This window comes from Haliotis rubra, unplaced genomic scaffold, assembly GCF_003918875.1.
Source record: "Haliotis rubra isolate DU_JTF1 unplaced genomic scaffold, ASM391887v1 Scf521, whole genome shotgun sequence".
NCBI lineage: Eukaryota > Metazoa > Mollusca > Gastropoda > Lepetellida > Haliotidae > Haliotis > Haliotis rubra.
In genome coordinates this window covers 269,077-413,255 of record NW_025767215.1, presented here as the reverse complement: position 1 = coordinate 413,255, position 144,179 = coordinate 269,077, and the positions used below count along the sequence as shown (strand labels likewise).

Below are 144,179 nucleotides of genomic sequence, written 5' to 3'. Positions count from 1 at the left end.
CATCCTGTTTCCCACCCACATTGTCCTTCTGTGATGTGATGGTGAGGTGAAATTGGGTTTAACGTCGTATTTAAGGAATTTCGCTCATATGACGACGTGCATGCGTGTGTATGTGTGGCTGCTTGTACTAGCCCAGACTTAAGCTGGTTTTATAGTGCTAGCCCACTGAGATACCACGCCGCAGTGATGCATGAATACCCCACTCAGACACATTATACTGACTCCGAGCCGACCAGTCCTTGTTGTACCCATTAATGCCGAGCGCCAGGTAGGGACCAACAAGTACCATATTTTAACGTGTTTTGGTATGACGCGGTCGGGGATCGAACCCGCGACCTTTAAGCTCTCCGGGCGGACGCTCTAATCACTACACCACGGAGGCGGCCTCCATGCACATGAAGAAGAAGACGAAGGAGAGAGAGGACAAGAAGAAGAAGAAATATAGTTTATTTCTGTGTCACACGCTGAGTTGCAATGAAAGACATGTACTAGACTAACAACTAGTCTCTGAAATGAGCATATTTTACAGAAAAAAGTTCATAGTAAAATAAATGTATATAATGAAAAGGAGCCCTGAGACTTTCCTCATTTTTTGAAGCTGTGGAAATCTAGCCTTGCCACATTTTCTAGACTTATTTTTGCTTCAGGGTCTGTATGACAGACTAGACGTGTGCATGCTACAATAAAACCAGAGGATAATATACTATCAGAGGAAAACATGAGAGGATAATATACTATCAGAGGAAAACATGAGAGGATAATATACTATCAGAGGAAAACATCAGAGGATAATATACTATCAGAGGAAAATATCAGAGGATAATATACTATAAATATGCTTGGTGAGTTAGAAGAGTTAGTACTAGATTCTCTTGAAGAGAAAGCCTTTTAAGCGAGATTTGAAACTTGTGAGAGAATCAGATGTATCATGTTCAAAGATACATGTTTATTGAATTAATATCAACAAAGGCTTCGTCGAGGATTCAACAAGCAAAAACTACGGAGAGTATACATCACAGTCTATCAGAAACACCCCTAGTCTACTTCAAGGTACATGAACTACATTATAGTCTGCCCAGCCCTCTCTGCAACACTAAAGCCCTAAATGAAGCAAGTGTAGATTTTCCCCAGGTTCAGAATCTCCCAACTCACTGGGGCTCCTTTTCAATTTAAATGGGTGTATTTGTTACTGCCAAAATATACATATTCCGGGACTAAGCGTTAGTCTACAACACCAGGTTCTCACAGAAAGGATTAACGATTTCGGAGCCTATTTCTGTTGCAGTCTGGTTGCTTTCCACAATACCGCTGTTTCACTGAATGGGATAATGAATGAATAAAAACATTTTCTTATCCATGTAATGTGGAAGCCTATTAAAAAACCCAATTAATCGGTATGAGATCTGAACGAATATATAACAACAATCTAACGGAACCTTGGATATAAAACGAAAAATAATTACTCCCCCTAACAGAAGCTGTCAGCATCCATGATCATTTAATTAGAAATTCGAAATCTGATAAAAACGGACACCATCCATACGCAAATGTGAAATGATGTAATGAAAGTATTTAGCATACATTATCGCTTATCTGACAGGTCTGACACACCAGTCAGGTTGGTTGTGAACACCGTGTTAATCCTCGGAGCGGTTCGGGCACAGTAGCCCCGTGTATCTACCTTCTGGATCGGCACTGATTGTGTAAGAAGATTTGCATCCCCTCTCCCCAGTTGCCATTTGTCCCTCACCCCCCGGATTGGCGATACACAGAGACAACTGATACATTGTGCCACAAATCTGCGACCCACTTGTTCACACCCCCGGGGCAAAGGAGTTTTTCTGCTCGCGCCACAACTTCATATCCCAAAACAAAGAGATTAGCCAGCCTCACTTTACGCTTGCGAAGGTAATTATTGTGCATTTGATTGGATAATTACGGGGGTGGTAATTCTACGGCGACTGGTGTCACATGCGCTATAGGTAGTCCAATTGGCCACATCTGTGCCGAGGAAACCTCGCCTGTTCTCGCGCCGTCTCGCTGAGACGAGACTATCATTAACCATTACGAAAAGTGGCGAAAATGACGACTTACAAATTGCCAAGAAGCGCATCTAAGACGCACACCCGCCAGCTTGATATCGGGAAAATAATCTTTGCATTAGATATTTGGGTTGTCTTGCCTTTTGACATTTTTCGTAAAGACAGATGTCCAGCGAGACGATGATGCTAGCTTCCTGTATGCTACTCTGGTTTAAGTTTGATGCTAAAGCAACAAGCGGAGGGGTCACCGAGCCAGAATATGTGTCTCCTCCGCAAATACAACCTCACTTACCTCCTTATTAACATTTATCGTAGCGGCGTGCCTCCGATGCAAGAATTCCCGCCCCACGCAGACACTCTGTCATATCCGCGCCCAAGACACTACAGTATATTTTGTTTTCTAATATACAACCTCTGTTTGTGGAATGCCGTGGCGCTGGGGCCGTATAGGATACAAAATCATATAAAGCCTTGTTTTTTTAGACGTGAAGTCTTTACACTTTACAAGCAACAGATGGAAGTGATTTCCGTTTTTTGACATATCAATAACTGTGTTTTATTTGATAAATTGCGCAGTTTGACATGGAAAACAACATCAATGCACGAGAGCGAAGTATTATCCAAAAGCATTATGGTTGTAGTTTGAAATATTTATATTTCTATATTTTTTTATATTTTAAAAAACACGTTGAAACAAATGCTTTCTGTGTAATCCATCGTTAGATGTGAAAGACCACAAACGCTCATCCTTTTTTAAAATAGAAAACTTAAAAGTATTAGAGCCTTACATACTAAACTGACTGTCGGCAGAAAGTCTAGACACTCTGATTGGTACTGCCTCTTGGTCAGGGGTCATCCTAGACTAAGGCTTAGTCTCTGAATATATATCCTTGTGATGTCCGCTATTTGCTCAGGGTTTTTGCTTTATGTGTACGTGTATATATATTTTATTGTTCATTTGCTGTGTAACTTCGAAAGAGTGAACTGAGGTTGGAATCACACAGTCAGCTACAGAACGTATGCCCCAACAGAGAAGTACATAATTCCAACTCCATTCTACCTCACGATATCTCGGCTTCAACAGCAGAACAGTATTGGATAACGATCTGAAGGTAGACATTTGCAGATCTAATTCGAGTTTATTTTGTAATTGAAGATATTATTGTTTAAGATCTTAGATCCTTTTGATTAATAATATTCGTTCTCCATTCTCCTGATAAAGTTGACACTTTCACTGAATCCTAAAAAATTCATGCATAAACAAAATAATTAATGACCTCACATACTGTGATGCATTTTTGGTCATATTATCACATAGTGCTAAAATGAAGTATATTCTTGTTCATCAGTTCAAGGTATTTTGTTATTCTTCCCATAGCGTGTCCAGAGGTGAAGATTTTACCAGGACATGAAGGTCGAGACTTCTCTTTTCCTGTCTAGCATTTGAGAGTTTGAGTCATTTGGGTTGAGCGGCGCTTACAGCAACATTGCAGCCATGTCATGATGGTCAGGTTGTTTTCCCGGAGAGTATCGATTTTCTTGCATAGAAATTATGTCTGAAATTTTATACCAATTCAAAATTCTTCAAAAAAGCAAATAAATTTCAAGCATTCTTAATCACAGCAGCTTGCCAATGAATCCTGCGTTTTCAGGTCATCAAATTCCGTTTTAAAAGGCGATTTTATCAAGAAAAGATCGTAAATGTCAATTCCCTCCTAAGGTTTTTGATATTCTGCACGCTTCACTGATCATATTTTGCTCCCAATTCTACACTGAAGTAGAATTTATAGCGATTGGGTGAGAGGCGCGGACCTCGGAGAGAACAACCTTGTAGCTATTACGTCCCTTGATGAAGGCGAGCAAATGATTGGTGACTGAAGAGCTGTATCGCCCGCTCATCGTTATGATGTCTGGGACTTCCTGATCAAACGCAGAGATAATATTGGACACATCTGTACATGGTGCATAAACAAGAGTTTGTGGGGGATCAATTGTCATGCAAGCAGCGAGCCTCTCATTTCAGTCATACAGGGCTGACCCTGGACGGTGCATCAGTGGACTCAATCGCCAAGCTTATCATCAATATAAGGGTGTCCGGGTTCAAATACAAATTAAAACCGCGAGATACGGAAGATGGATTCGTCTCAGTGTCACTTATCTTCCACTGCAGTCTTAATTGTCACCACAACAAGATGTTGGAATATTTCTCTCGCTAGTCGTTAAACGCGCGTCGAGTTATATAGAATGTGAATTCCCAACCAGATGACACGAATTTTCATCAGATTGTATCAAGCTGAATAAATTTATTTCCAAGCTAGCGTTCTGCTAGCCAATATAAATGTTTCAGAGGATGTACGTGTAAATCAAATATTTTCAAAAATCAGTTCAGTCCATTTTAGTTCAGTATCACCGTTTCTCGATTCGTAATTTCACTCGTAAACGTCGATTAATATGCAAGACATTTCCTGTTTTGAAATATATTAATTTTTAAACGATTTTGACTTTTCAGATTTTCTAAATGGGAAATAAATGTAAATTCTTTTTCAGTAACAAAATATATATCATATTTGTCACTGATCTATTATCGGAAATGTGTAGTCTGTGTAGATGTATCCCGAGACAGAGAAAACAAATTGTGCGATCTTCTCACTAATGTACTATGTCCGATGCAAATAGCAAATAACGTTATTAATGTTTAGCAATAACAGTGAGTATGATTTTACTCTTTAAGATATAGTTCAGCAAAGTTACATCACTGGGAACCAGAAATGTACCTCAACACACTGTACCCTTATGGAGATTCGAACCCGTGACCTTAGTAAGACGAGCGAACAATTTAACCCACCGCCCCTTGATCAATAACAAAGCAAAAATAGCAGTGAATAGTTGCCAAACTACGTTTGGTTTTTAATTTTATCAAAAACCAACCTTGGACATTGTATATCACAGGGTATGGTTAATTACAAAGCATGTCATCTCAAGCATCGACATCGTTAATTCCAAAGAGTCGGAATCCCAAAGTACCGATTATCTCAAGGAACCAGGTATCTCAAGGTTTAATGCCTATATGTGCGGTGTGATGTACTGAATACAGAAATGTATTGATAATCAGTCCCTGTAAGTTTGCATAACTGTGAGTGAGTGTGTTTAGTTTACGCCGCTTTTAACGATATTCCAGCAATTCCAGAAATGGGCTTCATACATTTGGGAATCAAAACCGGGTCTTCGGAGTGACGAGCGAACGCTTTTAACCTCTAGGCTACCCCACCGCCCCATAAGTTCGTTATAACCTCCTACGTAAAATCTGAAGGCAGTTATAGACACATGCAGATTTCTACAAACATAAAGAGTATAACACATGTAACAAAACCACCGTGTAAATTGAATTCAAACATTTCTTTACTTGTAAATGCAGATTTAGCCTTCCGTTTGGGCTTATTGTGTTTATTCAATTATAAATTCATTTTATAGTTTCAAAAATGTTAACGGAATGACTGTGTTGCTGGCTGTGATGATAATATCGAATCTGCTGTTATTTCAGTTGTATTGACGACACTGAAAGGATTTAGATATAACTTTTAATACTCCTCAGGAATATATAAACACAAATAAACTCACTGTTAAAATTCATATCCCACCTCGTGTGTCTATATTCATGATTACGTTTAATGAAAGTTCAAGAGATCCCATCCATGCGAAATCTCAGCAAATCACACACAATATAATTATCGACAAGTCTTGACATAAGAATCGACCTGCTGTAATTGTTCAGTTTTCTGAGACCAGTGTTTCAGATGACTGTAGTGATCGATAAGGTTTTCAGATGACTGTAGTGATCGATAAGGTTTTCAGATGACTGTAGTGATCGATAAGGTTTTCAGATGTCCCAAGATAACGGACTGGTCACCCTTGTCCCAAACCTAGTCATTGTCGATCTTTTTTCAACCCGAAAATTTGTGAATGCACATATTACAATAGAACCCAGCAACCTTGTCCTCTTGCTACATTGTCTCCACACACAGTTCAAATGTCAATGTCTAAAACGACGTGAACAAAATCAGTTTACTGCCCAAATGTGTTCTCACACAGACTTTGTTTTGTATAATTCTCGTGTTTCAAATGCTGAGTTCGTATTATTTTTTTTAAAATTGTGTATCCTAAAAAAACTGAATATTCTGTTTTACTTTAAAGCGCAATATAAAAAGATGTAATTTTATATCCTCTATTATAAGATTATATGCTGATAAGAACGTTTTGATTCATTTCAATTACCAAACATTTAACAATTTGCCAATTTCATATAGATTTTCTATGATTTGGAATCGGTCAGATGAGATAAACAGTTTTGTGTCATTAAGTTTGTCGAATCACTCTCTCCAGTTTTTTGCAGATTAAATTATTAAAATATCCATAAGCTTGCTCCAAAGTATAAGTGACATATGAAAAGTTTTTAGAATCATTACTCCCTTGTTCCACGTAAATAATGGTAAAATGTACATCGTATAATCATAAAATCGTACATAGCATATAAAATGCAACACGTAAATGTTTTATCAATCATTTAAATGGCAAAAATACCTGAAAGAAATTCATTCCCTTTATCAGAAAATCTATTTGGCAAACAAGAAACTGAAAAATATCTTTTTCTCTGCTCTCATGAAAACATTGCCGGGAGAAAGATGTTATCATACACTAAAGCCATTTCAACTTTTCAATTTTACAGAAAAACGTTTCTCGTATGAACAATTAAATTTAATATTTAAAAGGATGAAATATGTGATACTGAAACATACCGGAATGTTTTGATAACTAAATGTCTTCAATTATCGTATTTCACATATTTTTTTGAAAATATAATTTTAAGCTATATGTTACAACTTATTACGCTTGGCGGTTTATATAAAATAAGAATTCCTTCACATGGCAAGAATTGTGCGATGAAACGAACCAAATGTAGATTAGAAAGGATCAAGTTATTTAGTCATGGAGAAAAACTGGGAGTTGAGCCGTTTATACAATGCAGATACGTTCCATTTAGTGTTCTTCGTTCTACAGAATCTGACAAAAGGGCAGCTTTCACGTAATCAATATCATTAATATCGTTCAATGCAATTCAATGCCTAACACGCTTTGGGCTTCAAACATATTTGTTAAAGGAATATAGAATTTTAAAAATAGGTGTTGTGTTTTTATTGTGCATGTAAATAAATTTGACAACATAATGTTTAAATTGATATGACAATTCAATGACCAAGTTAGGAGCGTCCATTTATGAAGCTATCATTCTGTCATGTTTAATAGCAATGTATCATAAATCGCCACCGACACACGCCAATTGTTTATTACACCAACGTTGGCTTGAACTTGACAAGCGACTGCCGAATACGCATAAACAGTTCTAATTATCCTCCACTGTGCGCAGGCCTAATTACCGCCCTCTGTTGGCCATTTGCACAGCCAATCAAGTGTTGGATTGCTGATTCAAGATGGCGGACTCGAATCATTGCCGTCAAGAGCGATTTCCGGGGGTCATTCGTTTAACTCTCCATGGAAACCTAACCCCAACACACCACGGGACAGTCTCTACTAAACTTTGCGAAAGTCGGAGCAATTAACATATCTTGGTTTGGACGATTAGATGCGAAATTAAGGGATATTGGGCCACTTGCTGAGATAGTGCTTCTGCAGCTGTCCAGAAAATCATCACTTGCGCATTAGCATCATCACTGTTTAGTTGGAGCACACGGTGACAGAACACCAGTTGGTATGGATTGTTCCTGAACAATTAATTGTGTAATTGTTTGTTTAGATACGACATCTCATGCAATAAAAGTTCTCATTTAATAACGTTAGAAACATGTACCAGTGTTTTGGAAATCGCTAGGAAAGATTATGTACACTGGGGCATATTCTGAAGCAATTACGGTTTCAATGAGGGTCATCTAGGGGAAAGGTCCAGATCTTTGGCTGGATATATTTATGAGTAATGTGTCAAACTGAGACATTGTGTCTGTCTGATTAGGGCCACATTTCTGTGTTCTGATTTTGTTTAGGGTACATGTCTGTATACAGAAACGTACCTGGGGTACACATATTTGTAGTACCTTTGCCGACAACGACTTGCCCTTCAGCGCCAGACTACGTTTAGTCGGATTTACATAACAGTATTTGAACTTCAGTTTGCTGGCACTCCACTCACTCACTCTCACGCACTCACTCACTCACTCACTCACTCACTGGCCCAGGCCCCCACTCACTCACTCACTCACTGGTCCAGGCCCCACTCACTCACTCACTCACTCACTGGCCCAGGCCCCCAACTCACTCACTCATATATTCCTACATCCATAATATACACCATATGCATTAACTCCCGGGACGAGATATGACGGATGAAAAACGATGCCATTCAATGCTTCATGTCCGGGAACAATACCTGAATTGATGAACTGAAAATAAGAACGTTTGTCTGTCAGTAAACACCTTATTTGCATACTTTGATACCGACACCCAGAGTATATCACCTGTCGAGGAACGCGACACACCACGTGTTGGTATGACAGCCCAACGTACCACGTTACCTACATCGTGAACGTAGATCCGTAACCGTAACCCGACACTATTGACAAGTCTCACCTGGGCTGTGTGTTTGAAGTGAAACCCACATCATTTAGCAGTAATCAGGGCTCGTCACAGCGTGATGCACAGATTTCTTATCTCCCCGCCGTCACTGATAGCACGGCTTGAACAATACACGCTCTCAATATTGTAATAAATAGCTGAAATTATTAAAACGATTAATTTGCCTGTAGCCGACACGACCCTCTAACTTTGAAAGCATGGTGATTTTCTGACGTGAAGTCGTTCCTTTTCCAAACCGAACGCATTATATTAAGAGTGTTGACGTGTTCATAGCGATATTGTCCCTGTCATCAATGGTGTACATTTCAGATGAGATCCCGAGCCACGTGTTAATATCTATCACTCACATCGCTGAGATCGGCACAGGTAATCTATGTCATTTAACGGAATTACACTGATTCCTTGCTGCAGGCGATTCTATCAGCCCGATGGCTTCAAAAAACGCGTGCCTATTCCTCTGCCCACGTCGTTACTCCATACACCTGCGAAGTTGGTTCCATTTCAAATCCTATTAAAACTGCCTTATCGGGTAAACATTTCGTATGATTGATTACAGATATATATGTATTAGATATAATGAAGCTTCGATTCTAAGATATCGGCCAATTTGCCTTAAGGGGACACTGAGTTATGAATTTGCTATGCAGGATTCTAGAATTTGCATAGATAACATTGGCACCAAATAAATAATGCTCTCCCCCTTCAGAATTAAAAAAATCTTTAAAAAGTGTTTTCGTTCGATGAGCTCATTACTGCGATGGATGATGTTTATGGGGTTTTTTTATTCAGGGATAAGAATAAATTTTAAAAAACCGCCGCGAAACGTTATTTTGATACAGATCTTTTGAAAACTTGATAATCCACTTTAAGCATTAATCTTGAGAAATCATACATTAATGAGATATATCTTCCCGAGATCAGTGATGACTGAGTTTTTCACAAGGGAAAGGCAAAAATATCAACAGAGACATGATATTAAAATGTAATGACCCTTGATGCCATGACTGATTTCATTTCTAAAATGTAATTTTTCAAACCATGCAAATACAAAACATTATTAAAATAATTCCTATTTATATAATGTATATTGGTGCTTTGGCAATACTTGTGTAAATATATTTTTTACATTTCTTATCATTTTCCATTTTATGTATAGTATCATTTGTAAAGATTTAAAAACTGTTGTTATATATTGATGTTTCAAGTACAGGTTTTTCTTGAAACGATACACAATCATTTAATCCCATGCGGGGACCAGGCAGTGAGTTCCTGTGACCATTATCACGACTTAACCAGTCCTCCGCTTCAAATCGTTATTATGATTCCATAAACCATCGTTCCACTATGATAGCAACCCATGCTTGCTGCAAAAGGCGACTATGCTTGTCGTAAGAGGCGACTAACGGGATCGGGTGGTCAGGCTCGCTGACTTGGTTGACACATGTCATCGGTTCCCAATTGCGCAGATCGATGCTCATACTGTTGATCACTGGATTGTCTGGTCCAAACTCGATTATTTACAGACCGCCGCCATATAGCTGTAATATTGTTGAGTGCGGCGTAAAACTAAACTCACTCACCCATTATGAGAACACACCGTTTAAAAACTAAAAACTATTTTTTGGCAAATTTCCACTCAACAATGACAGCATGCAACAATATCTTGTCCACATCTGACTGTTACCTAGATTACCTGGTGTTGACGCGACAATATGTGTAACAAAAATATACACATTTTCACACGTTTTAATTTTAGAGTATTCCTGAAATAATTCCTAGGCAGAATCCTATAATAAATACGTGCAATGAAGTCGTGCATTCATTAGAGAAAACCCGAGAAAGTGATTTCTTCTTTGCTCACCTGTGTAAGGTTTTCGTCATTTAATACAGTAACTTAACTTCTCATTTATACAATCCTTTTAGTCTCTGTTAAATGGAAGATTTACCATCCTATGGTGTTCTGTTTTATTTCGATGAGCTTAAATCCAAATAAGTGAATGAGTTTAATGTCGCTTTGTAGGTATTCCTGTTATAGACAGACAGATTGTTTATTAAACGTCTCAGCTCATTACAGTAAAATATAAATGTAAAAAGAAATATGACAATGATGAAAAAGTATCGAGCCAATCTTTAAAGAGTAATGAGAGGCATACATGGGTAAGATATATTTTTAAAATGTGTGTATTTAAATGAAATATGGTGATAAGAGATATATATCCAGTGTTAAGAATATAAAATGTACTTTCAGTTAACATGCAAAGTTTGCTTACGTGCGTTTAGGACCTAAAAAGTGGCAGGATTTGGCAACTACAGAACATAACAGGGAGTGGAGGTGTGTGTGTGTGTGTGTGTGTGTGTGTGTGAGAGAGAGAGAGAGAGAGAGAGAGAGAGAGAGAGAGAGAGAGAGAGAGAGAGAAAGAGAGGGGGGAGGGAGGGAGGAGAGAGAGAGAGAGAGAGAGAGAGAGAGAGAGAGAGAGAGAGAGAGAGAGAGAGAGAGAGAGAGAGACGGATGGGGTGGAGGGTGCGGAGTCATAATGAAATGTAATTTATCTTTATAACGACGGATAAATTAAATATCAGAGTGTACCAGCTTAATATAGAGCCAGTAGCAATGCACGATTTCCACATGTAAGTACTTTATGTTAATGAGGAAATCGCCCATGTTTATCTTTTTAAAATTTCAAATTCACTCGAGTAGAGGGAATGTTACATGGTGTTCTCTATAGTTATCGTTTAACGTTTTTATTATTTAACCTCGTAATTACCCCCCTCCATCCACCCGTTCAATAACAATGTTGTTAATTTAAAATACGGAACATCTGCCGACGGGAATAATTATCAACATGGTGATTATAACAAAGAATGAAAACCATAACCGATGTAAAAAATATGAATAATTAAATATGACGACGGGTTGTTGGTAACAGATTTTATGAAGACGTTGTGTGTTAAACTGTATGTAGCTATATTGTTTCCACATAACGATTTGTATAATTGATAGAGTATTTAGTGAAATAAAGTCACTTGAGATGTTTAAACAACCTATTGTAGCTGGAACACATTACTCATATTGATTCCGAAAAATTTAAAACATGAAGTCATCTCCAAATGACCCCCCATCGTGAACATCGATGGCAGTAGCAAGTGACAGCTTATATTATTCCATTGTTCCAAGCTTGTGTTATTGTACGATTAAAACGTTGTAAATTTTTGCCATAGGATACTGTCGTGGAAATTGAACTCGGAAGTTGGAACATATACCCGAACAAAATTGATGCACGTGTTGCATCAGGGAAAACGAGCAAAAACATCAGCTCCCGTGTTTGTCGAAACATGGATGGAAAGTGAAAGGATTATAATTAAACCAGTCATGCCTCATTTATTTTGAAAGCATGCATGTATTGTCCGTACAAATACCCGTGATGGTGAATGGCGGTATTTGTTTACCGAGGTTGAACGACTTTTTATGAAGCGTAACACTCAGCACATTGTAAACCTATACAATGACAAGGTAACATATGTTTGAGGTACCTCATGCAACAACAACCGGGTCGTCAATGAAGAGATGAAAGATATTGATGTTATGAAAATACAATGATCCCCCAAGTCTCAACTTTACATATTTCATCGACCATTGACAAACTGACATTGACAAGATTCATTTGATTATATAATACCTAACATATTTTTTTCTGTGTAAACGTTTGGACTATCTCCGTAAATATCAATATTTCAAAGCCACTAGAACATAGTTGATACTTGATACTCAGTATCAAGATAATTCTGATTTTGGCTTCTTTCAGCAATGTTTTGGACACAATGAAAATTCCGTCATCGCCGATAGCCTTTGGCGTATGGTTCGAATGCTTTGAAACCTGGATATTAAAACTACATCTATTTTCATTTCCGTGCAAATGTCCAGGACCACTGTTAATGGTTTTGAATGAAATAATCTCTACTCTGTCCGTTACTAGCTGTCTTGCGTCCACGGATGGAGTGAGTGAGTGAGTGAGTTTTACGATGCTTTCATCAATATACCCGCAGCATCACGGCGGGGGACACCAGGAATGGGTTTCACACATTGTACCCATGTGGGGAATCGAACCTGGGCCTTTGGCGTGACGAGCGAACGCTTTATACCACGCGGCTACCCCACCGCCCCTGGAGATGTTGAACAATGAATAGAATCAATGGCACAAACTAATGAGATACAATGTATTTCTATTGATACTTTCCATGACCTGAAAATAATTTGAACCAACGAATTTTACCGAGTACCATTTCTTCATGTCTTTGGTATTTAAAGTACCAAATATCAAATCATTTTTGTCACTTACCGTGGCGAGTGAAATTAAATGTTAATAATGTTGGTGAGAGGGTTGAAAGGGAATTCAGTTCGTCTACTCCAGTGGATGATTTCAGTGAAACATAAGCCGTGAGTTCATGTGCACTGTCCTAAGTGGTTATAACATACATACTGTCCTGGATAGTTATGGCATACGCACTGTCCTGAATAGTTATAGCATACGCACTGTCATGGATAGCTATAACATACGTACCGTCTTGCTAGTTATAATATACGCACGGTCTTAGATAGTTATAACCTACGCACTGTCACGGATAGTTATAACATACGTGCTATTGTGGATAGCTATAACATACGTACCGCCTTGGATAGTTATAACCTACGCACTGTCCTGTGTACTTATAACATACCTACCGTCTTGGATAGTTCTAACATACGCACTGTCATGGGTATTTATGACAGGCACACTTTCCCAGTAGATATAACCTACACACTATCCGTGGCAGGTCTGATTTACGCATTGTGCTGGGTAGTTACATGGCATATTCATTGTCCAGGATAGTTAACACAAAGAAAGTCCCCGAAACGTACGTCATTCAAACGTGTCCTGAGTAGTTATACCAACGTACATTCCTGGGAAGTTATAATTTGCACACTATCCTTCGTAATTACACCATGCACGCAGTCCTGGATAGGTATATGCATGCTCAGACCTGGGTAACTATACCGAACAGACTATCCCAGGTAGTTAGGCTGAAGTTACGCATTGTCCTTGGTAGTAATACCAGAGCTTGTACCTGAGGAGCTATACCAAACACACTATCCCTGGTAGTTAGGCTGTAGTTACGCATTGTCCTTGGTAGTTATACCATAGCATGTACCCGAGGAGCTATACCAAACACACTATCCCAGGTAGTTAGGCTGTAGTTACGCATTGTCCTTGGAAGTTATACCATAGCATGTACCTGAGGAGCTATACCGAACACACTATCCCAGGTAGTTAGGCTGTAGTTACGCAGGGTGGTCTACTGCCCCAAGTAGTTTCAATATAAACACTTTATTGGGTAGTTACACCAAAGGCACTGTCATGTCTAGTAATACCATGCATACTTTAGTTAGTAGTGTCTGGCACTAGAAGGCTTGTCTAGGCAGTAATGCTACGAGTACTATCTGCGGAGGTTTTACTAACAGAGTGGTAATACTGCTTGGATATAAGTTACTTTTAAGGTAGTCATGGTGCCTGCAGGCAGAGACCATATAATGTATATACTACACTAACCACATAAAGAAACTGTGCATTGTCAAAATATCATCCAAGTTGATAAGTACGATAACAATGTCAAAGGTACCTATAAACTTTAATGGAGGGATCATGAGACCATAACAAGTCGGGAGAATTTCAATTGAAAAGTCAATCATAATGACGTCACGAGTCCACAAACCGGACAGGGGTCCAACGACCATGTCACAAGCTCAATAACGGGTATGTCCACCATCGACATTGAGAACAGCAGTGCATCGACGACGCATAGAGCCTATCAAACGTGCAAGGAAGGCTTGTGGGATGTCACGCCAGATTCTCTAAAGTTCTGTTGCAAGGTCAAGGACGTTATCTGGCGGATGAGGAAGACGGCGTAGACGTCGATCCATCTCGTCCCAAACATGCTCTATCGGGGAGAGATCCGGTGAATTTGCAGGCCAAGGCAGTAAGTCAACGTTGTGGTGTTGCAAGAAATCCATAGCAACCCTTGCCGTATGAGGGCGGGCATGGTCCTGTTGGAATGTTAACCGAGGGCCATGACGTTGCAGAAAAGGAATTGCCACAGGTCGAAAAATCTGATCCCTGTAGCCCACACCAGTTAAGTTGCCCTGAACAATCACCAAAGGAGTTCTTTGGCGTGCTGTTATTCCACCCCAAATCATCACGTCACGGAACCACCACCAAAGCGATTCCTCTCCAAGACACAGGCCTGTGCATAACGTTCTCCCACGCGTCTATAGGCACGTTGACGTCCATCACTATGGGAAATGTTAAACCTGGACTCATCTGTAAAAACAACATTTCTCCACAAAAACAAGGGTCTGCGGACATGATTTCGGCACCACATTCTGCGAGCTTGTCGATGACGTTGTGTCAGGATAGGCCGTATGGCGGGACGTCGTGGTCTGATCCCGTGATGACGTGAACGTTGTCGAACTGTGTTGGGGTGCATACGGCGAAGTCCTGGGATGGTTCGGGCAGTCATCACTGCAGTCTGAAACCTGTGGCGAAGATGGGTCACCCTTATCCATCTGTCCTGTCTTGGCGTTGTTACAAGTGGACGTCCAGAACGTGGCCGATCGATGACGTCATTTGTGTTCTGGTAGCGTCTCACCAGTGCAGAAATGGTGTTCCGATCGCAGTGGAAATGTGCAGCCACTTGTCGTTGAGACATTCCCCCACGGACCATCCCAATGGCCTCATGACGTTGTGCAGACGTGAACCTTGGCATGCTATGCGTTTCAATAGCCGTTTAATTTTTTGAACGATCGCAAGGGCAGGGGTTGAGCTTTCCAAAGTGACAGTACTGTGTGGCATTCATTTGCTCTGTTTCTCTTTCCCGGAATGCACGTGCAACAACGTATTGCACGTCTCAAGGACGAACCCACTGACGTCACGGAACGTGGCACGTGCATGCATGTTGGATACATGTCACTAATCTCTGAGTTTGAATCCTTATGTCTCTACACAGGTTTGATAAATTTAGATTTGAAATTTTAGTTTTAGCAGTCTTGCGTCTTGATAGGGCAGTCCTGCGTACTGGTGACGATATACGTTAGTGTCTTCAGGTGATGGCAATCGTGGTTGATATTGGTGGTGCTGAACGTTAGAGTCTGTAGGTAATGGGAGTCGTAGTTAATACTGGTGGCAATGTACGTTAGTGTCTGCAGGTGATGGTACTGGTGACGATATACGTTAGTGTCTTCAGGTGATGGCAATCGTGGTTGATATTGGTGGTGCTGAACGTTAGAGTCTGTAGGTAATGGGAGTCGTAGTTAATACTGGTGGCAATGTACGTTAGTGTCTGCAGGTGATGGTACTGGTGACGATATACGTTAGTGTCTGCAGGTGATGGAGGTTGGGGTTGATATTGGTGGTGCTGAACGTTAGAGTCTGTAGGTAATGGTACTGTCGTGTCGTGTAATACTGGTGTCTTCAATGGTTATGGTACTGGTGTCGATGCATTAGTGTCTTCAGGTGATGGTACTGGTGGCGATGTCTTACGTGATAGTGTCTGCAGGTGATGGAGGTGTGGATGTACATTAGATCTCTGGGTACTGGTGGCGATGTACGTTAGTGTCTGCATGGTCATGGTGTCGATGTAGTCGTGGTTGATTCTGGTGGCGATGTACGTTAGTGTCTGCAGCTGATGGAGGTCGGGGTTGATTCTGGTGGCGATGTACGTTAGTGTCTGCATGTCATGGAAGTCGTGGTTGATTCTGGTGGCGATATACGTTAGTGTCTGCAGCTGATGGAGGTCGGGGTTGATTCTGGTGGCGATGTACGTTAGTGTCTGCAGGTGATGGAGGTCGGGGTTGATTCTGGTGGCGATGTACGCTAATGTCTGCAGGTGATGGAGGTCGGGGTTGATTCTGGTGGCGATGTACGTTAGTGTCTGCAGGTGATGGAGGTCGGGGTTGATTCTGGTGGCGATATACGTTAGTGTCTGCAGCTGATGGAGGTCGGGGTTGATTCTGGTGGCGATGTACGTTAGTGTCTGCAGGTGATGGAGGTCGGGGTTGATTCTGGTGGCGATGTACGCTAGTGTCTGCAGGTGATGGAGGTCGGGGTTGATTCTGGTGGCGATGTACGTTAGTGTCTGCAGGTGATGGAAGTCGTGGTTGATTCTGGTGGCGATGTACGTTAGTGTCTGCAGGTGATGGAGGTCGTGGTTGATTCTGGTGGCGATGTACGTTAGTGTCTGCAGGTGATGGAGGTCGGGGTTGATTCTGGTGGCGATGTACGTTAGTGTCTGCAGGTTATGGAGGTCGGGGTTGATTCTGGTGGCGATGTACGTTAGTGTCTGCAGCTGATGGAAGTCGGGGTTGATTCTGGTGGCGATGTACGTTAGTGTCTGCAGCTGATGGAGGTCGTGGTTGATAGTGATGGTGGTGATGACGTCTGGAAATGGTATGTAAGCTGGTGTTGGTGATGTAAGATAGTGACGTCTGCGGGTAGATCATTTAACGTAGTGATGGCGTCTGGTGGTAGTTGATTTAAAGTAGAGATGGCGTCTGGTAGTAGATGATTTAATGTATTGATGGCGTCTGATGGTGGTTGATTTAAGGTAGTGATGGCGTCTGGTGGTAGTTTATTTAAAGTGGAGATGGCGTCTAGCGGTACATGATTTTAGGTAGTGATGGCGTCTGGTAGTAGATGATTTAAGATAGTGATGGCGTCTGGTAGTAGATGATTTAAGGTAGTGATGGCGTCTGGTAGTAAATGATTTAAGATAGTGATGGCGTCTGGAAGTAGTTGATTTAAGGTAGTGATGGCGTCTGGAAGTAGATGATTTTAGTTTGTGATGGCGTCTTGTGGAAGTTCATCTAAGGTAGTGATGGTGTCTGGTGATAGTTGATTTAGGGTAGTGATGGCGTTTGGTGATAGTTGATTTAAGGTAGTGATTGCGTCTGGTGATAGTTGATTTAAGGTAGTGATGGCGTCTGGTAGTAGATGATTTAAGGTAGTGATGGCGTCTGGTAGTAGATGATTTAAGGTATTCATTGCGTCTGGTGGCAGTTAATTCAGGTAGTGATTGCGTCTGGTGGTAGTTGATTTAAGGTAGTGATGGCGTCTGATGGTAGATGATTTAAGGTAGTGATGGCGTCTGATGGTAGATGATTTAAGGTAGTGATGGCGTCTGGAAGTAGATGATTTTAGTTTGTGATGGCGTCTGATGGTAGTTGATTTAAGGTAGTGATGGCGTCTGATGGAACATGATTTAAAGTATTGATGGCGTCTGATGGTAGATGATTTAAGGTAATCATTGCGTCTGGTGGTAGTTAATTCAGGTAGTGATGGCGTCTGATGGTAGATGATTTAAGGTAGTGATGGTGTTTGGAAGTAGATGATTTTAGTTTGTGATGGCGTCTGGTGGTAGTTGATTTAAGGTAGTGATGGCGTCTGGTAGTAGATGATTTAAGGTATTCATTGCATCTGGTGGCAGTTAAATCTAGGTAGTGATTGCGTCTGGTGGTAGTTGATTTAAGGTAGTGATGGCGTCTGATGGTAGATGATTTAAGGTAGTGATGGCGTCTGATGGTAGATGATTTAAAGTAGTGATGGTAGTCATGTTTTACGGTATCAATTCGCGCACCTGTTGGCACCATGCTTTTCTTATCTTACAATTGTTTAAATGAAGTTTTCATCCTTAAACAATATTTAAAACAAATTTCATAGTCAAGAATTGAAAAAGTCACAATAACACACAAGATATCGACTTTATTATTAGATAGTATTTCGAAATGATAAAATATATGATTCCAATTGCTTTCATTGATAACCTTTGCTGAAAATATTAAATCATATCCGACTCATCAGCATATCATACTCCATCCTGGAGACAAGATGTTTATCATGGTCGATTGCTGTCATAATCACACTTCTCACACTATTTCCCTAATGGGACCCTCCCCTATCACCCACCCTGTTCCTCAAACCACTCTGCTTAGTTTAAAACTTACTCCATCCGATAATACTTAATTCAATGTGGTTATCAAGCTACATCACTCGATTGTGTTAGCTGACGCAGATGGACATACGATGTTAATTTCGGAATCATATTTCACTGGCATTGTCAATTTCACCCAACCCTTGTCACATGGTGATCACAGGAGGAGATAGCTGCACTCGGAGGGTCACTCTACAAGTTTGTGTTACCCTAAATTGATATTGTATTGTATGAGTGTTACAAAACCCCACAGGGGATTCGGTTTGATCAGAGAAGGGACAGCACGCTCTCATTAGGACCCCTTTGGAAACGATTGATGTTGTCTATTAACTATCGCATCTGACAGTTGGGAGATACACAAGCAAATTACAAGTAGATTCTGAAAGCTCTTTCGTTTATTGTGTGCACTCCAAAGTCGAAGAGATTAAAAAGCATTCTTGGATCTTTATGAACAGAAAGTCCCAGTTTCGTTGATAAAGGAATAGCATTGCGTTGGTCTGTTAACGTACCTGTGATGTATATTTTTGACACGATATGGTTACAGATTCGTTCTTGTTTCATAGACGTGTATATACATATACCTTGCATGCATAGTATATATAATGCATGACTTTCAGATGTAGGAACATGCATACTATGCATGTTAACATGCATTACATATTAATAGCTTACAAATAGTTCAAAAACGAAGCTATGATAGTAGGAATTTAAGTAGGTCTGAGATCATCAGATACAAGTATTTCAAAAACGAAGCTATGATAATAGGAGTTTAAGTGGATCTGAGATCATCAGATACAATGACAATGGCGTTACATTGCCTATGACAACTGTTAATATTCACTGTAAATAGTTCAAGGTATTGCGAAGAGGTATTGAGTCTATTAGACTAACAACTAGTCTCTGAAATGAACATATTTTACGGAAAAAGGTCATAGTAAAAATAATAATAATAATGAAAAGGAGCCCTGAAACTTTCTTCATTTTCAGAAGCTGAGGACTTGCCACATTTTCTAGACTTGCGTGGGCTTTCTTGGATATATTTGCTTGTGGGTCTGTACGACAGACTATGAGTCTATTAAAGCACGTGTTTAGCTAATTGCAAGCGATGTTGCTTTTGAGCATGTTGCTCTCTTTGGCAAAGCATTTTCCTGTGTACCAAGTTTGAATTTTTCAATAAATAAACAAATGATTTTTTAATATATCAGTTGGATACTGTTTCTAGAGTTACAAGCACCATGGTCACGTGGTAAGATTTATAGATGTGAGTGTACTTGAAGAAGATAACACTTTGCTGAAACATCTAGATAGTCATTCTAAACACACCGTGTACAACTGTGTGAGGAGCAAGCTTATATTTAGATCGTTTCTCATAGCTTACAAATCTAACTCTAAACAAAGGTCTCTTAAAGAAGAGATAACTTATCCAAAATAGATTAGGCTTTCCAAATTGCTTTAAAAAGTGTCGACTCTTAACTTGGGTGTATGGTTTCTTGTTTTAACTTTGAAACAACTTTGATAACATTGCGAGTTAATCTATTTTGGTTGACTTCAATAAATAAATATTAGATAAGAGATTTATTTTTAATAACTTTACAATTCATTTCTTCTTTGGGGTTATCGAAAGTCTTGTCAAAATATTGGACGCCTAATCGAAGTATTTGATCTGCCGCTATTATTGCGATGGTGTAATGCTTCGACTGGAATGATCGTCATGAAAAACTCATTTTAAATCATCTATGAGAATATGTCAATTACTGTCTGATTATTTTCACTTCAAGGAGATACCACGGTGGTCAGTGGGCTGTGACGGGTTGAAGAACTACCAGCCAGATTCGCAAGTCTTTGACAGACCGCGGCCACGAACCAAATTAAACCATATTTTAAATACTCCACCCCAGCCTATTTATATTGTCTCGAGCTGGATGACAACTGTCGGCGATTTGTTCCGACCACAATGTCTTTGTCTGTACTCGTGTGTGCCTAATCTCTGGTCACTTGAAACTCTCGTTTTTAAATCTCAACACAGAGGAGAGATCAGCTCAAGCATTTTATGACCGCCCGGTCAGTCGGTCCTAACAACAGTGATCCCACTCCGGCCCATACTTAAATCCCCGAATAATAGTGTCCGGCCGGACCAAATCCCCAGTGGGTACAAACGATAGCCTTGACGCCGCCTGCTTACGGTCGCTATTTATCACTTTATAGCCACGTCCACCTGCTACGGAACTTGTTTTATGCGATAGTTTAAAATTTTAGGAAACGGAGTCATAATTCACGTCTTCTCAAGCCGAGGCCGGTTACTTACAACTGAACTCCAAAGACCCATTGGACAGGGTTCAATGCAAAATTGGCAAATTTACGCGAGCCTAAAATGAAATAAATTTGAAATAAAATGGGCTGTTTTAAGAAAAAAATCCTGTTTCGGCATATTAAAATTTTCTTGTGTGGGTTCCCTCTTTTCGGACCACCCTCTGTTTTACTGAGAAAGAAGTACGTGTTTTCATGCCCCTACGTTTCTGGGTGATTTATTTGACAGACATATTGCTTTCGCAGACATGAGCGCCTGGCTTGTTTTTGTAAATACAGTTTCTCTGATTTATATTTGTTTAGTTATATCTGCCCCGGTTGGGCGTACAACAATAAACATTGTCTGACCGCGCGAAACGCGAGATTATTCGTGTCGTGTTGTCTCCGACGCAAAATAAATTTACGAATTCTTCCAGTTTTTACGGGTATATCAGGCTCATTATTTAGAAACATTTTCACACAAATGGCACTTTCCCAACACCGCGAGACTAACTCTGAAATCAAATCGTTCGATCAATTTATCTAACAGTTAAATTTATGACTATTTGGAGACTGCGTTCAGCTTTTGAATGATGTACCAAATGTGTCTCAAATCTCGCAGCGTCTCTGCCAAAGACTCCTAACCACCCTGTCCCTTCCTCAGCCCGCATTCCTAACGGTGAATCGCCCCATCAGAAATCGCTCCAAACTTACATTTTTGATCAAGAATACGAGACTACTCTATATTTCTAAAAAATAGAAACAATAAAACTTTTCAGTTAATTTAGAAACCCTTTACACTTTCCTCTGTGAAATGTTAATATTTTTTCAGGTTGTGAAGTTTTCCAGGTTTTCTCACATTTGATGCTTTATGGTTTTTGTTTCAGCTTTTGGTGATGTTTTGCCTTCTTTTTGTTCTCCTTCTGTTTTGTTGGTTTTCCATGTTAAAAAATGAGGTCTGTGGTAGTGATTGTTATTGTGCAGACATTGTTGTTATGTTAGTGGACTGGGTGGAGGTTATCAACTTCTTGGAAGTACAGAAGCGAGATCACTCTTCGTCACCCTTCATGAATATTATATAATATATGTAAACCGAAGATATATTGAATAATTTATAGCTACGGTGTGTGTGTGTGGGTGTGTGTGTGTGTGTGTGTGTATGTGTGTGAGAGAGTGGTGTGAGGGGAGGGATATGATGATGATGTTAGGGGGATTTTATGGGAGGAGGGGGAGGGGGGTGGGGTGTTATTGATTTTGTATATGACCTGCAGACATGCAGGAGGGGTCACTTACTTTGAACATAATTTTTTAGGTGGGTCATTCACAACGGACATGCTCCTCCATAAATATCATCATCATCATCATCATCATGCACGCACGCACACACACACACACACACGCGCACCCCAGCCATAAATGATGAAGGTCCCTAAGTATTATGAGACTCCACAGACAAGGTGGAATTATTCCTGAAAACTCGACGTTTATCTTAGATAACGCACATTTGAATATTCGTTCTTTAGAATCAACGCAATCATTATTCATTTGAAAAACATAAATTCGTTTTTTCTGAGAATTATGTAATTATGAAAGCTTTCTGATTGTAAGGGTTACATACACATCTCAATATCCGAATAACATATCAATTAATAATATGCCATTAAAAATGACGTAATTTGTTTATTCTCTAAAAACATTTAAAATGTTAGTTTAGATAAGTACCGATCTGCAGAGGATCTTGATTGAAAAATATGCATGCTTTTTGGTAAATTCGCGATTATTTTTACTTGCATTTATTACTTTTACAATCACACCCAGCATCTCTTAGTATGTTAACGAACAAGCCTGATAATTAGCTGTCAAATAATTTATATATTATCAAATTTGCCGCTGTGGAAACAATTAATATCTTCTCCAAAATCTTTCTCATATACTCAAAGACAAAATTAACTGTGAATCAGTTCTTATAATCATTATATGCTTTGTAAGAGTAATTGAGCTGACGACAGATCCATACGCTTTTCAAAAGCTAATTTTCTTTTTCAGAAATTAAACGTTTTAAAAATATCTTTGAATAGTGTTGTTTGTGTTCTGTATATAAATTATGGCGAAATGTCTAATGATTTTCATTTCCTGGTGTAAAGCAAAATGTAAGTGATAGACTCTTTAAAGTTAAATTTTAATTTGACCCCATTGTATCAAAACCCCTGGGTCCAGCTTGACAAGTAGTTTGTGATGTACAGGACTGATCAATTGGTACAATCATACAATCAATATCATTGTGATCAATGTTCATTATCAGTTATTTACATAATCGAGTTTTGCCTTTGTTCTACATGAAACGATCACATAGAATGCTAAAGCCAGCTTAAACGTCAATACAATGCACGTCTTTCAAGAGAGAATGCAAACTTGTATATTACACGCGTTCGTATACGGACCAACATTCAAGGAGATCCACCGACTACAGCTTGCCTCAGTGTATTTTTCCTTATGCATATGTATCACTCGGAAAAATCCTTTCTACATATTAATGGCCCAGGTGTCTTAGTGCGAATGAATATTCTCCACCGTGATATTAAGTCTGGTCGATATTTGTGGTAACGTGGAAACCTGCTATCGACATCAACCCTTTTGGCGATGTACATGTATAAACATAAGACAATAGGATCAACTGGTAAATTCGCATCCTTCTGATAATACAGAAAATATAAAGGTTAGCCTGATACATGCATAAATATACAGTAATATGGATGACTCCGTGAAGGAGAGGAGGGGGAGAATAAGAGAGAGCTGGTCTATACAAAATATGTTGTGTGTAAGAGCCCTTTGAGAGATGTGAAATGTATGTAACAGTCTACCCAATTGATCACAATGCCCCATCCTACCACTTTCTACGAATAAATGTCCACAACTCAAGCTGTTTTGCTGGTATTCCAAGGTTATTTGATATAGAATGGCATATCTAAGTCTTTGTCTTCATGTTACCAATACATATATATTTGTTATACCAAACCGCGAACCGTGGAATTCAGCTTGGGTCCACAAACTGTATCAGGGATGCTCCGTACAGCAAATCACACCGTGATCCAGTCGATCCAAGCTGTAAGTGTCCAGATTCCAAGGTTCTAGTACCATCAGGGTCCGTACTAAAAGTATTTTACTTTTCGAGCAATAAACACCACATACACAATTCCTGACGTCAACAAACCCCAATAATCTAAAACATCTCACAAGGATCGATACGTACGGCTGATTGTATGGTTCAATCAGCGTTCCATAATACCCCGCTTCCTCAAACAATTAACATCCAAATCTTGCTTCAAAGACGCTAAATAACTTCTACAATAACTAGCTGACACAGGTCCAACGTCGTGTCGAGACGGAACAACCACAGTCCGCGCAGTAGACGCCGACGTCCACATCAAAGAAAAGCGATATGGAACAAGTCCCCATTCTTTAAGTGTCTCTAAAGACTGGCGTTTCTCCTTTCTTGGCCCAGTGAAAATGCCGGTCTTTATGAAATAATGAATAGAACTTAATCTCGTCATCTTCACAGTAGGGGAGGAATATGGCTCACTAAAACAATGCAGAACAGGGGGTCGGGCATACGTTCATTAACAATGAAATCAGAACAGGAAATGGGCCTTGGGGCTACAGAAATTCTCTTTGTAAGCTGTTCGCTGATATATAAGGGAATCACACCAAGTCCAAAGACCCGGGTGATATTTATCTGCTGGGGAGGGGTATATCTAGCGAATATTTCATAAAGCGCATTTTACATTTTGAAATCACATCTTATGTTCCTTGTGTTAACAAACATGATGTTCGGTGGTCAGTTCACGAATACTTCTTCAATCATAATGTCAAATTTGTAGCTTTGCAATGGATGGATATAGTATACTTTGCTACAGAATCAAACGTTAACGTGTTCTTATTCATGATATGCTTTGTAAGCATAGAACACAAAACCTAACTGAGCTGAGGATAGATTCATATGTTCATAGGTGGGATATTATTTTGTTGAAGAATGAGGAATGTTTATGGATATACAACTTCTTTATTCTGTATAGGCGATGTTTCGACATAAATTCTAATCTCGTTGTCAAGCAAGATTTTAGTGGTGTAAATTAACGTTGGAAATACACATTTGCCTCGTGATTTTGCATTCACTACACAAGTTATGGTGAAATGACCAATCATTTCCTACCCCATGAAGTGACGTAAAACTTATTTTTAGAAAAGAAATCACGTCCTCATTTCCATTTCATCACTATATGCCAATGGTGAGTACAAGTAACGATCTCTTTGTACCCAACAGATGCCGAATAAGGAACATATTTTTGTAATTTAACAAACACAGACAGACAGACAGACAGACACACACACACACACACACACACACACACACACACACACACACACACACACACACACACACACACACACACACACACATTGGGAATGATATTGGCTCAATTTTTTGCATTTTAAAATATATCTAACTGTATTCCTATCACTTTCACAACAATATACACCCATAGCCCGAATAGAAGCACTGTCAAATTGCTGGTCTAATTAATGCGTCCAGCAATAAAGATTTCGCATACATTGGATCCGACCGGCTAGTTAACACAGCTATGGGCAGTTTGAGACATGAGAAGATACATGGCCCTTGTTTCGAGTGCATTATCCTTCATCACGGAACAAAGTTAGTAAAATGAAACATAAAGTTAAAGTAGTCTTTTGTTGACGCTCAGTCTGAACAGCACCTGCGAACTAGAATGGTAACGCGCGGTATTGTTTCTTTTACTTTCGCTTTCTTTTAAAGATGCCTTTTATTCGAATACTGGAATCATCATAAAGATCTCCATAGTCGTCGTCATCATCATCATCACCATCTGTGTTTCCCTAGCAAGACGTGACTCAATTATAAAGAATGTATTGATTTCATATTGCCATCACCATCATCATCATCATCATCATCATCATCATCATCATCATCATCATCATCATCATCATCACCACCACCATCTGTTGACCACCAGCAAACACTGATTCAACTAAAACGAATTTATTTATTCCATATTTGCTTCATTATCATCATCATCATCATCATCATCATCATCATTATCTGTGGTCCACCCTCAAGCCCTGACTAACCTACAAAGAATCTATTCATTACATATTTCTCCTTTTTCCGAAACAACTTGATGCTAAAAATATAACAGTTATTTTAAAAGGCCACAAGAACATTTAACCAGGAGATTGTTCTCCACGTTTCTAATCTTTATTACCACAAGCACAGGATCCTTTGCTCTGTATGTGTTTTTCATCACAGGGAACAGACAACCATCGCCGTTAAGTCACTATTACTTACAAATATATCACGCCTTATAACACTTTTATTTAACACAAGATACTTAAAATACATACAAAAGAGAGAAGCTAATACCCGTGTATATACACACGGTCGTTCTATCACCATTACATATTTGTAATATTTATAATAACTCACTTCCTAATGGTTTCAGATGATATTTGAATAAAAGGAATACGAAATCCCTGATTACTTTTAAAAATAATGCACATAATCATGATAGCGTTTCACATATAAGACATAAATACATATATACAACAAAATTGAAAGTACTAACAAATCTAATCACTTCTTACTAAAGATACGTGGTACTATATGAACTTTTATTTGAATATATTTTATATACAATGTATTTTGTTTGGTGTTTCTATAGAGCATTAAAGGAAAAGCAGGTATTTCACAAATAATCACACATTTTCCTTGTACAAATATAAAACGAGAATTTGAAATGGTGTTATTTTAGAACTTTGGAAACTTTGGAATTGAGATCGTTTAATTATCAGCATCAAATGAATGGGTAAACATCCATTGATACATATCAGTATCGTTGTTAGCCCTAAAGGGAGTTGAGAGTTTTGAATACGTCATTCTCTTTAAGTATGTTAAGGAATTATTTTGTAATTATTAATGTATCTGAAAACTGTAATTTATTTAGGAGCTGTTAACGCGTATCGCCATAAGGTCATCGGCGACTGTATGGAATGGTTAATAGCCGAGTGGTTGAAGTGTTGAACCAGGGTTCGAACTACTTTATTGGTGTGAGGCTCAGTGTTATTGTCCCTCGCGCTGGTATGAATGTTACTGAAACGGCGAACGATATACTCACACTCAATTAAACTGTGCTGCAGCAGAGTGCACAACTAGTGCCTTTTGATCATTTTCCAAAAGAAACAATGTAAATATTTTTTAAAAAGTGTTTCGAGTGTGACTTGAAATCACAAACATTGTGTATAATTCTATTCATCAGTTGCAGAAGTTAAAGATGTTTTATTTTGCTACAGTCGATGTGTTGTCACATGGGGTATAGCCACACACAACCTTAGCTTCCATTTGTGGATTATCTTCTTCTTCTTCTAACTATGGTAGCCTAGTGGTTAAAGCGTTCGCTCGTCACGCCGAAGACCCGGGTTCGATTCCCCACATGGGTACAATGTGTGAAGCCCATTTCTGGTGTTCCCCGCCGTGATATTGCTGGAATATTGCTAAAAGCGGCGTAAAACCATACTCACTCACTCTTATAACTAAGGTATGTAGTCCAGGCTGAGGCATTACCTAACACTGCCTCACATCAACGAATACTCGTAGTAACGCCAAATAGCCCAAACCCCTGCCATCTGCCTTACTAGAAAGAAGATTAAAATTAGGTCAACCATGACCCAGAAGATGACCCAGAAGATGACCCAGAAGAGGAATAAAGAATGATCAACAAAGTAATGACTTGTTTTCTCTGAAGCCAAAGGGCCTCTAACTGTCCTACCTGGTTATAATGCCAACCAGGACATAATGCCATATTTTCTCCTGGAAAAACGGTGGCATTATAACCAGGGTATACTGTATACCAATACCTGAACTACTTGGCATTTTAGAAGTTGGTAAGTAACAGTAAATCATGGTGTATTTTATGAATAACAACGGAAACTTCGCATCGTAATAGAATAAAAATGTTGTAATCTATATTACAGCGTGCCGTTACTGTACTCATAGAAACGAACACATGAAAGTACAAGTGTTCCTTTATTTATTTCCAGAATTTCACCCACAGTGAAATACATACCTTATGAAGAAACCTGGAAAAGAATAAAGGAACACTTGTATCTTTCATGTGTTCCCGTATTCGTTTCCATGAGTATATATTCTCATGTGTAATATGCTCAATATAATCCCTCAGCTTTACGTAGCCATATTTTACAGTATATGGTTTCGGGTCATAAAGTAGATATTGACGATACATGTTATTTTTGTACGTTGACGTCAATAAGCAGCCCTGTGATAAACATAAGTACAGAATCTGTACACTGTACTGTTAGTAGTATATCTGCCATGTCATATAGTATGCTGTTCCTCTTCACTGATCATCATCAGCCGGAAGGCTGTCGTTAGCCGAGATTGACATAAAGTGTTCATCGAAAGATCTGAATAGTGTACACGACCTGCGTGAATACTTCCCTCGGTTAACGTGTTTACTGCACGCGGGCTCTACGTATACTACACGAGGCCTTCACGTATACTACACGAGGCCTTCACGTATACTACACGATACCTTCACGTATACTACACGAGACCTTCACGTATACAACACGAGACATCCACGTATACTACACGAGACCTTCACGTATACTACACGAGACCTTCACGTATACTACACGAGACCTTCACGTATACTACACGAGAGGCCTTCACGTATACTACACGAGACCTTCACGTATACTACACGAGGCCTTCACGTATACTACACGAGACCTTCACGTATACTACACGAGGCCTTCACGTATACTACACGAGACATTCACGTATACAACACGAGACATCCACGTATACTACACGATACCTTCACGTATACTACACGATACCTTAACGCATACTACACGAGACATTCACGTATACAACACGAGACACCCACGTACACTACACGATAAATTCACGTATACTACACGACGCATTCACGTATACTACACGATAAATCCACGTATACTACACGAGACCTTCACGTATACAACACGAGACCTTCACGTATACTACACGAGACCTTCACGTATACTACACGAGACCTTCACGTATACTACACGAGACATCCACGTATACAACACGAGACATCCACGTATACAACACGAGACATCCACGTATACTACACGAGACATTCACGTATACCACACGAGACATCCACGTATACTACGAGGTCTTCACGTATACTACACGAGGCCTTCACGTATACTACACGAGGCCTTCACGAATACTACACGCGAGGCCTTCACGTATACTACACGAGGCCTTCACGTATACTACACGAGACATCCACGTATACTACACGAGACCTTCACGTATACTACACGCGAGGCCTTCATGTATACTACACGAGGCCTTCACGTATACTACACGAGGCCTTCACGTATACTACACGAGACATTCACGTATACTACACGAGACATCCACGTATACTACACGATACCTTCACGTATACTACACGATACCTTAACGCATACTACACGATACCTTCACGTATACCACACGAGGTCTTCACGTATACAACACGAGACCTTCACGTATACTACACGATACCTTCACGTATACCACACGAGACATCCACGTATACTACACGAGACACTCCATCATCACATAAACTATACTCGTATACACGTGTACTACACCGGTACAACACATATACTAGTCAATATTAACATGTATACTACCCTACAAAGTGTATACTAAGCTGGACCAATACGTACGCTGCACTATACTGCGCTTGCTTTGCACGTATACACGTGCACTATACTGGACTAACACGTGCAGTAAACTTACTACACTTGACTAACACGTGCACTACACTGGAAAAACAGGTGCTCTGCACTGGACTATCACGTGCACTATACTGGACTATCACGTACACTTTACTTGACTAACACGTGCACTACACGGGACTAACACGTGTACTAAACTGAATTAGCACGTGCACTGCCCTGGACTAACACGTGCACTAAACTGGGCTAATACCTGTACTAAACTGGACTGACATGCTTACTACATTGGACTAACACGTGCACTAAACTGGAATAACATGTGCACTGCACTGAGCTGAAACGTGCACTACACTAGACTAACGCGTGCACTGCACTGGACAAACATGCATACTACACTGGACAAACACGTGCACTACACTGGGCTAACACAGGGACTGAATGGGATTAGCACGCGCACGTGTACTAAACTGAATTAGCACGTGCACTGCACTGGACTAACACGTGCACTAAACTGGGCTAATACCTGTACTAAACTGGACTGACATGCTTACTACATTGGACTAACACGTGCACTACACTGGACTGGCATGTGCACTACACTGAGCTGAAACGTGCACTACACTAGACTAACGCGTGCACTGCACTGGACAAACACGTGTACTATTCTGGACTAACACGTGTACTATGCTGGACTAACACGTGCACAACGTTGAACTAACACGTGTACTACGCTGGACTAACAGGTGCACTATACCGGACTAACACGTGTACTACGCTGGACTAACACGTGCACTATACCGGACTAACACGTGCACTAAACAGGACTAACACGTGCACTATACTGGACTATTACGTGCTCTACACTGGAGTTGTACGTGCACTAAACTGGACTAACATGTGCACTACACTGGACTAACACGTATCATCCACTCAGCCCTACTCTCTGCCTATATGTAATGTGCACGATCTTGGTGATGAATGAACGGTTTTGTTTATTCTGTATATACATGAAGTTAAAATCTCCCTGCATTTTGTGATGTTATTGGTGAAGCAGAGGTAATGGGGGGAGAGTTAATACAAAGAAATACAAACAAGAAAGATACGAATCGTTGTTTGATACACAGCCATGTATAAAATGTCGGAAGAATATTTTCTTTCTTTCATAACAGCTTTGTGAATCCAAAAACAATAGCAAACTATCGTAAATCAGCTGTTTGCACTGGAAATCTGAAAATATGATTTGTTTTCCATAAATATTTCAACCCATATTAATAGAACACTGTCGTACAGCGGTCTAAGGGAGATAACCCATACTAACACCTGCAAGTTCTGGCTCGGCGAACATCCTCAGGCCCACGGTCCAAGGGAGGTAATCCTTTACGTTCTTCATATCGATCGCGAAGCGCGCTTTTCACTACAGTTTGGCTGCGATGTGAAGGTGACGACGTTTGTTCACTATCAATATATATGCATAAACGATGGCCAAATTATTCCACAAAGGTTGAGTAAACATACAATTTCCATCTTTTCTGTTGTTGTACGGAATATCTTCTCTGTTAGGATAACACGATCAAAGCTAGAAAACAAATTTCACATACCGCCCGATTTATACATTTATACCAAATACATGTATGTGCAACTTAATTACCTTTTCAAAACAAATTGACACATCAGAGTGTATCTCTGTAGGGCATATATTCAGGGACGGATCCAGAGGAGGGGTGCGGAGGTGCGCAAAACCTTTGGACTTCATGATATATATGTGCACGCACGCACGCACGCACGCACGCACCGCAGCACACACACCAACACCCCTTCTCCCAAATCCTGGATACGCCACTGATATTTAAAAAGCAGTCCAGGTCTTGAGTGTTGTGGCAAGCCAGGATCGCTTCAGCTTTAGGCATTGTTCTGCGCCATATTTGGATTTCATTTTCAGTTTGGCAGATATATATGTTTCATTTTTCATAACCATTTGTATATTTCTGGGAATAAATGTCAGAAGACGGATGCGATTGCAGCCTCATCTTTTTCAAGGGCGGATGGTTAGAGGAATGGTTCTCAAACATTTGCTTTTGACACTGAAAGCCTGGGTTCTATGAACGCACCAATGTTCCTTGCACCAAACATGTGCATATTAATGGGTTTTTATAATAGCAGAGTATAGAATGAGGAATACTCCTTGTTGGGTGGGGTGGGGTAGCCTAGTGGCTGTAGTGTTTAGACCTTGTTGGGTGGGTGGGGTAGCCTAGTGGCTGTAGTGTTTAGACCATGTTCGGTGGGGTGGGATAGTCTAGTGGCTGTAGTGATTAGACCTTGTTGGTCAGGGTGGGGCAGCCTAGTGGCTGTAGTGTTTAGACCCAGGTTCTTGTCCTTGTGTACCCACAGTGGTGTTCATTAATATCTTCATTAAGTACACAATAAAATAATATCAATTAGTAAAGTACAAAATAATATGGACCACTCGCTTATTCGGGTGCGATTGGCCTCGTGGTTGAAGTGTTCACAAGTCACACCTAAGGTGTGTTCACATCCGAACCTGTGTGAAGCCCAATCTCGTTGACCGACGGTTTCTACTAGAAGATTGGAATATTGGTAATTCCGCATTCGCTCAGCCATAAAGTCATTGCGAAATTTTAGAATATAATATAAACATAAATTTGTTACTCAGTTAAAACAAAGGTGTATTCTTACAAATCACCTCACCCGATTGTTTACAGACCACTATCAAATAGCTGGAAATATGTGTTCATCGTTAAACAACAGCATCAGCAGTAACAACATTACAAAAGATTTGTTGAACAACTTAAACGCACCAATGCATTCGATTTATTCTAATGGACACTCAAACTATGACGTGAGTGGGTTTACCAATGCTTTCAGTACTATTTCAGTTTTGATATATCAGTGGTTTTCTGTCCATATCACGGAAATCCCCAATCTGTCTCACAAACCCTGAACCATGCACATTATTTTCCCTGCTGCCAAACCCTCCCTGCAATGCTAGAACCCTAAATGAAGCAGGCCCAGATTTCCTCAGGTTCTGAATTTCCCATCTCACTGGGTTCCTTTTCAATTTATTCCCCGACCGCGTCATACCAAAAGACGCTAAAATATGGTACTTGTTGATCCCTGCCTGGCGCTCGGCATTAATGGGTACAACAAGGACTGGTCGGCTCGGAGTCAGTATAATGTGTCTGAGTGGGGTATTCATGCTTCACTGTGGCATGGTATCTCAGTGGGCTAGCACTATAAAACCAGCTTCAGTCTGGGCTAGTACAAGCAGCCGCACATACACATACACACGCATGAACGTCGTCATATGAGCGAAATATTCTCAAGCACGACGTAAAACCCAATTTCACCTCACCTCACCTTTTCAATTTAAATGGGGATTTTTTTGTTACTATTAAAATCATATATATCCAGGGACTAAGCTTTAGTAAAGGAAATCCCCAGATTCCAAGGAAGACCCAGATTCCATCTGTTTAAGAAGCTACTTGATTTTCCTCTGATCTATACTTCCTTATATGAACTCAGTTCCTTATCAAACATGCACATGTCTTCAACCAGCGTGGTTAATGATATCTCAGTGATACAGACACGTGGCTGTGATATATCGGGTTGTGACACGCCCACACGACTGTGACAGAAAGATATGTACTTACCATCGCTTCCGTAAACCCAACACATCTAAGACCATATATCCTTGGGTAACACAGAATCTGAAAGACATCAGCTACCTCCCGAGGCAGTTGAGCGTATCGTACGGAAACACAACCCTCTGTACAGAAACACTCACAACAAAGTGGATCTCCTGTGTGAGGCATGAACTGCACTAAATGATCTGATTTTTAGGACGTTTCCAGGTTTTTTTTTATGCAACATGACAATGAAACAATAATTTCATATTCCATGATACGAACACCGTGGTCCAGCTGACAGCGTCTGCCCAGCGGTCCGTTCGATACCTGTCCTAGTCATATATACCGTAATACGTTAAAGTCTTCATTCTGACTGAATTCGGCATTATTTCCTCTATGTTCTTTCATGGTTGGCCGTTAATTGACATTTAGTCCCCATAAGTGATCTTATTTAAAAGTGTGCTCTACAAAGCTAAAGATTTGGCAAATCATTCTAGACTTGCGTTCTTTAGGGATAGGGATAGACTAACGCTTAGTCGCTGAATATATATATTTTTTTTATAGTAACAAACACACCCATTTAAATTGAAAAGGAGCCCCAGGGAGCCCAGAGATTCAGAGACTAAGAACATCTGCATTGGGGCTACACGTGCTGGGGTCATTACCAATTAGAAGTCACATCATACAACCATCAGATAACGGTACAAGTGACAGGCAAATTTATTGGCCCTTGTGTTAAGCTTAGATCGATGCTCATGCTGTTGATCACTGGATTGTCTGGTCCAGACTCGATTATTTACAGGCCGCTGCCACATAGCTGGAATATTGCTGAGTGTGGCGTAAAACCAAACTCACTCACTCACTCTTCATGAGTGCTACGAGTTGGGACCCAACGGTTACTGTTGCTTTCTTTGTATACAAATGGTGCAATTTCAAATGTCAATTATGTACTACTCCTAGTTAGGGAACAATACAGCATGTCATTTCCCTTCAAGTAAGACATGATACTAATTCGTTGGTTTGGACATATTTCTTCTATTCATAGTTTATCAAGTCCTACTTTTATGGCTTTCTCGGTATCTTGATTTCTGTTCATATTCACTGTGTTTAATTTGCTAGCACAAAACATAAAAATATCTGTTTCTGAAACAAATCCTGTCATATGTATGAGAAAAGTAGCTGACTGACTGACTGAGTTTGGTTTTACGCTGTTTTTAGCAATATTCCAGCTATATCACGGCGGGGGACACCGGAACTGGGCTTCACAAATACCCTTGTGGGGAATCGAACCCGGGCCTTCGGCGTGACGAGCGAACGCTTTATCCACTAGGTTACCCCACCGAGAAAAGTAGCGCTAGTAATGTCTTGATCAAATCAATCAGATTCATAGGCGGATCCAGAATTTTCAAAGGGTTTCATTCGAACCCCTGAACCCCACCTTGACTCCACCAATGCAAAACTTCAATGTGGTCTTAAGTCATTTTCAACAAAAAAGGGGATGTTGAAGGCTATAGAGTGGGTAGGGGTTTTAAGATTTTCCGTACGAACCCCCTCTGGATCCGCCAATGAGATTGAAGTAGAACATGTGACCTGTGCACAAATAGATCCTTGCTATAATATTGACATTGAGTTTTACTGTTGAGCAATTACATAAAGACATTGTGATAATCAAAACACATCAGTTTCACAAAAAGCATAATCCTATACCAGGAATAAAAAAAATAATAATCCTTGATTTAATTACAATTAAAACCTTAACCGCATTTATATATAGCAATGAAGCTGTGATGTGTGACCCAAGTCAGGCAATGAAACAATACTTTTACAACTGTGAACCTGAGGAAATCTAGACTTGTATCCTATAGTTAGGGCTTCAGCGTTGCAGAAAGGTGATGTTAGACAGTGAAACAGGAAACTAATGTTTCAGTTAGGTTCAGGGAATGTAAGACAGTACAGCCTAGGAGAGGGAGAGGGAGACAGATTTGAATCGCCGGAATAAGTATTTTCATTATCCTGTGGTCCTGACTAATCTCAGGGGGCACAACTCTGTAATGCTGTCTTTCGTTCAATTTGTTGGCATTGCCCAGTTTCCGTTGATTGGGAGTGAGTTCGAGACCAAGAATATTTCTTTACTCGTTTGAACTGCAATATGGGTTAGATCATTGTATGGACTATATATCCGCTATAAGGAAAGGAGATGTACAGCTGTTTGGTGATGTTGCAGATAAATGGGCAAGAATAATGGAAAAGACGGAGAAAAAATATATGTCCATTAAATCACAGAAATATTTCGTAAAACACGTTGCAAGTTTCAGACTCTGAGAGATCCCTCGTCACCTTTGCTGTGGAGTCTAGAATCCGGGTAAGAATTTGTCAGCAGCAACCAATGCTTGTCATAAGAGGCAACTAACGGGATCAGGTGGTCAGGTTCGGTTACTGGTCGACACATGTCATTGTATCCCAATTGCGAAGATCGATGCTCATGCTGTTGACCACTGGATTGTCTGGTTCAGACTCGATTGTTTACAGACCACCGCCATAAAGCTGAGTGCGGCGTAAAACACCTAACAAACGTTGGTCTTAACGATGCGGCCTAAAAATCACCTTACTTGTAGCATCAGAGTTTTAAAAGTGATCGTGGGGTATACTGCGATGTTAGAGTGCAGGCGTGTGGGGGCAAGGTTTGTTTATGATTACTGTATTGTGTAGGATATGAGCCTGCGGGACAGATTCGAGGCTGTACACATCATTTGTTTGGTACTGGTGTCCTTGGCCATTGTTGTTATTTAATAACGCCGCTCTATGCGAGTTCAAACGATTTGACGTCGGTACGTGAATCATGGTGTATGGACCAGACAATCCAGTGATTGACACTGTGACACAATTGACTACACTCTCACGACAAGCATAGTCGCCTCGTAAATAACTAAAGAAAATCAATGTGGGAAATATGATGTCTTGTTGAATATTTCTGTGCTCCTTCCGTTTTTATATACTCAATATCAAAATATTCTTGGATCGAATTTAATTTACTTTCGAAATATCAGTCACTGCATTTTACAGACTCTATTAACTACAATCCACTGTATCTCTATATTATTGCTCAATACATAGATACAACATTTCTGGAAGGACGACGTGTATCAGCATATTAGGCCACATACAAATGTATGCTTGTTTCTGGAAACTATATACATAATAGAAAAACATTGTAAGGTAGGTCAGATTTCCATTTATTGCTTTTTTGAGTTTCCAAAAACTGCATTCGAAAATAATACAGTTGCACCAAATGACAAAGAAAAGGAATATCGAGAATTACAGGCTATGTTTACGTGGTCTTTACCGTATATAATGAAGTACTGGAGGCGGATTTGTTCGCCCTGACTTTGTAGGTTTCTCAGCCCCATATAACCGTATTCGCAGGTTTCTCCCAATTTGTCTTGACTGATATGCGGTTACCTCCCGTACATATAGAATTCAACTCTGTTGGATTAGTTTTACGCCGCTTTTAGCAATATTCCAGCAATATCACGGCGGGGGACACCAGAAATGGAAGCAACACATTGTGCCCATGTGGGGAATCGAACCCGGGTCTTCGGCGTGACGAGCCAACGCTTTAACCATTAGGCTACCCCACCGCCCCCAACTCTTTGGAACCCCGTGGAACCATGGCAGACAATTCAGGTCACGGGTCTCCCTTTAATTATTTGAACATTTTTAACCCAGTTGATAATTTTTGTTAAAGTCTCGTTAAAAATAAAACTGAACACTAACAACATAATGGGAATGTAAGACGCATTTACCAAACACAGAATTGTCACACACGATTGAAGACAAAATCTGTATACAGTGAACCATAAACCACAAAGCACAGGCTGTACAGAATCTTCACAAATCATTTCATTCCGAGACTAGCCGAATTGTAGGTTGAACTGTCATTAACTTGTCATTCACAGAAATGTAGGTTTCGGACCATTCGTCACCACTCGCCCGTTTCCGTAACCTCGAAGAAATCTCGCACCCACTCGTTATACTCCGGGACAAGCCGAATACCGACTCGTGCCCCTCTGAAACGATTTCATACGGGTATGAACATTAGAACTACTTCAAACAAGGACGACAACTCTATTGCTGTTCAATTTCAACAGGAAAAACATTACCGAAGCACTCACAAGTTTCTGATTTTAAAATTGTTCAACTTATTTTAAACAATTATAATGACGACGATGATTTGTTGGAAACATTTTCTTACGTTATTATTTCCAGCTGTTCACCTTATAATTCCAAATGCAAAGTTCTAAAAAATGATTAAAAATCTCAAATAGGATTTGTTTTCATGAATATTCAAATATAATTACATTTTGTCAGCTGTTATAAGTCTCAAAATAGATACACAATAAGATTACAATAATTTCAAACTGAAGAATTCGTGGAGAGTCCAAACATGATTTAGTGTACGGGATGTCTATACCTGGTGCCTGACCGTGTATATGTAACCGTGCTGCCATAAACCTCCTGAAATTCAACATGAATACGCTGAAAAAATATAAAGACCAAAAACATCCGACTACAACATCCCCCCGTGAAGTGAAATAGAAGATTCAATTGGATTAGTTCTATATAACTGTATTGTTTGGAAATTCGTAGCTATTTTTAATTACACTACCTAAAAATGTCGGAGAGCGCACGTAAAATCTCGAAAGCACGCAAAAACACACAATTTGAAATATGATATTCGTTATGGAAACAAACGGACGTGTGAGATTGAATTGTATTCATAGCCCTATCCTACCTTCTGATTAGGCAAATCAATTCTGTTTGCTATGTTCTATATAATGTCAAAATGACGATATATATTTTTCACGATTTTTTTAACAATCACAAAATGCCATAACCGATTTAGTGCTTGGGATTGTTGGTATCAGAGTACCTGATTGAAGGGACGTAATTTCGCACATAGCATTCACCGAGACGGGAACCATTCGTCACCACTCGCCTCCAAGAGGTTTGTCCCAGTTAAATGACAAACGTCGGACAACAAGCGGCGCACGTAAAATCTGCTCACCTTATCATGGTGAAAAGTTCTCCTTTCAAACCGTTAAAATAGTTAAAATTTACACACAAAAATTAAACTGTAGATGAAAAAATAAAAACATATGCGTTGCATTAAAACGGCGGCAAACTCTTTGATCATAAGATGAACTTTCCAATACAGTCATTTCACCCAAATAATGTATCAACTCTTTTAAAAGCATATGAGAAATTTCGATTATTTTTTAACATCTTAATCCATGTTCTGACAAGCAAGGTCTTTACACAATAAATGAGCGCAGTTACCTGCACAGGCCAGAAGTAGGTCAAAACACATTCCACAACCGGACACTCACCTTCTCGTTATGGTCGTAAACCTTTAAAAACATGCACTCTTGGGTCCTTTATTTTTATAACAGACGAACTTACAACATATCGCGACATGTAAAACCTAGTAGGCCAAAGCTGACAGATTATTTTGTTTAAAAAGATATAAAAATGCGTGTGATGTGGATCCAGATATCAGAAAAATGCGCCCGTTTAACTGTTGCATTCAACTTGCAAACAAATGTCATGCATTTCAGGAATTGAATAATACATAAGTAAATAAGTAACATATATTCGAGACGATTTAAAAAGCTGGCATTTTACAAACATATTTTGTTAACACGATAGAAAAGTATGTTCTTCCTCTTGTATTACCCATAAGGCCAAATGTAATGTGAGTGAGTGAGTGAGTTATTGTTTAACGTCACATCGGCAATATTGCAGCCATATCGTGACGAGAACATATTTGATTTTGAAGTGCAATATATGTATATTATAAAAGCCTGTCGACGAAGGACAGTAAAACAACTAGAATATCTCAATTAGAATTAAAACTAGCGTGGAACGTTTAAAACTAATAGCACTATTGAGACAATACAATATAAAAAACAGGCTATAGATCGCCAACAACAGAAGGTAGATCACCATACTAGGGACCATGGCCAAATGTAATGTAGCCATGCTTGTCGTAAGAGGCGACTAACGGGATCGCTGGTGGTCAGGCTCGCTGACCTGGTTGATGTAAATCATCCAAGTAGCATAGATCTATGCTCATGATGTTGATCACTTAAACAACACTGTACATCGTGCACAAATTATTTCAGTTAAACAAGGGGCGGTGGGGTAGCCTAGTGGTTAAAGCGTTCGATCGTCGCGCAGAAGACCTGGGTTCGATTCCCCACATGGGTACAATGTGTGAAGCCTATTTCTGGTGTTCCTCGCCGTGATATTGCTGGAATATTGCTAAACGCAGCGTAAAACCATGCTCACTCAGTTAAACATATATCGCCCTTGACCTTCGCTCTGGCACGTCTAGATACACAATACTAAACAACAACCTGCAATAGTGACACCAATAATTTTAGTTAAACACCATGTCGTTCATGACCTTCGCTCTGGCACGTCTAGATACACAATACTAAACAACACTGTGCAATAGTGACACCAATTATTTTAGTTAAACACCATGTCGTTCATGACCTTCGCTCTGGCACTCCAAGACAGTTCATTTGGACGTCTTATTACACAACAATAAACAATAGTGTACATAATGACACCAATATTTCGTTTCTAAGATGCCAAATTTACTCAAAGCGGAGGAGAGGGCAAGATACTGAGCGGCCTGTGTACCTCCTTAACACTGCCCATGAACTGAGGTTGAAACGGATAGTAAATGTAAGTACATGTACTCGAGTACTCGCCTTCAACTACTGGCGAGTACCCGAGTATTCGTCCTCCGGGGGCATTCATGTCATGTTATGCGTACGTTATATACCCAAAGAACTTAGTTAAGCACCCCCTGACATACCTCATGATTGAATGAGCCCCGATCTTAACCCTTTGGAGCATATCTAGGATATGATTGGTCGTCGTGTGCAACAAAAGGATGTTCCTGTACAGAACTTGCCCCAGTTGGAAGCTACTTTACATGAGGAATGGCGTAGACTGCACCTTCAGAGGATAAGGAGGCTGACAGGGGGTATGAGGAGGAGAGTGCTGGCTGTCATACAGTCACATGGAGGTTACACTCGGTATTGACCTTGAATCGTGTAAGACACGCAAAATGATATTTGAATGTTCACATTCACCAATAAATTCAACATTAATCATTGCAGGGTCATACTTGTACAGACATGGTTTCGTATGAAAGTCAGTGTATTTTGATTTTTTAATGCACGAGTAGTCGAGTTATGCTCCTACCCGCCTCGTACTCGAGTACTCGGGTACCCGTTTCATCCCTTCCATGAATTATAGTAATCCTCAAGTGCCCCCTCTCATATCTTGTGAGAGGCGATGTTTGGCTATATATGGGTCCCATATACTGACACCAAGGTCACATTTTTCCAACTTGCGCCGGTTGTCTCTTGAATCATCACTCTTCACATTCTGTGGAGGTGTGGGAACCTTTGTCTTACCTCAGTATGTAAATTAGTGTTGATGCTTCGTTTGAGTGCGAGGCATGGGGGTTGTTAGTAGTTAAAGCTCGTCACACCGAAGATCTATCTAACCCTCACTCATTCCTGAAACATTTTGTAAAACGCAATCGGTGGGTGGACAGTTTTGAGAACAAAAAGTATTAAACTGGGTCAGTTAACACTGGGGTAAGAAATGAAAAACTGATGAAAATGACCACAACCTTATTTGAAATAATTTGTTTTATTATCACAAACGTTTTAAGTGATATCACTATTTATACAGACTACATTATGATTAAAATAATGACATCGAAATTTCATTCGGCGATATATTACAATATTGGTGAATTTTATAATCAATCAATCCAACTTGTCATGTCAGTTTATCATCTTTATCTATTAGCGGATCTCTTGACTATAAATTAGAGGCATTAATTTTAGTAAAATGTCAATGTTTTTGCTAAATAAATGACTTAATGTGTGGAAATCTGTGATTGATCATTCACACACATGGAAATATACTCATACGTGTTTAGAATGTGTGATATCTCAAAATGATGAAATGAAAAATCGAAGTTGTAGATTTTTTTTACTTATCCATATTTTAGATTTTATTTATGCAAGGACATCGCTTCTGTTCTACTGCTTTAGGAAAATCTAATTTGGGATATGAGGACATAAGTTATTAAACTACATTTTGTATTAAATGGTTACACATTATTTCAGTGAGGGTATATATACGGGTTGATCACATAGATTCACTGCAATGGTCCATAATGTTTTTTCTTCCGTGTTTACCCTGCATAAAGGTATGACATCGTGATTAGCCCGTTACCATGTCTATTATCGTCACGGTTATATATTATGTCACCATTCAAACAGAAAACGAACATACCATTGACGTATCAACGGAGACTGGATTAAGTCTAGAACAGGGTTCGAGAATGTCTATTTTTTAGTCTGACGCTAGATGGCGTTGTGTGTTTGTTGCCTCACGTGAGAGTTACCGAGATCCAAAATGGAAGCAGTCGACATGGAACGTCGATTACCTGTTATTGTTTTTGTTTTGATATGTCTTTATGTGAACCCTGCTTGGTCATTCCATGAAAATGTTGTTAGTTTTCAGTCGCATGCCGTATCTGCAAAGGATGCAGTGAATTCGATTTCCAGTAGCGTTAGTTTAGAACGCAGCAAACGGGACGTGTCAGATGATCAGGCGAAATGTGCGAAGCAAGAACAAGATTTCCTCACCGATTTAAGAGCAAACAAGGACCTTGCACATAAGGTGAGATATATGTTTCTAATAAGCGTGTCATCAACCTGTTTCATTACTATCATACTTGTTGTCACTGATCAACTGATTGAAACCCATGTACAGGTAATAATACTAGCGTCAGCAGATTGTCATTAATTCAGCTGCGAGCCGTTACACCAGGAAGGACACAGATACAGCTGATAAACAAAGTAAACAATGAATGTATTAGTTTTCACCAGAGTTCACCGAACAGAATGTTGTTGATACTACTGTTAATGGTAGTTGCTATGTTGTTTTATTTATGATGAAGATGGTGCCATTTCAATTTTAGCATTTTTTCATATTTTTTTTATTTTAAATTTATTGAACTGAAGGTAGTAGATCATGCCAATTCTTATGGGCTATGCTATAGCACAAATGAAGTTCTCGTTTAGAGTTCTGTCCCCAAATTTCACTGATATGAAGGCTCCTGCACTGCTAAACGTTTCCTTCTAAACCTTTCGATCTGCAGCTTTTGCAAGGCACCTGTGTATTTCAGTTTTCATTACTAATAATACTATCTTCCTTGTACAGAAGACTGTAACTGGAGTACACACAAACTTGTGACCATCGGATTGTTCACCCAAATATTATCTGACTGAGCTACGTCCCCACTCATGGCATTCATGTTAGTTGTGTTACATTATGTGAAAATATATCCAGTTGTGCCTAAGACCTTATGGAAAGAAGCAAAACGTATCGAATATACGTCACAGACAGTTACCAAGGTTACAGGTGAACATTGTGTCACAGACACACTAATGAATTATTCCCAATCCATTTGGCACACCTGTCCATAATCAACAAGATACCAACTGGTGTGGAATGAACAGATATGGCGCGACCTTAACAGGGCTGTGAACGTTAGGCGTCAGATGTTGAATTCCTGGATATGCATGAATGGCATGGTATTCAGTAATTTGTCGGGTGATTTTGTGACAGAAAGAGGACACTGTTAGGATAATGTGGATCATAGTAAGGAACCAGGAAGGCATGAGCATGTCTGGTGACGCCACTAGGGTGATTTGGCTTTTGAATCACTACAGAACAATTGTGTCCCCGACCGCGTCATACCAAAAGACGTAAAAATATGGTACTTGTTGGTCCCTGTCTGGCGCTCGGCATTAATGGGTACAACAAGGACTGGTCGTCTCGGAGTCAGTATAATGTGTCTGAGTGGGGTATTCATGCTTCACTGCGGCATGGTATCTCAGTGGGCTAGCACTATAAAACCAGCTTCAGTCTGGGCTAGTACAAGCAGCCGCACATACACATACACACGCATGCACGTCGTCATATGAGCGAAATATTCTCGAGCACGACGTAAAACCCAATTTCACCTCACCTCACAGAACAGTTGTATTAGATGTAAGTCACTTAGGTGAAATTTTCTGGACACTTTCCGGCAGCCAAATTTGTTCATGCATGACCAGTTCAGTATGTTTTCTCAAAGTCTTTTGTTTGAAAAATCATCAATACAACTGAAAAATGAAGAGCAAGACAAAGTTGCTGCCCCAGTTCTTTAAAATGCACGAGAAGGGGTGCAACCCCTTTAAAATCCCAGCACATCTCTCTTTAGTTGTTTTTACATTACAAAGAAGGCACCTGAAAATCTAACTGAAAAGATGTCCTGGGGTAGATAGTAGTGGTGGTCCGATTAATTGAAATAATCGAAGATTGGTCGCAGTGACTAAACGACCAAGCAATCGATCATGTTTTCTCATAATCGAACACAAACAATTCTGGAACACTTTTTGAATTAACAATATTTTTCACAAGGTTGGTTTTGTAAGTTACATTTCATAACCACTACAAGCTTGTTCCAAGTCATGATTGAATTTATCTTAAAGACTCAAGGAATTTTATGTTCCTAACATACTAGTTAAGTAGTAATCCTTTCAAGATGTGAAATTTGCCACAAATTCACCCCCAAAGAACTACATGTTTTTTCATTATGTTTTTTTTCATTAACAAAATACAACAAAAAAAAACAGGAAAATTTTCATAAATGACGCTAACCAATTATTTTTGATGATTGATCGGTTGTAATGAAGCAATCGTCAATTATGAGGTTTTAACCAATTCCCAACACTAGTAGATAGTATTCAGATCAGCGATGTTTGGGTGTTACTGCTGTATAATATTGATCTACTTGATAAACTGAATTCCTGTGCATAAAATCAAAAGAACTGAATCAGAAAAATGATATATATACACACTCTTCAAAAAAAAGAAACGTGACATGCTGTTTTGGACTTATTTACTGAGTGCATATAACTGATTCAAACATGCCATCATTGCCCAATTACAGTAAAATCATCACTTTACAAATTTCCAAAACATGATTATCCAGAATGTGTTTTGTAAAACCACAGAGGTCTATTAAAGCCACTTGGTCAGAGTAAAATGTCAGTATCTGGTGTGACCACCATGAGCATCGATAACAGCTTGGCAGCGGTGACCCATAGGGGAAAGGAGATGCCGAATGCTGTCTTGGAATCTTTTTATACTCTTGCTGAAGTGCTGTGTGCAGTTCTTGTAGTGTCTGAGGTGGCAGATTACACTGGCACAAGTGTTGATCAAGAGTATCCCATAGATGTGCAATGGGCGACCAATCAGGTGCTCGAAAGGCCATGGTAACACTTAAACAATGTTTTGCTGGAGGAAGTCCTGGGCTGGCAAACATGTGCAACATGAGGTCGAGCATTGTCATGCTGGAAAGATCCACCGTTGGCGTTGATGAAGGGAACGACATGACGTTGCAAAATCTCGTCTCTACAGCGAACCCCATTTCAATGCACCTACCACGTTCACAAGAGCTGTCTGGCCATTATGATGGATACTTGCACACACCATGATACTTCCACCACCAAATCTATCAACCTGCTTTACACAGTTATAGGCATAATATTCGTTCCGACGTCGTGTATAAATGTGAACGTCCATCAGCATGTGAGAAGAAACTGGGACTCATCTGAGAACAAATTTGTCCTCCGTCTTGCCCACAGCCATTTCAATCGTTGTCTGCACCATTGTAGACGTTTAACCCGGTGACGTTACGTCGAGCTGGTCTTCTGGCAAAAAAGTTCGGCTTCCCATAGTCGATTACGCACTGTCTGGTTGGAGATTCGACACAGTCCAGGGATTTGGGTTGTTGTGGATGTTGCGGTAGTGGTGCGTGAAGAAAGATGTCTCGACCGAATGTAGTGATCCTGGGTGGCCATGGTAACTCTAGGTCGACCTGACCAGGGTTTGTCATTAACACTCCCAGTATTGTTGTATCGGACACATGGTTTGAGATGGTCTGTCTGGAAACTGCGAAGTGCCTTGCCACCTCATGCTGCGATACCCCCCCTTGTTAACGGCCGATGGCGTTGTGTCATTGAGTTTCTGTCAGTCTTGGCATTCTTTTGTCACCTATAGTGCCTTGAAGCAAAGCATGTGGAGTACCGTTGATGTGGCTTTTTAAAGCCTACAGTCATAGGCCTCAGCTCGGGGTGATACACAATTCATGATGCTAATGCATTTCATGTAGGGTGCGTTTTAGCGATTCACTACACACGTGCGTGTAACACCGACTGTAATGTTACATTTTTGTTCAACGTTTCTTTTTTTTAACGTTTGGTCGTCGGCAAAAATTTTCCACATGTTGAGATTCAGCATAGATTGGTTTGTGTCAAATATTTTGCTAAAATTCAAATTGTTCTTATGTCAGTTTTCTTTTTGTGAAGAGTATATATGTCAGTTCCCTTTAAAAATCCTTTTCACCCACTGAAATCAGTTGAAGTTGAAATATGTATATAAATTTAGATAAAAGTACATTCATAAACTATAACATGTACCTGCTGCTGCTGCATGCTTTATGTTGTAAACAAAACTTGACAACGCTCTTCGTCTAACAAAGACTCTCACATAAGGACAGTGTTGTAGAGATGATAGATCTCTCGGAGCCGGTTGTGTACACTCGATGACACCAGCAACAGCCTGACCTCATAAGACATAGTTTCACCAGTGTGCTTGCAACGGAAATTCGCAAGTTACGTGTGGGTATTGTGACATGTTTATAAAGTTTGTGTGGCTGAATTCTAAAGTTGGACCCTGTGGCCTTCAGCTGGTGTATCACTTCATTTGTTCGAGGTAGATCATAATGTACCATCAAAATTACGCTAGGTATTTGTGGAAAAAGCATCATTTTGCAACAAGCCATTATCTCCCAGACATGGCCACTTCTATCCTTGTCATGTTGAATAGATCATGGTTGTCACTCACTATATTCACAAGCTTAAGAACTTCGCTGATGCTTTCTTACCTGGTTCCAACAACAGCCAGTGCTGAAATACTGTTGAAGATTGGGTTAGAATTGGTCTTCAGCCATCCATGCTTGTCGTAAAAGGTGACTAACAGGGTCTTGTGGTCAGGCTGGCCTACTTGGTCAACACATGTCATTGGATACCAATGGGGAAGATCGCTGCTCATAATGTTGATCACTTGATTACAGTCTCGACTCGATTATTTATTGTTTACAGATTGTTGCCATTTTGCTGGAATATTGTTGTGTGCAGCGTTAAACAAACAAATGAGCGAAAAGCAAAACAAATGAAAAACATGGTAATATTGCCCAAACCACGTTGGCTGTCATAATTTTCATTAGATGTTTGCTATTACATAAGCTGAGATTATTAATCTGATCAGAATGTTATTAGGCTCAGGCTTCAGACTTGATGCATTCAACACATACTGCCATTGTGTGGGCATATGTGTGTTAGCAATATTGATTGTAATCAGGGATATATCATGTTTTGTGAAACAGCTTCTGTAGACCATTGTCAGTGTGGGTATGTTTTACAGTACGTAAAGTAGATCTAGCTGATACGTCCATGGTTTTCACTGTATGAACTGAGGCTGGCTAGAAGATTGTGGAAGAATTGTTAACAATTAACAGTTTGAAAACTATGACATCCATAATATGTTACATTAACTATTCTGATGAAATTTTAATTTACACAACATACAATGTACAAACTTACTCAATATACAACATGCAGAGTTACTTCTTTTTTCATGTTCTGTTCCTAAATTATGTTCCGAACACTGTGTTTGTTAGCATGTTTGTATGTTTGTAACCCATGCATAGACATGAGTCATTACTTTCAGAGTTTTTTAGCTTTGCTCATAATTACTTCTCCGAGTGTTCATAGATAATCGTTAGGGATGTCACGATACATAAGTTTCATGAATCGATACGTATCACGATACCATGTCACGATTCGATGTGTATCACGATATCTATTTTCGCAGCATTATTATGTAAATTTAGTTACATTTTGAAAATTAATGTTACATATTTGATAATTGTCCATGAAAAAGATCAACATTTTTGATTCTCAGAGTTCTTATTTCCCATCTTTGTGCATGAAAGATAATCATTTATAACTCTAATAACATAAAAAAACATGATACAATTGCAAAATGTAAATGATACATAAACATATTTAAACCGATACTTTCAAAACTGAATATCAATACAGTTTTGAATGTATCGATAATTGTATCGTCTTAGAAAAAGTATTGATGTATCATGGCATCCCTATTCAATGTACAATATACAAAGTTTCTTCTTTGTTCATGTCCTGTTCCTAAATTATGTTCACAAGATTGTGTTTGTTAGCATGTTTGTAATCCCTGCATAGATGTGTTATTACTCACATGTGATGTGAAACATCTAGCTTTAAGACTTTTTCATTTTTGCTCATAATTACTTCTCCGATATTTGTTGATAATTGTTGAATGTAGTTATTGATTATCTATCATGTGATCAATATCAATGGCCAGTCCTGGTTTGAACTTTGATCTTGATGCCCTCTGTGTCTGAGTGATGGAGTGAGTGAGTGAGTGAGTGAGTTTAGTTTTATGCCACACTCAGCAATATTCCAGCTATATGGCAGCGGTCTGTAAATAATCGAGTCTGGACCAGACAATCCAGTGATCAACAGCATGAACATTGCTATACACATTTACGATACAATGACATGTGTCAACCAAGTCAGCAAGCCTGACAACCTGACCCCGTTAGTCGCCTCTTACGACAAGCATGGGTTACTGAAGACCAATTCTGACCCGGATCTTCATGGGTACTGTGTCTTATGGATTAGTCCACCAGATTAAGATCCATCTATTACACACACCTGCATGGTTAACTTTTCAATACTGTTTCCCTGCGTTTTATTATCGGGCCATTCAATATTGATTAGCTGTTAATTTCCCCATGGAATGGATTGAATTACACAACTGCAAACACAATAGATGAAATTGATGCCAGTCTTAATGATTGCTTATTGGTTGTCATAAAGGTGGATAATTTCTTTTTAAATATGTTTTTTACTTCAACTTGTGGGTTACCTTGGTTACTCATTAACACGAAGGATGCAAAATGGAATGTGTACAAGATATGCAGTATTTGTATATGGGTCTGTTATTTATCGATATACAAGTCATGCCGTGTTCCTATATATTTACTCTGACACTAATGACTTGTAACTGTTGTGATGAATTGGGGCGTTGGGGTAGTCTAGTGGTTAAAGCGTTGGCTCGTCACGCCGAAGACCCGGGTTCGAATCCCCACATGGGTACAATGAGTGAAGCCCATTTCTGGTGTCCCTCGCCGTGATATTGCTGGAATATTGCTAAAAGCGGCGTAAAACCAAACTCAGTCAGTCAGTCAGTTGTGATGAATTAATATTGTCAGCACTGTCAACATGTCAAATGTTCTGTTTGTTATTGTGTTACCGAATATGACAAAAATTCATCAACTGCTGAAGTGATGTATTCGTTAAAAATTATTCATATTCGTTACCTTGTATTCATGATGTGTATCAAAACCACGAATTTGGATATTTGTACCCGTGAAGATCCGGGTTAGAACTGATCTTCAGCAACCCATGTTTATCATAAGATAAATGGGATTGGGTGGTCATCCTTGCTGACTTGGTTGACACATATCATCGTATCCCAATTGCCTTGAATGATGCGCATCCTGTAGATCACTGGATTGTCTGGTCCAGACTCGATTATTTACAGACAGCTGCCATATAGCTGGAATATTGCTGAGTGCTGCATTAAACAACAATCAATCAATCAATGTATCCATTTGTATTCACTGCAGCCCTACAATGTATGCTTACATATATATTAAAGTACTGTTGGAAATAGAAAAACTGTTTTTAGGCTGTTACTCTGTATCCCTAAAATTTACACAATTGCAAAAAGATCGACGGACCCCTATCTGTTTCTTTTTATAGTGACAGAGAGACTCCTTCGTAGGTACATCCTTAATAGTTTCAGCATAAAAGTTATTATTTGTTAAGTCAGCTATCGTTTATAATGAATCTACGCCTAATTTCAAATTGGGCATTTAAAAGTGTCCTTTGTAATACAATATCGTCGCACACTAAAAAGCCATGGTCTGTTCCAAATAAGTCTTTTGGACTTAGAAAAAACCTGCATTGCTCATTTCTGCACTAATTTCCCTTCAGTAAAGTCCTTTTTCCCGTTTCCTATCTCTTTACCACTGAAACTGTAGTTAGGCCGAACTTAGTTTAACAGATATTTCACACTTTCACATGTCAACTTCATAAATTGTAGAGATAAATGAGAAAATACAGTTTTTTCTATTTCCACAGTACTTTAGTTTTCATCCTTGTGCTTGAGGCAATTATAATTTACTTTTTTCAGTACAAACATATAACATATATAGTTTGATCAAGTTCAATATGTTTTCCTGGATACACTTTTGTTTTTCTGGAATATGTACAAAACTTTAAAGATTAAAAGCCCACACATACATCATATACTTTTCATACATTTTGCTTTTTAAGTTCTGATTTTGTTTACCATGGTTAATAGTATATTTACAGTTGATTTACAAGAATAGTTTACTTTTAAGTACATCTTTTAACTCCATCTTGTTCAGTATATAACTATCATTGTTATTGTTTGTGGTAGCGGAGTAGCCTAGTGGTTAGAGCGTTCGTTTGCAATGCCAAAGCCCTGGGTTCGATTCCGTACATGGGTACTATGTGTGAAGTAGAATTCTGTTGTCCCTGCCATGATGTAGCTGGAATATTGCTAACAGTAGTATCAGGTTTACATTAACTCATTGCTAGATTTGGCGCGCAGGTGGCCCTATTGTTTTAGGTGCTGTAATGAACCGTGCCATGTTGCATCCTTTAGGCATGCTTTATGATCATGGGGGCGGTGGAGTAGGCTAGTGGTTAGAGCGTTTCCTCGTCTCGTCGAAGACCCAATTTCAATTCCCCACATTGTTACAATGTGCGAAGCCCATTCCTGCTGTCCCCAGTTGTGATATTGTTGGAATATTGCTAAAAGTGGTGTAAAACCTTACTCACTCACTCACTCTATGATCAAGGGTTTGAATCCTAGTGATAAACATCAGAGACCTGCATCACTTCGGGCATTTATTTAGTTGGATTGGCCTTATCAGTGTCAGGCTTAAAAGTGAGAGCTGATATTTGGGAAGGAGTTTTATCACTATAATGGACTCAAACTTCAGATAAGGTACATATTGTCATTGAGTGCTCTCAATTAATCAGCATTATCCACTGTATTTTGATATGCTTGCATACACAAACTTGCTCAAAGATCACCAACACGAGTAGTATAACACCACTGCATGATTACCCAGTGTGTGGCCGTGTCAGATTGTATAATGACATGAATGCCTTTGGCAATATATGTTTACTTTGATTGAAGTAAATGCATGAATTCAATCATTTCTGGTTCCAAGGCTTATGCAGAAAGTTGCTTTATCTCGCTCATATAATGTAGACATTTCTCAACAGGGCTCTATTTAGTGCTTTCTTACTTGCACTGGTGCAACCCAATATTACAAAGTGCAACCTGGTTATTAGTCTAACTTGCACCAGGTGCAAGTAAACTTTTGAGTGGCTAAACTTCTGAATAAAACATCTAAATAATTCAATAGCATATTTCTTACATTACATATTGCAATAAAAGCAGTGCAACTGGAATTTGGCTGGTGCAACCAGGTTTTTATCTTAGGTTGCACCTGGTGCAAGTAGGTTAACATCTCTTAAATCTAGCCCTGCTCAATGTAGTATATGACATTCTTGTGGCAAATGTAAAGTCAACAGTGTATTTTAAGAAGAATTGTTTGTTAGTTCACCAACAAAACCAACAAAAATGATGCATGGGAGAAAAAATATATTGATTTGTTTGTTTGTTGTGTAACACAGCACTTGGCAGCGGTTTGTAGATACTCGATTCTGGACTAGACAATCCAGTAATCAACAGCGTCACCATTGATCTACACAACTGAAATACGATTATACTGAATGATAGCATTAGACTTTGTTTAATGGGTATTTTAGAGGTTGGTGGGTGACCTTTTGATTTGATGTAAATTCTCACACAGTTATCAAGCTTTAAATTACATTTGTGACGTCATTCCATTGTCTGTTCGCTCCATTACTTTTCAGGAATGGAGCGATGTGTACCAGTTTCAAAATAAAACCTTCATTTTGTCACTTTGACATTTAATTTTGATAACAGAAATATTCCCAATACTTTGAATGTAATTTAAGTAGGGTAATATCCTCGTAACTCTCCATTCCTTAAAAATAATGTGCCTCAGCCCTTCCGGGGCCTCGGCTCCATTATTTTTAAGGAATGGAGAGTTACTCGGACATTACCCTCTACTTAAAGTTTAAGTAGTTTCTATTCTTCCAGCTTCATAACACTGTAAGAATCTAGATTGAAATGTTACTCCATACAAATATAAAGAAGTTGTTATCCGGAAAGGTGCATGCTTTGGTATTAAACATACAGTAACAATTTGCATCAGTGTTTGTCTCCATAGTTCACAAATTACAATCAGGTCATACTGTCCTTTTATCAGACAAGCTACGGTATGTGTCATGTAAACAGTTACTATTTCCTTGCTCATGGTATTTGATGCACCATGTTCGGCTTGTTTCAATCGGGCAGGGTGAACTACAGTACTTTAACTAGTAAACTATTTCCTTGTATTCAGCATGTCTAGGAACATTTCTTTTGCTGTCAACGTGATTGATAAGTTAATAATGAATGCTTTTTGTATTTGTTTCCCGTTTTATGAAGCTGATAGCAAATTTGAATTAGCTATTTCCCAGTTTATGGTTTCAGCTTCTTGAAGGTTGAAACTACATATATTGGTATAGGAATTTAGTATCGTTTTGTCTTAATTGATACAACCTTGAAGATCCAGGTTAGAATTGGTCTTCAGCAACCCATGCTTGTCAGACGAGGCTAGCTGTCGGGTTGACATATGCAATCCTATCCCAATTGCGTAGATCAGTGCTCATGCTGTTGATCAGTGGATTGTCTGGTCCGGTCTCCATTATTTACAGACAGCTGGAATATTTCTGAGTGTGGCATTGAACAACAAATTCAAAACATCTTAATTAGTAGCTATTATTATGACCTCAGAAAATATTGCTTGCCCATGATGGATTGTTCATATCAAGTCCTGAATATGTTTTTCTATTATCTGAAAATTGTGAAATGTTGCTGAAGATTTCGGGTCCCAAGCTGTATGGAGATACAGTTATTAAAGAAGGTTTACATGTGTTAGAGTTGAGTGTACATTTATTCCGGTGTGACCGTGTCCCCCAAAAAGTGAACCGGTTTTTGACTCGTATTTTCTCAGCGATAGATACGTAGCCAAATCTAATTTACATCCTGTTTTGATTTTGACAATACTTGCATAATTCGCGATCAATCTCTTAGATATTGTGTAGACTTGTTGATGATACCCTTGGGTTACTCTGTGAAATGTTTTAATAAATTCGGTTTATCTATCGCTGAGAAAATACTTGTCAAAAACCGGTTCACTATTTTTGGGACACCCGATATATATTTTTGTTTAAATCACGTCAGTGGCCTACATGTAAGCATAGACTTGATTTGAAGGTGACTTGTTGCTGAGGGTTTATTCCATTTTTAACATTACTGCCTTTTGAATAGAATGTTCTCATAATAAAATAAATTTCAACCAATCAGATGCTTTTTCATATGTTTTTTATAGCTTTGAGGGCCTATGGAATTCATTACATTTAAATTGAAAATGTATCTTTACTGTAAACATGAAGAATTAAGTTTTTGTGGAAATTGAAAATATATCTTCTGCTGTAAATGTCAAGAAATTTTGTCTCATTTGCCTAGTTTCAAAAATACAACTGCTGACATGCAACACCTTGGTTTCGTTAGGGCAGCTACCATGTGACTGATCCAAATTGTATATGTGTCTCTGATCTAGGTAATCATGACAGGAGAAATCATGTTTATTCTCAAAACAATTAATAGGCTCACACGCCACCATGGTGTCAGTGTTATTACTCCTGATCAATAGTGCTATGTGCCTCAGCATTGGTAGCATCAGTTCCAGCAAGGTCAGTTAATGAACTGAACAAGAATTATTTCTCAAAGAGTTTTTACATGACAAAGCCTGAGGTTTAGGTCAGGAGTAAATTTCAACATTATCTCGTATCTAAGGAAACCTAACAGCTGATTGATTCATTACTGTCAGGATTGGACAATACATCTGTCAAACTCATAATATTGTTAGACAATACAATACTGAATACATCTCTGTCGTAATCGGTGTCTCGCGTAAAACAACGTCCTTCTTTCAAAGGATTAACCGGCAATACATTGATTGATTGCCCATTATTGGCTAACTAAATTACTGTTTTAAAGAAAGGCGGACATTATGCAATTTGTTGCCAGGTGTGCTATCTTGGGTGACCAATGAGACTATACACCAATACCTGAAAAGATTTATCACTTTTTCGTATATTAAACTGTTAAAAGACACATCATTTGGAACAGTTTTGTGGATATTGATGGATACATTCCTCGAACAAGGTAATGGCCTGATATTGTTCCTATAACTTTAATCTGTTTTAATTTTAATATTTGCATTTTGTTTTTATTCATTTGTCGTGGCATTCAACAGAATCATTGTTTTCGCCGTGAAGTGTAATGAGACAGACAACATGCACTAGAATGTGATGCTAATTATGATTCACATTGTGCAAACTATAAAATGTCTAGATATTACAGTTCTGTTATAAATTCACTATAAGTATCAGCAGATCGTCTGTTTTTATTTAGTTTCAAAATGCATACAAGTGTGATAATAAACTAATTAGGATTATAAGACCAAATATAAAGGCGCGCATTGACTAGTATCTACATACTGGTGAGTGGACATTAACCATGGGAATGTAGCAAGAAATTTATCGCGCGCAGTATTGTGACTTGACCCCCACCTCGCTTCGTGGAAAGAAATCGTTATGTTATAAGTTGTGTCATGCAAAATCCGTTTGGTTATGATTCAATACATATTTAACAACTTGGTAGAAAGTAGTCTTGATTTTCTAACTTGATGAAAACAAACTATAATCTCATTAATTCTAACAGATTTTTATTTTTAAAAATGGCGGTAGCCCTGTCGGGAACATCCGCCAGTCTGAGGATAAATGGCATTTAGGTTTGTTTTCACCGAGTTACAAAAATCAAAACTACTTTCTACTGGTAATAAAATATGTATTTTATTGATGGCCAATAGGAATTTGCATGACATAGCGTGATATCATAACAATTTCTCTTCTCAATGGCTGCGAGGTGGGTGTCAATATAATACTACTTACAATATTATTGTTACTTCGACCACAACCTCACTTCGAGGAAGAAATCGTTATGTTACAAGTTGTGTCATAGAAAATCTTTATGGTCATCAATCATATGCATATTTTACTACAACTAGTAAGTATTTTGATTCTTTAACTTCCGTGAAGCGATCTGAACACAAGTAAGATATCGTTTCAGGCTTCCACAGCAGCTAAACCGCACTCACAAACATAACCCATTTAGCACGAACTGCGGGGTCCTGTGGAAATCTGTGCATGGGGACACCATCGCCCGACCCCTAGGAGCAATTGGCGACAAAGCAACGATTGACGTATAATGTCGTTGATGTCGAGAAATCATCAAAATGATGGCGTGCTACACATTTTCTATACAACTAACTGAAAATGCGTTCCTCATATGACGTCACTGCAGTGCTCTGGCGACAGAGTTACGTAACCTGTCTGTGGTTTCGTTGGCGGTCGAGAGGGAAGTAGGCGACTTTTTGGCCACTTTTAATCGCTCGGTATTAATTAACCACAAGTTTTTAAAGAATAAATTTGGTGTTCCGCATAAGACTAACCACAAATCTTTCATATGTAATGGTTAAAAGAGTAACAAAAAACAAAGTTTAGTGGTTCTTTAAATCACGTCAGTGGCCTACATGTAAGCATAGACTTGATTTGAAGGTGACTTTTTGCTGAGGGTTTATTCCATTTTTAACATTACTGCGTTGAATAGAATGTTCGGATAATAAAATATGAACTTAAAAAGAATCTTATTTTTGACAATATGTTTTTTTATGTTTGTAAGCCTATGGCATTACATTTAAATTGAAAATATATCTTTACTGTAAACATGAAGAATTAAGTTTAAATTGAAAATATATGTCTCTGCTGTAAATGTGAAGAAATCACATCGAAATAGTCAAAAATAGACTGCTGACATGCAACACCTTATCTGGGCAGCTACCATGTACTGTACTGTTGTATATGGTCTCTGATCTAGGTAATCAGACAGGAGATCATGTTTACCACTACAACCCCTCACACGCCACCATGGTGTCAGTGTATTACGACTGATCAATAGTGATGTGCCTCAGCATTGGTAGCTCAGTTCCAGCAATGTATTAGGTGACTGAACAAGAATTATTTCTCAAAGAGTTTTACATGACAAGCCTGAGGTTTAAGTCAGCAGTCATTTTATCTGTACTAGGAAACCTACAGAATTGGGTCAGGGCTGTCAGGATTGGACAATACATCTGTGAACTCATAATATTGTTAGACAATACAATACAGAATACATATTAATACTAGGGGCTGGTGGGGTAGGCCAGTGGTTAAAGCGTTCACTCATCAAACTGAAGACTGGGGTTGGATTGGGTACAATATGTGAAGCTTATTTCTGATGTCACCCGCTGTGATATTGCTGGAATATTGCTAAAGGCTATGTAAAACTAAACTTTATTGATTCATGTTTTGATCCTGTTTTGATACATATTTTAACAAGAAAATCATCATAGAAAAGTATTCTTAACTTCAAAGTGATTAAAGTAATATATTCTTGTCATTTTCTGACCCGTGAAGGTCCGGGTTAGAATGAACCTTCAGTAACCCATGCTTGTCGTAAGAGGCGACTAAACGGATCAGGTTGTCAGGCTCGCTGACTTGGTTGACACATGTCATCGGTTCCCAATTGCGCAGATCGATGCTCATGCTGTTGATCACTGGATTGTCTGGTCCAGACACAATTATTTACAGATTGCCGCCATATAGCTGTAATATTGCTGAGTGCGGCGTAAAACTGAAATCCAGTGATAACACAGATTGCAGGTTACTTGATGGGTCCAGGACAGCCGAATCAGATCTATTCTTGCAGTCTTGATAGTGTTCCGGAAATCCAGCTCTCAAGTTTACAGGTTTACAAGATGTTTACTGATTTATTAAACCATAAATTGAAATGACGTAAATGATCTCTTGTTAAAAGTTTAATTGGATCATCAAAAGCTATGGGCACGTTTATTTTCACAAAGGCACACCTAAATTATCTGTTTGGTCACTTGGTGCCCTATGACATCCTTTGAAAAAATTTGGATTTCTATCCTCGCTTTTATTGTAGCACTGGTACATCTGTGACCTGTCCAGACCTTGGCTACCCTCATACAGATGCTGTTATGAATATTCATATATTCCTGTATGGTGTTAATAACTCCAGGTGTGGTCACAGCTGAATTAAATTATGTCATAAAACCATCCCCGGTCTGTGACTGGCCACAAGCCTGAAGGCTGAGTCATGTAAAATGTCTCTCTGTCTGGTAAGGTTACCGGGTAGTTCATACTAGCCCACGTAGTAACATTAAAGGTTTTTCAAAATGTTGACAGTAGACATGGTTAGGCTAGTAGGCTGAACAGATTCCGTCAAATACTGCAACTCCATCTAGAATGCTGTTATTTCTGTTGGACCTTCCAGAGGTGTTGAAGTTGGTTGGTTTGGTGTTTAACGCTGCACTCAGCAATATTCCAGCTATATGGCAACAGTCTGTAAATGATAGAGCTGTGACGATATATCGTAGTATCGATAATCGTGATACTTTATCTGATATGTATCGTTGACCTTAAAATTGTTAATTTTCATTAGATATTGACAGTTATGACAAAATGTCTTGCTATTAAAATATGATTTTTTAAAGAAAATAACTAAAGAAAGCATATCGTGATATGCATCGAATCGAATCGTATCATTCCAAGATATCGCGATACGTATCGTGTCGTGAAATTTCTGTATCGTCACACCTCTAGTAAATAATCGAGTTTGGACCAGATAAATAAGTGATCAACATCATGAGCATCAATTGGGACATGATGACATGTGTCAACCAAGTCGGCAAGCCTGACCACCCGATCCCGTTAGTTACCTCTTACGACAAGCATGGGTTACTGAAGACCGATTCTATCCCGAATCTTCTCGGGTAGGTGTGGAAGTATTATTCTGGATTTGCCTTACAATGCAAAAACACTGAGAGACATATAACATGCTTGATTTTCTTGAAACCACAAGTGCAGTGGGATATTAACTGCATGGATCAATGTGGGTGATTCCAATGATTTTCTCCAGCACGTGTGTACATAGTGTCTCCAGCACCAGGTTCCTTTGGTTTCCAGGACAACTGTATTGAAAAGCTGTCTTTGGTCATTTAAACAGATTTTTCATTTCCATGTTTTAGACCAATTGTTTCACATTCCTGTTGGGCGGTGACATAGCCTAGTGGTTAAACTTAAGTGTTTGCTTGTCATGCCAAAGACCTAGGCTCGATTCCCCACATGGGTACAATGTTTGAAGCCCATTTCTGGTATCCCCTGCCATGAATATTGCTAAAATCTGCTTAAAACCATGCTCACTCACATTCCTCTACTAACAGTGTTAAACTTCGTGAGCATGTTAATCTGTGAAATTATTGATAAATTGACTATTTCCTGAAAATCTTATCTAAGTAATTGATCAGCTGCCGAATAGTGTATGGCCTGAAATATTTTGAACCATTTGATATATACTAGGCACATGATAAAGAAACTGTGCATACAAAAATTTAAAATTTAAATTTATCAAACCTGTGTAGACACATTAGGATTTAAACTCAGACATTAGTGACATGTATCCAACATGCATGCACGTGCCACGTTCCACGACGTCAGTGGGTTCATCCTTGAGACGTGCAATACGTTGTTGCACGTGCATTCCGGGAAAGAGAAACAGAGCAAATGAATGCCACACAATACTGTCACTTTGGAAAGCTCAACCCCTGCCCTTGCGATCGTTCAAAAAATTAAACGGCTATTGAAACGCATAGCATGCCAAGGCTCACGTCATGAGGCCATTGGGATTTTCCGTGGGGGAATGTCTCAACGACAAGTGGCTGCACATTTCCACTGCCACCGGAACACCATTTCTGCACTGGTGAGACGCTACCAGAACACAAATGATGTCATCGATCGCCATGTTCTAGACGTCCACGTGCAACAACGCCAAGACAGGACAGATTGATAAGGGTGACCCATCTTCGCCACAGGTTTCAGACTGCAGTGATGACTGCCCGAACCATCCCGCCGTATCCACCCCAACACAGTTAGACAACGTTTACGTCATCACGGGATCAGACCACAACGTCCCGCCATACGGCCTATCTTGACACAACGTCATCGACTAGCTTGACGAATGTGGTGCCGAAATCATGTCCGCAGACCCTTGTTTTGATGGAGAAATGTTGTTTTTACAGATGAGTCCAGGTTTAACATTTCCCATAGACGCGTGGGAGAACGTTATGCACAGGCCTGTGTCTTGGAGAGGAATCGCTTTGGTGGTGGTTCCGTGATGATTTGGGGTGGAATAACAGCACGCCAAAGAACTCCTTTGGCGATTGTTCAGGGCAACTTAACTGGTGTGGGCTACATTGATCAGATTCTTCGACCTGTGGCAATTCCTTTTCTGCAACGTCATGGCCCTGGGTTAACATTCCAACAGGACAATTCCCGCCCTCATACGGCAAGGGTTGCTATGGATTTCTTGCAACACCACAACGTTGAATTACTGCCTTGGCCTGCAAATTCACCGGATCTCTCCCCGATAGAGCATGTTTGGGACGATATGGATCGACGTCTTCGCCGTCTTCCTCATCCGCCAGATAACGTCCTTGACCTTGCAACAGAACTTGAGAGAATCTGGCGTGACATCCCACAAGCCTTCCTTGCACGTTTGATAGGCTCTATGCGTCGTCGATGCACTGCTGTTCTCAATGCCGATGGTGGACATACCCGTTATTGAGCTTGTGACATGGTCGTTTGACCCCTGTCCCGCTTGTGGACTCATGACGTCATTGTGATTGACTTTTCAATTGAAATTCTAGCGACTTGTTATGGTCTCATGATTCCTCCATTAAAGTTTATATGTACCTTTGACATTGTTATCGTACTTATCAACTGGGATAATATTTTGACAATGCCCAGTTTCTTTATGTGGCTAGTATATATCCACTTATTTTAAACATTAACAACATTTCATTAAACTGTTTACCACACAACAGCTTTTGTCCATATCTGTAATGTCTACTTGAATATCAGCCTGACCACTGTCAACTCCGTAAGAGGCGACTCAAGGGATTGTGTGGTCAGGCTTGCCGCTGTCAAATAGCTGGAATATTACTGAGTGCGGTGTAAAACTAAACTCACTGTCAACTCCGTAAGAGGCGACTCAAGGGATCGGGTGATCAGGCTTGCCTCTGCCAAATAGCTGGAATATTACTGAGTGCGGTGTAAAACTAAACTCACTGTCATGTCACAGTTGTGATCATGTTCGATTACCTTGCTTGCTCACCAGACAAAGCCCAGCATCCATTATTGCAAACTGAATAGGCATATGTGCTGCAGTTTGATTGACTGATAAATGAAATTTGATCCTGAAAATCGATAAATTTGAAATCTCCAGGTAATGCCACAAGTTACACAATTTCAAGCCATTGGATACAAAAATCTGAAAATATGTTTATGTCCTAAACAAGGACCAGAAATCTTTCAGTTTGTGTGTGAGTAATCGATCACAGGGCAGACAATCCAGTGATCAGCATCATGGGCATTGATCTGGGCATCAATTGGATCACGATGACATGTGTCAACTAAGTCAGCAAGCCTGACCACACGATCCCGTTAATCACCACTTCCGACAAGCATGGGTTACTAAAGATCAATTCTAACCTGGATCATCACGGATTCAGTAGATACAAACCTGTTAATGGGAGACTTGAATAATATCTTAGTGTGTTTACTCAAAACAGAATGAATGGACATTGGCTGAACAGTATTTTACCTTGACATGCCAAACTATAGGTTCAGAGTAGCACAGTTACTACACAGTTTAAGGCTGGTTGGTTGGTTTGTTGTTTAACGCCGCTCTCAGTAATATTCATCATGATTATAGATCTGCGCATTTGGGATGCGATGACGTGTCAACAAAGTCAGCGAGCCTGAGCACCACGATCCTGTTAGTCGCCTGTTACAAGTATGGGTTGCTGAAGATCAGTTGTAACCCAGGTCTTCATGGGTGCTAATAGAAGGTCCTATAGAGTAATGATTATGGTGCAGTGTACTGAAATGTAAAATGCTAATTACTTTGAATAAAAGAACATCATATTTCTGGCCATGAATTCGGTACAATGAATAGTACGATCTTCGGGAAGCCACATACATATACTTTCTGCGTCCTTTCTAGACACTTGTTCATACAAATCACATTTCTGTGTCACGTAAAACCAGGCTGAATAGAAAAGACTCCAAGTTGCCAACATCAGAGAACTTGTTACAGTCAGCAAGTCTCTATGAGACCAGTACTGTAAGGGTCTATTGTCTAAGTAGGAAGAATATGCTTTATGAACCATGGACCCCTATATCTCAAGTCATGCCTGCAACTCGTGGACTAGGTTGTAATTTGATATTTTGTCGTTATGAGATAAAAATATCTCAGAAGTTTAATCTTGATTCATATCATATTAAAGATATGTATGTTATCAACAAAGAGAATATCTTGAAACCTTGCCAGAATCACTTAGTCAAACTACGTTGCTCTAAATGCGTGAGATGTGGCTTGGATATTACTTTAAATATTTCCTAATTGTTTTCATACGTTATGGCTTGTGATTCAAACACACTGTTTAACACACTGATAGCCATGCAATTTTCTTAAGGGTGCCATAGGTTGCTAGATAGATAATTTAGGTGTGCCTTTGTGAAAATTATTGTGTTCATACCTTTTGATGAACCAATTAAACACTAACTCAATTTCAATTTATTGCTTAATAACTCCGTGAACATCACGTAAAGCTGTAAACTTGAAGCAGGATATCCTGAACACTATTATTTTAATGTAATTATAGTTCTGCTTCATTTGTTCTGGACCCATAAACTAACCCACCAACTAGGTTATTGACCAAAAAGGGATTTCCTGTTATGCACACTTGGATACAAACAGGCACACGAATGTTAAAGGGCCACTGATCCAGAGCAATTTCCGTGGACTGGTTGTTGTTTTTGTTATTGTTTTTCTTCAGCGAGTACCCGGATGATATCCCAGAATTCATGACTGGTTTGTTACCTCTGCTTCGCCACCCTAATGCGCAATTGATAGTACAGGGCTCGATTTAAGAGATTTTAACCTACTTGCACCAGGTGCAACCTAAGATAAGAAGCTAGTTGCACTAGTCAAATTCCAGTTGCACTGTTTTTATTGCAATATGTAATATCAGAAATATGCTATTGAATTATTTAGATGTTTTATTCAGAAGTTCATCCACTCAAAAATTGACTTGCGCCTGGTGCAAGTTAGACTAATAACTAGGTTGCACTTTGTAATGTTGGGTTGCACCGGTGCAAGTAGCAAAGCACTAAATCGAGCCCTGTAGTATAAGTATAGACTGATCAACAAAGATGAAATCTTTTTTACTCGATAATCTTATTTTGGTTTTGTTGCAAAATTATGTAGACTTTGATGAATAATTTGGTTTCTTATAAAAAAATGCTGATTTTGATGTAAACTTTTGATTTCATAGTAATGTTGACTTTATAAAACTGTTATCGTAAATGGATGTAGAATTGGATTTAAAAAATAGCTTGACCTTGAATTTGGTGAGAAGCCTGATATAATAGCATTGTTTTGAAAGTAAGGCTAAGTACATGGGGAATCTTGGGGAGAGTAGTGAGCTTGGGTTCACTACTAGTCAATCTGAATGTTTTATTTAATGGCATTATTTTGATAACAAATGAAAACATTTTAAGTTTAACCATCTGCCAGTGGTAAAAAATGTTAGGACTGAAATAACGAAGTCAATGTACGTCTTTATATTTTGTCTTATAATCCTAATTATCCCCCGCAACGCGTTTTGCAGGGGGTATTAAAATGGACTCCGTCCGTATGCGTCGTCCGTGNCGTGCGTCCGTCCGTCCGTCCGTCCGTGCACATTTGTCTTTTCCGGAGCAGAACTCTAAAACCGTTCACGATTTCTTCACCAAACTTGGCACATAGATAGATCTGGTGGTGTACTGGTGCCTTTTGGTCGTTTTGGAATTCTGAATAAAAACATTTTTGGCGTTTCCATGGCAACAAGTATGACCTAGAATGAAATTGGTGGTAGTGCTCTTTTCCGGAGCAGAACTCTAAAACCGTTCAATATTTCTTCACCAAACTTGGCACATAGATAGATCTGGTGATGTACTGGTGCCTTTTGGTAGTTTTGGAATTCTGAATAAAATATTTTTGGCTTTTCCATGGCAACAAGTTTGACTTAGAATGAAATTGGTGGTAGTGCTCTTTTCCGGAGCAGAACTCTAAAGCCGTTCAATGTTTCTTCACCAAACTAGGCACATACATAGATCTGGTGGTGTACTGGTGCCTTTTGGAAGTTTTGGAATCTTGCATAAAATATTTTTGGCATTTCCATGGCAACAAGTTTGACATAGACTGAAATTGGTGATAATGCTCCTTTCTGGAGCAGAACTTTAAAAACCTTTCAATACTCTCCTTCCACTTTTCTTTATACACAATATTTGACATAATCATAACTCGTAGACATAATCATGAAGAGTATTTTGCCATTGTGGGGGATATTGATGACTTTGTCTTCTTGAAGTTCTTGTTAATTTATTATCATATTTGTATGCATTTTGAAACTTAATAAAATGCACACGATCTGCTTATACTTAGTGCATTATAACATGATTGTAATATCTAGACATTTTATTGATTGCCAACGTGTAACATATTTCACACACACGCCCTGAGTGTATATTACCTGTCTCATTACACTTCACGGCAAAAAAAAAATGATTCTGTTGAATGCCATAACAAATTTATAAAATCAAAATGCAAATTTAAAACAGACTAAAGTTATACTATAGCAACAATATCAGGCTATTACCTTGTTCGGGGAATGTATGCCATTCCTCTGCAGCTGAGAAAGTATCCTGTTCCATGTCATGTGTCTTTTAACAGTCTAATATGCGAAAAAGTGATCTATCGTTTCAAGTTTTTCACATTGGTGTATAGTCCCATTGGTCACCCAAGATAGCACACCTGGCAACTAATTGCATGATGTCCGCCATTCTTTAAAAGAAGTAATTTAGTTAGCCAATAATGAGCAATCAATCAATGAATTGCCAGTTAATCCTTTGAAGGAAGGACGTTGTTTTTACAAAGAGACTTTATGACAGGGTGTATTCAGTATAGATTAGTAAATCTACATACATAAACACTACCTTTCAGAGGCCCAGATAAGCTGCGTATCCGGGTAAAATATGCATAGAAAATTTCCAATTACGCATTGAAAAATAATTGTTGTGTACCAATTACGCATTTAAACTGTTACATACGCAAAGAGTTTAAAACAAATGCTTACGGAATATACTTATAAAAATTGCTTGCGTAATGAAAAAGACATCGATTGCTATCAAGATGTACTGTCAGTATAGGATGACTGATTTTTTATGAAATCATTTCCCTTATATTTAAGTTGGTTTTTATTAGGTATGACATAAGGCAGAACATACCTGCTTAGTAAACTTACTCAATGACATAATACTTAGGTGTGTAAAATTACTGAAATACTGCTGGGATACTTTATTACAATCAGACAAGAACTACCAGGGATATTTTCAAATAACGGCATCTGATGGGCATCCACCCTTCCTAATGTCCCACTGATTAGGTTAAAGAAATTCTGCCAGGGTGGATGAGTAGCCTAGTCCCTGTGTCCGTCACGGTCGAGGGAGCAGAGACTGACCAGTTTGCAGCTAGGTTTCGTAATTAGACTGTTGGCTGGAAACAATAATCGCTCGGGATCAGTGGCCCTTTAAGCTTTGAGATTAGAGTGCCACCAATAGACAGTTGGACGGGGTGCCAAAATAGGTTTGGAATTATTTGACTTGGTCAGTCTACGTAAACTGATGCTCAGTATTATTCGTTACACTGCTATACTGAGTCTAACAAACCCTAGTAGAAGGTCGCGTCAGTTAACCTTTTGGACTGACCAATCAGAACACAGCTTACCAAATCGCAAAAGGTAACATTCGCACATACCGTTTCAACCTTTACCTAAAAAACTCGAACGATTCCGAATGCTATTTTCCGCACGATCGCTTCCGAGTGATACATGCAATGAGTAAACAGTCGCTGAAAATAGCGTTTTTGTCAATATTCAAGGATGTCATCTTGCGAAAATATAAGGAAATAGTAACCAAGTCATTAGCAACCCATAAGCGTACATAGTGCAGGTCAAATAGCTGTGTTTTATGCGGATTTTCGTTTGTTGATAGATCAGTGTCAGCGACCAGGAAAGAGAAAATCCCCAAACCGTTTTATAAGTCCCGCCGAACCCTAACAAGTGGTCATTGTCTGATTTGTTAAATCCGTTTGGCCGTCTTGCGTTTGATCGCTCAAAGGTTAGCTGACACGACCTTCTACTAGGTTTTGTTAGACTCAGTATAGCAGTGTAACGAATAATACTGAGCCTAAGTTTACTTAGACTGTTGACTTGGTCAAACCTATCACATTTTCCATTAACTGAATTATGTTGTGTGTTATTTTTATGATGTTAGTCATGCATCCAGGGCACACAGAAAATATTTCATCTGTGCCATTTTCAAATTTATTGTGCCATGACACACAAACGAAGGACTATTTCGATCCCTGTTATCATATACAAAACAAATATTGCTTATTTCACCTGAGTGACTCCTTCTTTGACTTACGACCCTAATGCTTTTGTTAACCCTGGAAACAGCCGTTAGGAAATCCATATTTTACACAGGAAAAGTAAAAAAGATTGATGGATTGAAAAGTTCTGTATATTATGTTGCTATAGCTATTTGTATCTTCTGATTTGATACATATATTTATCATGGAAGTATGTGTCATTCAGACAAGCCATGCCTGTTAAGCAATATTTCTTCTTGGGCTAGTTGTAGTGGTTAGAGCGTCTGCCCGGAGAGTGGAAGGTCGCGGGTTCGATCCCCGACTGCGTCATACCAAAAAGACGTTAAAATATGGTACTTGTTGGTCCCTGCCTGGCGCTCGGCATTAATGGGTACAACATGTACTGGTCGACTCGGAGTCAGTATAATGTGTCTGAGTGGGGTATTCATGCTTCACTGCGGCATGGTATCTCAGTGGGCTAGCACTATAAAACCAGCTTAAGTCTGGGCTAGTACAAGCAGCCGCACATACACATACACACGCATGCACATCATCATATGAGCGAAATATTCTCAAGCACGACGTTCAACCCAATTTCACCTCACCTCACCTCTTCTTGGGCTAAGGTAAACGTGCATAAGTTTGTCATGTTTTAGTGTTTTAAGGTCATGCTTATGTCATGACACACAGTATCACGATTCACTCATATTTGTGAGGCCGGTGGGGTAGCCTAGTGGTTATAGCAATCGCTTGTTATGCCGATGACCCGGGTTCGATTTCCCACATGGGTATAGTGTGTGAAGCCCATTTCTGGTGTCTTCCGTTGTGATATTGCTGGAATATTACTGAAAGTGGCATAAAAAACTAAACTCACTCACTTATTTGTGCTCGCTGAATAATGGTTGACACATGTCATTGGTTCCCAATTACGCAGATCAATGTTCATGGTGTTGATCACTGGATTGTCTCGTCCAGACTTGATTATTTACAGATTGCCGCCATGTAGCTGGAATATTGCTGAGTGCGGCGTAAAACTAAACTCACTCACTCACTCACTTATTTGTGAATTTTTTCAATGAGTGAATACATTTCATACCAAGTGGATGATGTATCACTCCCTGTTTGACGATAATTAAGTTCTTTATGTTGCTTTCAGGTGTATATTAACAGTTAATCTCCTTCCTTCTTCAGTGCTTTAAATATCTTGTCATAATATAGAGTGAATGTGTGTGGGGTGGGGGGGCATTGATCTCGTACATGACATAGGGGGTTTTCAATACTTTGTACTTGCATTTTAGAGGAGACATTCACATTATACCTGCTTGTCCATAAAAATCATCATCACCCCCCATAAATTATGAACCGGTCCTTACCAGTGTTACAAGATGAGTTGCCGTCATGTCGATGGAACGGATGAAAACCAACCAACATGATTTTGCTGTATATTCTGTGTATTCCAAGAGATTGATGCATAGTAAATGTTTTCTTTGCTCTGTTACAGTACACCTTTGAAAACAAGACTCATTTCAACCTGGCAATGGCGTGGGCCAGTGATCACGACGAAGGGGTGAGTATCATGTCTTTTGATAGCCACTGTAACTCTTTCACCTCATCTGTTTGTTACCCGCTATAGTCCGTTTGGCTCAAAAGCGGACCGATGAATTGCAATCTAACTCGAAAACTAATAAACATAACATACTCAATGAAACGCTGATCATAATCAAAACATCATACCAACTCTGTGAGGTTTTGCAGAATTTTTGTCCTAAAAATAAAAAAGTTGTTTAACGAACTATCATTAAAATATTGCCACAGTTCACTGTTTGTTACGAGGGAGGAGTGCAGAGAAAGGGACAGCCAGGTGTTCGAGAAGCACGTTCACAGACAAAGTTATTGATTCATTAACCTGTGCTGTGCCGTCTCTATCCGTTCTCGAACACCTGGCTGTCCCTTTCTCTGCACTCCTCCGTCGTAACAAACAATGAACTGTGTCAATATTTTAATGATAGTTCGTTAAACAACTTTTTTATGTTTAGGACAAAAATTCTGCAAAACGTCACAGAGTGGGTATGATGTTTTGATTATGATCAGCGTTTCATTGAGTATGTTATGTTTATTAGTTTTCGGTTAGATTGCAATTCATCGGTCCGCTTTTGAGCCAAACGGACTATATGTATACTGATGTCTGAGATAAACATGATATCACTATGATAACCTTGACAAGTCAGTTTCAGTGTTGTTAGAGAGTGCATAAACAACTCTGGAACAACTTCCCAGTCACTGTCAGAGAAATCAACTGTAAAGACTTTCAAAAAACCCTAAAAACCCATCTGTTGACAGTATCCCTCCCATAGTCTTTCAAACTTTCTTCTTCAGCGCTGTTGAGCAAATACTCTTTGGAGATGGCGCTACATAAATTCATGATCATTATCATAATCATATCATTATCATACAACTTACAAGTAGACTGTTTACTAAGCATTAGAGCTGCAGAGGAAGAGGAATGGGTATACTGTGAAAAATACCTACACATCAATCTTTAATTTTTATTTTGTAGTTGTATGTTTCACTTTGGTTTAGTATAAGCATTATGAATTGCCTGATAATATAACAAGTCTCTTGATTGGACAAGTCTTCATGCTCAGCCAATCCCTGCCATCAAAATGCTTGTAGCACATACAAAATGAAGGCGGTACAGCTCACACCAAAATTGGGGATCCACCATTTGGGCATTTTGATTATTTGCGCATATTTGATTGCCAAAATATTGTGTTTGCCTTGTTTTATATGCACTTGGTGTATTGAATCAAAATATACCAAATCCAGCGGTCTATATCATATATGTATATCATATCAAAACAATGGTGTACTGTTGCAGCTTGATTTATCAGACTTTATAAAGCATGCATAGGGAATTTGTGATTTTGATATAATGTTTAATTGAAGGACTGATAACAGAGCATCTGCTTGTACAGTAAGTTCCAAAATTTGCTTATCTTTAATATACAGGCTGTCATGTCTAATGTGAAGATAACTAGCCCAAGGCCCTGAATAAGGCTATTGACATGATTGGGCACTGAAATGATAAAAGCATTATTGCCTGTTATTTAGTCCTGTGGGCATAGATATTTTCTCTCATCTTAATAGGCCGAAGAATAAACCTGCAGGGGCTCTGTTTGCCAAACATGCTTTATTAAACTGATTATAGCAGGTTATGGCCAAAGATGGAGAGTCTTACCTCACATTGCTCTATGGGTTCATGTGAATGATGAAATGGAGAGAGGCAGTGTGGAAGGCTAATGCTGAACACATTTGATCACCAGCTAATGATTCTTGGCAAAGATGCAAAGACTGGTTCTATTCTGTTTAACTACTATGAAGTTTTGCTACACATGCTGCTCAAGGTGTCAGAATTAACTAGTCTGATAGTCTGCAGGTCTGTGACTAGTAAAATTCAAGAAGGACTACTACCAATTACATTTCTTACCACTTAGTGGTTAGATAGAAGGCAACGCTGTATCAGATCATTTGGGAGTTACTAAAAATAAACATTCCTTCCTAACCCTGCTAAGCGTGGGGTACCAGTCTAACCCACTGTTCTCCAATCCCTACTGTTCTGTAGCTTGAGGGGAGGTGGGCTAGCCAACTGGTTAAAGTGTTTACTTGTTACCGGAATTCAATTTACTACATGGGAATAATATCACTCTCACTCACTCACTCACTCACTCACTCACTCACTCACTCACTCACTCACTCACTCACTCACTCACTCACTCACTCACTCACTCACTCCACTCACATTGGGAAAGGGTTGTTGGATAGTGTTTGGTTGGTATAAGTACTTATCCTTTTCTTCTGATTCACGCCAGTGGTGTTGTCGTGTGATCACGCCAGTGGTGTTTGTCATGTGATCACGCCAGTGGTGTTGTCATGTGATCCCGCTGAGGTTAGCTTGCTCATACTTCCTGGTGATTTGTTCATCAGTTTGGTTAAACCAGCTGACAACAACACATCCTCATAACCACAGTATTTTGCACTTTCATTTCCCTGTGGGCGGGATTCTGTGGCAGGATCGGCCATGACTGTGGGTTATAGTGGTGTTACGATACGGCAATACAGTATTGTATTGTGACTCCTGTTACAATCCAATTCATTATAAGTTACATTTATGTAAAAATATGTCAATTATAAGTGAAACTGTTCCAGAATCCATTATTTCAGATTCTGTATTATTTCCTGGGTTGGCCATAAACAGGAGAATCTGTAATTTCCCTTAAGCTGATGTTTTCCACCTACAATATCCTATCTTTGCTGTCTGAACAAACAATTCAGGGTTGTGATTTACCTACAGAATAGGAGAAAATATGAACTTACTAAAGAAAAAGGTACTGTATCCGGATATATCATCCACATTATCATGATACTTATATCATTACACCTCTAGTTGTAGTACATACAAACATACATTGTCTTGACTGCAAGTATTTCATCTGTGGTGCAGTGGATAGAGCACATGCCTGGAGAGTGGAAGATACATGGTTTGAATATCAGACTCTGTCATACCAAGACATGAAAAGATGGTACTTGTCAGGGATGTCACGATACGTATGATGAATCATGAATCGATACGTATCATGATATCCATGTCACGATTCGATACGTATCACGATACCTATTTTCGCGGCATTATTGCGTAAATTAAGTTACATTTTGAACATTAATATTTCATATTTTATAATTGTGCATGAAAAGATCAACATTTTTTATTCTCAGAGATTTTAAAGTTCTAATTTCCCATCTTTGTGCATGAAAAATAATCATTTTTAACTCTCATATAGTCATAACATAAAAAAACATGATATAATTGCAAAATGTAAATGATGCATAAACATATTTAGAATGTTTGAAATGTATCGATAATTGAATCGTCTTAGAAAAAGTATCGATGTATCGTGGCATCCCTAATACTTTTTGTTACCCTGCCTAGTCATTGAGAGGAGAAGTCAAGGACTGGTTGACTTGTAGTCAGTATACTGTGTGAGTGTCAATGTTCAACTGCAGCATGGTATATCAAAGTTGAAGAATTATAAAACCAGTTGTAGTCCAGACTGATGCTACCATAGACAGGGCTCCAGATAATTTTTCAACATCAGGAGTCCGTACTCCATATTTTTTGACTACATGAGTACTGGAAAACCTTAAGAGTACATTTAGAGTACTGAGTGGAATTTAATGGCGTATCAGTAGTCTTGTGTTTCGTTTCATATATGCACCACAACAATGATAGTCTTGTGTAAACAGGTCAATAAACAATAAACCAATATTTTTTTCAGATAAATACGTCTGTAAATGATTCTGAGACCATACACCATTGCTGTGGTGCGTACCTGCTACGTTTTCTAAATTATTTGCTACCGTATCATGCATATTTTGTATCCGTACATACGCCGATCCGGCCCTTATCTGGAGCCCTGATAGACAGATGCATGTGTAAGCATGCTACTTTTAAGTACAGTAATCTTTGATGTAGAATCCCATATTGTGGGTGAATATTGTTTTGTGCCTCAGTTATAGTATACCATATGCAAGTAATAATTCCTCAATCCATGGTTGATTGGTTGGTTGTTGTTTAACACCGTACTCAGCAATATTCCAGCTATATGGTGGCAGTCTGTAAATAATCGCGTCTGGACCAGACAATCCAGTGATCAACAGCATGAGCATCGATCTGTCACAATTGGGATACGATCACATGTGTCAGACCATGATGCCCTGTAATGATGTACACTTTTATGGACAAAAAAACCCACATTTCTTGAGGGTACAGGATCGAGCCTAAAACGAGGTCACAGACTCACACGTTCACCAGTCTGATATTGGTTTTAATCGACTTTTACTGAAAGTATAATGTATTAGAATTCATACTGGATCAGGAATCCAGAAAACGGTACCGGTACATTGCCTAGGAAGGAATAGACACTGCTACTAGTGTGGTCGTCAGAGACTACTGAAAATCTAAATGGGCTAGTTGTTTTCTCCCTAATTGGAGATTGTTGATGTGACTGTCATTAGCCTATGTTAAAGTGGGAGATATTATCACTTTATAAATTTGCTGAATGGGACCATTGCTGATTGTATGTAATTGTTCTCCATCAACCGTTGGTTTTGTTAGTCCTGACTCAATTCCAAAATACTTCTGAAACATAAGACTAAAAGCGCTCACCATGCTTATGCTGACATTAATAGAAAAGTTATGGAAAGCACCTTGTATACCTGTTTGTAAAACACTTTGAGACCATTCTCTCGATTCTCTCATATTCAGAGATCGAAATACTGCTTAATTTGCATGCCATCGAACTAGTGCTTAATTTGTGTGCAATATTGAAATGGCATGGATGATATGTTTTCAATGTACCCTGGTGCCACGACTAAATTTAAACAAATTATACTTCACAATGATTCATTTAATAGAAAATGCGATACACTTAACAAACACAAATGATTCCAAACTTATTTTGGCACCCCATCAAACTGTTTATTGGTGGTGCTCTCGATCTCCCAGCTTAGCATAGGCGTGTCTGTGCCAGTGCACATGACTCTGACAGGAAATCTCGTTGTGGATGATGACATAGTTTGTGGGTTAACTGATAGGTCCGGGACAAATTAAGTGGAACTATTCTGGTTAGTCTTGATAGTGTTTAGGAAATCCGTCCCTCAAGTTTACAGGCTTACAAGATGTTTACTGATTTATCAGAAAGACAACAATAAATTGAAATGTCATGTTGGTTGTGATGGTTCAAGTTTAATTGGATAATCAAAAGGTATGGGCACACTTACTTTCATAAAAGGTAAATGTGAATGATCTATCTGGTGCCCCATGGCCCCCTTCGAAAAAAATTGCATTTCTGTCCCTGATATTACAACTGATAATCTGTGGTGTCGTGGCACATAAGCTATGGTAACATAAACAAGTCTGGTGGTCAAATTTAAGTGGTGGATTTGGCATCACACAGGGACCACAAAACAAGCCATTTGCATTCATGCTTAATTTGAATACATACAGGACACAGTGTTTTAACCTGTGGAGATCCAGGTTAGAATTGGCCTTCAGTAACCCATGCTTGTCGTAAGAGGAGACTGACTTGGTTGACACATGTCATCATATCCCAACTGCATACGATGCTCATGATGTCGATCACTGGATTGTCTGGTCCAGACTCGATTATTTACGGACCGCCGCCATATTGCTGGAATATTGGTGAGTGCGGCGTTAAACAACAAACCAACCAGCCGCAGTATTTTACATCTGATAAATGAAAGTTCTGAATATTTGTAATTAAGTTAGGGAAAAAACAATAGCAGATAGGAAAGATGTGGGGGAGATGTATGGTTCGCCTCGTACCTCTATTTTGACAGTATACTGTCTGTAGGGATGTTGATATACTGTCTGTTGATACGTCAGCCAGCTGTTGCAATGTATCAGTCCCAGGATATATTTCATATATTGATCAGAACATATTACATATTTTAGTATAGCAATAACAGTTGTGTAGACAATGTAGCTGTCCATTCCCTATAGATGGAGTCTATTGTATTAATTGGAATGAATGTTTGTGATTTATGCTTAGATTCACATAGCTGATGTGCTCAGATATTAAACTCTGCTGCTCTCAATATTTTTTTATCAGCCTCAGTGCAGTTTGCTGTATTTTTTGGCCTGAGTGTGATAAACATGGTGTCATTGTATGAATTTAAGTAGCTGTCAGGATGGCAAGAGTAACCAGTGCATGTTTTAATTAAGTCGATCCTTACATGGGTGGTTATAATTGTGAATATAACAACCGTTGTGTAAGTATAGTGACAGTATAGTATATACTGGTGGGATCAATTAGAAAATAGAACAGTGTCAAGTCGTGTACCGATCCGTCGAATTTCTGATTTCAGAGTAGTAAAATGCATTCGACGGATCAGCACTGTGATCTTAGCTATCAATTATTTATCAAAACATCGGATCATAACAAAAAAAAGACACAAGGGGTTTTGGATGGTTTGACTCTCTATATTTTTGTACTTTTGTACAGTTTATATCTTTGCATACTCATATGATACAATGAGAAATTGATGAATTAAATATGTTTTGACTCTCTATATTCTTTTACTTTTGTACAAAATTGAAATTGATGCATTAAATAAATGCATTCATAAGGAGAAATATATAGTTCGTGATGTTCAAACTTCTCGAGTAGTAATTTAGACTTGGCACATAAACCTGGGAGTATAATAATGTAAGGTATACAAAGTCGCACGGTAGGGATTAAACTCTAATCTCAAATATCTTTGTTATAAAAATTGCTTAACACAAGGTAAGGTTTTTCATTTTGGTTGGCTAGTGGTCCTACAAACTTAACAAAAAAAAATGGATGCTTTGTATAATATTCTGATAGATACTTTTGTCCGCTCTCCTCATACCTAGGAGTGAGTGAGTGAGTGAGTTGAGTTTTACGCCGCACTCAGCAATATTCCAGCTATATGGCGGCGGTCTGTAAATAATCGAGTCTGGACCAGACAATCCACTGATCAACAGCATGAGCATCGATCTGCGCAATTTGGAACCGATGACATGTGTCAACCAAGTCAGCGAAACTGACCACCCGATCCCGTTAGTCGCCTCTTACGACAAGATAGTCGCCTTTTTATGGCAAGCACATGGGTTGCTGAAGACCTATTCTACCCCGGATCTCATACCTAGGACATACAAGGAGGACATGGAACTCGTCTTAATCTGTGTTTCTACAGAACGGGCAGAGCGATGCATCAGGGTCAGGGTTTTTAGCCCGCCATAAATTTTGTATACAGAAATTATGAGCACTACATCTGAACTTTGAAAGTGCTCTATGGAGCTTACCTATATCCTGTGCAAGCCACGTCCATCCAAAGCCATAACTGAATAGTAATTTGCCTAACATATGATACTCAGTTCGATGTCAGCCATCAAAAAGTCTTCACCGGAATCTGTTCTTGTTCATTAAAAAAAACATGCATAGTCTAATCCAATACAAGCCGACCCCTTAATTAATGAACTTAGACTCTCCCAGTATGTTAACACAGTTTGAAATTCGACTGATTAGCACAGAACCACTCAAGCATGATTCGACGGATCGGCACTGTTGGCTGTTCAAATTTGACGGATTAGGCCGTAACCCAGTGTCATAAGACTCGTCTCTTTGAGGGGCAGTGGGGTAGCATAGTGGTTAAAGCGTTCGCTTGTCAACCTGAAGACCTGGGTTCGATTCCCCACATGGGTACAGTGTGTGAAATGTATTTCAGGTGTCCCCCACCGTGTTATTGCTGGAATATTGCTAAAAGCGTTGTATGTATACGTTCTTATGTTCTTGTCACGGTATGTCAAAGGGAAGGAACTCTACTGTAGTGGTGTACATAATGGTTCCTTTCAGTAGTCCGTACATTTCACTATCCGAATGTTTTTGATGAAAAAAATGGAAGTGTTCGAATTAACGCACTGTACATGAATAATGGCAAGATGGCAAGCATCAAGAGTCATATCATGGCAACACATGTTTTTCACATGATAGATTGGTTGTTTCTGGCATTTACATCTTTAGTAAAGTCCATGATAGTGGGTGCACTGCTGAGGGTTTGTCAAGTTCCCAGTGTCTTGATATGTTTCAAGAGTTTCAAAACTTAACTGTGAACTCTATATTTTCATGCAAGTTACACCAGCAGCTAACACAGGTAATGATTTCCTGGTTAACATAGAAACAATTTCACCATTAAGGCCTAAAAAAAAAAAAAGCTTGTGGTTCGGATTTCCCGACCGACCCTAAATATTCCCGCCGAGCCTAACAATTTTACTCACCACATAATAAATTAAATCTATTTTCTGACACATGAGTAATGAAAAAATATTTTGCAAAAAAACCCCAAAACCTACCTACCTACCCTAGTTCTGAAATGTAGGAAATCGGAACCACAACATTTATTTTTTTGGGCCTAAGCTGGTTGTTACGGGTACTTGAACAAAAATTGATAGATCAGAACCAAATTCATTGTTTGCTGTAGAAATTATGATATCAACAAAACCTAGGCACATATGAACAGAAAACAATTGGAAAAGAAATATAGAGTGTGTCCCTGTGTTTCTGAAAGTTTGGATGCATTTTTAGGAAAAATGTCATATTTAGTACCACTTAAAATTAAAAGTAAACACTATGCAATCGTTTGCTTCACGATGTTATATTATGTTCTCTTTCTTTCGGTTGGGGAATTCACATCTATTTTTTACTAACTCTTTTGAGCATGCATAGTGTTGCATCACTTGTGGAATAGCGTGTTCTTCACGTAACATTTCTCTGAGATCCCCGTTTTGTAACCTAAATCTAAATTAAATAGTTTGAGTCCCTGGACCCCTAAAATTAATAGCCATTGTAAAACCCAGTTTATAAGTGATATAAAGTAAGTTTCACTATCAACCAAACTGGTAGATATTAACAGTGGTCATTTACGGTCATTTACAGCCCACATAAAAGACAGATTCAAATTTAATGAGCAATAAAATCAGCCAATAGACACTGGTCTCCAGAAGATAACCTATATAGAACTTTGTGTCTGGGCAGTTCCTCATGAAATAATGCCAAGTTTACAGACAGTAGCCTCATCGATCAATATGAAGACTTGAAGAACACTAGCATCTACGCACATACTCGCATCATCGATCTGAAACAGTCTCTGGTGGTTTAATATAGTAGAATCTGATGAATTGAGTTGTCTGTTCTGTAATAGGTAATAACAACTGTGTGGTAGGATTCATATTTAATTTGTCACCTAAAAGCGTTGAGTTGTAAATGTTACTTATAGTGGTGGTCTGATTAATTGAAATAATCGAGGACTTGTGGCAATGACTAAACAACCAAGCAATCGATCATGTTTTCTCATAATGGAACTCAAACAATTTTGGAACACTTGTTTGCATTAACAATATTTTTCACAAGGTTTGTTTTGTCTTTTACGTTTCATAAGCACTACAAGCTAGTTCTAAGTCATGATTGAAGTTATCTTAACGACTTCAGGATATATGTTCCTAACATACTAGTCACCCTTTAAAGATGGGAAATTTGCAAATGCATTTTGTGCAATTTGCGAAAAAAAAACGCGAAAGAGCTACATGTTTTTTCTTTATTTTTGTGTGTGCATTAACAAACAACCAGGAAAATTTGATAAATGACGCTAACCAATTATCTCCGATGATTGATTTATTGTAATGAACCAATCATCAATTATGAGATTTTAACCAATTCCCAAAACTAGTACTTAAACACATCATGGTAAATTTCTGTAAGCTTCATGATGTACTTTAATCATTACTCAAGGTTTCGATTAGAGGCTGTTACCTTTTCTGCACATAATCCTCTTCATTATTATGTCTGCACAAAATCATTGTCTCAGACAAACAGAAGCATTGTAGAGAACTTTATATTAGTGTACCAACGATGGGTCTGAGCAGATCAGTAGTCACGCATTGAAATTATGAATGTCATGCTCGAATAGACACTGGGCCTTGATTAAACTCTAGAGATAAAAGAGTCTATAAAAGATATATGTACCCGGATATTCTGATATTCCACTAGCTCTGTCACAAGTTTATCATGTTTATTAGCCATGGACAAGAACTACAAGCAGGACAGTATGAAGGTTCTATTATTGTCCTCCTTGTGTAGTAACAGTAGAGTTCAGACTCCTGAAAGCAGGGGCTCCTTTCACGAAGCAACCTTTACTAAGGTTAACCTTAACTCCCATTCTTTAACATTGCACTAAGGTTACCTTAGTGACTTACACTTTAGTGCAATGTTAAAGAATGGGAGTTAAGGTTAACCTTAGTAAAGGTTGCTTCGTGAAAGGAGCCCCTGGTTAGCTCTAGTCCTCAGCCCAGAGGGTTGTACCAACTCTCTGTGGCCACCTCATGTACTACCAGTGTGGTTTCAAAGGTGAAACTCCTTTTAAATTGCATGACGGTTGTTGTGGGGAATTAGTTAAGCACATGAAGTTTTAATTACAGTTTTATTTACAGGAATGGAATAATTCAATGCTTCAAGAATTCGAACACGCACACGTAGTAGGAGACATTATACTAACTTTGGGCTCCTTTCATGAAGCAACCTTTACTAAGGTTAACCTTAACTCCCATTCTTTAACATTGCACTAAGGTTACCTCAGTGACTTACGATCACCTTAGTGCTTTGTGAAAGGAGCCCCAGGTCATAAAAGTTTCATTGGACTTGAAGAATAATTCATGCATTTTAGAGTGTGTCCATGTATGTTATCACTCGTCCCATTATCACAGTTGGGACGAGATAAAATTCGTCAAATGTCCCATACTAATGGTTGGATGAGACTGTGAGTAGAGCCAGGATAACCCACAGTATAACGTGTTGATCTACTCACTAATTATGTCAGTTTGAGGTATATCAGGAGCTCAGACACTGTGCTGCAGCAAATTGTATTGACACCACTGTCTGGACAATTGATTGTCAAGTTAGCCTTGCGTGACTCACCATTCATTGATCAGTCCTGATGATCTATTGATCAGTTTTAAAATACAAGGTGATACAGAACCAGCACATGTTGCATCTTTGTTCTGTTAGTGATGCACCATGGCTGTACTCATAGACTGTACTCATAGACTGTACTCAGAGACTGTACAGCTGCCTATTTTTTAAAAATTTTTTATCACTTTATTTCTTTTTGAGAGGTACAGGGTGTTACATGATTATAGACGCAATCAAGTGAATAGTGTGAGATACATGTACATATAATATAATAAACGTTAAGTATTTGTTTTTTTGTTTGTTTCTTGTCTAACACTGCACTCAGCAATACGATGATGTGTGTCAACTAAGTCAGTCTGACCATTATGACAAGCAGGGGTTACTTAGGAGATAAACGTACTGTGTTTGGAAATTCAGTGTTCACGAATAGCCTCTGACCCTCTGACAAATCTGGCAGATTCGAAAAAGGTCTGATAGAAGTCTACAACCCCTCAGCCCCAGTGTCTGACTGTATATTTCACAACGACTTTGACCGAAATTGTTATATGTGACATGTGACACTTGTTTGCTGTTTGTAAATCTTATACTTGTTAATAATTTAATGCCAGTTATAACAAATGTTAAACCTGATATGTGTGTTTAATTTTATTCTTTGGGTCCTGTGAATTTTCAATGGGTCAGAGAGACACCTGAAACTTACAGGACCCACTGTCCTGTTACTTTGAAACGCCATTCGTGAACACTGGAAATTAGATGAATATTAGACCGAATTGATAGTCTCTAAATTTCATTTGAAGCCAAACAAACAAATTATTCAACCTTTAAGTACTAATTTGAATGGTCCATACAGGAAATATAAAGGTCCTGTTAAGTCGTGAAATAGTGTTGTGTAGTGTAAGATTTAATAAGTGCTTCAATAACAGGAACTATATACCTCTTGTTGATAATTTAGTACAATGAACATCATTGTGCATCCCTTGGAGTAATCTGTCTCACAGTCCCTGAACCACATTATTTTCCCTACTGCCTATCCCTCTCTGCAATGCTAAAGCCCTAAATGAAGCAAGTCTAGATTTCCTCAGGTTCAGGTACTGAATCTCCCATCTGACTGGGGCTCCTTTTCAATTTAAATGGGATTATTTGTTACTATCAAAATTAGATATATTCAGAGACTATAAGTCCTATACTTCAATATACATCAGTGCTAATTCATATGCTTCAACACACAATAGTATTAATTCATATACTTCATTGTACAACAGTATTAATTCATATGCTTCAACACAGAACAGTATTAATTCATATACTTCAACACACAACAGTTATAATTCATATACTTCAACATACAACAGTATTAATTGATATACTTCAACACACAACAGTAATAATTCATATACTTCCACAGACAACAGTAATAATTCATATACTTCCACAGACAACAGTACGAATTTAAATGTTTCAACATACAATAGGATTAATTCATATACTTCAACAATGACTTACAGCAGTCCTAGCACTTTCATTGCTTTGTGAGATAGTGGTTCTTGACACTTAGACGATTGTTGCTAAGGGGTTTGAGACAAGGGATCCCTCAGTCTTAAGCTTTTGATTTTGATGTAATTATTACACAATCACAAGTTTACTAGACCAGGCAGAGTTTTACTTGATTTGGACTTTTAATGAGTGGCTCAAGTCACAGGCTATCTTACATCAAGGTGATTGATTGGACTTCTCACAGTCCAAAAATGAAACATACAACTTTATGGATGACAACTTCTTGTCTATTGCATAGAGCGATGTTTCCATGTAGATTCTTACACCATTATCAAGCTAAAAGTTGCTAAAAGTTTTGAGGACCAAACTTTGCCGTAAACATCATTTTCAAGATTTGGATGCAGTAATTATATCCCCGCTATGAAGTAACGGGGGTATATAGCGTTCATTCTGTCCTTCCGTCCGTCCTTCCGTCTGTCCGTCCCGAAAGTTTGTCCGCGAGCATATCTCTTAAAGTTTACATGCTAGGTTCACCAAACTTGACACATGTTAATCATTACCCATTGATGTGCCTTTTGCTATTTTAAATATTTTTCAGAATTTTGTTTTTTTTGCTGTTTCCATGGAAACACGACTTAGGGCCAAATGTGTTTGATTGTTTTGTCCGGAGCATATCTCTTAAAGTTTACATGCTAGGTTCACCAAACTTCACACACATGTTAATCATTACCCATTGATGTGCCTTTTGCTACTTTAAATTTTTTTCAGAATTTTGTTTTTTTGCTGTTTCCACGGAAACACAACTTAGTGCCAAATGTGTTTGATTGTTTTGTCTGGAGCATATCTCTTAAAGTTTACATGCTAGGTTCACCAAACTTCACACACATGTAAATCATTACCCATTGATGTGCCTTTTGCTATTTTAAAGTTTTTTCAGAATTTGTTTTGTTGTTTCCATGGAAACATGACTTAGTGCAAAATGTGTTTGATGGTTACCTGGCCACAGCATATCATCGAAACTATACATGCTAGGTTCACCAAACTTAATACACAAGTTAATCATGACCCACAGATATGCCATGTGCTAAAAAATAACAATCTTCATCTACGTCCACTTCATTGTGTGCAACATGAGACAGTCAAGTTCAATTGTATGTCAGGTTCCACGGAAAACACAAAAAAATAATGTTTCCATAAATTATTACTGTAATCAGTACATGGCAAAACTATTATCTAACATGTATATAAAGTTTAGTAGAGTCAAGGAGAAAGTCTTGTGAGCTGCTGATCCATGTCACATGATATATATCAGTATCAGTCATTGCCATGTCCCAAAGTGGGAAGCGGGGGTATGTGAGCTGTGCTCACTTCTACACTTGTTATACAATCACCACCTTACTGGACCAAACAAAATGTCACTTGATTTGGATTTGGGATGAGCAACTTAAGTCACAAACTGCCTTCATCTGTTATACATCTTTTTAACACTGATATGCAGTGAATACAAACATGACAATGGTTAAAAAATAATCGCTGGTAAGGAGTGTCGTTTCAGCCTGTATACTGACCCAGGTAGCTTGCTCAGTGTACCACTGTGAGACATGCCTCAGTAATCACGGTAACATAGATCCCTGGTGAGGTACATTTACCGACCTTGCACACATGAATCACGAGGAAAAGCTGTATTAAATGGCAGTGTTTTTATTCCATGTTACCATGCCGACTGTATTGTAATCATGAGAAGAGATTAATGTGGCTTACTAGTGTTAAAACTGTTTTACATCATGCTGAATTAGGACAAGCTGACAGTGATGTATCTGACCGTGAATGACATGACCTGCCAGAGTTTTGTACCACAGACTAATGGTCCATAGTATTATCAGTCATCTTAATTTTTTTATGAGCTGATGGACACAACACTGTGCATCTGTGAAAATATTATCCTCTGTCTTATGAAAGTCATAAGTCATAATGATATAGTCATATTTTATGTTATTGTATGTAGGGGAGGTTAGGTTGCCTAGTTGTTAAAGCGTTTGCTTGCCATGACGAAGACCGGGTTTGATTCCCCACATGGTACAATGTGTAAAGCCAATTTCTAGTGTCCCCCATCGTGATATTGATGAAATTTTGCTAAAAGTGGCGTAAAAGTATGCTCACTGTTTTATGTGAAGAAATGTCCCAAGTTGACATATGATTGTGGATGCAGATAATATCTGTCAATGTTCCTGAATGTTCCTGAATTTGAACAGTCTTAATGGCCATTTTGTCCTGTATATTCCTGCATTTCAGTGTAATATTTCTCCCGTGTACCATATTTATCTTGTAGGGAAGCTCAGAAACCTGTCAGTTTCCCAACTGCATATCATGTACATTAAACTATGTTTATAACTAAGGTGAGGTGAAATTGGGTTTAACGTGGTGTTTGCGAATATTTCGCTCATATGACGACGTGCATGCATATGTGTGCGGCTGCTTGTACTAGCCCAGACTTAAGCTGGTTCTACAGTGCTAGCCCACTGAGATACCATGCCGCAGTGAAGCATGAATACCCCACTCACACACATTATACTGACTCCGAGCCGACCAGTCCTTGTTGTACCCATTAATGCCGAGCGCCAGGCAGGGACCAACAAGTACCATATTTTAATTTCTTTTGGTATGACGCGGTCGGGGATCGAACCCGCGACCTTCCTCTCTTCGGGCGAACGCTCTAACCACTACACCATGGAGGCGGTCGTTTATAACTAATATACTTATAATAATAATATAATAATAATACTTTATTGCCTGACAAAGGAATTTGTTTTACAACAGTGAGACACAGCATGGTTAAAAAAAATTAAGCACAGAAACACGATCACCTTAAACACACAAATAAACAGGATGAGAAGAATAACAAGTGTGTACTGTTAGGGACTAGTAGACAAATGCATTTAAAATTGTGGCTAAGTCTAACATTCATTTAAAAGTTTAATGCTAACAGGTATAAAAGATGTTTGGGACCTTTTTGTGCGAACTTTAGGGACGAGGAATCTACGTCCAGATGGTAAAAGTTTAAAACAAGAATGTAAATCATGAGACGGGTCGGATATAATTTTGTTCGCAGACATTAAATCACGATTCTCATACATATAACAAAGGGGGTTAAAATTCATGCTGACAATTTTTGAACAGGTGGTTACAACTTTTTGGAGTTTGTCTTTGTTTTGGAGAGAAAGGGCACCAAACCAACATTGAACAGAGAACAGTAAAATAGATTGGATACAGCTGTTATAGAAAACATTCAAAATGGTATTGTCAATGTTAAAAGATCTGAGCCTTCTCATAAAATACATCTGTTGTTGACATTTCTTGTATATATAGCCACGGCATTTTGAGAGAAAGTGAGTTTACTGTCTATGGAAGTTCAGAGATATTTGTAATCCGTGACAGTCTCTATAGTTTCACCATGAATTTGCAGAGGGGAACAGTTTGAATTTTGCCTAAAGTCAATGATCATTTCTTTGGTTTTTCTAGTGTTGAGCTGAAGGAAGTTTCTGCTACACCATGTTGTGAATTTGTTGACTTCAGACCGATAACCTTCTTCAGATGAACGGACTGATGTAATGATCTGTCATTTGTCCTGGCCACTTATGGACAATTCATAATTTATGACTAGTGGGGTGATGATGATTTTTATTCAGAAACATGTACAAAGTAATGACTCCCCCTAAAATTTATGTATGAAGTAAGTGACCCTTCCCTTCATGTTATGTACAAAATCAATGATCCTCCTCTCTTCCCATAATTTTTAAGCATGAATTTTTCATATTTTTATGAACAAAATTGCTGCCCCCACACACACACACACACACACACACACCCACACACCACTCCACCACCCCAAAAACAACCCCCAAAATACCAAGAAAACCCAAACAAACTAAATTGTGTGGTCCCTTTGAGTTCGATATAACTGGAGTTAGCTATAGTTGAAGCCATATTAGTGTTATTTATCCTAAAATATTTTGTCATACACCAGTTTAAACATGTTGCAGTACTTTATGTACAGGTCACAGAGGATATCACTCATATGTGTCTTGTTTATATGTTCACAGATGCTGATTGTGGTAACAACTGAAGTGATTCTCATGATGTTTGCTACGTCCAATGTCTGGAGGAGGTTTGTTCGGCTTTCTTCAGGGTTGTTAGGGTGGAGGGGTAGCCAAGTGGTTAAAGCGTTTGCTCGCCACGCCAATTCCTGATTCGTGTGAAGCCCATTTCTGGTGTCACACAACATGATATAGCTGGAATATTGCTAAAAGCGGTGTAAAACTAAACTCACTCACTAAGTGTTCAGGGTTGATAGCTCAACTGGTAGTATTTGAATAATGGCATGATGATGTACATCAAGATTCATGTCATGGTAACCATGGTAACACTGTTTTTTACATGATTGATTGATTGTTTCTGGCATTTACATCTTTAGTGAAGTCCTGGATGATTGGTATACTGCTGACCAAGCAGAATCGTAATAAACTCTATGTTGGTATTCACCCGTGAAGATCCGGGTTAGAGTTGATCTTCAGTAGACCATGCTTGTCGTAAGAGGCGAATAACGGGATCGGATGGTCAGGCTCGCTGACTTGGTTGACACATGTCATCATATCCCAATTGCGCAGATCGATGCTCATGTTGTTGATCACTGGATTGTCTGGTCCAGACTTGATTATTTACAGACCACCGCCATATAGCTGGAATATTGCTGAGTGCGGCGTAAAACTTAACTCACTCAATATGTTGGTATTCAGTATGGTTGCAACAAATACACTGTGAGGTGGATATAATGTATATCACAGAAATTGGGTAATGAATATGAATGAAACAGAGCACAGTCAACAGGGTACCAACTGTATTCACTAGAATGTCTTGTCTTTCTCCAATCATTCCCATATGCCCATAAAATTTCTTGGACTCATTCACACCGTGAAAATATTCCCCCATGGATATAACATCTGTTTGATGTAATATTGAAAATAATATATTTTTCTTTTCTTTCCAAGCACATTAAATTATTTTGTTTCCAGCACTGACTATGGTCGCACATGGACCAATATTGACGACCAGATCCAGAAGTCAGTGATCAGAAAGGACAATGGATTGCAGAGGAATCCCCATTCAGCAGCTTGGGTAAGTGCTAACAAGACAATATAACAGTGTTACATGCAGATATGTTGAAAGGAATTTGATCTAGGAAGATCCGAGTTAGAATTGTCATTTAGCAACCCAAGCTTGTTGGTGACTAACAGGATCGGGTGGTCAGGCTCGCTGACTTGGTTGATACATGTCACCATATCCAAATTGTGCAGATCGATGCTCATGATATCAATCACTGGATTGTCTGGTCCAGATTTGATTATGCACTGACTGCCGTCATATTGCAGCAATATTGCTGATTAAGGTGAGGTGAGGTGAAATTGGGTTTAACGTCGTACTTGAGAATATTTCGCTCATATGACGACGTGCATGCGTGTGTATGTGTAGGTGCGGCTGCTTGTACTAGCCCAGACTTAAGCTGGTTTTATAGTGCTAGCCCACTGAGATACCATGCCGCAGTGAAGCATGAATACCCCACTCAGACACATTATACTGACTCCGAGCCGACCAGTCCTTGTTGTACCCATTAATGCCGAGCGCCAGGCAGGGACCAACAAGTACCATATTTTAACGTCTTTTGGTATGAAGCGGTCGGGGATCGAACCTGCAACCTTCCGCTCTCCAGGCGGATGCTCTAACCACTACACCACGGAGGCGGTCTTGCTGATTTAGGTGTTTAGCTACAAACAGATCAAAAGGAATTCGCTTTATGCACATGTAGAATGAGTTTCGATGTTTTTGTTTCAACCTTTGAGGATTCTGGGTAAGAATATGGGTCCCCAGCGATCTTTGGTTGTAGTAAGAGGCAACTAAATGGAACACATGGTCTGTGACTTAGTAGATTGTATGTCATTATGTCCCACTGATATGAGATGTAACATATGTTATGGTATGGCTTCGAATCCCAAAAGTACAAGACTCTGGAGTTAACTGAGAAAGTGTAATCCCCAGTATGGTACATTTGACCACTTTCCAAAAGCATTGTGTGTTCAATACTGTTCATGATTTTTGTGATGTCTATCACTGGATTGTTTAGTCCAGACTGTGTTGTTATTTACAAACCATTAAATACATTTATAATGCTGCTGCACTAAATACGACTTTGGGGTAGCCTTGTGGTTAAAGCTTTCGCTCTTCACACGAAAGACCCGGGTTTGATTCTGGGTTCAATTCCCCACAGGGGTACAATGTTTGAAGCCCATCTCCCCCACAGTGATATTGCTGACATATTGCTAAAAGTGGCGTAAAACCACTCACTCACTCTGTTTTAATCTAATTTATGACATAAATAATTAAGAACTGTATGTATTAAATTCGGTGAAAGTAAAATGACTGTAGATCAGATTAGTGTTATGGCTTTTCACCTGTCAAGATCAAACTCAGGTGTTAGAATACAGAATCATTCATCACAATGCCATACTGCGAGTCATAAAAAGTCTCTTTTATTGTTGTCTTTCAGTGTCATTTAGAAGTTGTACATTGATGTCCAAGATATTTTTATGGATTAAACTTCTTTTTTAATTTCTCTCACGACGTTTCGAGACCATTCCAGGTCCCTTCATCAGGTGAACTGATGAAGGGACCTGGAATGACTGGAATGGTCTCGAAACGTCGTGAGAGAAATTAAAAAAGAAGTTTAATCCATAAAAATATCTTTTATTGTTGTTTGGCTGTTGTATGTTGATGTATTAGATTACTGATCAAATAACAACACCATGTTTGTGATAAGTAAAATAAGGTAAATGAGGTTACCAGTCTTTGGCTCCAATCTGATGGCTCATCTCTCACTGGAATTTCACATCTTTTCTGAAAATACAAGTGAATGTGCACGTTTTATTATGTCATTTGATTAGAGACAAATTTTCCATCATTGAATATATTTCATTTTATTAAGCAGACAAAATCCTTGGACGAGGTTTTTATATTGAAGCTTTCAAGAATTTTTAATGTTGTTTTCAAGACATCAGTCTGTTTAAAAATTCTGAAGTCTGCTAGCCCGAACTTGCCTCTTTGTATTAATAGTTTTACAATTGAGTGTTATCAAAATGGTTATCATGTGGACCATTGTGAGCTGATTTTACTAGATTGGACAGAATTTTACTAGACACTGGCTTCAGACCAGTGGCTGAGATAATCTCAGGGCTACTCCCATGCTGTTTTCTGAGATTGGAATCACTGACCTTGCAGGCATAAAGCTGTACTAACGCATAGTCTTTGAAAATATAATGATGAAAACATTAACAGAAACAAAAAAGTACCATTTTTGTAAAGAGATGGGAAATTCAAAACTTTATTTAAATCTGGACTTGCTTCATTTAGGCCTTATGCATTACAGAGAGGGCTTGATGGTAGGAAAAGTAATATGGTTCATCTACTATGAGACAGACAAAATGTAAAGCATGTTACAAGGAAAATAGTACCAGGGTACTTGGAACAACCACATGGAAACAACTTCCTGCTTTACCTGCATTTAAACTCTCATTGAATAATCCCACTCAACTCAAGATTTGAGTGAGCAGGTGAGTTTGGTTTTACGCCGCTTTTATCAATATTCCACCTGTACTCCGCAGGGGACAGCAGAAATGGGTTTCACACATTGTTCCCATGTAGGGAATCCAAACTGGGTCTTCAACACGAAAAGCAAACACTTAAACCACTAAGCCACCACTTAACTTCCTCACTGCGGTTCAAGATTAGAAGGGGCGGTGGGGTAACCTATTGGTTAAAGCTTTGGTCACGTTGAAGACCCGTGTTCCGATTCATCACATGGGTGAAGCCCATTTCTGGTGTCTGGTGACATTTGCTGGAATAATTGCTAATAGCGGACCACATGGGTGCATCGTGTGAAGCCCTCTTCTGGTGTCCCCTGCCGTGATATTGCTGGAATATTGCTAAAAGCAGTGTAAAACTAAACTCACTCACTCACTCACTAAAAGCGGCGTAAAACCATACTCACTCAAGATTAGAATAAGAAATCATTGATGTTTAATGTCTACTAACAAAAGCAGGTTTCATTTTCTAACAAAATTATGTCATGATTTTAGAATATTTAACAGCTCCTGTCAACATCCAGATGTCTCTATATAACTTATATGTCAATTTGTCAGTACCGGTAACCAGTTATGACTGCAAAGCTGTGTTAAATGATCAATATGTTTGTTGCTCTCATAAACCTGTCACAGTTACTGATGGCCATGAACATGTTTTAAAGCAAACTGTCGATGCAGCATACATGTATTTTTTATTCCTAAACAGGTTTTTTGAGTTCCTGTTGAAAAGATGACCTAGAACTGATGTGAGCGAGGAAAAAAATATATATTCCAGTGAGAAAATAAATACATATTCCAATTAGAAACAAAATAAATTTCTTGGGTTGAGAGGATAGCTAGAGTTGTTTTTCATGCTGTTAAAGACAGCACATATTATTAGTTTAAATGAGTCAAGATACATGGGCTCAGTTGGCTATGGTGCCGAAAATTGCGTATTGCGGCACAAGGTCTTCGGTTCAGTCTGTTTCAGTTCGGTATATGAGATATGATCATAATGCAGAAAATTGACAAGAGCCAAACCTAGACAGATTTTGACAAAATGATTTGATTTCTAGTCATTTTAGAAAAGGTTTAAAAAGGTTAATAAAATGTTGGCACGAAATCTGAAAATACAGATTTTTTTTATTGCATTATGGTATACTGAACCGAAGGCAAAATACTGCGGTTCTACTAATACCGCGATATGCTGCTTCACCCCTATCTCTAATTGTTTCTTGGCTTATCAACACCTTACCCTTGTTCTACATCTGGTAAAACCTCTCCGACCTGCATTACTTACAGCTCTGACTCACTTGCTTTTGCAGATCCCTGGATACTGAAAGATTCCATGTGAAGAGATCCTACCTTTATATACAGTTTATTGTGACTGTGAACTTTCTCGTCTATTTACAGGTGTATATGTTAACACACAAGGAGACTGTGTACCTCACAGAGAATGGGGGAGAGACCTTCTTGGCCAAGAAGGTTACAAAAGAAGGGACCACTGTGTCAAGGCATTTGATCTTCCACTCAGACAATCGACCCGCCTATGTAATGGCCATTGCAACCAATGGAGATGTAAGTAACAGTAGATATTTCAGGTTTTAGACCCTGCACTTACTGTGATACAGCAGGGACCATCATCTGTAGGGAGGGTCTGGGTGCCGTTGTGCAAAACGATGTTAGCACTAAGGCAACCGTAACTCCCATACCTTAACATCTCATTCAGGTAGTCTTAGCACTAAGGTTGTTTTGTACAATAGCACCCTGATGTGTATATCACATGTCCATTCTTTTTCAGATTCCTGGAGACAAATTTTATTCAGGATATTTTCATAATTTTTGCATATTTGTAATAGGACATACCTCTATACAATCACAAAATTTATAAAACTATCTTCAGTACTTTTGAGATAACTATTAGTCAATGGTCATGCAAAAACCTATGATGAAACCAAGAAATTAAAGAAGACTGTCCATAAATTCAGTTTAACAGTAGTATTAAGACCAAATTAAGACCAGATTGCTGTTTGTTTCCTTGTATTATATGAATAAATAGAGAAATATAAGCCAAAGAAGCCTCCTAATTATCAATGTAAGCACGATATGTAGCTTTTGGAACCTTTAATGAAATGTTTGATCGAACCACACCATTTATTTTATTGTGCCCGAAGAATTCTTTTTGTCTATGTAATCACCATACATTAAGAAAATCCAACATAAAATTAATTCTGACTGTTTGTCGATAACATTGAATCCATATATGGGTTCCTGATTGTTGCAGATTGTAATCATATACTCATAGAAACAAATTAGGGAACACATGAAAGTACCAGTTTTCCTTTATTTATTTCCAGAATTTTACTCACAGTGCAATACATACCTTGTGATGAAATCTGGAAAATAATAAAGAAACACTTGTACTTTCATGTGTTCCCTTATTTGTTTCCATGAGTATATATACCAAGTTTATGGAAGGCATAGTACTGTCTTTGATATGATTCAGAAAGTATCTGATACCATTCTCCCATTCCAGTTATCTGAGCGAAAAATTCTTAAGTGTGACGTTAATCCCCATTTCACCTCATCTCGCCTCACCTCTGTCATTCCAGTTATTTGCTACGAATAACAACTTCAAAGACAGCCGTCTGATCTCCAAGAATGTCGTGCAGGCCAAATGGTATGTATTCTCCTAGTGGGAATTGCTCTACTGCTGTCTCCTTCAAAAAATTGGGGTGGTGGGGAGCCTAGTGGTTAAAGCGTTCACTCGCCACGCCGAAGACCCGGGTTCGATTACACACATGGGTACAATGTGTAAAGCACATTCTGGTGTTCCCCGCCGTGATATTGCTGGAATATTGCTCAAAGTAGTCAAAGCAGCGTAAAACTCACTCACTCACTCCTTCAAAATTCAGCTCTATTGCTCAACAACTACAGGCTTTCATAAAATTATCGTCCGGGCGGTGGGGTAGCCTAATGGTTAAAGCGTCCGCTCGACATGCTGAAGACCCGGGTTCGATTCCCCACATGGGTGCAATGTGTGAAGCCCATTTCTGGTGTCCCCTGCCGTGATATTGCCGGAATATTGCTAAAAGTGGCGTAAAACCATACTCACTCACTCACTAAAATTATCGTCCAAATGTGCAGCAAACATATATAAGCTACACAAGTGAATCATATAATACACTTTGTGTGTGGCGATGTGTGGTCCTGTGCATAGAACTCATGTCAGAATCAGTTGAAGTTAAGCAACTTTGGGAGCGGAGAGTCTTTCGATGGGTGACTGTGTTTGGCAGCTTGACTCCTGAGAGTGTGTTCATTCAAAATTGCCTCTATCCACCCAGCAGTAAATTGAGTACCTGGTATGATACTGAATTTGAACCTTGAGCTCATGAGAGGCGACAGGTTGTATTCTCCAAAGGGAGTGTTCTGTACTCATTGACCAGGGGTGTTATGTCAGCGCTTTGAGCATGCAATGTACATGGATATGTGCGAAGTGTAAATGGACTATTATTATCTTACTATTACTTTGTCTCAGCAGGAAGAGCCATTGACAGGGTTTCATCTTGACCTACAAAACCAGGGCCCTGTTCCTCAAAGCAATCGTAGTGCTACGACAGTCGTAAGTCTGTGTTAAAGTATGGGAGTTAAGATGACCTTACCGCTATGATCGCTTTGTGGAACGGGGCCCAGGGGTCCAGATACCGAATTTTTAAAATTTGATTGATCCTTACATTTGATGGTCCTGTGAAGTAATGAAATAGTGTAATGTATTATTTTTCTTTATCCTGACTCATGCTAAATGCTTGTCTCCTTCTTCTTGCGAATGATAGTGGAACACTTGAAATCCCTTGAAGTTCCCTTCTAAAAAGCGGACGTAAAATCATCACTCACCCACGAGTAGTCTCCCTTGCCTCTTTGGCGCCCTTTTTGGTCACATGACCAGACATGTTTGTCACTTTCTCCTTCCTCGCCCTTGAGGACAGTTGTGAGAGCACCTGGGTCCCATACGGCACATATCCTTTTCTCTTTTGGACCTTTTACATCTTAATTACAGCTTTATATGGTTTTTGGATTGTATACTACTAATATGGTTTGGAATTATGTCTAAATTATACGTTGTTGACATGTTTTTTCATCGTGTTTACATTTGATGAAAACTTGTATTTGTTGTAGGTACCGGCTGTCTGCTGCTGACCCACATTTATTATGTCCTGATTGCACTACTTCATGTTTTTCCAGCTCCCGCTGTAAACATTGTCAGAAATTAACTACTTTTGAATTTAATAATTACCTTTTTTCCATTTATAGACGTACAAAGCACTGGGTTAGAAGGTATTCACAAGTCATGTCTGGTAAATCGAGTGATTGCGCTGATAACCGTGTGTTAACTACTGCTGCCGGTGTTCATAATTCCAGTGAATTGCCGAGCGTTTTACGAGGGCAGGTAGCTGTTCCAGTGATGAACTCTGGCTTGAATAAGAAGAGATTGTCATCAACAGAGCTGTCCTATTCTCAGACAAAGAAGACTAGATCGTCTTCAACGCACAAGAAGAAGGCTACAACCCCTAAGACTTCGTCGAAGTCTCTACACAGCTCTACGCAGAAGACGAGATCCTTCTCTGCCGAGATTATACCTCCGGAAGAAGCAGACGTGTATGATGATTCTCGCATCCTCATACCTGAAGTCACAGTCATCAGCAAGAAGACGAAGCCTACTTCTGCAGCTACATTGGCAACTATATCAGCACAGACATTGACAGAAGACCTTCTATCAAAGCAGACATCGGGTACCAGAGATAGCAGCAGCGTCAACTCTTGTCAAGTGCAGCGTACCTTAGAAGAGGCCTCATCGTTCTCAGAAGCATCATCAACCCTGCAGCAGTCTCAAGATACGTCGAACTGTTTATGCAACAGTTTACAGACCAGATGATGTCGATGATGGAAATGTCGCTTCGCGCAGGAGAAAGCTACTATGAAGACCACTACAATGACTACAAGCCTGCGCAAAGATTCAGCAACCTCTCCAACGCACTTGGAAGAAGAGGGAAGCCTGCGCGAAGGCTCACGCACCCGACGATCTTCCCCATCTGAAGCTAGGAGCCTGGACAACGCTACCAACGTCAGCTCAGCCTTAGACGTCCCTGAAGGAGCCTCTAAGAATTCTCCACGCAGAAGCAGATCGAAGCGTTCTCCAGAACCCTACAGACGCCATAGATATGGATCGACATCACTGTCGGACTCAGACTCACATCGGGAACCTGCACGCAGGCACTCCACATCTCACAGAGGGGAGATTACGTCAAAGAATCAACCTTCACGAAGGCCTAGAGAGATATCTCAAGACTCCAGGAGGGATACACGGTCACATCGGGATCGTTCACCTGCGCGCAGCTCTACATATGTACAGATTTACATACAGAGACTCACGTTGTCATGGATCGTCAGATCGGGAGATGCCTAAATCAGAGGAAGAAGGTGAAGTCATATTCTCCGATGCGGAAGTAACCTCATGGATTGCAAATGGTCTGGACCTAGCATCACCTTCCAAGGACACAGACGAGGCGTTTACCTACAAGATGTCCAATGAAGAGTTCGACACACTCACCTTTCCGCCTATCGACCCGATCTCCAAAGTACCGGACAGTCTCAGCTCAGCCTTTGATAAGGCCACCAAGTTCCAGAGTCAACATATCCCGACATTTAACGCCAGGAGATTCCCCTTACATCACATGGAACCCTTCCTGAAGGCACCAGAGATTGATGAGGACTACAAGATCATCAACGACTCCCGCTACAGAGCTTACAAGATAGAGGACAAGAAGCTAGCACAACTGGATACAACTACTAGACATACCTTTTCCGGACTAACCAGGTCTAGGGCTATCAACGAAGCACTCATCTCGAAGTTCAAGAACTCCACCGCCGAAGACGACCGGATGATATACTCTGCTCTACTGGCTCTAGGAGACAAGGATTACTGTCGGCGTGCACCTGGAGGGAGCGGTTCACCAAGTCCTTATACAGAGCCCCATGGTCAGCATATTCCATCTTCGGAGGAGGAATTGAAGAAGTCCCCAAAGATGTTACACACGAATCAAGGGAGGTCATGATGATTAAGTCCATAGATAACTTGGCAAATGTGATTCGTCAGACGTCCCAGCGCTACTCCAACAAATCCAAGTTTGCAGGAGTCCAGAAAGCCAGAGAAAGGAAATATTCCAACTCCAGGGGTGGAAGAGGTTCTTTTCGTCGCCCAGCCGGAGCCCCCAGAAGGAACCCCGGAAGAGGTCGAGCACCCACAGGTGCCAGGGGAACCAAGCACTGAAGGCCAGGTTTGGAACGACTGGAGTGTTCCACCCCCAGCTGTTCCCGTACAACCTTCGACAGTGGGTGGACGTCTACAATGGTACTGGGAGAATTGGGGAATACTACAGGACGAGTACGTATCCCAGATACTACGTAGAGGGTACAAGATTCAGTTGGAAGCCACTCTGCCGCCTACAAGCAACCCGCTTGCTTTAAAAATACGCAGCCGACCAGACAGAGAAACTAAATGACGCAGTCAAGACACAACTCAACAAAGATGCAGTCAAAGAGATAAATCAAGACCACATCACACCCGGTTTTTACTCCCCAATTTTCCTGATACCGAAGAAGAATTCCAAGGAGAAGTTTCGGCTCATCTACAACATGAGGAAGTTCAACCAGGAGTATCTCCGCAGACCAGAAAAATTCAAGATGATGCATCTTCCTCAGCTCCGACATCTTGTTCATCCATCAGACTACCTCGCCAGCATAGATCTATGCTTACCTACACATTCCGATACATCCAGACTCAAGGAAATACCTAAGATTCCTTTTCAACGAACATCACTTCCAATGGAGGGTTCTACCGTTTGGAATATCGTTGGCCCCCTGGTTGTTTACTCGAGTGACCAAGCCCATCGTCACGTATCTACATCGTCTAGGTCTACGCATCTTGAATTCCTAGGAATACGACTCATCACGCTGCTGAATCGCATAGTCGTCCCAGAGGATCATTTTGTCAAGATGCAACATATGATATCTCAAGCAATGCTCTCTCCGTTGACACTCCGTGCTTGGCAAAGCATGCTCGGCCTACTCACCTCAGCTCAAGACATGATGCGCAGAGGGAGATTACAGCTGCGCCCACTACAAATATTTGTGAACGCCCATCTCGACAGTTTGGATCCACTGATACTACCGGACAACCTGAAATCATACCTCCTATGGTGGACTCAGAAGTCGAATGTTTGCGGAGGAACCTTTTTGTCAGAGCCGGTTTGCAACAATCATCTCTACGTGGTTGCATCGCTACAAGGATGGGGTGCTCACCTCGACAACTATGTGGTAGCAGGAAAGTGGTCGAGTCAGGATCAACTTCTGCACATGAACCTGTTGGAGATCAAAGCAGTGATCAACGCTTTGCAACACTGGTCAAGCATTCTAAGGAACTCAAAGCTCACGGTCCACACGGACAACTCCACAGTAGCGTTCTACATCAACAAACAAGGATCAACAAGATCAACAAGTCTGCTAAAGCTCAGCTTTCTCCTGTTCAGCATCGTCGACGACCTGAACATATACATGAAAACATGTCACATTCCAGGAGCAAAGAATGTCATAGCAGACGCCCTATCTCGTCCACTACAACCATCCCCGACGGAATGGATGTTACATCCAGAAGTATTCCGGTTTGTCATACAGACAGTAGGATTTTCTGCTGATAGACCTGTTTGCAACAAAGTTCAACAAAGAACTACCAACATTCGTCTCACCGATACCTGATCCTCAGGCATGGGCAACAGATGCTCTAAACATCTCATGGGAAGGACCAAACGCTTATGCGTTTCCACCTCCAGCACTATTACCTCAAGTAATACAGAAAATCAAGCAGACGACAACGTTGCAACTGATTTTGATCGCAGCCTATTGGCCAGCGAGGGTATGGTTTCCCGTCCTCATATAAGAACTCGGAAGTCCAACCCTGAAACTACCAGAGTGGTTGAACCTGCTCGTCCATCCACACACCAAGCAAGCTCACGGGAATCAAGCATTGTTCTAGCTACACGCATTGGAGCGTATCAAAGAGGGTACTCCGCCAGAGCAGCGAAAGCAGTAACACTAACTCACAACTTGTACGACGACAAGTGGCAGAAATTTGAACAGTATGCAACGAGGAAAGGCTTTACAGTGGTAAAAGCAACCCATCCTCAAGTTGCGGTTTACTTGTGTCATTTGCGACAGACGAGACACTTAAAGGTTCAACACACTCAACATACCTGGCTGCTCTCAGCACAGTTTTCACCATGAAGACGGGTGTCAAGTTGACCAAAGTACCAGAGATACTGGCACTCCTACGCTCGTTCAAGTTGGAAGACCAACAAAAGAAATTCAAGGCTCCTGCCTGGGATCTCAACGTAGTTCTACAACATCTCACCAGTGATGCCTACGAGCTTCTAGAATGGACATCCTTCGAACTACTGACACAGAAAACGCTGTTTCTGATCGCCCTAGCAACAGCAGCACGGATGTCAGAAATACATGCTCTGGACTTCGAACGAACACGATTTGAATCAAAACGTCGTGACATCGTACATCTTGGACTGAGATGGGACTTTATTGCCAAGAACCAACTGCCCGGCCAGCCTGACAGACAGTTCCACATCCCAGCACTCTCTACAGTCCTTGGGCCACAGGATACACAGTATTTATCCTTATGCCCTGTCAGAGCATTGAAAGTCTACCTACAAAGGACAAAAATAAGGAGATGAAATTCAAGCACCTATTCATCCCCTTATCCACTGAGACGCCCATGGAAGTCTCACAGACAACTATATCAGTATGGATGAGAGCCGTCATACTAAGGGCCTACAAAGCAGCAGGACTTGAGCCTCCACGAGCCTCCAATCCCAACGAGGTCAGAGCCTTGGCGTCTACACTTGCTCTGCATGGAAACTGCTCAATTACAACAATAATGGAGGGCTGCTTTTGGAAATCGGACATGGTGTTTGCCACTTGTTGTAGCACAACAACTAATGGTTCCACAAAAGCGCTGAGAAAATCTCACCCTTTTATCAAGTGACTCGTGAAAACCCACACTCTGGAGAACAAATGGTTAAGTCCATGCACACGTCTAGGACAGACTAGCATGAGTGATAGACCCTGTACTTGTATAGGACTTACTCGTACATGAAGAAGGGTAGTCTGTCGTACAGACCCTGAAGAAAATATATCCAAGAAAGCCCACGCAAGTCTAGAAACTGTGGCAAGTCTAGATTTCCTCAGCTTCAGGCTGAAAATGAAGAAAGTCTGAGGGCTCCTATTCAGTATATATTTTTTTTTTACTATGCACTTTTTTCAGTAAAATATGTTCATTTCAGAGACTAGTTGTTAGTCTAGAAGAAGGGTTGCATCTCCACTTGATGCACGCATCAAGAGATGGAGTTGCAATAGATAACTGATGGAACATTAGTATATCTAAAATCCACACGAAAATGTCAGGAGAAGTTTTGGAAGAAATCTGACAAGTTGTGGTTCCCCACAGACTCATCAGATGGAAGTTGGAAGAATAGAATCATCAGCAGTGCCGTCATAAGTTCCCATGGGGGGTAATACAGGACGTAAAACAGCAGCCAGTGAATCCAGGAAGTGGCCTGACCCACCACCGTTTCCGACGGATTCTGCAAGTATTTTGCATGAGTCAGGATAAGGAAAAATAAGTAATTTTCTGATTAAAATTGATATTTTGTACTTATCCTGACTCATGAGGTCAGCCCTCCCAACCTCCCCTCTCAGGGCACTCTGGATTTCCCTGTAAATCCGGGTATCGGGCATACAATCGGAAAGAGTGACAAACATGGCTGGTCATGTGAACAGAAAGGGCGCCAAAGAGGCAAGGGAGACTACTCATGGGTGAGTGATGATGTTACGTCCGCTTTTTTAGAAGGGAACTTCAAGGGATTTCAAGTGTTCCACTATCATTTGCAAGAAGAAGGAGACAAGCATTTAGCATGAGTCAGGATAAATATAAAATATCAATTTTAATCAGAAAATTACATAAACTGTAACATTTGGTAATTATTTCAGTTACAGGAACTATATTTTTCTTGTCAAGAATTCAGCAAAATGAATACTGTAAAGTTTTCAAGGTACTAAAAGTTCGAGGTTTGAGACCCCCAGAACTTTCAAGGTGATTTAAATTTCGAGGTTTGGGGACCTAAAATATATAAATAATTCAGACAATTTTAATTTCGAGGTTAGATCTAGAAGAAAGTGGCCAGAAACATCACTTACCCGACCAATACTCACTGAGCTATCGGCAAAACTCCTAGTAGCCAGTGACAACTGCCGTCTGACTGTTATATTACTTATAACTACCGGTATACCAGTCCATGGCAGTAATTATTATAATAGTAATGAAAACAAATGTTTGATCCTTTGTTGTGATAAATGACCCATGAAACACTCTGTCGGCAGAGTTCAAACATGACGCCATTTTTTCTCAGACAATATTGTTTTCTTAACAACTAACTATAAGTATGTATGCATGGGTCTCTGCTGAAACTATGTTGTTGTTAGAAAGCTGAGAAGTTGACCTCTTTAGCGAAATTGTAACCATGCAGAAGATCAAATGGTTGGTATTTGTTTACGATAGTTTATGTACATGTAAGTAATTAAATAGTTTCGACACCTCATTTCTGTTGTTTGTTTATTCAGGCCGTTCAGGGTCACTGAACGTTAAGATTAGTTGTAGACAGGCATTACAGAGTTAATGCGCATGTCAGGAAGTCATTGGTTGCCAGCAGTTGAAATGCTGATCGATAGGAAATCTAACCCAAAGGTTTGAAGTTTGGAAACATTCATGGATATAATATTTTCGAGGTTACGTGTCTAACCTCGAAAATTAGATACCCCGAAAATTTCGCATTATACGGTATTTTTGTGCATCATGGATGTCTGTGTAAAACTGAAATACCAAGATTAACACAAATCGGTTCATACAAAGCAAAATTGTAAAATCTGTGACCACACAAGATCAATGAATAATCAATGAATTATGTTCAAACAAACTGTTTTGGATTTACAATTTCAATGGCAGCAATAGTATGTGACAGGCCCAAGAATTAGTGATTGTGCTCCCATGAAAGTCGAGACATTGTTGGTATCAAATGTCACTGAAGAGGCTCGTGGTTCATTCTTGAAGAACTGGCAGGAAGTAATAATGGACATTTATAAAGTGCCTGTATCCACAAGCTTGTGCATGCTGAAGTCCTTGATCTCAGAAAAGAATCCAGTCCATAACTCGCAAATAAATAAGTCCTTGTGTTACTCTGGTGTGCAACCAACCTTTTAGAAAAACTTCACTTATCTTCTCCAATGATCATGTCTGCCATGTTTGTCAACAACCAAGGGAGGTAACTTACATTTACAATTCCTGTTACAATCTTTTCACTATTATATTTATTACAATTCTGTTACAATCTGAACACTTCAGCATGCCATTGTTTTACCATCACTGCAGTCATCTGCTGCTACTTACAATCACGACAATCTCTACTGCAGGGGTGGAAATAACCCATTGCCCGACGCCCCAGTCCAGTGTTAGTTTCTGTCGGGGTAGCAAATGTGTATGTCACTCTGTACCGGTGTCCAGTTGATTTTCCAATGTTAATTATGTTTATTAAAAAAGTCAACAGGAAAATCGGCCAGTTTAGTGGAAAAATTATCAGGGCAAGTGATTTTACATGTGCCACTGTACTGGAGTACATTAGCAATTTAAAAGTTATTTCCACCCCTGCTACTGTCTCATGGCATATGAAAGAATATTACGTTTGTGTTTGTGCAGGGGAAACGATGAGATGAAGAATGGTGCTGGTTCTATCTTTGCCACGGTTGGAACTGGTTACCGCCATACACTCATTTCAAGTAAGTCCAACAGATGCTTTCCTTGTATGTGGGGCAGAGGGGTAACCTCGTGGTTAAAGCGTTTGCTCGTTACGCCAAAGACCTGGGTTTAATTCCCCACATGGTTACAATGTGTGATGCCTATTTCTGGTGTCCCCTGTTGGGATATTGCTGGAATGTTGCTAAAAGTGGCATATAATCAAACTCACTCACTCCTTGTTTGTAATCTCATTCTCCTTGGGAGGGGAAAAGTATCAAGTGTACTGATAGACATAGTACTTAAATTTAGAAGGTTCATTAAAGTTCATAAAATTGAACACTGAGATTGTTCTTTGTGTTGGTGATTTTGAAAACATAAATCGAAATATGCAAGGTAACTGTTTAGTATCATAATTTGATATCAAAATAGACTACATTTTCATGAGAACAGTGCAGGGAAAGAAACCTTTCAAATTTCCCGCTTGACCTCAGGACCAGTGAGTGGACAATAATTAGTTCATAAAATTGAACACTGAGATTGTTCTTTGTATTGGTGATTTTGAAAACATAAATCTAAATATGCAAGGTAACTGTTTAGTATCATAATTTGATATCAAATTGGACTACATTTTCATGAGAACAGTGCAGGGAAAGAAACCTTTCAAATTTCCTGCTTGACCACAGGAGCAGTGAGTGGACAATAATTAGTGGTCCTGTCTGTACTTCACTGGTCCAAAATAACATTCGTAGATTTACTTAACTATCAATACAAAATTCACTGGCCACCAGGACCACTGCAAACTTATCATTTAGTGGTCCTGATGAATTTTTACTAGCCAGGGACCACAGGACCAGCGTAAATTTGCACACTGACAGTGAGGTGATCAATTGTCTTAGATGTCACAGCAATAGCAGAGATGTGTCCCATAAGTGGCATGTCACATTCCACCACCACACAAACCAGTTGCTGACAGGGCACAGTTAACTGGATGGATGGATGGATGGATGGATGGACTTCTTCATGTACATCAGATAAAAGTTTCTGTGTACAATTTGACTTTTAATGAGAACCGGGAGGTGATCCAACACCGTTAGATTTCTATTACAGAGTTATGTGCTTTATGTGGAAGGCACCAGTCAGCCACACCTGTAGGGTTTCTGTTTTTCCAGCACCAATCCAGGCAGTTTGTTGGTACAGCACAGTGTGGACTAACTGATTTTGTATGGGACTTTGTGTTGTACTTCAGATAGAGTCACTACTTATACCCTGACCAAGTTTGACAGTATTGAAAGCAGCTCATCCACTGTGCTTCGTAAGAACGTCATTGGGTTCGGAGTACAAGGATCCTTCCTCTATGCTTCTGTGTACATGGATGATAACCCAACTCAGGTAGGTGATATCATGTTATCAGGGAGTTGGTATATGTGTACAGCCAAAGCTCTTTGCCCCCAAACCATGATATCTTGTAAATGCCATTCAGGTAGGCGATATCATGTTATCAGGGAGTTGGTATATGTGTACAGCCAAAGCTCTTTGCCCCAAAACCATGATATCTTGTAAATGCCATTCAGGTAGGTGATGTCATGTTTTTAAGTATTTGATGTATATGTACAGCCAAAGCTCTTTACTCCAAAACCATGGTATCTTGATAATGCAAGTGTAACAGTGTTATCAGTGCTTATGGTAAAATCTGTTTACAAAGAAGCCAGCCTCTACGATTTTATCGTAGTCGCTACAAATTTTAGCCTGAAACTACCCCAATACGATTGCACTAGAAATTCTTCAAAATTTGAAGAAAATTCATTCAAATTCGCATATATTGACAAAAACATATATTTTTTGTCTATTAAATACATTTTTCGACTTCACTTACCTTCCATTTATCAGATTTAATGACCTATTTGAACTGGAATCATTGCAAGTAACAAACGTAAGTTTAGCGAAATTGTCTATCAGAAATCTGAAGCTGATTTCAATACTTTTTTTATTTTAAGTATATAGTTGACTACAAATTTTAGGTCAAGCTACTAATTTTGATCCTTGAAACTACTATTTGCAACACTTTGGGGTTGGCATCTCTGTGTCCAGTGTTGTCTTGCTGAACATTATGAATAGTTGCCTACAGATGTCCAGATGAGCTGCTGTCATTGTTGGAATGTTGTTGCAGACATCCAAGAAGTTGATGATGGTGTCAACTGATGCTGGGAGGTCTTGGAATGAAGCACAGTTACCTACCCTGGATGGAGATCGGGTCAGTGAAAGTTTTGCAGCAAGCAGAAACACTTAACATCTTAAAGTTGTCACCTGTTCCTGACTTCAGAGAAGAGTCTGATAATTAGGTGTCACTTGTAATGAATGAACTTCACAGGCCCCATCTGTGTCGTGGTTCATGAGTCCATGAGACTGGTATCCATGAACGGGTTAGAATTGGTCTTCAGCAACCCATGCTTGTCGTAAGAGGCGACTAACGGGATTGGGTGGTCAGACTCACTGACTTGGTTGACACATGTCATCATATCCAAATGGTGTAGACAGATGCTCATGCTGTTGATCACTGGATTGACTGGTCCAGACTCGATTATTTACAGACCGCCACAATATAGCTGGAATATTGCTGACTGCTCCATGAACAACAAACAAACAAAACATTACTCCAGACTGACCAGTTTTCAAGTCATAGCATTTGGACAGCCTAGTGAAACAGGAATGAGTAATATCCTGGTCTTTAAGCAGTGTGGTATCAAGCTTTATAAACCTCCAGTGACGTCACTCATTGTCTGGCCAGGTTCCCCTTTTACCAAGTAAACCTCTACAGGCAGCATTATTTTTTTTGATGTGAGCTCAGGACAACAGTATGCTGGCTGAGATTGCCCATAGGAATGTTAGTGTATTCCTTGAGAAGAGTACACCGATTTTAAAACCAAAATGGCATGTTTGCTTGTGATAATGATTCTGGTAATTGTTTTTGTATCGTTGACTATTGATTGTCTTGTTGCAGTTCTACTCAGTGCTAGACATGTCAGAGCATCTGATCTTCATGCATGTGGACAACCCTGGAGGTGATTTACTCTTTCAGTCTCACACCCCCACTGGCAGGCTAGGCTGTCATAACGAGATAAACATGTGTATTCAGATTTACTGCATTTACTCAGTGTGAGATCATGGACATTTTCGTTAGGAACTTGTCATAGATAAAATAGCTTCAAAATCTTTGACATTGTAATGACGAAAGTGTTCTGTCATTTCTAATGGCCACATCACACCAAAAGATTATAAAAGATAGGACTTTTAGTTTCCTGTCTTGAGCATGGCTTTGGGGGAATATAACATGGACTGGTCATCTTTGAGACAATATAAAATGGCTGAGTGGGGTATCCACATTATACTGCTGTATGTTGTCTTCGTGGTTGGCACTATTAAACTGGTATTAGTCTGAAGTAGCATAAGCATGCACATGCATGCACATAGCTAAATGGGTGCTGTAATCTTGAATGTGCTATGCAAACCCGTTTCACTGCATCTCACCGTTCTTTCTGCACACGGTGGGGTAGCCAAGAGATTAAAGCATTCGCTCTTCACACCGAAGATCCGGGTTTGATTCCCCACATGGGTAAAATGTAGAACGTACAATGAGCCCATTTTTCATGTCCCCCACCGTGATATTGCTGGAATATTGCTAAAAGCGGAGTATAATTCGCTCGCTCCCTCACTCACTCTCTCCACTCCACTCCACTCCGCTCACAAGAGCTGTGCTTAAAGTGCCACCTATTCCTACCTTCAGACACAGGGTCTGGCACACTATACACATCGGCCCAAGCAGGTGTGGTCTACGCCGAGTCACTTCTCCACCACCTCTACCCCAACTTCGATAGCGTGACCGACTTCTACAAGGTGGAGTCCATGAGGGGTGTGTACCTGGCTAGTCAGATCAACAAGGACAAGAGTATCCACACAATGATCACTTTCAACAGAGGGGCCAACTGGCAGCCTATTGTCCCACCACAGGAAGACTGCAAGGATCATAGTAAGGTGAGGAGATTAGTCTAGCACACATTAAACAGTGTTTCTGGTGCTTCATGGCTGGACAGCTTGATGGGAAGGGAAGACAAAGGTCAAGTCATAGACACTAGTGTTGGGAATTGGTTGAAATCTCCCAACTGATGATCAGTTGATTACCAATGAGCACTTTTCAGATTTTCCTATTCTGGTTGTTTCTCTGTTGTTTTTGTTTTATTTAGAAACTGCACAAATTGCTTTTGCAAACTTCACATCACATGTAAAATGATGCAGTTTGCTACTTTAAAGTGATGACTGATATATCATGAACATAAACTTCCTGGATTCTTCAAGAAATATTCAGTCATGTCTTTTCAGTAAGTAAAGTGAGTTTTCTAAGAATTAAACACGATTTCAGGATCTGACAACTTCGAAGATATGTTCCATCGTCGAAAGTGTTTCAAACACTAAAACGGTAGTTCCAAAATTGTTGGTGTTCGATTAAGAGAAAATGTGATCGATTGCTTGGTCGTTGGTCACTGCGACCAATCTTCGATTGTTTTAGTTAATCGCAACACCACTACTAGACACCCACCTCTTTGTTCACACCCATGAGTACTGGCACAGTGCTGAGTGCTGGCAATCTCAGAGTCATAGGGTCGGAACCCCTGATCTGGGTGTCCGCCATGCCAATGGGACAAAAATAGATATATGGGTAGTCTGCCTCACAGTCTTTGAACGATTTTATTTCCCTTCCCACAACACCTTTACTATAATGCTGTAATTCTAAATGAAGCTTGTCAAAATGTTCCAACATTCCATTCTCTCATCTCACTTGGGCTGTTTTTCAATGGTTGTTGCTTTCAGAATTGTTTAAGTGTTAACTAAAAGTTTGGGTACAGTTGGAAATTATGTTCTCTGATACAAAACTTAATCCACATCAAATGAAATTGAAAAGGAAAACATTGGAGCTATGATCGATTAGACTGATCGTTTCACTATCAGCTTTGGAACAATATAGTTTTCTTCGTCTTTGCTTTTCAATAAGACATTTGTTATTTATATATCAGCATGGATATTGTTTTCAGTTTTAGTAATACTGAGTATGTATGCATTATAATAGTCATGGGACATAGGTAAAAGCATATATTATTGCATTTGGAACATTAATTGGTTTACCTGTGTGTAAAATCCATAATGTGGAGCTCCACATATTATTAAGAATCTTGCTGATATGTATACGTGTGTACAGCAATCCCATGCTGTGTTTGGATGGTGGGGTAGCCTAGTGGTTAAGGCATTGGCTCGTCACGCTGAAGACCCGAGTTTGATTCCCCCCATGGGTAAAATGTGTGAAGCCCATTTCTGATGTCCCCTGCCGTGATATTGCTGGAATATTGGTAAAGTTGCATAAAGCTAAACTCACTCACTCACCCATGCTGTGTTTCCAGGCTTGTCAGCTGCAAATCCACAACTACTACAGCATCTCTAGAGGAGTGCGGGCCAAGCCACCGCTCAGCACAGCTAATGCTCCTGGACTTGTTCTAGTACATGGTTAGTATCACCGTTCTGTTGTTTAGACCAGGCAGTAGGACTTTCAGAGACTAAACAAATCTGAGCTATAATTGCTTGGAATTTCACAACACAAGTAAAGATTGTATCACTCACCACTGACATGGCATTGAAAGTGTGTGTGACAGGAATATTAATGCCCACACAACCTCCCCAAAGACACACCCTGTCATCACCACCTCATCGATGTTATTGTTCATTTTTTATATGAATGCCAAAAACGTTAGAAAGCATCTTCTCTTCTTAGAAACAATGAAACAACTCAAGAAAATGGAGAGATTTTGTTTGTCATTATGTTTTCGCTGTAATCCCACATGTTGCCTGAGTGCTTTATATGTTCTGATAAATCTCCACTAGTACCCTGCGCGCGCACACACACAATAAGTTGAGGCACACACACTATGAAGTTATGGTGTATCTGATATCATTTGCAGACTTTTTTTAATAGAAATATCATTGATTGCTTTTGTATTCTTGGTTTATCAGCACAATTGTACCTATCAATGTCATACATTGACCACATGTACTGTACCTATAAACAAGTAAAAATGGTAAATAAAAAAACCAAACAAGTAAGCTGTTACAACTGAGCTTGTCAGTGTCCATAAAGATAGCGGCAGCAGCCACGAAGGTTTGATTGCTGTGCAACTCGGATTTAGGGAAAACATCATACAGACAAATTGACAGGTCTGAAACCTTAAAAAATATCAGCAAGAGCTCCTCCTACCTCATTCAGGGTACCTCTGCAACAATTGTGTTGCTAAGTTTAATCGGTTAGATAAAAGAAGCGAAAGTGAGTTATGATAGAAGAATTGTAATTGGTACATTTAACTTCCCAGCGTAGACACTTGATTGGATTAAAAGCCAGTAAAGGAAGATAATAAAATTATCAGTCCGAGCCGTAGATGCATCCAAGGTACTCGTTGAGAATTATCGGAACCTATACCCTGGAGATTATCGAGGATGGGGTCTTTGGGAGTAGTGAGGGAGCCTCACCATATGCTAATGCTAAACACTGGTGACTGCTAGACATTAGCTGATCATTACAAGCTCTATGCTCCCTTGTGAATTCGAGATTTGTACAGACCCTGAATCTAGACTTGCCACATATTCTAGACATGCACGGGCTGTATTCGGTGCAGTTTTTTCAGGGTGTGTTTGACAGACTATGGGGACTCAACATTGCCAGTCACAATTTACTCTTGGGTAGGGTTTCCCCTTGTTGGAATACTGATCATAGGAAAGACAACCAGCACAACACAGAGTTCCCTTGACGATATATCTTTTTAGTAGTAGATGGAACTACTATTTATGATATGCTTACAACCAATCACAGACATTGGGTTTTTTTCATAGTAGTTTCCCAATTGTCATCCACCGCAAGCTGGCCTGGTATGATATGGTTGTACTATTGCTGACTTTGGTAACTCTGCCACTTAGTGTAAACTGGTATTGCAGGTCATGCAGCTGATGCCCTCCAGGTAACATCGCCCAACGTCTACATCACCACTGATGGGGGGTACCACTGGAGGAAGGTCAGTGCAGATCACAGGCAGCTCTTAGTTTCCCGATGAGATGGGACCTTTTAATGATTGTAATGATTTCTTAATATTGATTGTAAGGTATCCCTCATGTTCATTGTGAGGTATTCCCCATGTTGATTGTAAGGTATTCCCTGTGTTGGGTGTGAGGTATTCCCCATGATGATTGTAAAGTAGTCACTATACTCATTGAAATGTATTCCTCATGCTGACAGTATGGTATTCGATATACAGATTGTAAGATATTCCCCATACTGATAGTAAGGTATTCCCCATACTGATAGTAAGGTATTCTCCATACTGATAGTAAGGTATTCCCTATACTGATAGTAAGGTATTCCCTATACTGATAGTAAGGTATTCCTTATACTGATAGTAAGGTATTCCCTGTACTGATAGTAAGGTATTCCCCATATTGATAGTAAGGTATTCCCTATACTGACAGTAAGGTATTCCCTAAACTGATAGTAAGGTATTCCCCATACTAATAGTAAGGTATTCCCTATACTGATAGTAAGGTATTACTTATCCTAATAGTAAGGTATTCCCCATACAGATAGTAAGGTATTACTTATCCTAATAGTAAGGTATTCCTTATACTGATAGTAGGGTATTCCCTATACTGATAGTAAGGTATTCCCTATACTGATAGTAAGGTATTCCTTATACTGATAGTAAGGTATTCCCTATACTGACAGTAAGGTATTCCCCATATTGATAGTAAGGTATTCCCTATACTGACAGTAAGGTATTCCCTATACTGATAGTAAGGTATTCCCCATACTGATAGTAAGGTATTCCCTGTACTGATAGTAAGGTATTCCCTATACTGATAGTAAGGTATTACTTATCCTAATAGTAAGGTATTCCCCATACAGATAGTAAGGTATTACTTATCCTAATAGTAAGGTATTCCTTATACTGATAGTAGGGTATTCCCCGGATTGACAGTAAGGTATTCCCCCTATTGATAGTAAGGTATTCCCTATACTGCTAGTAAGGTATTCCCCATATTGATAGTAAGGTATTCCCTATACTGCTAGTAAGGTATTCCCCATATTGATAGTAAGGTATTCCCTATACTGATAGTAAGGTATTCCCTATACTGATTGTAAGGTATTCCCCATATGGATTGTAAAGTATTCCCCATACTGATTGTAAGATATTCCCCATATTGATAGTAAGGTATTCCCCATAACGATTGTAAAGTATTCCCCATACTGATTGTAAGGTATTCCCTATACTGATAGTAAGGTATTCCCCATATGGATTGTAAATTATTCCCCATACTGACAGTAAGGTATTCCCTATACTGATAGTAAGGTATTCCCTATACTGATTGTAAGGTATTCCCCATATGGATTGTAAAGTAATCCCCATACTGATTGTAAGATATTCCCCATATTGATAGTAAGGTGTTCCCCATATGGATTGTAAAGTATTCCCCATACTGATTGTAAGGTATTCCCCATATGGATTGTAATGTATTTCCCATACTGATTGTATTGTGGTCCACAGGTTCTAGACGGCCCCCACTACTACCAGATAACAGATAGCGGTGGGTTGCTGGTGGCTGTCTCCACCAATGAGACTATGCCCAAACACATCAAGTTCTCAACGGACGAGGGCAACTGCTGGCATGACTACAAGTTCACCGACAACGACATCATCTTCACTGGGCTCCTGACAGAACCTGGTGGCCGCTCCATGACTATCTCTGTCTGGGGCTACACCAACGATAGACACAGGCAGTGGGTGGTCAATGTCATCAACTTTGCGGATGTCATCACTAAAAAATGTGAGAAGATTGCTAAATTCAGTACTTCATTACTGACACATTCAGACCTTTGAGACATTAACCATGAACTTCTTTATAATCAGACCTACTGCAAGTATATTGTTTGCTGTTTTGGGAAACAAATAAACTTTCTAGTTTTGTTGACAGACCTACTCTAAATTTGTCATAAATGTTAAAAAGAATTATTGTATTTCAAAAAGATTCCCTAATACTGATCTGTTTATGAACATTGCATGTGACCTGTCAAGGTTAACCAGATAGTGGTTGTAATTCCACCCATTCTTGCCTTTATCAAAGTACAAATTCAAAATTCAATCTTTAGTGCATTTGTCAAAGTATGAACGAAAGTTTTCAAAACCTTTTGGCTTATCAGGATTTGGAGATGTTCAGAAAACAAATTTTTCATAATATCGTAATTAATCCTAAGGGACCGTTCATAATATATGGCTGGTTGGGGTGATGATTTTAAGGGAGGGTCACCCATTTTGTTTTTGGGAGGTAGGGGTTCATTAATTTTGTACACATGTATTGGGAGGGGCGGATGGGGGTTGTCAGCAATTCTGTATATAAAAATATCAAAATATTATGCTTAATAACTATGGGAAAGGGGTGGGGTCATTGATTATGTACATGACATGCTGGGGGTTCTCTTGCTTTGTACATAAATTCTAGGGGGTGTCATTCACATTGTACATGACTCACCATAAAAAAATCATCACCCCCTCAGCTATAAATTATGAACAGTCCCTAACTGAGCTGACTGACATGCAGGTACTGACGTAGACTATGAGGTATGGGAACCCCATCACGAGATGAGACGTTTTGAGAACAAGGGGGTGGAAGGCTGTCTCCTGGGACTCAGAGAATCCTTCAAGAAGCTGAAGCCAGATTCCTGGTAAGTTTGGAAACTGCCACATGGTGTGGTTTTGTGTAGGTTCCTAACTAAGTGTCCTGGGGAAAGACATTATTTCCCAAACTGGATTATCTTAAACATTCTAGAAGTCCTAATTCAGGGATATGTTGATATTTCATTCACTGTGAAAATTTGAATCGATGTATATAAGACTTGTCCTGTTGTTTGGTCTTATTATTGAAATCCAAGTGACCTCTTCTAAGTGGTATCATACTGGTAAGTTATTTCTGTAACAACAGGACAACTGGATTTGTCAGGTGCATCAAGGTTATTACTGGATGCAAGTACGTTTCAATTCCTTAAATCAAGCCCTTTCATGTCAAATACTATTTGGCCTTGTTTTCCATTTTTCAGGTGTCAAAATGGATATGAATATAAATCAAGCCTTGTCATGTCAAATACTATTGGGCCTTGTTTTCTGTTTTTCAGGTGTCAAAATGGATATGAACACGACGTTGAGAGAACTATCATGTCATGTACCTGTACGAGAGAAGATTTTGAATGGTAAGTGTCTATGCTCAATTTGAACCTGAAATACCAACGACACTTTCACCTACCCACAATACTTCTGTTTACTACCGCCTCCGTGGTGCAGTGGTTAGAGCCTGTAGAGCGGAAGGTCGGGACTTCAATCCCCGGCTCAACCAAAAGACGTTTAAATATGGTACTTGTTGGTCCCTGCCTGGCGCTCGGCATTCATTTGGTACAACAATGACTGGTCAGTTCGGGGTCAGTATAATGTGTCTGAGTTGGGTATTCATGCTTAACTGCGGCATGGTATCTCAGTGAGCTAGCACTATAAAACCAGCTTCAGTCTGGGCTAGTACAAGCAACCACACATACACACACATGCACATCATCATATGAGCGAAATATTCTTAAGTACGACGTTATACCCTATTTCACCTCACCTCATCTCCCCTTTACTGCATCATAAAGATCTTGACCAAACATTACATTGCAGATAGCATTGTTAAGCCACACCAGAATATCAACCTTATCCACTTTTGGTTGCTTCCAGGTCAAGGTCACTGGAGAAACATTATGAAACATTACTCAAATTTCAGGACATTTCGATTAATCCATGAAAATGAAAAATCAGTTTTCCAGGTCTGCTGAGATAAACTCTCAGAAAAAAGCTTTTTCGAAAGTTGTTCGATATGTCAAGGCCATAGCAAATGTCAAGATCTTTACACACATTGAAAAACTTTCAAAGAGTATAATTCAGAGTGTATTTATAGTAATCTACACTGCATGGTTTTTACAACATACATATCTATGCATTCAATTTGAATATTTCTGATTAAAGGTCAAGGCTGTTTGACCTGAAGGGCTTTCCAAGATATTTTTATGGATTAAACTTCTTTTTAATTGCTCTCACGACGTTTCGAGACCATTCCAGCTCCCTTCATCAGGTGAACTGATCGACAATAAAAGACAAAGACTTAACATCCCTCATAAGAAGGGCTTTAAGAAGGGCTTTTTTTCTGAAGGGCTTTGTTAGAAGGATAGCTAGAGAAAAGTACTTTCTATTTCTGTGTTGTACTGCATTGGGCATGTCTTCCTACAAATAAGTCAGTGATGTCATGAAACCTAATACGCTTTTAAAAGTATTATTAGGACAGCTAATCATGAACTGTCTGCTTAAATATTGCAGGTTCTACCTAAAATATTGAGGTCCATGGGGACCCCAACAATACATTTCAAGGCAACAATCTGGGAAAAAAAAGAGAATTTTTCTAGCAAACCGTGTGTTTTATATTGATGGTAGTGCTGGGGATCAGGTTTTTTAACATACAGTTGAAGCTGTCAAAACCGGCAGCTGTCCAATCCGGCAAGTTGTCAACACTGGCATAAAATCTCGGTCCCGTCCGGACTAGTACATTTATCATCATTTAAAGTCTCTGCCATCCAGCAGCTGTCAATTCCGGATCTCGGCATGAAATGAGCTGCCCGAATATGTGTTCATACAGTAATCAGCGTTATCTAATCCAGCGCGTGGCGAGGAGTCGGACAGATGCGTATTGTCACCAATTAATCCTGCTTTGAAACTACATGGCTGCCGACAAAGATACTTTTACCCTAGTTCAGTATAGGTATACTTGTACATGTAATTAGTGCAAATTGTCACTTATGAGGGATGTTAAGTCTTTGTCTTTTATTGTCGATGTGTGCAGAAACTGAGAGAACCAAGTGATACAACAATGTATATGAGACTGACAAAATGGGTTCAGTTCTAGTCATAGGTAACCGTGTCATCTCTACAATCCGGCACGCTGTCTAAACCGGATTATTTCTTCAGTCCCGACGAGTGCCGGTTTAGACAGCTTCCGCTGTAGTGGGAAATTTTTCTATCCATCAAAGTCCCTGATTTGATAAGCAAGATTAATGCACTGTCTATCATATGCTGCAATGTATGTGAAATCTTTGCCAACCCAGACTCTCCTTCCTGTATATACCTTCTTATCTTACATCAAATATAAATGTCGCTTTCTGATTGGCTGAGCGCTCTTCTATTATTTTCAATGTACCCCGCTTACAAGCGAGTAACATTTCAATGTACCCCGCTGTCAATGACAACTCATTTGGTACTTCATGGTAGTAATTCTTTATCTCGAATAACATTGAATCACGCATGATGTACGGTAATTACCGATGCTTTGTGAATGCAAATCGATGGAAGGGAGATAACTCTAAATCTGTTTTTCTTGTCAGCAAAATCTAGCCATGGCTACAAAAAGATTTGTACCCTTCGGGCTCAGGGAACATAAACAAACATCGAGGGTACATCAACTCATGGCCCCTCGTGACCAGTGAACAACTTAGAATGTACAACTTCTTGGGCACATTGTACGCTTTTTGTACACCTTGCAGTAGTTTCCAAATATTTTTCTAGCCAGTCAGGCTAGCTATGCCTGAAAGTTAATAATCCAGAAAATAATTCACAAGCCCAAAATTTGAATTTAGAAGCTTAAGCAAAAGATTACAAAAATAGGTGAGAATAAGATATTTTCAGCATCACACGGGTTTCATAATTAAGCTGCTAATATGATGAACAGTTTTATCAGGCCATAATCTTGCACGATTAAAAGGTGGTATCACTTAGCAAGTCGGAGAGTGTGATATATTTACAAAATGACCCCATGAAAATTCACTAGCCAGTCGGGCCAGTGACTGTGGAGATTTACTTGCATGACTGGATTTTTACTAGCCACAGGCTAGCGGGCCAGTAGCTATTTTGCACACTGCTCGCATACATTTTCTTTTTGTTTCGTGTACCCATGCTATTGTACACCTCCATTTACACCTGTTTTTACACTGTCATGTGGCTATTTCAGTGACTACAGTTTCTACCGTCCGCCTTCAACTGATGACTGCGTCAAGCAGTCAGACTTCACAGGAAAGGAGATTGATATTTGTCTCCGGGGACATGAAGAAGAAGTAATTACTGAAGGGTGAGATTCTGACCATTAATGTTCCTGTTCAGCAAATGAAGCCCAGATGTTTTATAGAAGTGATGTAGGTGATGTTTGACCTTGAAATGGCTCTGTGTATTGGTAGTACACTCGCGTAACCTTGATTCGTGGATATAAGGGAAGTGCGGCGAAATTCATATTTTAAATGGATGATTTCCTTTTGTATACTGCACTTATTATTTTATTCATTGATTCAGCAAATTGAAAATGACTAATATTCCACTCGTGAATGAAACGTTTGTTTACGGAAGCCATTTGCAATCATCACCCATTCGTGTGCCCACAAAATGTGATGTCACCTTGTTTCGTGGATTACGTAGTCGGTTACTTTATACCACTATGTACAACAGCCCACTGCAGTAAGCATTGCCACCAAGGAAAGCAGACTACGAGAAGTGAGAAGGTTGGAGCTAACGGTATCTTTTTTACTTGACGTTTTGTAAAAATAAAATTTGGTAATAGTGGTATTATTGATCTGGGGCTATTTATCTCAATGCCGGACAATTATATTTAGTGTACTTCCGTGTAATGCAGAGATTCGAAAATGTTTTGTCAGCGAGGCGTGGCATTGTATGTACATCAAAAGTACCGCTTTGTGACTTCAGTCGAGACTTAATTTACAAGCTAGCATGATAATTTCCGCGATCCACGAATCAAGGTTATCCACGAATTTAGGTTGCAGTTCTGTATAACTGGAATATTGTCTTGTAGATGGGACTATATAAATGTTACATGGCTGTAATACAGCTGAAATACCTGTATTGCTTTGATACAGCTCTGATATGGCTGTACTTATAGTGGTACATGCCTTTGATACAGCTGTTGTATTGATGATGTAACTAAGATACAGCTGTGAGCATGTGGTATACACTTAATATTGATGTGATATCTGTGCTATTGATGTGATACAGCTGTGATGTGGCTGTACTTATAGTGATACATGCCTTTGATACAGCTGTTGTATTGATGATGTAACTAAGATACAGCTGTGAGCATGTGGTATACCCTTAATATTGATGTGATATCTGTGCTATTGATGTGATACAGCTGTGATGTGGCTGTACTTATAGTGGTACATGCCTTTGATACAGCTGTTGTATTGATGATGTAACTAAGATACAGCTGTGAGCATGTGGTATACACGTAATATTGATGTGATAGCTGTGCTATTGATGTGATACAGCTGTGATGTGGCTGTACTTATAGTGGTACATGCCTTTGATACAGCTGTTGTATTGATGATGTAACTAAGATACAGCTGTGAGCATGTGGTATACACGCATATTGATGTGATAGCTGTGCTGTTGATGTGATACAGCTGTGATGTGGCTGTACTTATAGTGGTACATGCCTTTGATACAGCTGTTGTATTGATGATGTAACTAAGATACAGCTGTGAGCATGTGGTATACCCTTAATATTGATGTGATATCTGTGCTATTGATGTGATACAGCTGTGATGTGGCTGTATTCTATAGTGATACATGCCTTGATACAGCTGTTGCATTGATGATGTAACTAAGATACAGCTGTGAGCATGTGGTATACCCTTAATATTGATGTGATATCTGTGCTATTGATGTGATACAGCTGTGATGTGGCTGTACTTATAGTGGTACATGCCTTTGATACAGCTGTTGTATTGATGATGTAACTAAGATACAGCTGTGAGCATGTGGTATACACGTAATATTGATGTGATATCTGTGCTATTGATGTGATACAGCTGTGATGTGGCTGTACTTATAGTGGTACATGCCTTTGATACAGCTGTTGTATTGATGATGTAACTAAGATACAGCTGTGAGCATGTGGTATACACGTAATATTGATGTGATATCTGTGCTATTGATGTGATACAGCTGTGATGTGGTTGTGATAAATATGATACACTTATGATACTGGTAACTGCTGTGATATGGATGTGATATTGATGGTGTAGTTGTGATATGGATGTGATATTGATGGTAGATCTGTGATATAGATGTGATATCGATGGTATAGCTATGATACAGCTGTCATATGGATGTGATATTGATGGTAGAACTGTGATATGGATGTGATATTGATGATATAGCTGTGAAATGGATGTGATATTGATGGTGTAGTTGTTATATGGATGTGATATTGATGGTGTAGTTGTGATATGGATGTGATATTGATGGTGTAGCTGTGATATGGATGTGATATTGATGGTATAGCTGTGATATGGATGTGATATTGATGGTGTAGTTGTGATATGGATGTGATATTGATGGTAGAACTGTGATATGGATGTGATATTGATGGTATAGCTGTGAAATGGATGTGATATTGATGGTGTAGCTGTGATATGGATGTGATATTGATGGTGTAGTTGTGATATGGATGTGATATTGATGGTAGAACTGTGATATGGATGTGATATTGATGGTATAGTTGTGATATGGATGTGATATTGATGGTGTAGCTTGGATCTAAATGTGATATTGATGGTGTAGTTGTGATATGGATGTGATAGATGGTGTAGCTGTGATATGGATGTGATATTGATGGTAGAACTGTGATATGGATGTGATATTGATGGTGTAGTTGTGATATGGATGTGATATTGATGGTAGAACTTTGATATGGATGTGATATTGATGGTAGAACTTTGATATGGATGTGATATTGATGGTAGAGCTGGGATCTTAATGTGATATTGATGGTGTAGTTGTGATATAGATGTGATATTGATAGTATAGCTGTGATATGGATGTGATATTGATGGTATAGTTGTGATATGGATGTGATATTGATGGTAGAGCTGGGATCTTAATGTGATTTTGAAGGTATAGCTGATATCTGGATGTGATATTGATGGTATAGCTATGATACAGATGTGATTTTGAAGGTATTGCTGAGATCTGAATGTGATATTGATGGTATAGCTGTGATATGGATGTGATATTGATGGTATAGTTGTGATATGGATGTGATATTGATGGTATAGTTGTGATATGGATGTGATATTGATGGTGTAGCTGTGATATGGATGTGACTTTGATGGTAGAACTTTGATATGGATGTGATATTGATGGTAGAACTTTGATATGGATGTGATATTGATGGTAGAGCTGGGATCTTAATGTGATATTGATGGTGTAGTTGTGATATAGATGTGATATTGATGGTATAGCTGTGATATGGATGTGATATTGATGGTACAGTTGTGATATGGATGCGATATTGATGGTAGAGCTGGGATCTTAATGTGATTTTGAAGGTATAGCTGATATCTGGATGTGATATTGATGGTATAGCTATGATACAGATGTGATTTTGAAGGTATTGCTGAGATCTGAATGTGATATTGATGGTATAGCTGTGATATGGATGTGATATTGATGGTATAGTTGTGATATGGATGTGATATGGATGTGATATTGATGGTATATTGATGGTATAGCTGTGATATGGATGTGATTTTGATGGTATAGCTGAGATCTGAATGTGATATTGATGGTACAGCTGTGGTATGGATGTGATTTTGATGCTATAGCTGTGATATGGATGTGATATTGATGCTATAGCTGTGATACAGCAGTGATATGACTGATATTGATGGTATAGCTGTGATACAGCAGTGATATGACTGATATTGATGTTATAGCTGTGATACAGCAGTGATATGACTGATATTGATGCTATAGCTGTGATACAGCAGTGATATGACTGATATTGATGCTATAGCTGTGATACAGCAGTGATATGACTGATAGTGATGCTATAGCTGTGATACAGCATATTGACGTGATATGACTGATATTGATGCTATAGCTGTGATACAGCAGTGATATGACTGATATTGATGGTATAGCTGTGATACAGCAGTGATATGACTGATATTGATGGTATAGCTGTGATACAGCAGTGATATGACTGATATTGATGGTATAGCTGTGATACAGCCGTGATATGACTGATATTTTGTCGATATTGCTGTGATACAGCAGTGATATGACTGATATTGATGCTATAGCTGTGATACAGCAGTGGTATGACTGATATTGATGCTATAGCTGTGATACAGCAGTGATATGACTGATATTGACGATATTGCTGTAACTCTCTTCAATCCACCCTTCCGATTTCTACACAACAGATATAGGAAGATTCCTGGAGATGGTTGCAAAGATGGTATATCTTTCACTGGAAATAAAATCAACATGACAGACAAATGCAATATAGGATCCAAGGAATTGATCTTTGAAATGGAAGAACCTCTACAAGTAAGATATAATGTGTACTGGTTATGTTAACAATACAGGGCCGTGTTTTCAAAGTAACCTCAGCTCAATGGTGATCATAAGGCTTTGTTAAAGTATGGGAGTTATGATCACCGTACAGCTCAGATTGCATATTGGAATGGGGCCCTGGCTTTAACACTGTGCAGGTTTTTCATATGTTAAATGAATCATATTTCAAGGGAATATGATGTGTGACCAAGTTGCATCATCATTGCTCTTCAACCCACTATCGAGATTGGGTGGTCAGGCTCGTTGACTTGGTTGACACATGTCATGGCATCCCAACTGCATAGGTTGATGCTTATGATTTTGATCACTGGATTGTCTGATCCAGACTGGATTATTTACAGACTACCGCCATACAGCTGGAATATTGCTGAGTGTGTAGTTAAGCAATAAACGAACACAAGTAAAACAGGTTGAAGATATTTTTAATATACCCATCAAAAGTTTAGACTCACTTAAAGCACTCACTATACGTTACGAATATATATATGGTTACATCGAAGATATATTTCTCCACTAACTGGGGGAACCAACTGCAAAATTTATGTTAATGAATTGCACGAGTATCATGCATCAAATTGCTGAAAAGCATGTGCAAATATCGTGCATGTAAACAGCTGCGTTTTGGTGTAAAGTTTCGTTAAGAATTCGCCATTTCAATTTTTTATCATTTACTGAACTCATGACAATAATCTTTTCAATGTTACGAAGTGTTTTTACAATACATCAATTCATGTGTAAACAGCACCTTCAAACAATATGGAATATTTGGCAAAATCTAGTTTAGAACAGTTGACTGAAGTAAGTGGCTACATTTACACTTGTGAGTCTAAACTTTTGATGGGTAGTATAGGTTCGTAGGGCATTCTAAATGAGACAGGTATGTCATACCATACATTTGTTTACCTACACTTGGTCAATTTTTTGTTATTTTTTTATGAAGACCAGTCACTCCTGGTTTCCATGATGAATTTTTAAGAATTCCTCAGCAAATTTAAGTAAATTCTGCTTCACATTTTACAAAGTTCTGCAAAAACCTCTGCAGTTAAAAACCTGAAAAAACAACAACAAAATAATGAAATTTCAATCTTCAAAAAGATCGATTTTGTGAACATAATCAGATTTAAATAATATTATTGTAAGGTGCTTAAGAAAAGATTACCTCATGAATAAATCATCTATATTCATGAATATTTTGAAAATATTGTTATAACAAATGTCTCAGTTTGTTTTTGTGTAACCAATCATACTTTTGACATTTACCCCTACTTTTCGTTTCGGTTGATAGCCAATCTTGATTCAACTTTCAAAGTAAGTAAATTCCGCAGTAGGAAAATGGCAAATTCTGCAGGTATTCTGCATGGAAATGCATTTTCCACGGACCAGATATTTTTCTGCATCGATAGGTAATTTCCTCGATTTATTCTGCAACCGCGGAATCGCGGAATCCAGGAGGGACTGGAAGATGTGTCTTGTCCATACTTATTCACGTTTTGCCTGTCTGTGCCTTTACCAGTGACAACTAAAACAAATTCATTGACTGTTGTGTTGCAGGAAGCAAATCACTCTCTCATCCTTGGAGCTATAGTAACGGCAGTCATCGCACTCGTAGCCGCTGTCTCAGGCTACTTTCTATACAGAATGTATCTTCTTCGGAAACAGTAAGTAGCAAAACTTAGTTGCCATTTTTGTCCTCTGTTGAAACTTTGTATGTTTAATCCCAGCAATGCAAATCCAGGCTTACATGAAAATGTTCGGAAATCCTGTTGAAAATGTGGGGAGCTAGGGTAGCCTAGTGGTTAAAGCATTCGCTTGTCATGCTGAAAACCGGGTTTCGATCCCCCATGAGTACAATGTGTGAAGCCCATTTCTGGTGCCCACCCACAGTGATATTGCTGCATTAATCTAAACTTGGTCACTGTTATAAATGTGTCATTGCAAGTTTGTTCATGTACAGATTCATATATTTGCATTCAAGCAGAGAGATCTTTGTTTTGAAGAACATATTTTGAATTTTATGTATATATATATTCTTGTTTACCCTTGTTTGATCTTTTGAAGCTAATGTTCCTGAAAAACTCAAAATAGCTTTCTATCAATATTGGTGAAGGAAACATACACAGATTGCTCACAGAAATTCAATCCATTTTAAAACATTGCCTCCATACAAAATCATCAATATCACAACTACTCAGAGGGTGGTGGGGTAGGCTAGTGGTTAAAGCCCCAAAAACCCCTGTTGAATTCCCCACATGGGTACAATGCATGAAGCCCATTTCTGTGACATATTGTGGCGTAACACTATGGTCACTCACAGAGTATCAGATATGAATGTATGTATCATGTCTATTGATGTGTATTTATAATAATAATAATAATAGTGTATGTATAAAGCGCCTAATATCCACCGTGGAGATGCTCAGTGGCGCTGTGACAATACTGGGGAAGGAAATAGTTCATGTAGCTTCTACAGAAAGGCAGCAAAATGGCTGTTTGCTCGGAGACGAAAGCAATTGTGTGAAAGGTAATCTGTTCCCAAAAATGCTGGAGAAAAATTATCTACCAGCTTTTAAAGCTGGGGGTTTGTTTCAGGCAAAATAATGGTTTCTTGTTCACGATATCAGTCACTGGAATGTCTGGTCCAGACTAGAATATTGCTGACTGCTGCATTAAACATCAAACAAAATTGACAAACCTATCAATACCCCTAGTTTTTTCTTCCAACATTGTGTGATTGGGTAGGGTAGCCTATGGGTTAAAGCGTTTGCACATCACGTCGAAGACCCGGGTTTGATTCCCCACATGGGTATGATTTGTAAAGCCCATTTCTGGTGTCCCTGCCGTGATATTGCTGAAATATTGCTATTAGTGGCGTAAAACCATACTCAGTCATTCACTATTGTATTATGTGTAGGATAAGGCACGACTCGGAGGTTATGGTTGGGAAAGTAAGACCCGAGAGTGGGGAGAAGTAAGACCAAGAGCGCATAGCCGAGGAGGAGTGCTTTATTATACATACAAACCGTCAATGATGGATAATTAGATGATCATGTAATGAAGCTACATAACAGTAACTGAAGCGCTAGTAAAATCAATTTAATGACAGTAGACCTAACTGTAAATAGATAATCAACCCTGGCTTCTTTGTCGGCCCGGTGGCTGTGAGGTAGAGAGTCCGATTACTAACCTGAGAGATGCGGTTCGATTCATGCTAGGGAAAACATTTGCACATTAAAGTTGATCTTTGACGATATTTTTCAGTTGATTTCAAACACTCACATATCATCTGAATTTGAATGTTGATGTTAATGTAGAGTTAGGAAAAAGTAAAACTTGGAAGAGGTCTTACTTACAAAAAGTAAAACTGGGAAGAGGTCTTACTTACAAAAAGTAAAACTTGGAAGAGGTCTTACTTACAAAAAGTAAAACTTGGAAGAGGTCTTACTTACAAAAAGTAAAACTTGGAAGAGGTCTTACTTACAAAAAGTAAAACTGGGAAGAGGTCTTACTTACAAAAAGTAAAACTGGGAAGAGGTCTTACTTACAAAAAGTAAAACCTGGGAAGAGGTCTTACTTACAAAAAGTAAAACCTGGGAGCAAACAAAAACCTCAAATGCGGTTATACCGGGAAAAGAAGCCCTGTCTAATATATAGTGAGAAGCACCTTTCAGGTTTATATTGACACATATTTTATGACCATGTTTTTGTTACAGTAAAGTGGTATATCGGTACTCAATGCTGAATCAGACGGAAGGCGATGACTTTGCTAATGAGCTGGAGAATGCTCTGACACAACATACCTTATATGAAGATTCAGATGATGAGGTATGTCATTTGCCACTCTTTCAATTGTTAACATATGTTGGTTTCCATTATCTTGTAAGTATTGTAGAACTATTCGGATACATACAGTCTTTCCTTAGCCATTAGTGGAGGGATCTATCAAGGATCCAAACTAAAAACTGGCATATTTGATACTGTTTAAAAATGGAATTTTTTAATGTAATTTTCATAAATTCTGAGAAATTTGTATAATTTATGGGAAAGTTTTAATCATAATTGGAAATTTTGAATGGCACTTCCTCTAGGGCTGGGACGATTCACCGATACATCATGATACATTTAAGTTTGATACAGCTATCGTATCGTCGACTGGTGTATCGATACAAAATGATACTCATCTTTTTTTTCAAAACAGTATTATCTTAAACATGTTAAAGTACTTATTTAGAGAAAAATACACAAGTATGATAGAGTTACGTGTTTGTTTATTGCAATAGTGTTATTGTTATACACAAATACCTTGTAATAAATCATTATAAATCTTAATACTGTGTCATTCTTTCAAGGTGTATGTGTCGCGATATGTATCGTATCGCAGGTAAAATATCGCAATATGTATTGTATCGTAACATAGTGTATCGTCCCAGCCCTAACTTCCTCTAGACTTAAAGTCAGATGTCGGCCTCTGAGCAGGTCCAAATAAAACCCTGGGCCTAGATTTCTCTTTGCATAAGATAGTCGTAAGTTAATGTTAATGTATGGCACTTATGATGACGAGAGCTTCAAAAATCTAGATCCTGTAGTCCAAAGTCTGTGTTAATAATCTGTTTGGTCTTCTAAGCACAGATTATAAAATTCTAATTTAAAAAATACAGTTCGCTCTACAAACCATGTATAGTGTAATAAAACACACTTTTGCCCTGAACTATTAATAGTTAAAGCACAGGCACGCTTATTTCATCCGAAATGCCAAATTTAATACGCCATAATTACGATTCAGGGCAGAAAACAAACGTTCTACCTAAATTAAGAATCAGGGAGAAAGCTGCTCCATTGATGTGTCTGCCCCCCACGTTAAGATCTAACGCTACCAGGAAAACAAATGATAAACAGTTTGATGACGGTTTACGCTCGATTAAATATCTTCTGTAAAGTATTTTAATTACATCTGTGATTAACGTGAAACCATGTGAACGCCGCATTTCTACTACCAACGATGTTTAGATCAGTACTTCCAGATCGAAGCTGAGTAGTCTTGCGACATTCCACGATTGCATTGTGGGAATGTAAACATTGCGAACGCTACCGTGTCGCTGAAAACTTGCGAGTCGAATTGAGACATTTAAAACGTCAGAAAACATAAACGTAATGTTTCCACCAGTGATGTTAGGTGAGTAAGGCAACTGCAAACCAAGAAACGGGATGCAACGGAGTAGTTTACTGTAGGAGGCTGTATGAGGCGATGACAACTGACATGCATCGTGACGTCGCTTACATTGTGACGTAATGTAAAATGGTTCGATTACAAGGGGGCACACTAGAATGGCGCAGTGACGGGATAACGTCATTCAATTGTTACGTCATAAAAACACTGTACCTTTATTGTCTGATAATGTATTTTTTTTTTGATTGTTCTAAGCGCTAAACATCTTAGAAATAACAGTAAACACTGCTGAAAGGTTCTAGTTAAGGTTACTGGACACAGAAGTATTTATCCCGGACAGTGCATGCCTAACACTGCTGGATACTGAGTGGTGGTAAGGTGCACCACTCATTTGTCTCCGACATCTCACATTATAACTACTGGTACACCTTCAGCCAAACTTGGTGATTTTGGTATTATATGAATCCCCTTTTATTAATAAATTTGTTCAAAGTGAAATAAAATTAGGTTTATGTGTAAGTTATTGGGTTTCAACACATGTTCCTTTCATTTGCAATATTAATATTTTTGCATTTATTTGATCATTGCACATTCAATTGTACCCACCATCTTCTCAGAAGCAGCTTGAAAATGAAGTTTTAAACTTCAAATGCTTATATTCACAAATAATGACTTTGATTTGTACATGTTTGAAATGTATTTTCAAAGAATATGCCCCAGTTCTATAGTACTGTGCTGCTAATAGCTGCAACATTGCTGATGCAGCATTAAGCAATATTCACTACAGACTGTTGTTTGTTTGGTCCAATGAATGTCATGTAATTTCCATGCATTTCTAGGCCCTTCCCAACGGATCGGTTATGCCAAATGGGTCGGCCAACAGGACCTCCTCGTCCTATGCCAAGCCTAAAGTGAAGTCCTTCCATGATGATTCTGATGATGTAAGTGAAACGTTTGGCTGCAAACCGAGTCAACTAACAGGAACATACCATAAAAACAGTATATCATTTATATCATTTATCATTTACTCTGCAAACCTTTTTCTAAGCTGCTGTGAGAATCCTGCGTTAGAATACGTCACCAGCAACCGTTACTAGTCGTCAGAATAGGATGAATGCCCTCAGTTTAAGTCCTAGATTTGATGTATATAGATCCTTTAAAACAATTATCAAACCTGAGAGATATTTATCAACTATTATAAGCAAGAAACTTAGAAATACATTTATAAGATTTAGACTTGGTTTGACAGATATATATGATTAATACTGTATCTCGATTTAAGAAAGGAGTATATTCCACAGAAATATTTGTGTCATCCTGCTAGGGAAAAGCCTATCAGATTTTTATCATCATAAGACAAATCTTTTCATGTAAAATTCGGGGCGGTGGGGTAGCTGAGTGGTTTAAATGTTAGCTCGTCACACTGAAGATCCAGGTTCGATTCCCTACATGAATACAATGTGTGAAGTCCGTTTCTGGTGTACCCTGCCGTGATATTGCAGGAATATTGCTAAAAGCGGCGTAAAACTAAAACTCACTCACTCATGTAAAATTCGCCCTGTTTTTAACACATTCATGGGGACTTATTGGAGTCTGGCTGGTAACAGTGTTGATGGTGCTCATCATACCTGGACACAATCATTGCTCATGATATCACTCACTGGATTGTCAGACCCACATCAGTCATATACAGGCCACATTCAAATCGCTATAATGTCATGAAATCCATTGTTAAACATGGAAATGTGTGTCTAAGACGTTCTGTGTCTGTTTCAGACCTGTGAAGATACTGAGTTAGAATTGATTTTCAGTAACCCATGCTTGTCGTAAAAGCCGCCTAACGGGATCGGTGGTCAGGCTCACTGACTTGGTTGACACATGTCATCGTATCTCAGTTGTGTAGATCGATGCTCATGCTGTTGATCACTGGATTGTCTGGTCCAGATCCGATTATTTAGAGACTGGCGCCATATAGCTGGAATATTGCTGAGTGTGGCGTCAAACAACAACCAAACCAAACCACTGATCATTTTTCATGATCTGATTCATTGGATTGTCACACCCACACTCAATCATATACAGGCCACATTCACATTGTTGGAATGACATGAAGTCCATTGTTAAACAATGTGTGTCTAATGCAGTGTTTGCAGTACTTTAATTTGCCAGTTGGCCATCAGGGACTGCTGCTGCCTGCAGGCTTTAAAATCTACAGGCCCTGAATGAAACCTGCAGGCCCATTTTGTTTAAGTCAAACCAATAAAAACAAAATTGACTATACTGTACACAGTTTCACACTGTTTCCACAAAATCCGTTAGTGAAGCGTATTGCACACAAGAGACGTTTTCATTTGTTAAAGACTGGTGTTGACATTCCTACACACAAAGCGCTGAAATACCAGGAAGTGAAACTGTAAGTTAACATAACATGATGGATCAAGGATTCCCGAATGTTTATATGGGAAAGATTCCAGTCGAAAAAACCCCTGACAGATAATTTACTGAAGGCCACAAGGGCCTGCAAATATTTGAAACTGTCGGCCCGATACAATAACAACCGGCGCTGGGCCTCCGGGCCAGCAGTTATTTCAAACGCTGGTCTAAGATGTTCCGTGTCTGTTTCAGGATATGCTGGAGTAGAGGCAAGGAACAGCTGCTGACATTCCGTGTCCAACAACCACGGCTCAATCCCCGTATGGACACCTCTCAGTTCCATAACAACACACTTTGTCATGCAAATTTTGTAACCACAGATTATATATGTCCATGGCTCATGTAAATACTTTGTACAGAAAAACGTCATCTGAACAGGTTTTGTGTTCAGGAGGGTTGAAATGTCATTTCCTTGAAATTTGCCTTTATTATGAACCAAAACTATTGCATATTGAATGTATCAAATAGTTTTAGGATTTGTGTGTTTTTGTCGCAAGTTTTGGGATAGATTTAGAACACTGATGCAGATAATTTTTGGGTTAAAGGTTTCTTTCACTAATCAGTAATGTTTGTTCGTCTTGAAACGTTTCACTGTGTCTTGTGTTCAAACAGTCTTCTCTCAACTGGGTCAACTTATCATGACTAATCATGGTCAGCAAAACTGACCAGTGCTTTGAGGTTTTTAAATGATGCTGTGAAGACTGAACGCTTCATTGTCAGTGTGTTTTTGGTCAATATTTAGAAAGGGATTTGAAGAAAGGATTTTATATATATGAAAACACAAAAAAATGTTTATATGATTGTCTGTTTTACATGTATGCTGATAGAAAATGAAAAAGGAGTTTTCAATTCTTTGATGTTTTATGTTCATTTTAATCAGCATTGCTTTGCTTATATATATATCAGATCCAGTGATCAGCTATCCAACTATCAACCATTGCTTGCTATCAAAAGCTGTTTGAAAATTATGTTCACAGAAACAACATTGTATACAACAGTATGCCTGCAAAGTTTATATGTACAAAACCTATATTTAGTCTTCATATAAAAATATTGTACTTGAATGCAATATTGAAAACACTCAATACCCTTCAGTTGATCTTTTTGTCAGCTGTGAAACGCCACGTATATTTAGTTTTGTTTTGAGCACAGGGAATGGGATGCAAAGCACCAAATTTTCACCATTGTTATCACGTTACCATGGTTACTATTTAAATATGCACTGTACAGTAATGGTTAGTAAATTGCCCCTGGTTCTTCCAATTTTGACTGTGAGAACAGTTGTAATGTACATAGTTGGGGGTGTATTTTACATTCAATTTCAGTTGTTTCTTTCTTCAATTTCTTCATGTATATAGTACACACTATGACAACAAACTGCAGTGTTCAAAATTAAAGTCGCAAGAGTATTTGCAAGAGAACTTGACTTTCATGCTTAATTTTTATCACTGAACTTTAGATTTCTCAACTGTTTCTGATGATATTCAACCTAATTTTCTGAATCTAACAAAAGGATAAGAAAACTTAAATAATAAATCACAACAGTTGAAATACAAACAAACCCAGACTAATACCATATATTTTAAGTGTAACTTCTGTTGACTGTAGATATGAATATTTTCAGCAATGACAATGAAACCACTGGATGTCTTGAAGCTCCAAGTATTATTTCAGAGTCTATTTTCTATAATTATTCTTTATGACAGTTCCGTAGTACTTCATATATTGCAGGAAAAGCAGAGGGCAAATATAAAAGAGATCATTGTCATGTTGCTGAGTGCGACGTTGTTTCTTTGTCAATACATGAGGCATAAAAGAGTGGTGTTTGACCTTACAGGGTGTCCATTTTGGTTTGTCCTTTTGATTTTGTGTATCTCACCAGTTGTGAAATTTTAGATGACAGCTTAGATGATATTCTGCCACTTAATCTTTTTGTAAGAATGAAAACCAGGACATAATTTGAACATCTTTGAAATATCAGAAAAACATATGTTAATGTTTCCCACATGTTATGATCATAATATAAGTGTGTATTTGTATACTATGTTTATTCCTTCATTATGACGTGTTGGTTGTTTTGAATCACCAGTAATGTAATAATTTGGTGGAACAGTCTGGAAATGCTGTGTTTATGCTATGACATCAGGCATGTGGTCAAGTAAAGCATGATGGACAGAAATATGTTCACATTCTGAAATGTCATGCAGGTTTTTATCATGCTGAACACAGCCACAATGTTTTCAGATGAACCGATGAAAATATTTTCTGAAATTGAACCTAAATTTCAAAGTCATGATTTGGATTCTTGAAATGTTTTTGGACCGATCCTGTAAGAGAAACCATCTATAACTCCAGCCTGTTGTACTATGTCTAGAAGCCAACATACTGATATTGTCCATCTTATTTGGCAGTTTGTGTGTTGTGTACAGTTTGTGTAATAGATGGCCAGTCATTGGCCAGTAGGATTGTTTCTAATATACATTCTTGGGCTGTCCACTGTGTAACTTACATATTGACTGGATGTCGAAACATGTCATGAAACATGTCATGAAACATGTCATGAAACAACAAGCTGTCAGTGTCTGTCTTTGTAAGTTAATTCGGTAAGGCAGTCAATGCTCAGGTTTGATAATGTAACACTGTAGAAAGTGAGTTTGTTTCATCATACTTGAATGAAGTCTGTATATTGGCTTGATCTCACTCATGTGGTGGTTTGAATTGCGACACAATGTATATTATGCTTTATCATCAAAGTTTTCTTTTCATGCAAAAAACATTATCAGGTCATACAGAATAAGTCTTCTAAGATTATAGAACTATTTTTCTTAGCAGCCCAATCCAGTATAAACTGACAAACTAACATTGTGTATTATAGACTGCCTGCACAAAAATCTGGAAATCTGGTAATTTTAAATAACATTATGCCTCACAATGCTTGCTTAGTTGGTCACTTGATTGCTTTCAAATTAACACTTCAAAGTTTGTCGATGGTTTCCCTGTTGCCTAAATATATGTGAACAATTAATGAGATCTGAGGGGTGTATTTCCATGTATAGTGAGTTGTCAGTGTGTACATAATGTATGCTGTTATTTATACATAGTGTTCCCTACAAATTGGACTAACCTTATTGATGTTATCAGACTACGGGTCTGAATTGAGTGTATGGGAGAATTACGAGGTGGTAGAGGCTCAAGTTAGCATGTCATTCCTTTAGTATCAAATTCAGAATTATTTTCTTTATATAAAGGATGTTGTGTTCAAAATGCAATTAAAGTACTTATGTTCTGGTTGATCGGAAACATTGAAGACATGGAAACTGCATTTACATTTTATATTCCTATTGGTCCTGAGTTGGTGAGTAGCCTAGTGGTTAAAGTGTCAGCTTGTTACACTGCAGATATGGGTTTTATTCCCATCATGGATGTTGTTCTTGGTATGGTGGCATAGTGCTGGGTGCACATGATGCTAACGTAAGGGAACAGGTTCTTGCATGGGTACAAGGTGTAAAACTTTCTCAGAGTTCCTTTCTGTAACGCTGCTGCATGACACTTGCTCTTCTACATCATCATGTCTGAGACCTCAAGGAAGGTTTGCTTCCAAAGTAGTAAACCTCAGGAATCCCTGCTTCTTTGTTCTTTCAAGATACCTTTATCAACACCATTTAGAGAACTCAATCGCTTTTATCTTGTTTTCAGATCAATAATTTTCTATGGACCTGAAGATACACATATAATTCATGCAAATATATTCATGTTTGTTCTGTGTCTAGAATTGATTATTAATATATCATAACCATATTATTTTTTTTATCTTTATTTTTGTATTTTTATTATATCATATTTTCTAAACCAGTATCAGTAATTATGTTATATTAATCAGTAAGGCCAAACAATATTATTTCTTGTTTTATGGATCTGTAAATCATATTTTTTTTCAAGAATATGAAAAAAACCAAATTCATTTTTCCCGTTCAAAAAATAAAATCCTAATGTTTTTATTGGCCAGAAATGTAAACTTACAAGAAAAATGTTTATAGATTGTTTTTTGCCCCATATACACATAATAAATTGCCAAAGTAAAATACTTTTTGTATTTAAAAGGAATATTACTTTAACTGGTGATTATTTCAATAATTTTTTCCCTCCTGCCTTTAGGTTTTCTGAGGACAAAAATCCGTAAAAGAAGAAATATAATTGGTCTGGCCTAAAGTCATAATCCTCATTTCCAACCATTATCATGTATTGCTGCTGTTGACTACAGTACGTATGCTGTACTTGAGCCTCACTAGAGTGTGTTAGTATGCTGGTAAATGCCTTGTGTGTATATATGTCTCTTCACTCAACTTTTGTAATAAAATACTTGATCTGTGGACTGGGGAACTAAAGTTTCACCCCTACTGAGTGCATACATTCACTTGCATAATATTAGTCTAATATTTAGTTTCACTAATCAGATTACCTTGCCAGATCGATAACCCTGTAGTTTCTTTTCTGAATCGGAAACATTTATGTTGTTTGTCTCATGAGACAGTTAATTGAAGGGGGACAAAGGTGTCCCCGGGGGCAGTCTCAGAAAGTTTGATTCAAGACTCTGTTACCATTTGATTGCTAAAATGAAAAGCAAAATTTGCTCCCTAAAATTGGTATGGTATGAACTAAATTGTGAAATCAGTAAATGACCAGATCAATACTGATAAATGGATTGTACTGAAAAATTGTTTAGGTTTATGATTACTAAAGGCAATACAATAAGTTATTGTAATTGACCTTGCTACATAATCATCCATTAATGATAAAATATTCCCTTCTCTGACAATTGGTAATAACACATATGCATGGATATATGTAGGACATGGGTAATAGGCCTGAAACAATCCATTCTTAAACTACTGAAGACTGCCTTTCATAAATCATCCCAAACCGTTATTTCTTTTATTTTTGGTTGACAAGAAAAAATCCATTAGTTATGGTGAAAAGCCTTTGCTTAGGATGTTTTCCTCAGAAAGCAGATTTTAGCTTGTCTTAAAATGAAACAGGTGATCAAATGAATCCTCCTAACTGTCCTGGCTTTAGAGAATAGCAATATGAAACATCCAACACATGCCAGTCTTGTTATGTTTCAGAGACACAATGTACAATGTGTGAAGCCCATTTCAGGTGCCCCTATAGGGTACATGGCTGGAATATTGCTAAAAGTGGCATAAAACTCGCTATTCTCCTTTGCTAAACACACAGCAGGATGTGTTTGTGCTGAACCGATACTGTGCTCTAATGTCAACAGAATGGAGGTTAACATTTCAGTGATCCTGTTGTGGTGATTGTTTTGCCATTGCTTGCTAATAATATGCCTCAGAAACATTAGTTTGATATACTGATATATGTATGTGGGTTTATTTTATGACTTCATTTTAAGGGTGCAAGGCCTATGATGATTGGAATATGTGTATTATTTCCTCTTTGATGAATGCTTACCAACGTTGGGTCTCTTTTTCTTTGATGATGATTTGTTTGCTAAGTTTCACAGGTTCAGATCAGAATAAAACTTTGAATAACAGGAATGAATTTTGTTTTGATTTGATTTTGTTCTGTAGTTTGTGTATTGAAGTGGCTTAGATGATCAGAATTTCAGAAATTTACTAAGGTATTATATTAAGCATACCTTCTTGAATAATTGTAATCTAAGAGGAAACTGAACATCATGCTATTTATTGGAACAGTTTGAAAAGATCAGTACAGTGGCATACTGCCTGCGTTTACTGTGACTGGTGATTTACTGAACATGTCAGTAAAGTTTGAGCTCATCTGACTGACCTACGTTACTTGCGATGTGGGCAACTCATCTTTTCATGAACATCCAGACAATTGCCATTCTCTGGTAGATTTGGATACATGTTATCATGATATTGTCATACCTACATCATGGTCTCTAAGTACAGATATTTTTGGCAATTTCTTTCTTCTCTCAGTTGTGAGAACTGATGTTGAATCAACTGACCAATGAATGTGATGCACAACATTCTTGTTTCCTCACGTCATTACTAAGACATGTGACATTGTTACATGTGTAATGTGTGTTTCTTTTTTAAGGTTGTTTCATGTGTGCACCTTGATTATAACTTTACACTTTGAATCCTCTATGTGGGATTAAATACCCGACTGGATTTTGTGTGAGGCTAGTAACGTGGGAAATCTGTACACAGTGGCTTGGGACCGAGTATCAGGTTATGATGTTAAAGAAGCTACCTCAGATAGCCCAGACAAGGCCCTTGGAATGGGCCTGTTTCAGTTATGGACTCAACCACAGCAAGTCCTCAGAATGTATTGTGGATGAGGACAATGTCTAATGCTTTTGTCAAGTGGCAACATCATTGGTGTGAAGAGGATTACGCAGCAATGTTACCTCCTGAACCTCAGATGTCCAGCAAGTCACATAAGGCAATCTTGAGAACAAAGTGAACATTTACTGCCATAGCTCACTGGATTTGTAGTCAAGATAATATCAACTAAGACAACACAGTAGCCACTGCCACATTATTTTCAAAGTATCCTGTCCCTGCCAGCTGCCATTCAAAGTCTGGCTTCCCTGCTTTAAAGATTTGTAGTTGTTCCCACTGACAAGGTCTCAAATACCATAGCCAACATGGTATTACGTAAACATCTTAAATATATTGTTCGATCGAACAGCTTGGTTATTCGTAATCAACATGCCACATATAAGGCCAGTATGTCAACTAAGGAAGAAATCTTCTAAAACCAGTCATCAGTGCTATCAACCTTTGGATTTACTCCGAAACCTGAAGACATGTCCATTCCTCTATTGTCCTGGGTTCCAAAGCCACATAAAAATCAGTCAAAAGAGAGCTATATGGCTGGGTCAAGCAAATGTTCCACCGAATTCCTCTCTCAAAGATTAACCATAATCCTTAATACTCTTAAGAAAGGACCTTCTCTATATTCACTGAGACAAGCGGAAGTGATACCTTGTAGATTTTCAAAAACTTGGTTTCGCTTGAATATTTACAATCTCAGAAGCGGACCAAAGTTCAGTTCTGTCAAAACATTTGATTTTTCAACTTGTATACCACTATCCCAAATGACAAACTAAAGGAAAAACTTCATTCCTTCATCCATGGGGCTTTTGTAAATAAACGTGATGAACACATATCTGTCTTCAGAGGTTCAGGACAATTTGTCAAAAATGAAAAAGGTCATTTGAAGACACATTAGTTCAATGGGAAAGCTGTATGTGAAATGCTGGACTTCTCATTGAAAACATCTTCGTAATATTTGTGGGGTAAAACATATAGACAGCAAGAAGAAATCCCCGTGGGCACCAGTTGTGCTCCCCTCCTTGCGAATCTGGTTGTGAATCGGAATTTCTGCGGGCGTTGGCAAAACCATAACTAGGTAAATTTGGCCAAACATTTTAAGTTAAGCGTCAGTTAAATCGATGATCTGATATCATCCAATAACCATCAAATAGCCAATTCACTTCAATTGATTTACCCACTTGAACTTGAAATTAAGAACACAAGTGAGACAGCCTCAGCTGTTTCATATTTAGATCTATGCATACAGATTCAGAGTGACAAAAATATCTCCACAAAAGGGAGGATATTAACTTTCCAATAGTCAACTTCCCTTTCATGTCGAGCAATATTTTGACACCTTTGTTGTTTACATTGTAACAACGTTTTAAGTACAACGGAGCTTGCTCTTTGTACCAAAATTTCAAAGGCGTCATACGACTCTTGCTCGGATGTTGTTCGATCAAGGTTACAACATTCAAGGCCACAGTAAAATCTTTTAAAAGGTTTTGTGTTAGACATGTGGAGATCATTTAAAAATTGGATGCATCATTGACAAAATGATGTCTCAGGCAATTCCATATTTTGACTTCTAAGATAAGTTCCTGAATGTTTTCAGGTAAAAAGTTGACTAGAGTTTGCTAGAAATCTTTATGACAGGTGCCACCGGTGGGGCCAGAAACCCTTTTCGCGAACATCTGGTATCATCACTATTTGATAGTGATTCACAAACATGCTCTGTCATCGTAGCTCATGGTGTCAATCCCTGGATTTTCTGGTCCAGACTCGATTGTTTACAGACCGCTTCGTACAGCTGTAATACTGCTCAATGCGGCATCAAGCAAACACATACTCGTGATATAGTCCACACTATACAATCGACTCTGCTGTTAGCAGAGATTTCTTACGGACGCGGAAAGGGTTTTGTCGTTTACGTTTAGAGTGCTGTCGAAACATGCATGTTGACAATCTGATCTGATTCGGATAAAGATTTCTTGATTATTCATTTTTTTATTGCTTCAACGAAGTTTAACTTGTACTAACTTTTGATAAAATTTTATCTTGTCATTTCGGAGAAGAAATCGACAATGTAATATGTTTAAAGATGAGATCAGACGATTTGTGACGACATAATTTCCTGACATGACCTTTCAGACCAGATGAGCATGAAAACGGTCAGTTGTTGTGCTTAACCGATTAATTCCTTACAGCACTGGCAAGGCTGTCAAGCTTGGTGCTTGAAGCTGATAGCGTGTACATAAAGGACAAAGAAACATTCGCACGATATGTCATTGCATATTGATAGCTTTCAGCCTTATAACTTTCTCGTCTCTCGCTATCGCTTTCTCGTGTAGTGTAATCACGTTCTCTCAGACGTAAATGTAGGCGAGAAAGCGATGTCCCCTCTCGGACACTGTACCATAGACCACCCTTCACCGTGCAAGAAGATTGACTTGACCAACTTTACCGACCCATCGACGAGATTATGTCACATTCCAGGAAACACTCCAGGGAAGTTCCTTTTCATCATAATGACAAGAAGAAGATTTTCGGATTTACAACAACGTCCAACATTGTGCACCTCTGTGCCGCCGACACCATTATTTGGGAAGGAACGTTCTCCATGACACCCAGTCCGTTATGTGATACGAACACCTTACACACAATTGTTGTTAACAAGATTTTACTATCCATTGCAAGGTAGAAGTGGTGGAATAATTCAATAAAAGAAACGCCAGAAGATTCGAGTTGGGTCAAGTTTATTAACCCCCAAACATACATAAGTAAGAATCTGTCCAGGTTAATATACTACACAGTGACAAGAGAGACCCACAACCCCATTAGGGAAGGCCCGATGAGAAAAGATGGAGAGACTGGAATCTCTGGGAAACTGAGGGGTCAAGGTAACGCAAATTGGCATTACTGCGCCAAAAACCCAACTCCTGAATGTTTGCATGAGAAAGGCCCATATGGGCTGCCCACTGGGCCCCGCCCCTGCGAAAAGAATGTCCAGTTAACTTGACAGAAGCATGGCCAACTCTATGTAAACAAGAATTCACAAAATCAAGAAACACAGAATATAACAAAGGTCTGTCATTCATCTCTCAGCAGAGCACTCTTCTGTGGCGATTTCAACTGTAAATGAAAATAAAACAGTTTAGTCAGAGCTGTGACTGGGCACAGAACAGACTTATCCAGTGACGGAAGCGTAACATACAATTTTCTCTGACGGAACTGAATAGTCTGTGTCCAATGTAATGTTATAACCGCTCCTTGCGGGTGACATGACACATCCCCAACACACAACAGCTTTCCTTTGCCTGCATCTGAAAGGGATTTGCACAGGAAATTAGCCGAACGCAATACCACATAAAAGGCAATCACACATCCTTCCCATACCGAGCAGTGAAACATATTGTCCCAAGACAATGTACTATGTTAACAGGCGTCGCACCATGCTGCTCCTCACAAAGCTCCCTTCTCATACCCTGCAGAACATGGTGGGGAGTCAACAATGCAAAGGGGTCCCCTAAATTATGTTGCTTGTGAAGGGTTCTAACAATACATATATAACTCCGTATAGAGGCACAACACAACCCCTTGAAATCAGCTAAATATGCAAGGTACAGACTTGAGTGTTCACTCGAAGAACGCACAGGTTCAATGTTCAATAAACGGCAGAAATCTAGGTTGCATTGCAAATGCTGTCTGTACGTTCGTTTGGTAGATTCAGCCCATCCCTTGCTTTGGTAAGTGATCACCGACAGTTCCAGCATCTCCAGCATCTCTTGTTGCCGACCACCTGGAAACGATAAACTGCATTGACATATGCTGTGAAAGCTCGGAAATACTAAAAGGCACATAACCCAAAGCATATACCGAAAGCAGATGGTAAAACTGAGATAATCTCTGGTTCGTGCAGACGAGACAACAAATCTGCTACTACATTGTTCCTACCGGGAATATATACAGCTTTAACTAAGAAGTTGTAGTAGGCACTAAGCCAAAACAGATGACGTAAGCCTGGCATGACACCATGAATACATGAAGAGCCCTTATTAATTGCAAACTTCGCCGCCATATTGTCAGTGAAAACTAGCACAGTCATATACTCCCCATCAAAAGTTTAGACTCACTAGTGTAAATGTAGCCACTTACTTCAGCCAACTGTTCTGAACTAGATTTTGTAAAATTATCCATACAGTTTAAAGGTACTGTTTATACATGAGCTGATGTATTGTAAAACAAATTCGCGACATTGAAAGGTTTATTGTCATGTGTTCAATAAATGATGAAACTCGGAGAAAAATGGCGATTTTTTATCAACACTTTACACCAAAACCAGCTGTTTGCACATGCTTTTCAGCAATTTGATGCATGCTCCTCGTGCAATTCATCTGCATAAGGTTTGCAGATGTTTCCCCAAAGTTAGTGTAGAAATTCATCTTCGCTGTAACCATATGTACATACATAACATATAGTGATTGATTTAAGCGAGTCTAAACTTTTGATGGGTGGTATATTTGCAAACTGGGGGGCCCAACCCGCAGCAATAATAGACAAAGTCTCTTTCAAGTATATGTGCGAATCTCTAACATCAGGTCTGTCTTCCTGCCAATTAATGTAGAAATAGTCCCCACAGTAATAGCCTGCAACCCCCTTGGTCACAGGCATCAGTCTGCAGGGAGGTGATGGGCCTATTGTCAATGAATGGTACACAACCATTGAAAACAGACATAAATGAAATCCACCAATCTATGTCCTTCTGAAAATCACATGATAGTTTGATTTTGTGTCCAGGCTTTTTCAGGGTATTACTACAATAATTTATACGACGCAAGAAAGTTCGCCCTCCTTTAACAACTCTACATGCCCAATTCAGTTTCCCTATCAATGTCTGTAGTTCCCGCTTAGAGACTCGTGACTTTGTGCTAAAGTTTTTGATTACATTTATGAAATTCTGTAGTTTTGCTGTTGGTAGTGACAGGGTAAGAGCACAGGTGTCTACCAAAGTGCACAGGTAGATAAACTTTTGGGAAGGTCCATCCACTTTTTTCCAATTAATGTAAAATCCAAGCTCTCTGAGAACCCTCAATTATACATTAAGTCCTTTCAAACACATGTCAAAACTCTTTTCAATCACCACAAAGTCATCAAGGTATGATATCACAGTGAATACATATCTATAGTGCATGATGCGGCACACTACACTAGACAATCTTTGAAACGTCTGAGGGGCACTTCCAAAAGGTAGACGTTTGTCATACAGGAACGTACTGTTCTTGTCGCCTGAAAATTTCCAAGAGAGACCAGTCAACTTGTAGTTCGATTTATGAAGCTTAACTGATCTATACGCACTCTTCAAATCAACTTTTGCCAGCTAATCACCTGGCTTTATATATTTACAGGCATCGTCCAAATCAATGTATGAGCATATAGTATCCTCTACATACGAGTTCAAACCTCCATTCACCGGCACACTTGCATCGTGAATTAGACGCACAGAACCATCTTCATTTAGTGTCGCACCAAGAGCTGAAACAATTAAAGGTTTCTCAGCACAAATTCCACAATGTCCCTGTTGAATTCCAAGCATAAGCTGCTCCTCAACTTTGTCTCTGTGCTCAAAAACCGAGCGGTGGTTATGTTGATACACAGATTGTTCATTGGAAATGTCATTGTCTACTATATTAAAACCATTACTCACACCATCCAAAATATAACACCTGTCAACTTCACTCTCAGGTAGGAGCCTAAACCATGCTTTTGGCTGAAGGCACCCATGGAGATGTGCATCACTATCTACTCGTGTCTGTCTACTCTCATTCCCTCTTTTTGCAAACTGAGTGCTACGTTGTTGAAAAGAGTGGCCTGATGGAGATCCAGTGCCAGACGATGCTGGTGAGCGATGACGTGCAGCACCACGAGAGAATGAATAGCACAGAGCACAACTATGGACAAGCTTGCATTTCGTCTCCAGACGATTACAGTTATCCTTGTTATAACACTGGCAGATTTCTCTTCCATCTGACATGAATGGACCTTTGTGTGATGCATAACGTTTGTTACCAACAATCGACTTCTGGCCCATCTCTTTCATCATGTGCATAGCAGGACCAGTGGCACTAGTGGCTTTAGGAATCAGGTAGAAATTGCACACATCCGGTTGGGGAGATCCCCAAGGGAATCCCTCGGCTGCCTGCCGCTCGCGATATTCTTTGTCGAATAGTAGTACGCTATGCCAGACATTATTAGAAGCCAGACGCATAATCGTTTGCATATATTTTATGATGAAGGCAATTCCTTCATAATGCCTAGACTGGCAACTGTCCATTGTTCCATAGAAATCCTTCCCAAAGACAATTTCCGTGGCCCCCCATTTGAACCTTTGCTACACCTCCAATGTCAATTACACTCCCTTCTTCCAAAATATTTAGGGGATTTGTCCATACATAATCGGTTATAGTCTTAGCTTTTTTACCTCTTCCCATTTGACCATCCACATAGTGTACGTGTACTGCATGTTGACCCACTTCCTGTTCAGTGCCTGGTGATCTCTCGGCCTCAATCTGTCTCAATAGATCATCTCTCTTCCTTCTCAGCTGCGGAGGCTTTAACTCCCTGTCTAAATCATGCACCGACGTCTCTAACTCTTCCAAATCCTCCAGGCCGCACGGATTAGCCAGTGATACTTTACGGTTTTTACCGCCAACTAACTTCGGGGTTGACACACCCGCCGCTCCACGTGGCTCGTCAACAATGTCACAGTCGCCCTCCTCCTTCAGGGCAGCCAACATGTCCCCAAACTTACTACCCGCGTTTTGACGTCTCTCCCGCGACATCATGTAAATGTAGAGTTACAACGCACCAACACGCCGGGAATTAGAATTACTTCCTTTAAGCACCTTTGCTGCACAACATGGCCGCGCCAAGATAAAAACATATATAAAATGCGGAATGCGAAAAAAGGTGGATTGTGCAGTAAGTAGAAAGTTACGGACTCAAACGAAAAATGTAATATAAAATTTATCACAAAATTTAAATGTTGCAGCTGGTCTACTTAAGAAGCAAAACACATGGGGAGCCTTCAGAACGTGCAGAAACCAGACACGTCCAGATAAATTTCAAGTCTGTTCAGGTAATAACTGACATCATTAGAGTGATTTTGCAATCATTATGTAAAACATGTTCGATTCAGACAATACGTCTACTAAATAATGTAAAGGAAGTATTATGTTTACAAATATATCATGTTTAAAGTGATTTTATTCCATCTCATGAGGCAAGCTGTCAATGTAGCAAAGCATCCAACGACTTGCTGCTTAAATATTATAATTTCTGTTGTACATTACCATCAATCCGCAAAGATATGGGCCAGAATGCTTGCTGACTAACGGGATCGGGTGGTCAGCCTCGCTGACTTTGCTGACACGTCATCGGTTCCCAATTGCGTAGATCGATGCTCATGCTGTTGATTACTGGATTGTGTGGTCTCGACTCGATTATTTACAGACCGCATTCATATACCTAAAATATCGTTAACTGTGGCGTTAAACAACAAGCAAACAAAACCTTACCATTAATTCTTCAATGACCATTTATGTATGCATATCCTTTCTTGCAAGACGTGGTTGTCGGGACAGAAAATGGTATAATTCATATCATATAATTACCATTCAAAATTATACTTGATATGTTTTCCCAACTCCATGTCCCGAAACCAAGATATCTATAGACAATCTTTTTGCCACATTTCATCGTATTCCAAATGTCTACAGCTATGCTCATGATGTTGATCACTGGATTGTCTGGTCTAGACTGGAATATTTACAGGTGAGGTGAGGTGAAAAGGGTTTAACGTCGCATTTAAGATTATTATCATTCATATCACGACGTGCATGTGTGTGTATGTGTGGTTGTTTGTACTAGCCCAGCCTTAAGCTGGTTTTATAGTGCAAGCTCACTGAGATACCAGACCGCAGTTAAGCATGAATACCCTACTCAGACACATTATACTGACTCCGAGCCGACCAGGCCCATTAATGCCGAGCGCCGAGCAGGCACCAACAAGTACCATATTTTAACGTCTTTTGGTATGACGCGGCCGGGGATCGAACCCGCGACCTTCCGCTCTCCGTTTCTACACCAAGAATGTCAATAGTGTCTTCGTTTTTATGTCGATAATTTTCGAAAATATTGCTTTACCTTGAGGAGATGGAAATATTTCACAGAACCTCACTTCAAGGAAATGGAAATGTTTTAAAATCTTTTACATGGACGACCAATGTCGGCCTGTATATTTCACAAGATATCTTGATTCTATTGCCTTAATTCAAAAACAGAAATAAGTTACAACCATGTTCAATGCCTGTATGAACGAACGTTGTCCGCGTGTATTTTCAGTTATTTTCGTCGGAGGATCGTTGCACGTACACAATGTTTCATCGCTAGCCTTTCTTCAAAAGTTGGCCAATGGAAAGATCAAAGTCGTGAATAGTTTGACAGTGAAAAAGAAACGTTGCTTTATTTGAAAACTGCAACTGGCTGCAAGACGATAACGTTGCAGTCACACTGCATATAGCTGATATGATATGTACATCAATATACTTATTTACAACTGGTGGTGATATCCATATGGAGCCGTAAATGAAAGAAAACAGTCAATCTGAAAATGTCAGCGTAAGGTCGTAGCGAGATGTTGTCATGAGTTGATCATGAAAATTAAAACCCGGTCAGCCTGCATGAAAGTCAACATATTAACCACATCAGTTATAGCATGAGCTTTTCGCGGAAAGAAATCCGAGACCCTGTCCTACATATTAATTTCCTTTCGTAATTGTTTTTTGATGACCATTTCATCGTCTAGAGCAACGATGACTCTATCTGTTTATAACTACAAGATGAACGTAGGGGTTTTCATCTGAGATGTCCTCAGCATCGTGGTCTTCGACGACAATGCACGCTGCATCTTCTTCCTCACAACGATCGAGCGGTTCATAGTTGCTGGTCTGAGTCAGACCACCTCCAGAGGTACATGGAAGCAAGTCAAGAGGCGTATATGATGGAACATGGTGGCGAGTATCGGGTGTTGCGACGTCAGCAAGACGTGCGTGGTCATCCGGAGACACACCACCACCCCGTAGACTTCCCGGATCCAGGGGAACATCTTCAGTGACTGGTTGGATGATTGATGTAATATGACGGCGAGTATCTGGTGTTGCGACGTCACCAAGACGTGCGTAGTCATCCGGAGACACACCACCACCCCGTAGACTTCCCGGATCCAGAGGAACATCTTCAGTGACTGGTTGGATGATTGATGTAATATGACGGCGAGTATCTGGTGTTGCGACGTCACCAAGACGTGCGTGGTCATCTCGATAACCGCTTGATCCCCAAAGATTCTCTGGGTCAAGGTTAACATTTTCAGTCGTTGGTTGGGTGTTTGATATCTCATCACAGGCTGTATCGTGTGTTCCCACTTGTGCTTCATCAAAGCCAAGACTAGTGTCACCATCTGGAGATAAACTTGCATCCTGTGAACCTGTGACGGTACCGGGTCTATTCAGGTTCCTGCTGCAGGGGACATTGATCACATATAGGTTGATTTGGTCGTCGCCTGTGACGTTTGCCGACCTGTCTCTTGAAACAGAAAACATAACAGTTGTTGATCCTATGCGTGATATAGAAAGCAAATGAAAAGTTACGATAAGTTTTATTTGTCCTCTTAACGTAAGTTCTAGACAGCCCGGGGTTACACGTGCCACCAACGTATAAATATATATATAGCTACAACATGGATAAGTATATGAAATTTAGCTGGACACATAAATTCACTTTAATGTGTCCCACATAATGGATGACGGGCACTGAGAATTTTGTCATATTGTTTTAGATGATGCTTTGAGACTTAATTATACATTTTAAAAGGAACCGATAAGTTTTAACAACCCCTAACCAAACAGTTGGGCCATAATAATGTTCTGAGGGATAGTATTAAGTCTGATTGCAGTCATGTGTCTGATTAGAAAACTACGTGTTTGACACCTCACATGGTACAACAAAGTGTTTTCACCAAAGTATTTCAGATACTACTCACGATCTTCTTCTCCAGATGAAGAAAGCCACCAGAAGCAGTACAGACATCAGGACAAGTCCCACAGGAGGTAGAATGGCCGACACATATTGGCCTATGTCCCAACCATCAGGCGACCTCTGAAACACGCCCGTTATGACCTGTAGTGATCGGAATGGGAACGTTATACCACATATAGGCGGGAAGAAGACTGATTTATGATTTCACAGGTTACTTTAAGAGGTAGTAGCCTACTTACTGCCCTTACAAACACTCGTGAGCATTCCGGGTGAGAAAATAGTTCCAAACCATAGGCGCCCGACTCTGATATATTTATAAGTATGACCTAATTATAAATATATCAGATTCGGGCGCCTATGGTCCAATGTTGCTCTGGCAGTGTGGGCACGAGCGTTGTCTTGCTGGAAGATGTGATTTCTGTAACGTCCGAAATGTGGTACAACGTGGGGTCTTATGACTTAATCAATATAGCGAGCAGCTGTCACGTCATTTCTTCATCCTGGACCAACATTCTGGATCACCACGGTATTAACTAACTGGTTCAGACCGATTGCACCCCACACTATGATGCTTGGACCACCCCACGAGTCTCTTTCAACAATACACTCATTGGAAAACAGTTCCCCACGCCTTCACCATACTCTTACTCTGCCATCGACTGTCGAAACACAATATCGGTTTTCATGAGATAAAAGCATAGTTCTCCATTGTCGATAACGCCAATTTTGATGCTGAGTTGCCCATTGCAGTCGGTTTTGGCGATGATGAGTGGTGAGGACAGGACTACGATATGGTCTGTGACAACAGAGGTTTCGTCTGCGCAAACGTCAACGCACTGTATCGCCACTGATGTGTCTGTTGTGAGTCCCAATGGTCTGGCGTGCTGTTTCCGTCGCTCTGGGGAAGCGATCCTGCAGGTGGTGACGCACAATCTGTCGGTCTTGACGTTGTGATGTTACTGAATGTCGCCCACTGCGTGGACGGTGTTGGGGGCTGTTACTGACCTGATACCACTCCTGCAGTCGGTAGATTGTCCTAACATGAACATTAAAATGATTGCCTACCCTCCGTGCAGTCTGGACAACTTGCAATCGTCCCAAGACTTGGTTCCTCTGATCTCTCGTAAGTCGTGACATGACATGATGATTGTGTCCCCAAAAATTATTTCAGTCGAGTTTGGGACTCGCTATTATTGGTAGGGTTGTCACTACATGCACGTGCATTTTCATTTTCACGAATGTCATACGGAACCTTTTACCATGTCTGCCTTTTTCGGTGCGTTTGGTCAATATGCTTTTTTTATCAGAAAACACACTGGTAATACCTGTCAATTTGGATTGATAACATGTTAACAAAACGGTACAATCACAATATAAAGCACCACCTTGTAAGAACAAAATTTTGCATTAGGTTTTGAAAGGCGACGTTTCTATTGTGGTTTAGTATATTTAGTATAGACTAAAAACTAAGCAATATGCCACTAGCAACGTTAGGAGTGGCTTTTACATGGTTTTCTATACCTTTGCCTCCCTGACCCCATTTGTACCCTCTAGTTAATGTATTGAACAAACTATGGTATACTGCTTTAACAGGGAGAGTGCATGCATATATATATTCCATGTGACCTGTTCGTTTTGTGAATCCATTCTTTATAGATTGCAGTTATAGCTACCTTTGATTCCCTCCATACAAAATTAATGCACTCGAAACTTCCGAGTGAATTTCTACAACTTACCCTATTTTCACATGTGTTGTCAATTTCTGCGCATTCATCGATGTCTTGATCGCAGTTGTCTCCCGTCCAACCTGCAATTTTAAAATTGAAACTAATTGAAATTAGTGCAGAAAATGATTGAAATAGTGTTTACAGTAAAAACCTGTTCTGACTACCGTCAGTTCAAATACCAGCTCAAATGAACGTCTAAATGTGCAATTTGGATATTACTCTACACCCATACTTAAATAATCTCATCACTTTAAAGAGCGCCGCCCGGATAGGTGGAGTGAATAGCATGAACAGAACAAGACGTATATTACAGTGGTCGTAATGTCCCGCATGCGAGGTACAAATGACTATATACCCAATACGCGATGATGGATACACGGTAAACCCGAACAGGTAACATATACCCTTTCTAAGCTGACAAAATATACACCTGGTATTTGAGTTCAATTACAAATTGCTTAAAATTTTAATCTAGTTGGTCTCCCTAAATAAACTAACGGGCAAAAGAAACGATACCAAGTCGAAATCACTGATATTACAAAAAGACAAACCCCCATTGTGAAAAAGGACAGTGAATTTTAATAACAGGTGTATGGGTAATATGCACTTAGTCATTTAGCTAACAGCTGTGTTTTTCACAATGGTGGTTTGTCGTTTTGTAATATCAGTGATTTCGACTTGGTATCGTTTCGCTTGCCCGTAAGTGTATCATTTTTGTATATATAGTTGACCACATCAGCTTTCTGAGCTTACCTTGAAAGCACATTTTAGCACCTGTGTGTTGGTGGCAGCTGTAGTGACTGTGGTCAGTTGTTGCCTTGCAATGTCTCTCACACGCATACCCGTACCAGTCCGGGTCACAGTAGGCACTGACAGCAATCTTTAACCTGGAAAATGGTTCACTCAATACATATTAGTTTGCGCAAACCCTCAGAGTCAGACACCTAATCGCCAGCACACAAAGTGGTGCTAATTCATTCTCTGGGGTCTGTACGACAAAGTACATTAATATTGCCTATAGTGGAAGCCGCAATGGCTGAGCGTGGTAGGCGGCTGACTTTGTGTGCTGGTGAGTAGGTGCCTGACTCTGAGGGTGTAGTTCGAATCTCAGATGCGACTCAACCCAACAAAAGTAATAGAATCTGTACTTTGCCAAGAAAGTGTAATCCCAAATAAAACGTATGTTATATTTAACCGCTTTCTAAATGGCATTGAGTATTCAAATCGCCCTGAATGTGTAGATGTATCATTCAAATTAGAAGTAGGTTTAGTGAGTGAGTGAGTGAGTGAGTTTTACGCCGAACTCAGTTATATTCCTGGCAGCGGTCTGCAAATAATCGAGCAGACAATCCAGTGATCAGCAGCATGAGCATCGACCTGCGCAATTTGGATACGATGACATGTGTCAACCAAGTCAGCAAGTCTGAGCACCGGACCCCGTTAGTCGCCTCTTACGAGTAGGTTTAGTACTCACAGCTCCAATAGTTTGGTAATCAGGTTGCAGTTTGGACGGTTATTCAATATTCTGTTCAAATGTTTCTTGCATCCCCTCAAC

At 39.3% G+C, this 144,179-nt stretch overlaps 2 protein-coding genes across 2 annotated transcripts in view; one reads left to right on the top strand and one right to left on the bottom strand.

The window, feature by feature from the left end:
- Positions 1-41,945: 41,945 nt before the first annotated feature.
- Positions 41,946-130,048, top strand: LOC124252707 (sortilin-like). The gene is made up of 22 exons (XM_046686361.1): positions 41,946-42,244; positions 67,188-67,253; positions 83,844-83,908; positions 84,813-84,915; positions 88,824-88,988; positions 90,023-90,090; positions 99,283-99,362; positions 100,568-100,710; positions 101,489-101,572; positions 102,320-102,380; positions 103,103-103,350; positions 104,769-104,871; positions 106,348-106,424; positions 107,949-108,228; positions 109,000-109,123; positions 109,571-109,645; positions 112,480-112,596; positions 116,744-116,870; positions 118,449-118,555; positions 120,608-120,719; positions 122,901-123,002; positions 124,687-130,048. The coding sequence occupies exons 1-22, from the start codon at positions 41,978-41,980 to the stop codon at positions 124,699-124,701; spliced, it is 2,589 nt and encodes an 862-aa protein (XP_046542317.1). The 5' UTR covers positions 41,946-41,977; the 3' UTR covers positions 124,702-130,048.
- Positions 130,049-139,572: 9,524 nt separating this feature from the next.
- The window catches only part of LOC124252706, a 19,590-nt gene continuing 14,983 nt past the window's right edge, over positions 139,573-144,179 (bottom strand). The window contains exons 5-8 of the mRNA XM_046686360.1: positions 143,378-143,511; positions 142,634-142,704; positions 140,902-141,017; positions 139,573-140,444 (exon numbers count right to left, since the gene is read on the bottom strand). Coding sequence (XP_046542316.1) covers positions 139,682-140,444; positions 140,902-141,017; positions 142,634-142,704; positions 143,378-143,511 — 1,084 coding nt within the window. The 3' untranslated portion in view covers positions 139,573-139,681. The remainder of the gene's footprint in view (positions 140,445-140,901; positions 141,018-142,633; positions 142,705-143,377; positions 143,512-144,179) is intronic.

Coding starts and splice junctions, on each gene's coding strand:
- LOC124252707 (XM_046686361.1), top strand. CDS start 41,978: ATGGAAGCAGTCGACATGGAACGTCGATTACCTGTTATTGTTTTTGTT. Junction 100,711..101,488: donor TGGATGATAACCCAACTCAG/GTAGGTGATATC, acceptor ATGTTGTTGCAG/ACATCCAAGAAGTTGATGAT. Junction 106,425..107,948: donor GGGGGTACCACTGGAGGAAG/GTCAGTGCAGAT, acceptor TGTGGTCCACAG/GTTCTAGACGGCCCCCACTA.